This window comes from Eretmochelys imbricata, chromosome 5 (assembly GCF_965152235.1).
Source record: "Eretmochelys imbricata isolate rEreImb1 chromosome 5, rEreImb1.hap1, whole genome shotgun sequence".
In the NCBI taxonomy this organism is placed as follows: Eukaryota; Metazoa; Chordata; order Testudines; family Cheloniidae; genus Eretmochelys; species Eretmochelys imbricata.
Window position 1 is genome coordinate 133,244,445 of NC_135576.1, and position 144,179 is coordinate 133,388,623.

Here is a 144,179-nt window from a genome sequence, read left to right on the forward strand (position 1 = left end):
TCCAGAGGAGCTGCTGGGACCACCACTAGACGATATGTCTGCACTGTAAAGAAAAACCCGCAGCACCAAGTCTGAGAGCCTGGGCAATGGACTCGGGCTGTGGGGCTAAAAATAGCAGGGTGGACGTTTGGGCTCAGGCTGGAGGCCGGGCTCGCAGCCCCCCACCCCCCATACTGAGTTTCAGAGTCTGGGGTCCTGCCCTATGGGGAATGTCTACATTGCTGTTTTTACCCCCACCCCTCCAGCCCTGCGAGCCCAAGTCAACTGACCTGGGCTCTGAGACTCACTGCTGTGGGCCTGTTATTGCAATGTGGGCATCCCCAGAGTCACAGTCTCGTTCTGGTTCTAGACGACTACCTTGAGGAGATGCTGGGACTGTCGGCTGCCGAGTACCCTGCAGAGACTGAGGATCCACGAGCAACGGAGCCCTACAAACAGGCAGGGGTAGGAAGTAGCCCAGAGAAACCAGACATTCGTCCCGTTGTGCTGCTGGAACCAGAGTCAGCGTGTTGCAGTAGGCTCCCCGCTGTTTCTTCATGGGACACTTATCACTGTTAGGGTCCTGGGCTGGGACTCAGTGGAGAGGGTGGCTGCCAGCCTCACCTTAGGCTGGATGTGTGTGTTTGCTGACAGCTCCAGCCAGAAAGCTGGGCTATAGACTGCTCCTGCTCTGCCCAATCTGGGGGCTTGAGCCTGACTGTGTTTGCTGTCTGCCCCAGTCAGGAAGCTGGGCTAAAAGCTGCCAATTGCCCTGCCCTGCCCCAAGGGCCCTAGACTCTTTCCTGACACTTAGCCATTCGACAGGGGATTTGCATGGTATCAGCAACTAAGTGGCGCAACGAGGTGGAGTGGCCTCCCTCCGAGGCTGACAGGGAGGAACCACTCTAAGGCCATGTCTACACTACCCACCGGATCGGCGGGTAGTGATCAATCTATCGGGGATCAATTTATCATATCTAGTGTAGACACGATAAATCGATTCCCCGATTGCTTTGCCGTCGACTCCGGAACTCCACCGTGGCGAGAGGCAGAAGCGGAGTCGACGGGGGAGCGGCGGCCGTCGATCCCGCGCCGGGAGGACGCGAAGTAAGTGATTCTAAGTCGATCTAAGAGACATCGACTTCAGCTACGCATTCTCGTAGCTGAAGTTGCGTATCTTAGATCGATTCCCCTCCCGCAGCCCCCCAGTTTAGACCAAGCCTAAGCTACTACAGGCAGACTGCCAAAAAATAGCAAATATGGGATGAGAGGAGAAACGGGCCCTGCAATTTAACAGCTATAGCACCGCAGTCTTTTGGGCTGCCGCTGTAGAAGGGGGTAGTATTTTTTAAAGGAAAGGATGCCTATGGTGATGTCAATAGGTTTGGAACCAGGCCTTATCAGAATAACCCTGCATGAGGAATATGATTGTGGTCCTACAGAATTTGGTGGGCCATTTCGTTCATTCCTCTTCCATCTCCAAACTGCTCAGCACGCACAGAGATTTAAGACTGGCTACTCTGTCTTGCTGAATCAAAATGTCATAAACAGTGTTCATTTCATTTACAACTTGCCTAGACACCTGCTGGAATATAAACAGACTCTTGCTGTCTCTTGGCCTGAAAATCTTAGAATCAACCTATTTACTTAGTCCCAGTGGAAGCTCAAAGAGACTGTGATTACAGCTTGGCTCATTCACACCATCATCAGTTTGACACACTCAATTGTTCGTTCACTGATCTAAGCACTGAAGGCATCGGAGCCATTAGCCAGAGGCGTCAGTGACCATTTCAGATGAATTCAGCCACAAGGAGTCAGAGCATGTGGGGGGATGCTTGCTCGAAGTAGGATCAGTTTACCATCAGTGATGTGCAAACCCCCTTTAATGCAATAACTCCCACCAAGAAAACAACTAAAGGAAACGTGCACAACTTAATCAAAACTGGAGGAAGCAAAATGTAACTGAGGAAGGAGACGCCAAGAAAGGAAACCTGTATGTTTATGGTAAGTGTATGAAGTTGCTGGGACCTTCAGGTTGTTCTAAGTCACAACCCGCAGAAGAACACTTCAGCAGTGGCATAGGGAGTATGCCAGTAGGAGCATTGGGAGGTATTGTGAACACGGCCCCCTTAAGGGAGGGAGGCATGCAGCTGCTGTGCCATGCTTTGAAAGGGTGTCAAGTTCAATCCCCCAGCCTGCATTCAGAGTCAGATCTGCTGGTCACTGGACAGGGGACTGGGCCATAGGCACCAACTCTGTGGGTGCTCCAGCCCTGGGCCCAGCAGAACACTTAAGAATGTGCTTAACTTTAAGCATGTGAGTAATCCCTTTATTTCAATGAGATTACTCGTGTGCTTAATTGTAATTTCAACCAATAAACTCTGTCATTTGTTGTTCATGTACAAATTATTGTCCTGACAAATAGCTCTGCTCAGGTGCATTAAGATTGAAAGTAAAATTGCCTTGGAAAGTTGTTCATAGTCTTAATTGACCTCCTTGATATAGCACTCAGAATAAACAGTTATTGTTTTGTGAATTAATCCTTGCAAAAGACAGAGTTTATAAGGATCTACATGGGGAACAGATATTTGATAATGGCTCTTCAATCTAAGAGACAAACAATCCAATGGCTGGAAGCTGAAGCTAGACAAATTCAGACTGGGAAGAAGGGGTAAATTTCTAACTAAGAGTAATTTAATCATTGGAACAATTTACCAAGGCTCATGGTGGATTCTCAATCATTGGCAATTTTAAAATCGAGATTGGATGATTTTCTAAAAGATCTGCTCTGGGAATTTATTGGAAGTTCTACAGCCTGTATTGTACAGGTCAGACTAGACGATCACAAAGATCACGTGTGGTCTTGGAATCCATGAAAGGAAGAGAATCTTAGCACCACTCCATGCATCCGATGAAGTGAGCTGTAGCTCACGAAAGCTTATGCTCAAATAAATGGGTTAGTCTCTCAGGTGCCACAAGTCCTCCTTTTCTTTTAGCACCAGTGAGAACCTGGCAGATTTTGCCAAAAACTCAACTCTGACTTGCAGAATTCCTGCTATTCAGTTCCCGGTTTTCCCTCAGTAGAGAAGAATGTTTGTGCAAAACAGTAGGGTGGTTTAGCAAGGTGAAGAAATGATCTTTAAGCATTAGGTTGTGATCATGTGTGAACTAAGACTCCCAGCGCTGAAATGCTAGTCTGTCAATTCAGTGCGTTGTGCAGCCCTTCTTAACCACAGCCATTTTAAACTGATGGGATCTGACATTAGCATTTGAGTTCATGGAATAATTTTTAAGTGCCTAAGTGATTTAGGAGCCTAAGTCTCATTGAAAGCTAATGGGATTTAGGCCCAAAGCCTTAAAAGGTATTGAAGTACCTCGCTCCCATTCAATGGGAGTTAGACACCAAATGCCTTTGAAGATCTGGGCCTTAAGCACTATTGAAACTGTTTCTCACCAGGTGTTACAACTGCAGTCAAATTATAGACTACACCAAGGGTTCTCAAGCGGGGGGCCGTGACTCCTCAGGGGGTCGCAAGGTGGTTACATGGGGGTCATGAGCCAGCCCTGAGACCCCATTACATTAAATTAAGCCTGCCTGGTTTTACTTTATAAGGGGGGGGCCACACTCAGAGGCTTGCTGTGTGACGGGGTCACTTATGCAAAAAGTTTGAAAACCGCTGGACTACACTTATTAAACTGACTTTTTCATTGTGACCAAAAACCCAATTTTCATAAAAAAAAAAAAAAAAACAAAACGGTGATGAAGAAAATTCTCTAGCTTTGGAGAGAAGTATGTAATTGTCCAGACTTTCCTCAGGAATAAGCAGACTGCCTATCGGTACTGCTTTCAGGGAAACTAGCTCTGCGAAACGTGGAAGCAGGTGCTTCAAAAAACAAATATAGGATTTTTGTTACAGGCTCCCTACTTCATGGTCCTTCATCAATGAGACAATGCTGCAAAATTCAGATCTGAATCCTAAGCTGACAGTCCCCAAGATTCAGGTGACTCGGTGTTTTGGTTTGGGGTCAAGAACCAGCAGTGATATTCTGAGCTGGATTAGGAGTCAACCATCCCAAAAGTTTGGGGCCGGACAGATCTCCGGGGCTGTGGTTCAGACCCATTTCTAGTGGTAACGGCATTAGTTTTTTAGTGGGTAGTTCACATAAGGACCAAGCCCCCCAAAACCATGCATGAGGAAAGCATGAACCCTTTAGTAGTGAATTGACTGTGAAAATTAATGATGATTACTGAATTAGTGGGTGGGTGAGGGGGGCAGGGACACTTTCGCACCTTTACTGTTTAACGGCTGTAAAAACATTGTTTAAATTTCTCTAATTACATATTTCTGCACGTTTTCTGTATAACTGTTCGGAAGAACACAAACCACTACTGATTTAGGGCTTTATCTTCCAAGGTGCTGTACCACTCAGACCCATATCCTGCAGGACTGATCTGCAAAGGATGCTAACCTGTAGCCACAGGGAATTCTAACTGTGATGGTGGGATTGGTTATATTCTATTAGGCCATAGTCCTGCCAACACTTATGCACAGACTTAACTTTAAGTGCGTGAATAGTTATGGAACTTCTCAAATCTTAAAGTTAAGCCCAGGAGCAATGATTAAACAACACTAGAAAGTTATGTTGACTCATCTATGTCATTCGGGGTGTGAAAATCCACACCCCTGAGAGATGTCGTTAAGCAGACCTAAGTCCCGGTGTAGACAGCATAGAGGTCAATGGAAGAACTCTACTGGTGGCCAAGCTACTGCCTGTCGGAGAGATGGAGTTACTGTAGGGACAGAAGAACCCCTTCCGTTGCCGTAGGGTCTGCACTACAGTGCTGCACCTGTGCTGCTGTAGCATTTCTAGTTTTGACATCGTCTAAGTCTTTGCAGGATTTGTGCCTTAGACTGTACAGTAGAGACAAATACCACGGCTCTCTAGGAGTTTGTACAGCACCTAGCACAATGGGGACCTGATCCTGACTGGGGCTTCTAGGTGCTACTGCAATGTAAATAAGAAATGTTACTACTGCTGTAATGGTTTGGGGGTAGAGGAGGCAGAGTTATTTGTAGCCAGCTGGGTAAAAAATGCCATTGTTCATGGTTAAATTGCCTTAAATTGGGAAATGCAGAAAATTCTATCTACCCTGAAAATATGAAGGAGTTTGTGCCCAAATCATATTGTTTTTCACACTCCAAGTAAGAGAGTTCCAGTCTGAAGGCCCGCCATTTGCATAGCAATAAACAACCTCAGAAATCGGTAAGCTAATCTTAAGCTAATCTTTTCCATAACGATTCTTGCAATTGCAAGGAGGAACTACTAACTGCAAGAGCAATTGGGATTTGTTGGAACCAGTGAACCAAACGTTTTTGTTTTGTTTAGCAGATGAATATTTTTTATGAAAAAAAAAAGTTTTCCGTTTATCTCAAATCATATTTTCCCCATGGTTTTATTTGCAAATCTCATTATGGCGAGTGCTAAAATACAGCATGTGCAACTTTAAAAGTGTGTGTGTGTGTTTGTGCTTAGGTGTATAAATCAAAACCCCAAATCTTTATGCTTTTAAAAGCCCCTTCAAAATTTGTTTGTGGCTCCATTATATGTGGGGAAAATGTAGACCTAGAAACAATACAGGGCCTGATTCTGATCTCACATCAGTTTTAATCTCCATTGAAATTAATGGAGTTACACTGGTATAAACTGATGTAAGTGAGATCAGAATCATGGGCATAAAAGTCTTTGTTGTTTTATGTTGTTTTCCAGAATCATCACCTTTGCACACCAAAATATCCTACAGTCACACTTTTAAGTACTACTGTTTGTTTCAGGATGGTAGAGGGGGAAAATAAACTGTCTTTTTCTGAATGATCCAAGTTCTGGAGAAAAGAGTTGGGGGACTTTAAACACCAATTTGCATGCTGCCAATTTGTGTAACTTGGACCCCTTCCAAGAAGGGAGCAGGATGCATTTTTGTTTATATTTTTTTTATAACTGGAAGAAAACTGCCAAAACACAAAATACATACATATACATTAGAGCCAGTTATTTTTTTTCTTAGTTCTTCAGCAGGAATGTTGCTAGCAAAAGTTTCATGCTAGATTCTCATAGAATTTCACTTTCAAACCCTGGCATCTGGATTTCTATCCTCATTGGCAACACTATTTCTAAAACAGAGACTCATATCATGGAAGAAACTCAGTGCACAATTGGGGCACTGGCAAATGGGTGGCTGCCTTTGGAAATGCTGTTCAGCATAGCAGGCGCTGTTGTCTTTATCTAGGCTAAGGTGACTTGTCAGTAGTGCATGCTTCAAAAGCAAAACTGCAGAGCACCATGGGTAATGTGAAGTGAATTCTCACAAAAGCAGTGAGAGACTTACCCTTGGTATCAATGGCTACCAGCACAAAATCACCACAGTTGCTTGCCAAGGCTGAACAATGGCCAAACACATATTTCTGTCTTCTTAGAGCCTGTGATGATGTTGCAGCTGTTATCCTATCAAGAGACAGAGCTATCTCTTTCTATTAAGCTGTCGTCTAGCAATCATTCTGCCCGTCCTGTATCTCTGCTTTTATCTACAAGAAGCAGCGTCAGTAAGGGAAATAAATGAATATTGTAAAAGAAACTACACTTTCTCAAAGCCTGCTTGTTGCCCACACAAAGAGAAGCGAAGTAGGTGAAAACCAGACACAGTTCCATTAATTAAATTGAAGCAACAACTCTTTTGCCAACTTTTTAAAATATTGCTCTGAGCAGTAATTGTACCACTTGTATAGTTTCCATATACTGATGAGACAGGAGAGGTCTTATGAGAATTTCTGCAGGGTTCACAATAAAACGATATAGAGTAAGTGTAACCCTTCTGCCAGGTAGAGCCAGCAGCAACCAGGGCTGGGTTCAATATCTAGGGGTTCCTTTCCATTAATACAACACAGAACCTGCTTGAGCCCCCACGCACTAACCTGGGAAATTTACACACCACCCCCAGGCACCTCTGAGAGTTAATTCTTCCTCACTCGCAAGCACAGAGTCTGAGTGCACAAAATAAACTTTGAATGAAAGGAGAGAAGTAACTTGGCATTAATTTGGGAAAACACCGAAACAGGGTTCATAAACGTAAATCATGAGTAAAAGACCCACCCCCACATAGGTTGGGCAGTGTCCTTTTCCTCTCAGGTTTTTAAGTCCAGCAACCCAAAAGTCCCTTTCACATACCCGACCCTTCTCTGCACCCCACTCACAGTTGCTGTCCTTGGTCAGTGCAGACCAGAGTTCAGAGGTGCATCTGCAGAGTTCACCTCCCCACTCCCCAAGTTGGGTAAAGAGATACCTGACTCACACCACTGCTCAGGCACTCACTCGCCATCCCACTCTGCCAGCCGCTCACACCAGCCACTGCTCACCGCTCTTGCCACACCTCTCCACCAGTCACCCTGCGGGCTGCTCATCACACCTCTCTATCGCCACCCTGCTGGCCACCTGCTCATCGTGCCTCTCCACAAGCCACCCTGCTGGCCACTAATTCACCAGCTGACTGTCCGTCGCCTTCTGCTGTGACCCATGCACATCTGTCTCTTAGTACTTTTCAGCTTTTTGCACGCTGGGCAGAAACACTAGCTCATGTTAAGTGATGGCGGCGCTCAGTGACTGTTAGCTCTTCACAGGCTGGGCAGAACACAGTTCTACCACAACTGATTTCAACTCTGATTGGGCATTTAGCATGATAAAGAGACTCCTAATAAAGCCTATTTAGCTCTATTCTTTGAACAATGGGGAGAAACAAGTTAAACCACTGTAGAAAGAACCCTTGCAGGTGAGTAGCCTTTTACCTGGGGATATTTGTGCCTCCTCCCCCCCCCCCCCCCGCCTCTTCCACAAGATGCTGACATTCGAGCCCCTGACTTAACGAGGCTCTTTCAACTGACCCTGCTTACATAAGAAAAGGATAAGGCATTAGACAGGGACGTAGGAGTTCAATTCCTAGCTCTGACAATGCACTTCCTGTGTGACTCTGTAACTCGCTTGAGCTCTCTATGCCTCAGTTTCCCATGAATAAAATAGGGATGATAATAATATTTATCTATCTCATAATGGTGGTGTGAGATTGCATCCATTAATGTTGGTGAGCATCTCAAATACTGTGATGAAAAAAATCCAGGAAAAGCCCATACAAAAAAATAATAGCATATTTTGTGTATTCTGGCAAATGTATGCCATCTGCCAGACTTTTCAGTTGGTTTCATTACACTGGATGGAAGAAAGGAAAGCAGGGCATTGTGAATCAGGTATGTGAACCCTTTAATTTATCTTTGACCGATGTATTTCTGTAATTATGAGAAAATGTAATTTTCTCTAATCATTACTATAGCATGGTCAGTGGCTACATAATTTAAAGTTTATTTATAATGCCCAGAGTTTTACATTCTTCTTATTGCTCAGAACTGATCCTAAAATGGAACTACAATAATGTTGTTGTTATCAGTAATATTATAGCATATAAAGGCTCCAACAGAGATGGAGGCCCTGTATAAACAGAGTGAGAGACAGTTCCTGGGCTGAAGAGATTACAATTGAAAGAGACGAGACAGTCAATGTTTTGGAGGGGAAACTGAGGAGCAGAGAGGTGAAGTGACTTACTCAAGGTCACACAGCTGGTCAGTGGCAGAATGGGGATTAGAATCTAAGTCTTCTGATTCTCAGTGCAATTTCCTCCCCACTAGACTGATGAAAGTCTCCAATGCCAATGAGAATAATAATGAAAGAAGAATAGGAACAGAAATTGACTCCAAGTTGAAATGGATGCCAAAACATTTTCTAATGCAAATCATTATTGCTATGTAGATATGGACTTGGGACCACCTTTTTAAATGTAAGTGGAACAAATGGCTGCATAAAAATCAGTGCATACCTCTGAAATCCACAAAGCAACATCTTTACGGACATAACTGGTCATTTCACCTCTGCCTGTTTGCATGTGCATTTAAATGATTTGCATGGTCATTTATGCATGCACATAAAAGCGTTTGTGGATGCAGTGAAAACGCATGGATTTTTTACAAGTTTACCCATTGCACTATGTTTGATCATTTACCTTTCTCCTTCTTTAAGGCCAGTTTGAGTTAGTATTTGTTCGTATCTATGTCAGAGAGCTGCTGGCCCCTTTAAGAGGAGCATGGGCCCAGGGTACCATGAGATAATCTAAAGGGAACAAGCCTGTCTAGGCAATTAATTGAATAATGAGCACTTGAGCCTGATAAAAGCCTTCAGGGCTTAGGTGCAGGGATGTGATCAGAGAAAAAGGCTCTCTTAAAAGAGAGGAAAGGACTTGTGGCACCTTAGAGACTAACAAATTTATTTGAGCGTAAGCAGGGGGATTTTGTATTGCAAATTTGGACTTGGTGGAATTTTTAAGGGGCCCTGAGAGAAGGGAAAGTGAGTCAGGGAGTGGCTGCAGTGCCACGCTAGCTCAGCAGGGGGTGCTACAAGGCAGACGTCCCACAACTATCCACTCATTTTTAAAGTATGTATTTTGATTGTGTTTTATCCCTTACCCTACATATATTGTTTATCCTCTTCAGCCTTATCCTGCCTGAGTAGTACCTGACTTTACAAATAGTCCCACTGAGTTCAAGGGGTAACCTGTGAATGAAAAGGTTACAGCCTGAAAATGGACCACTAAGATGAATTTTGCAGGATCTAGTCTAACTTCTTATTCAACATGAGTACAGGTGGCAGAATCTGGCCTTTAGATTGTGAGCTCTTCAGGGCAAGGAGAGTGAGTGTGAGTGTGTGTGAGTGTGAGTGTGTGTGTGTAGCACCTCATGTTGTGGGTGTTAGCACAATACAAATGAATAACAATCATGCCTTCTTTCCTTCTTTTAAAACACATTGTTTTTAACTTAGTAGCTCATAATTATTCAGCCTTCTTAGCTGATAAGTCATAGCACCAGGATCCAGGAGTGCTGGAGGGGCTATTTCACATGCACATTATTGATTTGATAGAGCACATACCAGTGCCCCTGGAGCTGTAACAGTCCATCACGTCACTGCTGATGCTGTGCATTCACACTCAGTCCGAGTATTCAATCGTCTCATGCAAAATTTTAGTTCAGGAGCCAAAAACCGCTTCTGGGTTTTACTAGCTCTAAATTGTCAATTAGATCTTTTCTGTTCTTAACAACTATAAATGAATACCAAACAAATCTGGGTTTTACGGATTATTATTTTTGTTGTTGTTGGTAATTTAAAAATATACAGCTAGGCAAATGTTTTCAGCCTGGGGGCCCTGATTCAGGAACACACATACCCACCATGCTTAACTTCAAGTATTTGTTTAAATCTTATTGGAGATTATCCTAAATAGGGATGCTTTCCTTACTTGGGGCCGAAGAGATGAGAACTGGTTCAACTACCCTAGTCCTGTACCTTTTTTCATAATATGTTTTGCCCTTGGGTATTAGTTGAGCAAATTGAAGTGCTTTTTCCTTTGACGTTTTTTCCTGTGTTTGTATCTAGGGTCTCAGGATAGGAACTATGCTGACAATCCCAGATTCCTGGATTTGGGTTCAAATCCCTATCTTTTTTAATATCGTCCCATTGGGGTGATCTGCTGATGGTGGGATGTTCAAGCAAAGGGAACTGGAATGGAGCCTGCCCTGAATGAGGTTGCAGAATGATCTGCCAGAGTCTGAATGCTGTTTCTCTCATGAGCTGAGCAGCAGGAACAAAGAGCTAGTCAGATGGTTTTGAGAACTGAGTGGTTCACATGGGGCATGGACCTAAACTGGAGCCCTGGATGTGAATGAATGCCCTGGACTTTGCACCAGTGTAAGTAATGTACCAGGGATGAGAGAAATCTGGAATTTCTTTGAGAAATATTAAAATGAGTGTGGGCAAGCTAGAGACGCCAGAATCCAAAATAGTAAAATGGAGGAACGTATGGAGTCTTTCCAACGGAAATTACAATTAGTGACTAAAAGCTGCCTAAGACAATAGAAACTGACTGAATCAAGCCATAGGAGCTTTGGCCCTCCTCCTTCATGGAGGAGGAAGCTGGGAACTTAGCAGAATTGGCTGCAAGTCTCACCTCTGCCTGACCTTTCCTGCTGTTTCACAGCCCCTAATAACAGAGGGAGAGTCAGAGCCAAACTCTGCGAACAAACTCAGCCTGCTCTTCTGCAAGGAGAAGACAGTGTGTGTATAACAAACTTACAGTTCACTGGGCAGGAGAACTTTAGCAGATTAATTGGAGCAGGACTCCTGCAGGTGAACCTATTATATATGTTACAGTAGCAGCTAAAAACCTCCACTGAGATCCATGCCCCATCATACGAGGCACTATATAAACACAGAGGAAGAGATAATCCCAGCCCCAAAGAGTTTACAATCTAAACAGACAAGTCAGACAAAGGCTGGGTTGTTTAGTTTCCAAAGCGTGTCAAGAATTTGCCCTGTTAAGTACAGTGCCTCCCGAAAACGATTAATTTTCCCTACCCACTGTATGGCTTGAACTTATTTTTTGCTTGATAGCTAATGCATGACTCTGACCCAATAATATTTTTTCCTCTCAAAATGTAACTTGTTTAGAAATTGACACCTTTGGTGATTTCAAACTGCATTTAGTCTCAGTCATGGGATCAAAGTTGCTACACTTAACAAAGCTAACATTCATATGTAACACTACCTACCATTTTTTTTTCTGTTTTCTATAAGTGTATTTGATACATTTCAGGTGTGATCCTAACTGGAGGAAAGCTAAAAGCATTCATAGCAAAATCAACTTGAAATGTTAAAGCTTTAAGAAGTGTACTTTATTTATTTAAGACATGTATTAAGAAGTCCTCTTCTCATCACTGAAGAAGACAGAAGACAACTCTGTGATGTGGCAAGGCACCTCCTCCTCCACGGCATCTCCTCTGGTGGTGGGGGCCTGGAGTAAATCAACCCCACTCTGGATGGTGCTTATTCTCTCACTTGGGGTTTGTTTCCCAATATTTTCCAGGTAGGCCTCAGGGAAGGCCCAAGGAGTGCTCCTCCACCAAACGAAAAAAGAAACCAGTTCTCAACACAAAACAAAGGGGAATACCTCTTCCTAACACCCACACTGAGGGGTTGTGGCTTTGTTATTGGCCCCAAGGTGCAAGTCCTTCTGACAGACAGATGACAGACAGATTAGGTAGGTAGGTAGGTAGGTAGGTTCCCCTGTTGGGCAGAGATCAGCCCTCCACCCTGGAGTAGCCTTTCTCCCTGCTGCCTCCAGCCCTGCAGCAGCTTGTCTCCTCTCCTCCTGGCTCACCAGAGGAGGGGTTTTTAAAGTCTCAGGCAGCCCTTAATTGGACTCGGGAGTCTCTAGTTCACCTGAGGTAATCTCTTGTCATCTTCTAGGGAAAAGGGCTATTATCATTCTAGAACTAATCCACCTGCCTTCCACGACTCTCTTATACCTGCCCAGCCTGATTCTATCACAGAGACTATCACTAACTCACATTGAGAAAACGGAATTTTATTCATATTTGACACAGTATTTGGTGGCTAGCAGAGCGATAATTTACACTGTAAGACACTGCTTGCATTTTAGCACTAGAATGGAAGGTCTAAGTGAATTGAAATTAAATATTCTGGGCATAACTCATAACATTTTAGAGAATCTAATCCCACAATTAAATAATTGGATTAAAGAATCTAGTACACACCCTCTGGCCAAAATCCAAGGAGTAGTAGGGAAATCTCACAATAACTGTAAAGGGTTAAAAGATAAAACAAGGAAAGTTGCTGTAGCTGACGGCTTTTGTGCCAACCTTGCTACCTAGCGATTTTGAATGAACAAACTCCATGCCACTGGATTGGAATGAGTCAATGAGAAGGTTAGTGAACTAGTGGAAGAGAAACAAAGAAATTCCCACACAGGAAGATGGATATCATCATTCAGTCTTTGAAGAGAGATAATCTGGACTTCATAAGACCATGACACTGATTCCTATTTGCAGCAAGTGATTTCACAGCTAGGAGGCAACAGTGCCCGAGGTTTGTCTGATCTTGACTAAATTGACATTGTGAGACATACTTGCGATTGAATGGATGGCTTCATTGTCTTTCTCCAGATGTTTTGAATAATTTTATAATGCCCTCAGAAAACAATACACACAGTATAAAGATCCCTGAGAAGCCAGAACTGTGGCTGCTGTTATTGACCATAACCCCAGTGAGGATCCCAGAGAACACCTCAACAATTTACAATGTGTCTATGTCTCTGGGCGGCTGTATGCTGACACAGAAAATCTGAATATTAAAACACCCACCTGGAGGGACAAACAGTGCCCCCTAAGCAAATGCTAAAGTACAAATGAGAGCTGAGCAAAACCATTTTGCAAGTTTGCCAAATAATCAATAAGAATCAGGTAACTCGAGGCTTTCCCCTGAGGATAAACCTTAAGGAAGGACAAATTATGTCATCTAAAAGAGCCCTTTTTTATCCCACAAGATTGTCCCTTGAATCTGGTTTAACATTACACTACCCTGAGGAAAGCCATCTTCTTGCCTTTGCAGGTAGAACAGTTTATCTCCCAGTGGATAATCCCCATTCTGAACCTATCAATCTCCTGGTATAGATAGATCTAGGAATGGCTGTTCATCAGTTGTGCTTGGCTTTCACCTTGATCCTTGTCACCCTGGCAGATCTGAAACCATCTCAGGAGTTTGCTATTCCAGGTTCTCCTGCACGAGAGATGCTGTAAGACCTCTGATTTTCTCATCACTGAGTCCAGAATTATTCTTCTAGTGCTGGTCCCTATGTATATGCCACTGTGGGTCTGCATGTGTTCAGAGCCGGAAAACTTTGCAGTAGTGTCTGTTGGTCCGTGCATGCACGCTGGCTCTTCCTGTGTCTCCAGCTGCGGAGATAAAGGGTGAGGCAGATTGACTGATTGAACAAATGTGAGACAGACAGGTGTGTATTTATAGCAGAAAAGCTTAAAATGGGGACTGTACTTAGAAATTTGCAAGAGGAGAGCGACAAGGCCAGCAGGGATGTAGAACAGTATAGGAAAGAGTTAACACACACATGAAAATTTTGTTAGAAGAAGTGAGAGTAGCAACTCGCTTCCTTGTAGATGAGAATAAGGCAGCCAATAAGCAGCAGGCCATGAGAAGTGTGAGGCAGAGATTAGTAAACTGCGTGCCCAATTTAGTACCCATAAGGGGGTGGTAGTGACTGTAAGATTGAGAGATGATTGTGATTTGGAGCCCCTGGGAAATAAGAGAGACCCCCTGGTGCTGACTCCAAAAACCCATTCAACCCCGATTGGCCACACATGCATAATGTTGCCCCTGTTTCCACAAGGGACGTTAAACACATAGTTGCAGGAGCCAGTGCAGGCTATCACATTTGTGAATAATGGTCCTCACCCTGCCAGTCGCCCTCCCAATTCTAATCCCCCTACCTCCCACAACCCTGGGCAGCGCCGACCCAAAGAGACCTGGAGGAACATGATTTGGAAGGAACCGGTGAAGTTAGGGGAGGTTATGGGAAAATACGATAGTCAGCTCCTCAGCATCCTGATTAATGCTCTCTCAGGTCTTGCGGAGGACAGAGTTAATGCAGGGAGCCCCCCCTCAGCCCACTGCCCCGGTACAGTGTGAGTCCCCCATGCCCACTCCCTGTCAAAACCAGATCCCTGCCCCCTCTTCTGCGTGGAGGCTCGGGGAGTCTGACGATCAGTAGGGGTGCCTGGTTCCCCGCGGGCCTCCCCCGCTGATCTCAAGACTTCAGTGCGACGTATGGGGGAGACCCACTGTGAGGGCTACAGTGGGGAACCCAGGGATATTTGCCCAATTGCTAGTGGCCTGGGGAAAAACTTGAGGCAAAAGAATAGATACTTTGGACTTAAGTACCCTGGTTCTGGATTCAGATAGATTACATAGGCCCTTTACCCACCACCAGTAGAGGGAATAAATACTGCCTGGTAATAGTAGATCCCTTCTCCAAATGGGTGGAAGCCATCCCTACTAAAACCAACACTGCCTCGGTCACTGCTAAGTAGCTCTTTAACATAGTTTTCTCAAGAATGGGAATTCCCAGAGTAACTGATTCAGATTTGGGATCCATTTTGTGGGAGATGTTATGAAAGAGCTACGTAAGACTTTAGGCATTAAGCACCGTTTCTACATAGCTGGACACCCTGAGTCCTCTGGACGAGTTGAACAAACCAATCACACATTAAAGAAAGCTTTGAAAAAACAAGTAAAGAGCTCAGGGGGGGATGGGGATAAAAAGCTACCAATCATCTTAATGGCTCTAAGAGGCTCCACGGCGATCCATGGGTACACTCCCTTTGAAGTTATGACTGGAAGGCAAATGCGCATGCCTGAAAGTTGGCGGTTGGGAGTGGAGCTGCCTAGTGCCTGGGAAGGGAAGGTGGGAACAGATGAACGGGTACAACCTGAGCAGAGATGATCGCTGCTTTACACAAGCGAGAGGCAGCACAGCCCGGCATCGTACAGGAAAACATTGACAAAAAACTAGGCTGGGGAAAACCTCCTTTGATCTGGGAATTAAACCAACCAGTGATGGGACAGAAGGCTTTCAGCGAAGGAGCATTCTCTGACACACCCCTGGGATGGCCCCTGCTTTACTGTGAATCGGGCCAGCCCCAGCGTTTATCAGGTAGAAATCCTGAGTGGACAAAATGGGAAACTCTGGCAGAAATGGTTTCATTCCTCACAGCTCAAAGAGTGGAAGGGTAAACCACCTGACCCTCAAGGGATAGTATAACTGTCTTCTCCATCCTGCCAGCCACCCTTCTTGGCTAGCAAGAAGAAACGGCGTGGGGCCATTGGAAAAATATGCGGCGGGTGGGCTTGCCAGTGCCCAGCCCGATGTTGAGGCAGGAAAAGGCCAGAGAAGTCCTCAACTTATTATGGCCACCCTCACGTAGGTCACTGCTTCATGTTCACCCTGCAATACTGGTCCCAGATTCTCCCAGTATATACAGGGGGGAGTGTGGGAGTTTTTTCTCTCTTCTCTGCCCTCTCACAGGTCCCGAACATGAGCCATGACATCCCACCATTGCACCAGCCCCTGCTGTTCATAAGTGTCTGGAGTCTGATGCAGCCCAGGCTCTATGCTGGACCTGGGATCCCTCTGAGCCTCTGGAGGTGCTGGCCAGCTGCACCCCAGGAAGTAAAATCACTACTGTGCCACATGCATGGATTCTATGGGAATGGGAGCAACCCCTTGGCCCTGCAGCGTCGCGACCAGTTCTCCACTGTTGGCAACTCCTCGGGTTGCCCCTGGGAAAGCATTGCCAATTGCATGCAGAGTGCCACTGGGGAGTCACTCAAGTTTTGTTATGAAACTAAGACCACCCCAGACTCTATCCCATTCTTCTATAAGCCGTGTGGTCTCGAAAGGGACATACACCATTAAACGCAACCAGTGACAGCTTCCTGCGTGGCGGAAGGTGCAGGATAGTCCTCGTTTCCTCCGCTGTTTGGGGAGCAACCGTGCCCCTACGTGTCATCACTGTCGTTGGAACCCAGACACCTCCGTTACCCAAAGAAGAACTGCAGCTGTCTCTTATCGCGCCAGCAGGCAAGAATATCACACAATTCCTCATAAACTGGGAACTGCTGAACTGGACTTTAGCTGGACATGACCTGATTCAGCAAAGTCCCCCAGCTCCATTAAAGGGCACACATTGTGACAAGCTCATGCCAACAATTTGGTTTAAATTCTATTCACACATTACCATTTTGGAGGGATTCCATGAGCCCAGATAACACAGAATGGAATTGGGCCAACAACAAAAAATAGTTTTAAATTTTGACTCTCTGCTCACAAACCTCGCTCCCCTCCGAAATTTAAGAGCCCCAATTTCAGGACCCCATTGGTTGAAATTGGATCAACAAGAACATTTGGTTCTTCAACCTCAGACTTTACTGAAGGAGGTTCAAATCCACTTAAAAGGCATGAGTATCTCTCTCACATAGCATCTATATGTACTCCCTTGATTGGAACTAGCCATAAGGGTTGGGATGAATGAGTAAGAATGTGACAAGGGGCCAACCATGTAAATAGAGTAAAAAGGGAATTAAGTGATTGGATTGCACCTGTAGGAACAGGAATCTCTTTAGTTGATGCCACAAACATAGAAGTTCTGGCTTATAAATTATCATATGCCACCGAAAATATAGGAAAGATGGGAACCCCATTAATAGCATCATTGAAACAGTTAAGTGAGGAACTGCAGTTAATAAGTAAGGTATTTCCTGGGTGGGAAAGACTCACAGAAAAAGATGAAGAGGTAATGATGTCTGGTGTACAGTCCTTCCAGAATAATGTCTCATTGACCTCAGCATGTGCGCAAGCTCAGGCTGTCACCCAGAACGTAAACATGGGAATCATTTGGCAAGCCATAGCAGGACAAATTCCCATGGAGGCAATCAACTTGATTCGGCCCCATGTAACAGAGGAAGAATTAGTCCTCTATCCCTGGTGGAGACTTTAACGCTTCGTACGATCACCATCAGCAAAGTTTGCAGTTATTCCTGATAACTGTGGCAGGCAAAGAAATTAGAGTAATCCACGCAGTAGTCCCACTGGGATTACAGATTAATGATAACTCAGTAATATACTCCAGAGATCCTAACACTTGGACCTGGCAGAAAGATAATGTGTGGAACACAGTAAATGTAAAGGGGTATAGGAGAAAAGAAGGTTTGGGCTATATCTGTGAAGACCAAGCATTGGAGGAACATGAATGCTCAGTAGTTATCAGACCAATCCTAGTAATAAATCCTTTATTGGTATCCAGAACAGTGAAACTCCCTAATTGCATTGTGGGCTCCCTCGAAGGAACACCGTCCATAGCCAGGAATGATCAGTTTCTATTGTCTAGCCTGAACAAAACAACTTTGGTATGCTCCCTTGAGCCATCAGTTTACTCATAAACAAATCTAGTGTTCTCCCTTGAACCATTGTTCTTTACCTACAAAACCCTCTACCCACACTCAAGTAAGTGTTCTGATGCCTGGATGCAAAATCTGCATCAGTTCCTTTGGGACTCCATCTTCTCCTGACTGATCGTGCTGTGGGCTCTGCCTGACTCCAGCACTCCGGACCTGCAGCTACCACCGGTACCTGGGAACCCCGACCGGTTCAAACTTCACAGAGTGGCGAGAACCCAGCTCTCTCTCTCTCTAGGTATAGCCTTCTGACCCTGTCTTGTGTGATCAGTTATAGTTTTCTAAACTTGACTTTTATAATCAAATTCAAGTTAGATTCAATATTATCACTGTTTTATTTGTTTGGCTCCCCTATGGTTATTACATGGCAATAAATAACTGTCATGGTTAAGCTGGTTGCTTTTCTCTCTCTCTCTCCCCCACCTCCTCCTGCCCCCTGTGGGTGCTTTTTGGCTTCCTCATTCACTCTGCAGCAACGTTCCTCGTACTTAAGCTAAAGATCCCTGCAGCACCCAAAAATCCTGTGGGATTTGCTCATCTAGTGGGTTACGACCAGAACAATGGTAACGTGAAAGTGGGGAAAGGGACGCGCTGAACCTGGGGCATATGAGGGTGGCAGCTTGGAAGTGCTGCTCGACCCGGCCTGCTCAGGCGGGCTCTATTCCGGTGCGGTGCCCATGGCATAGGAGGGTGACAGCATGGAGGTGCTGTTTGACCCAGCTTGCTGAGTCCAGGGACATAGAAGAGGTCAGCTTGGGAGTGCTGATTAACCCGGTCCTCTCAGATGCGCCCTGTTAATGAGTGTGTGTTTGTCTGATTCTGGGGCTGGAAGAACCCAGCCCCGGGGAACCCAGGTCCTGCAGGATGGCTCCATTGGGAGGGAACGTGCAGAAGCAGAGCTCTGTATGAGAACACAAGTGACGCAAGCAGCACATTGATAGAATTACAGAAACACCCACCCCCGCAGAAGAGTAATCCTAATGAATAGGCATGCCCCAAAGTAACGGGCAAATCTGGTAATAGGGGCAAAGCCACAAATCAAGGGCTCTGTCGGAATCAGACCACGATCCAGCAACAACCTTGCCTCTGGGGCCATTCAAGCATAAAATCTGGACTCTGATGGCACCGACCACCATCGAGAGCATCACTTGCAATGGTACCAACTCGGTCTTGTTTGACTGTGGCACAGACTGTCACTGCTCTGGCCCTGTTGGTTCAAGCAGACAGGATACCTCGCACTCTGGGAAGAGCCAAGATTTACACTCCTCCTGAGGACCATTTTACCCTCCTGGGGCAGATGTTTCCTTCTCCGTCAGGTCCTTCCCTCACAAGGACTCCACTGTGAAATGTGACTTATGGGAAAAAGCCTGTCTCCCATTTCATCCTCCAGCTAGGACTTCCCTCCAGTGGAACTGTTGGGGCCCCCCATGGATCCAGAGTTGGCTTTTTCTTCATCAGGGGAATCTGAACCACCCAATGAACTGATGTTTCCTCCTCAGAGCATCCCTTCCTGGACAAGGGATCTCAATCAGTTTGGGGCCAACTTCCATCTCAACACCTACCTCAGAGTGGTTGGTATCCCATGCCATGGGAATCTCCACAACCTCCCTTTGGCACATTTTACTGGCCATACTCCAGACTGTGGGTCCTGTACCATCCTATGTGATGTGCTAGAGAATCAGTCCTTTCCCCCATGCCCCTCTCCCCCAAAAAGGACAACTGGAACTTCCTTCTGACCCTATTGAAGAGGAGGAGTATGCACTGGATCCAGCGGTTCCACTGGTACCAACAAGATTGTTACCTTCTTATCTGGATGAAACAATGGCTCCTGTCTTTCCTAACCCCCTCCTCTCCAATGACCATGAGTAGTTCCAGGAACTGTTAAGTAGAATTGCAGGGGAATTTCAGAATCGTCAACATAAGCTTTGGGACATCCTTCAGTCTTCCACTTCCAGCTGAATAGCACTTCCTGTTACAAATATCATCCTGGAGCCAGTATATAACATCCACCTTCACAGGTTATTCCATCTTTGGGCACCTGCAGAGTAACAGATTCTGGAAAGGCCTAATCAGAACCTTTCAGCCAAGAAAAAAACCTACTCCTCAATGGGACTTGAACTTTGTTCTTTCCATGCTCACTAAGCCTTCCTTCGAACCATTAGGTGCATATTCTGTGTCCCTCCTATCCATGAAGGTTGTATTCCTGGTAGCCATCACCTCAGCGAGGAGAGTGCGTGAACTTGGAGCACTGATGGTGAATCCTCCTTGTACCATATTCCATAGAGACAAGGTTTCATTGTGTCTATGCCCTAAATTCACCCGAACCTGTCAATTCACTTACCAGTGTTCTTTCTGAAACCACACGCATCCTCAGAAGAAAGAAGGCTTGATGTATGATGCATTTTAGCCTTTTACCTGGAAAGAAAAAAAAAACAGTAAGAAAATCTGCCAGACTGTATCGCCATGGTGGAAAGTCAAGCTATATCATTCAGGGTCAAGCTGTATCTTCTCAAGGAATCTTGAATTGGACCACAGGCTGTATTTTGTTCTGCTATCAGCCATCTAATCTCCCTACTCCCTCACGGGGAGAGGGGTCATTCCACGAGAGCACAAGCGACCTCTATGGCACTGCTTCAAGAACTACCTCTACTTGATATTTGCAAAGCAGCTGTGTGGAGTTCCATCCACATGTTTGTGAGGCATTATGTTAATACAGATCTCCTCCACTGATGAATCCTTTGGAATGGCAGTCCTTCATTCAGCTGTACCCCTCACACCCTCTTCCTACTTCCTTCCTTGCTCATCAGTCACCTACTGGGGAAAATCCACTCAAAGAAGAAGAGGAAGTTACTTACTTTCGTAACTGGAGGTTCTTTGAAATGTGTGGTCCCTATCTGTTTTCCACTACCCACCCTCTTTCTCCTCTGCTTCGAATCATCTTTTGATTGGTGGTAGAGAAGGAAATGGAGACGTGGTTCCACCCCACCCTTTATCTCTTCAGTTGGAGGCACAAGGGTGCATGCATGGACCAACGGACATTACTTTCAAAGTTCTCCCAGCTCCAGTGCAGGGAGCCCATGCATTTCCACCATAAAATACAGATAGGGACCACACATCTTGAAGAACCTCCAGTTACAAAGAAAAGTAACTTCTCTTCTCAGCCAAAGAATTTGTCTACTTCTGGATCCCAGAGAAGTTGTTAAAAAGAAAATACTAAGCTGGGATCCAGACTACCTTAAGTGGAATGCAAACTATGTTAAGTTTAAGAGACATCCAGTATCCTGGTCCAGCTCGAGAAAATTCTGTGTTACCAAGGACAAGTAAACTGTCATTGCCAGAAGAGATTCCTTGCCACCTTAAAGTGGTGATAGCTTTTACTTTATTTTCCACTACATCCTGTATTGCTCCTTCTTTTACTACAAATAAGAGACAACAGAATATTCGAGCATTACAACAAGATCTTGACACTGCCAGTATCCAAGCTGAAAAACAACAAGCAAACCTGACAAAAGTTGTACAACTGTAGAAGACAATGTTGTTGTGTTGAACACTCAATCTGAAATGACTAAAAGTGCTAGGCGTGAATTTTCAGAATTAATAACGTGAACAAAACTAGAAGATAAATAAAAGCAGCTAACAAAGAACATTAGACAGGAACTACAGAGAAAAAATACATACCAGTGTCAGTGACCTCATAAGAAGATAAATTCCTTTGTACTCTGTACCCCAAGAACTAGTGAAAGACATGTTAACCAAAGCTGCTTCTACACCTGCAGAAGACATACAGATACATCTTGCCTACTATCTCAGAAGTGCCATGGCCATCCACATAAACTCTGAATGATCAGAAATTGCCTTTTCACTGAATATACAGTATATGGAATTGAACAACATATACAAGCTGCACGCCATCTTAGATGTTGGGAGTTGGAAAGACCTCTTTGTTACCTGCCAAGAACAAGCCCTGGGACATTATTTGATTCCAAGATTAGACACGTATCACCAGGTGAAAAATATGCTGCTGCCATAGCATCTGCTCGGTGGTGCGGCGGGCAAAGGCCAATGCTGAATTTACCTGGCTTTAGGTACTGAACTACGCCCAAGCAGCTCCTGCATGTGTGTGGTTGGTGGCATAGTGGTGTGGAGTGTTGTTGGATCCATGTGGGCAGCCGAGCCTGCCCAGAAAGAAAGCGGGAGGTGGAGACAGAAGAAACATGGGATTATTTTTTAAAAATTTGAACCCGCCTGGCTTCTGCTATGCATCCCACATTGCATAGTGAAAATATCTCAGACTGCACACTGCTCAGCAGCAAAGCAAAGGACCATGGGATACCCGCTGAGAATACCACATGCTTAGTACGCAACAAGTCACTGCCATGAGTACACAATTATGTGAATAAAAAGAAGGCACAGCTAAACCATGTGCATGCTATTACTGCAGGTTATGTATTGTGAGTTAAATGATGTGCATCAAATCAACCCGGTTTAACCCTCCATGTTCCTCGTGCCTTTGCTCCCCTCCATAGACAAGAGCTGAGAGACACATGCTAGGAAATAAATTAGCATAGGAGTTTTATTATGAAGGTTACCAGATTTTAGGACACAATCAAGTGTTTTTTGCCATCTAGGAAATCAAAGAATCAGTCGACCAAATGGAATATGGTGGTTCTGTTAACAATCAGTATAACAATTGATTTCAATTGATTTCAACAATTTCCATCCCACCACCAACCTCAGCCTGGTCCAGTCCACACAAGAGATCCACCTCCTGGACACTACAGTGCTAATAAACAATGGTCACATAAACACCACCCTATACCGGAAACCTACTGACCGCTATTCCTACCTGCATGCCTCCAGCTTTCACCCTGACCACACCACACGATCCATCGTCTACAGCCAAGCTCTGCGATGCAACCGCATTTGCTCCAACCCCTCAGACAGAGACAAACACCTACAAGATCTCTGTCAAGCTTTCTTACAACTACAATACCCACCTGCAGAAGTAAAGAAACAGATTGATAGAGCCAGAAGAGTTCCCAGAAGTTACCTACTACAGGACAGGCCTAACAAAGAAAATAACAGAACGCCACTAGCCGTCACCTTCAGCCCCCAACTAAAACCCCTCCAACGAATTATTAAGGATCTACAACCTATCCTAAAGGATGACCCAACACTCTCACAAATCTTGGGAGACAGGCCAGTCCTTGCCTACAGACAGCCCCGCAACCTGAAGCAAATACTCACCAACAACCGCATACCACACAACAGAACCACTAACCCAGGAACTTATCCTTGCAACAAAGCCCGTTGCCAATTGTGCCCACATATCTATTCAGGGGACACCATCACAGGGCCTAATAACATCAGCCACACTATCAGAGGCTCGTTCACCTGCACATCCACCAATGTGATATATGCCATCATGTGCCAGCAATGCCCCTCTGCCATGTACATCGGTCAAACTGGACAGTCTCTACGTAAAAGAATAAATGGACACAAATCAGATGTCAAGAATTATAACATTCATAAACCAGTCGGAGAACACTTCAATCTCTCTGGTCACGCAATCACAGACATGAAGGTCGCTATCTTAAAACAAAAAAACTTCAAATCCATACTCCAGCGAGAAACTGCTGAATTGGAATTAATTTGCAAATTGGATACTATTAATTTAGGCTTAAATAGAGACTGGGAGTGGCTAAGTCATTATGCAAGCTAGCCTATTTCCTCTTGTTTTTTCCTACCCCCCCCCAGATGTTCTGGTTTAACTTGGTTTTAAACTTGGAGAGTGGTCAGTTTGGATGAGCTATTACCAGCAGGAGAGTGAGTTTGTGTGTGTATGGGGGTGGGTTTTTGGAGGGGGGTGAGGGAGTGAGAGAACCTGGATTTGTGCAGGAAATGGCCCAACTTGATTATTATGCACATTGTGTAAAGAGTTGTCACTTTGGATGGGCTATCACCAGCAGGAGAGTGAATTTGTGTGAGGGGGTGGAGGGTGAGAAAACCTGGATTTGTGCTGGAAATGGCCTAACCCGATGATCACTTTAGATAAGCTATTACCAGCAGGACAGTGGGGTGGGAGGAGGTATTGTTTCATATTCTCTGTGTATATATAAAGTCTGCTGCAGTTTCCACGGTATGCATCCGATGAAGTGAGCTGTAGCTCACGAAAGCTCATGCTCAAATAAATTGGTTAGTCTCTAAGATGCCACAAGTACTCCTTTTCTTTTTGCGAATAGACTAACACGGCTGTTACTCTGAAACCTATAACAATTACAAATTCCTGTCTTGTAACAAGGCATGGAGCTTTGAATTAAATATACTAAAAGCAAGAATGTCTAACTAGGTTTGTTACAAACTCTATATTTGTCTGTAGGTATTAGTTTAGGACTAATAATTAAGCTACTACTATAAGGGATTGTTGGTATTGAAATGCATATTCACATATTATGAACTATAGGAATGTTATACAGAGTTTAAGAGTAACAACTGTGAATTTAACATTAGGATATATTAGTTAGAACTTATCTGGGATAATGCTTAGAATAGTCACAGGATTCTAAAAATTAGGAGTTAGGATATTGATTTCATAATGAACCCCAAAAGTAGTTTGAAATTAGAATCAAACTGGGAAATAAGACTTTCCTACGCTTGAAGGCAGGATAAATTGTCCTCAAATTAAAGCTAATTGAAGGAAGTATGAAGAATAAACTTTAAACTCCATGTAAGCTGGTGTGCTGATGCTTTGGTCAGGCAGGGCATTGCGCAGACTTCACTCAATTTGACAGGGAGATCAGGCAGCTCCTCTTGCCTGAGGCCTGGTCTTAGGAAATTAGGTTGGTATAACTACATTGCTCAGGAGTGTGAAAAACCCACTCCCCTGAGTGACACAGTTAATCTGACCTAACCCCCGGTGTAGACCACCTCTTGGGGAGGTGGAGTACCTACGCCTATGGGAGAAGCTTTCCCGTCGGCATAGGTAATGTCTTTCACGGACACGGACACAGCCCAGCTGCAGTGTATTAAGTGTAGACCAGGCCTGAGTCTCTATGGCAGTCCCATTCTGGGCTATGTAGGATGTTACTGTGATGCTGTATGGAATTTGGGAAACACTTTAGGATATTATGAAAACCAATATTATAAAATTGCAATGAGTTATGCCAAATGTGCCTTGTAAAGAATTTGCTAAAATGTTATAGTTTGCCAGGTATGATAATCTCATTTATGTGCTTGTATCACCTTTGTATTGTAAGTTATATGTATGGTATGTCTGTAGTTCCAAGCATCTGGATGACATCCCCAGACAGATTGGCATTCGTACTGCCTAGCCTGCTTGACGACCCATCAGGGGCCATCAGCTATACAACTGACCCATTGAGAGAAGGTAAGGGATATACCTTATGACTCAGGAAGGCGTGCAGGGGCATGCCTATGGACTGAACTCTAAGGCTTCCATGACATGTGCTGGGTGGCTTGTGTTTGAACCAAAGGAAATCAAGCTGCCTGGCAAAAGACTATAAAAGGCGGCTGCATCGTCTCCATTTTGTCTTCATTCCTGCTTCTTATCTCTGGAGTAACCTTTCTACAAACAAAGCTCTGAACGAAGGACTGAATGACCCATCCAAGCTGTGGATTGTTCTAGAGAGACTTTCAAGCCAGCAAACTCACCAGTACCGCTAGGAACCTGATGGACTTTGAAGTCTTTTTATGTATGTGCCTGTTTTACCATTTAACATCTCTCTTCTTGTTTTTTCTTTTTTCTTTATAATAAACCTTTAGTTTTAGATACTAAAGGACTGTCTGGCAGCGTGATATTTTGGGTAAGATCCAAACCTATACTGACCTGGTAACGTGGCCAACCCTTTGGGGTCAGACGAACACTTTGTATATGTGAGCAGAATTTTTTAAATAACTGCTCACTGTACTGGACCAAGGTGCTGATTGGGAGTCAGAGAACTGGAATGGAATAAAGGGGGCTGTATGATTTCTTTTTTGCTTCTTGATAACCAGTGTGGAGGATCAGAAGCACAGTTTGTGACTGGTTGGGGAGTATAACTTCAGTGTTACCCACCAGTCTTGGGAGTATCTGCTCTCCCTTTTGCAGCCTGCCCTGACCTTGGCATTTCCAGTGAGGGCTGCTCCAAGCACCCCGGGTCACAGTTAGTTTCAGCCTGCCAGCTGTACAGGTTTTCCCTTACACTTGGCAGGGTCAGGTGGTTCTGGTGGTGCTCAGGGGGTCTGGAAACCCTTTCAAGTTCTTAGTCTCTGAGGAGTAGGTAGGGGAACCCAAGCCCACCCACTCCACTGGGTTCCAGTTCAGGGCCCTTAAACCAGGCAGGCAGAACCAGGCCTGAAGAACTCCTCCTGCTGTGCCCTGAGCTCCTTAATGCCCCCCTTGTTTCTGCAGGCTTCTCCAGCCTGTAGATCTGGTCGTCCCTTCTCTGTGTGCTGCCTCTTGGTGGCTTTAGCTTGCTCGCAGGAGTTTCCTTCTCCAGCCTGCTTGATCCCCTGGCAGCTGCCCCCACCCCCCTGCTTCTCAGCTCTTTTATTCTCCCAGCTGCTGTGAAGCTGCCAATCAGCACTGGGCAGAGTTCCTGCATTAACCCCTTGGTTGTCAGGCCAGCATGGGGTATATACGACTCATGAAACTCCAAGATAAATGAAACGTCAAGAAAATAATTTACAAAAGAATATGAAAAAGACAGTTATCACTGTTGTTAAATGTTTCAGAAAGCATTAATAGAAAACAGAACAAAAAGGCACAATTATGTTAGTATTATACATGTGAATTGACAATACCAAAAAGGAATTAAAGAATTCCAGGAAAAACTGAATCTGCACGGAAAGATTCACTTTTCTGAAGCTTAGCTGCTACCTACTGGATGGGTAAAAAGTGCAAGAATACCTCTCCTCCCTAACTGATGGATTTATCACCTCTATCCTGAAGTCAAGTCATTTGCAAAGTTTGTGATGTCCAATGAGAAGGTGCCAACATCAAGAAATTGATCCTTCTGGGGGATGGAACTCATCAGTGCCACTGTATGGACGAATGATGCATAGACAAAAATGATTGAGCAGTACCACTTCGTCTAAAGATCAGCAGCTCCTGATGACTAGCTTATTAATGACTGAGCTAGGTCTGTACGCCCAGTCTGATGCCCTACCCACTGGATCACGCTGCCCCCCAAACTGGTGGCTCGTAGCAGGAAGGAGAACAATCAACCAGCAGGCCGATGGACTTGCTGGCTGCCTGCTGCCTGTGCTCGTCATCGCCAGCCAGCTACATTTATTCAAACTCCTGCTCAGCAGCAGAGCTTGGGAAGAGCAGAGAGCTGGGAAGGGAAGAGTCACGCAAGCTGGAAACAGGGGCCTGGGTCTACGCTACAAGTTAGGCAGATGCAAGTTGCTTTGCATAGACCTATCGTATGCATGTGTCTATACTCAGATTTGACAATACCAAAAAGGAATTAAAGAATTCCAGGAAAAACTGAATCTGCACGGAAAGATTCACTTTTCTGAAGCTTAGCTACTGGATGGGTAAAAAGTGCAAGAACACCTCACCTCCCTAACTGATGGATTTATCACCTCTATCCTGAGGTCAAGTCATTTGCAAAGTTTGTGATGTCCAATGAGAAGGTGCCAACATCAAGAAATTGGCAGCTCCATTGACTATGCTTTGCAGAGAGCAGTTTGATTATGAGTCATAATATAAGTTTTTCAATTGCTCTCGAGTTGCATTGGCTATAGAATGGGGTAGGAACTTTGATGAGATTCTGTCACTTTGAAAGCTTGTTGGTCACCAAGACCTAAAAGTTAAGATTGTTTTACATAAAGTACTTAAGTAACTAGAGTAGCTACACATATGAGCAATCCCGTGAGAAGTCCAGAGGAACCACACACTCCAGCTGTCAGACGACCCATATTGTAGGACAGCAGTGTATTCTAGCAGCTGTATTGCTGCACAACAGATGGTCTGTACAGACTGCTAATAGTGTGACCAGCCCCCTGGGCCTTACCACATTGTTCTCCTTTAGTCAACAGGCATTAAAAGCAAAATGTTGAAAAGCGTGTGCTCCTAAATATGGACACCTGGGCCTAACTTTAAACACCCAGGTTTGAAAAGTTTGGTCTATGTGTGGAACAGTGCAATTTGGGCCAACAATTAAAATTTAAATTAATTTAAAACAATTTAAATTAATTTTAACTGCATTTTGATTAAAATCTTCCTGATAATGACAATGATAGCTGTAATATGTTATTAATAAATCATATGATAATAAACTGTTCTAACTTTTTAATAATAGCCCAAATAAAGGGAGTTTTTCCCAAGTTAGTCCTAAAGGATTTGTCTCACAATTTTACGATACTTATTAATATGACAGGCATGCTTGGAATCAACGTTCCAGATTAATCACAGCCAATAGCTGAGGTACGGTCCCTCTCAGAGTTCCTTGTAGCGCAGTCAGCAGTACATTCCACAATTGCCTAGTCGAGGCTTGGATTTGGGAAGACCCTTGATGGTGACACTATGAAATCACACAAATAGCACTAGGTTAAACTAAATTGACCACACACCCTCTGTGCTTTTGATGACCATCATGGTACTCAATATTGTCGTGGAGATGTTCAGATGTGTGCCCTCCTCTATAGAAGCTTTGCTCAAGTACAGCAGCCCAGTATGCAATCTCCTGCTTCCAGTTGTTCCTGTCACTATTTCACAGGGACAAAGGTAAGACAGAAGCCCAGACAAAGCATAAATATTACACAGATGGGCAAACAGAGTCAGAATCCTGATGCATTGAAAAAAAAAAATGGGCCAAGGAGATTCAGCTGATGATCACTGTCCAAACTCAAAAACTATTTTTTGCCTTCTCCCCTCATAAATCACTTATACTTAAAAGAAAGCCTCTGATTAAACGACCAAACTACTATTACAGAAACCAAAGATTTTCTAGATTTTTGTTTATTTCACTTGTAGAATCTCGTCTTATTGAATTCAATACACTGCCCCCTTAAAAATAACTAAACTTTATGCATACAAAAACTTACAAAGATTAATCCCTGTGACCAATCAATATTCTCTAGTGGGCATGCATAATGAGAGGCTAAGCTTCCAGAACTATCAGTCATGATAATTACAAGCTTGGAAAATGATCTTTACTTTTAAATGTTTGGGGAATCATGTAGTGTGCAGTGTGGTGTTCAGTTACAAACTCCCTTCCTTGGCAAGCCTCACCGGCAGAAGTGACAGGGACACTGATATGACTTGAAGAGAGACTTATGACCAAATTATAAAAAAAAAATAAAAAAAAAAATAGAAACTAGCCCTTTGTATATAATAACTTGAGGTGCAGCCCTGTTGCAAGGAGAGGGGCAGAAGCTGCACCACCCCAATAGTAGCAGCAGGAGCAATTGTGTCTCAGACACCCCTCAAGTCACAATTGCTCCCTTTAGTCCTCCTTGCATAAACTGGACTAGACAAACTGGACTAGACTATTTAGAAAAGCTGGACATGCACAAGTCCATGGGTCCAGATCTAACGCATCCAAGGGTGCTGAGGGAGTTGGCTGAAGTGATTGCAGAGCCATTGGCCATTATCTTTGAAAATTCGTGGCAATCGGGGAGGTCCTGGACGATTGGAAAAAGGCAAATATAGAGCCCATATTTTAAAAAGAGAACGCGGGGAACTACAGACCGGTCAGCCTCACCTCAGTCCCTGACAAAATCATGGAGCAGGTCCTCAAGGAATCCATTTTGAAGCACTTGGAGGATAGGAAGGTGAACAGTTAACATGGATTCAACAAGGGCAAGTCATGCCTGACCAACATGATTACCGTCTATGATGAAAAGAAAAGGAGTACTTGTGGCACCTTAGAGACTAACCAATTTATTTGAGCATAAGTTTTCGTGAGCTACAGTATGCATCCGATGAAGTGAGCTGTAGCTCACGAAAGCTTATGCTCAAATAAATTGGTTAGTCTCTAAAGTGCCACAAGTCCTCCTGTTCTTTTTGCGAATACAGACTAACACGGCTGTTACTCTGAAACCCGTCTATGATGAGACAATTGGTTCTGTGGTATGTGGAAAGAGGTGGATGTGATATAGCTTGACTTTAGCAAAGCTTTTGATACAGTCTCCCACAGTATTCTTGACAGCAAGTTAAAGAAGTATGGGCCGGATGAATGGACTATAAGGTAGATAGAAAGCTGGCTAGATTGTCGGGCTCAACGGGTAGTGATCAATGGCTCCATGTCTAGTTGGCAGCCGGTATCAAGCGGAGTGCCCCAAGGGTCGGTCCTGGGGCCAGTTTTGTTCAATATCTTCATTAATGATCTGGAGGATGGCATGGATTGCACCCTCAGCAAGCAGGACCAACACCAACTAAATCATCCCAGCCAAGGCTGTGTCAAGCCAGGCCTTAAAAACCTCAAAGAAAGGAGATTCCACCACCTCCCTAGGTAACCCATTCCAGTGCTTCACCACCCTCCTAGTGAAAAATTTTTTCCTAATATCCAACCTAAACCTCCCCCACTGTAACTTGAGACCATTATTCCGTGTTCTCTCATCTGCTACCACTGAGAACAGTCTAGATCCATCCTCTTTGGAACCCCCTTTCAGGTAACTGAAGGCTGCTATCAAATCCTCCCTCTTCTCTTCTGCAGACTAAATAACACCAGTTCCCTCAGCCTCTCCTGGTAAATCATGTGCCCCAGCCCCCTAATCATTTTGGTTGCTCTCCGCTGGACTCTTCCCAATTTTTTCATATCCTTCTTGTAGTGTGGGGCCCAAAACTGTACACAGTACTTCAGAGGAGGCCTCACCAATGTTGAATAGAGGGGAATGATCACGTCCCTCGATCTGCTGGCAATGCCCCTACTTATACAACCCAAAATGCCATTGGCCTTCTTGGCAACAAGGGCACACTGTTGACTCATATCCAGCTTCTTGTCCACTGTAACCCCTAGGTCCTTTTCTGCAGAACTGCTGCCGAGCCATTCAGTCCCTAGTCTGTAGCGGTGCATGGGATTCTTCCGTCCTAAGTGCAGGACTCTGCACTTGTCCTTGTTGAACCTCATCAGATTGCTTTTGGCCCAGTCCTCTAATTTGTCTAGGGGCCCACTGTATCCTATCCCTATCCTCCAGTGCATCTATCTCTCCTCCCAGTTTAGTGTCATCTGCAAACTTGCTGAGGGTGCAATCCACGCCATCCTCCAGATTATTAATGAAGATATTGAACAAAACCAGCCCCAGGACCGACCCTTGGGGCACTCCGCTTGATACTGGCTGCCAACTAGACATGGAGCCATTGATCACTACCCGCTGAGCCCGACAATCTAGCCAGCTTTCTATCCACCTTATAGTCCACTCATCCGGCCCATACTTCTTTAAGTTGCTGGCAAGAATACTGTGGGATACCGTGTCAAAAGCCTTGCAAAAGTCAAGAAATAACATGTCCACTGCTCTCCCCTCATCCACAGTGCCAGTTTTCTCATCATAGAAGGCAATTAGATTAGTCAGGCACGACTTGCCCTTGGTGAAACCATGCTGACTGTTCCTGATCACTTTCCTCTCCTCTAAGTGCTTCAGAATCGATTCCTTGAGGACCTGCTCCATGATTTTTCCAGGGACTGAGGTGAGGCTGACTGGCCTATAGTTCCCAGGATCCTCCTTCTTCCCTTTTTTAAAGATGGGCACTACATTAGCCTTTTTCCAGTCGTCCGGGACCTCCCCCGATCGCCATGAGTTTTCAAAGATAACGGCCAATGGCGCTGCAATCACATCCGCCAACTCCTTTAGCACCCTCGGATGAGGTGCATCTGGCCCCATGGACTTGTGCTCATCCAGCTTTTCTAAATAGACCCAAACCACTTCTTTCTCCAGAGGGCTGGTCACCTGCTCCCCATGCTGCAAGTTGCAGTGGGGGAGGTTTAGATTGGATATTAGGAAAAACTTTTTCACTAAGAGGGTGGTGAAACACTGGAATGCGTTACCTAGGGAGGTGGTAGAATCTCCTTCCTTAGAGGTTTTTAAGGTCAGGCTTGACAAAGCCCTGGCTGGGATGATTTAACTGGGAACTGGTCCTGCTTCGAGCAGGGGGTTGGACTAGATGACCTTCAGGGGTCCCTTCCAACCCTGATATTCTATGATTCTATGATTCTATGCTGTGCTGCCCAGTGCAGCTGCAACTCCAAGTGTGATTTGGCCTTCCTGATTTCATTCCTGCATAGCTGAGCAATATTTTTATACTCCTCCCTGGAAGGAAGTCTGGGTCTGATTCTGATCTCCTACTAGTGTTATTAATTATTGCAAATTTATTGACTACAGTAGAATTACTCTTGATTTGCACTTGCATGAGGTAGATCAGAATCAGGTCTGACAGTCTGTTGTATTTTGGGGTTGGAGACTTGACTGTGAATTTCCTCACTTTTGGGTGTGACCATGCAAATGCTTACACCCAAGTAACTTTACTCACGTAAGTAGCACCATTGCGTTCAGTGGGATTCTTCAAAGCTGATAGATTTTTCATAATCAGGAGGAAATTTTATTTTTAAATGGCAGTTTTAATGTACATTAAAGACCAGGCCTGTCAACCTTGAAAGGAAAGAATACTTTTATTGTTGAAAGATGAATAAAGCGGTGAATATTTAAAATTAGGCTAAGTATTGACAAATATAAACCATTTACACAGAAGTTATTTCTCTTTCAAACTGGAAATATGTTATGAATTCACCTGTTCTGGAGCTGTGTTTGCAGCGGGTTTCACTGATTTTGCTGTAACACATTCCAGAAAGGTCCATTGCAATATTGTACTAATGGATGTAACACCAACAAAGAAATCAGAGCTTATAAGCAAGCCTGGCATAGGTAACATAATATTGACTCAGTGGAGAATGTCACCCCAATGGGAGGGGGGCAACCCCTGGGCCAAAACACATAGTACTAATTTGGTACAACTGATACCCATTTAATATCAATTGTCAATTGAAAATTGCTGTTGTCCAAACATATTTAGGATCTTGCAACTAGCTCAATGTGAGTGTATCCATGTGCCCAAGGAAAGCCTCCATGGGCACAGATGCCCACGCATATAGATCTAATTGCAAGATCGGGACCTTACTACTATTCAGTACTCCCTGAGGCCCAAGAGATTTTTCATCTTTTCAGTTAACAGCTCAGTATGATTTTTGTTTCAGCTTGTTTTCCTTCAGCTCTGTAATTAATAATTTCACTTTGTAATAGTAAAGAAATGAAAACAAAAACCTCTGTTTGGGTGATTTGATTTTAAGCTAATGAATGTCAGATCAGCTACGGAAGAGTCTTAGATAATGGAGGAAAGACATGGGCGAACTGATGGGGACAAATATTTAGAAACGAAAGATCAGGTCTTTTGAACAGATAATAATCACGGGGGGCATTTAGGTTTGCAATCCAGACCTTAACTGAAAGTAGTGAAATCTTAGGTTCAACTTTACTGCCAGTGAAGCAAACAGGAATTTTGCCATTGACTTTGAATGGAAGCAGGATTGTTGCCCTTACAGAGTCAACAAAAAAAAAAATTGTTACCAATGTACATTGTGAGCCTTGTTATGCTCACAGAGCAATAATTGTTCCCAATGTGGTAGAATGAAAAGAGAAGAAAACGAACAGATTCCAAAGCAGAAAATATTTCTCTGCTGTCGAAGGACCAAACACGGTGGAAGCACCACAATTCTACTACCTGTAGGAACCGGGCTGCAGAAAGAGCATGCAGGTGGTGGTGGGGTGGGCGGGGGAGATGCCACATCTCCAACAGCCAACATCCGCAGTGACCTGCTTTATGGAAATGAAGAGGTTATGTATGGGCCGTACGATTGTCAAGCGTGCGACTACTGGGTTTCTGTCCTGCTCAGATCCACTGGTTCCAAACCCTACAAAGGAGAAGCAGATGGTAAAGTTGCCCCAGGGCCTTGCCCTCTACACTAGGGGAGGATTATGCTCTTTTTCATCCGCTGTTGATTCCTCACTTAAAGCCCAAGTAACAGGCTTTGATAATTTCATCCTAAGAAATTAAATGTCTTTGGATTCGAAAGAGACAAGGTGGGTGAGGAATTGGACCAACTTCTGTTGGGGAGAGACAAAAGTGGGGTTTACACAAAGCTCTTCTTCAGGTCTGGGAAATTAGCTCTGGACTTGATTCTCATTTACACTGATGCCATTTTATACTACTCTGCCAAGGTAAAAGGGCCTTAAAGTGAGCATCCGTTTTCTTGAAGCCATCTTTAAAGCCCCGTATGCTGGCAGAGAGGTGCAAAACAGCCTCAGCGAAAATGAGGATCAGATCCTATATTTGGGAGGAGAAGTTTGCAATGTATAAATTGCAACCATGCACAAATGATAAAAGGGATTGTTTATGTTTAACTGGTTCTATTTGATTTCAGTGGTGAAGGGTAGTGCAATTGATGGAAATTGAACTATTCGCTACAAAATATCTACATTTGTGCTCACCTATTAACTACAAAACATCTATATTTACATGCTGAAATCAGCATTTAAGGAGGTTTGATTGCTTTTAATTCAAACACTGCTAAATGAAACGCTAAAGTACAATTAAAGGTTTTAGCTGCAAAACAAAAAATTAGATACAGTAGCATGCAGGAGTAGTAAAAGAGGGTAAATGATGTTTTAATTTGTAAATAAACAACCAGTACAAAAACAAGTGATATTAGATGTGCTTGAACACAGAGGGGAGGGGACAGCTCAGTGGTTTGAGCATTGGCCTGCTAAACCCACGGTTGTGAGTTCAATCACTCTCTTTTTGAATGACCCTGAATACAAAGCAACCAAGTTATTCTCTGCTGTCAAGATTGCTGGATTCCTATTAGCAACAGTCAGCAGTTTCTTTGGCTGTCTGGTAAAAGCGTGTGTCAGAGCCCAAGGTGCAGTGGATGCAGACAGCAATGCCCCTCACACATTCATTCTCACTATGACAGGTTTCAGAGTAACAGCCGTGTTAGTCTGTATTCGCAAAAAGAAAAGGAGTACTTGTGGCACCTTAGAGACTAACCAGTTTATTTGAGCATGAGCTTTCGTGAGCTACAGCTCACTTCATCACTATGAGGCTCCTCCTAAATCTCCCCTGGACTACAGAGAAATCCTCCAATTTCTGATCCTCAGTGCTGCTTGGGAACCTTGCAAAATTATCAGAGACATTCATCAGTTTAAGCACAAAATCTAATCCTCCAATTTACCATGCTAATGATGATAATGATCCAAATATTTTACTTACTCATTACAAAGTTCTACTCACCCTGCATAAAGAGAGTAAAGAGAACTTTGCAAGGCATCCTGGGATAAGAAGGAGGAGGGATTTTGTTATTATTTATAGTATAATAGTGTTGTAGTTGGAGCATTCATATAAGTTGACATCTAAATGATGTTAACATTGATATTTAATGGGGATTTTAGGTGTGTCTGTGTGTGTGAGTGAGACAAGGTGGGTGAGGTAATATATTTTATTGGAACAACTTCTGTTGGTGAGAGAGACAAGCTTTCAGGCTACTCAGAGCTCTTCATCAGGTCTGGGACAGGTACTTTGGGCTTGTCTTCACCTACAGCACTACAGTGGGGTATCTGCACCGGGGCAGCTACGCCACTGTATCGCTGTATGTGAAGATGATACTAGTTAATCCACCTCCCCAAGAGGCAGTAGCTGTGTTGATGGGAGGAGCTCTCCCATCAACATAGCGCTGTTTACATGGGGAGTGGGGGGATTAGGCTGGTATAAGTAGGTCACTTAGGTGTGTGGATTTGTCACACCTCTGAGCAACATAGGTCTGCAAAGTAAACCTGGCCTTAGGGCTTGTCTACACTACACAGCTTTTAGGGACACGGCTGCGTCGCTACAGCCGTGCTACTAAAAGTCGGGCAGCGTAGCCAATGTCTGACAAAAATCTTCCACCCCCCACCAACGAGCAGCATTTGTGTTGTCGGCAGGAGACTTGTCGCAGCTAAACTTGCGCCTTTGGGGGGTGGGGGGAGGAGGCTGACACCGTTGAAAGACAAGTTTTGTCATTCAATTGCCAGTGTAGACATAGCCTTAGTGTGTCACAGCTAAATAGGAGATCCAACAGACAGGATATGCACCAAGGGACCATTAAAAGTGAAGTGGCCCATTAACAACCCTCTAGTCATAGGACAAAAAAAGGGTGGGGGTTAACGGGTTACAGAGAGAGAGACAGACAGACATCATTAAGCTCCATAGAAGTATAGTGAGACAGGATTTTTTTTATAGGGGCATCATAAAACGAGTATAACACTTTTGCTAAAATATGTGGGAGAGGTGCCATCCATGTGTAATGCTCATCACAACCCCCGTGTGCTCAGGCTCCTGTGTATTATACTGAAAAACACTCTACAGGGGTAGCAGCCGGGCAGAGGACCCTGGATCCCAGCTCCTCCTCCAGTCTCAACTGCTCTTCACTCATGCCCAATCCCAGACAGCCCCGGGACTGCCCCTTCCCTCCTCAATCCTAGCTCCTTCCAACAGCCCCTTCCCCCCAGCAACCCGAACCCAGCCCCCGAGCAGCCCCTTCCCCCCAGCAACCCTAACCCAGCCCCCAGCAGCCCCTTCCCCCAATCCCAGCCCCCAGCAGCCCCTTCCCCCCAGCAACCCTAACCCAGCCCCCCAGCAGCCCCTTCCCCCCAGCAACCCGAACTCAGCCCCCCAGCAGCCCCTTCCCCCCAGCAACCCTAACCCAGCCCCCAGCAGCCCCTTCCCCCAATCCCAGCCCCCAGCAGCCCCTTCCCCCCAGCAACCCTAACCCAGCCCCCCAGCAGCCCCTTCCCCTCAGCAACCCGAACCCAGCCCCCCAGCAGCCCCTTCCCCCCAGCAACCCGAACTCAGCCCCCCAGCAGCCCCCTTCCCCCCAGCAACCCGAACCCAGCCCCCCAGCAGCCCCCTTCCCCCCAATCCCAGCCCCCAGCAGCCCCTTCCCCCCAGCAACCCTAACCCAGCCCTCCGCAGCCCGTTCTTCCCAATCCCAGCCCCTCTTTCCCCCCAGCAACCCGAACCCAGCCCCCCGCAGCCCCCTTCCCCCCAGCAACCCCAACCTAGCACTCAGCAGCCCCTTCCCCCAATCCCAGCCCCCTAGCAGCCCTTCCCCCCAGTAACCCTAACCCAGCCCTCCGCAGCCCGTTCTTCCCAATCCCAGCCCCTCTTTCCCCCCAGCAACCCGAACCCAGCCCCCCGCAGCCCCCTTCCTCCCAGCAACCCCAACCTAGCACTCAGCAGCCCCTTCCCCCAATCCCAGCCCCCTAGCAGCCCTTCCCCCGAGTAACCCTAACCCAGCCCCCAGCAGCCCCTTCCCCCAATCCCAGCCCCCTAGTAGCCCCTTCCCCCCAGCAACCCGAACTCAGCCCCCCAGCAGCCCCCTTCCCCCCAGCAACCCGAACCCAGCCCCCCAGCAGCCCCTTCCCCCCAGCAACCCGAACCCAGCCCCCCAGCAGCCTCCTTCCCCCCAATCCCAGCCCCCAGCAGCCCCTTCCCCCCAGCAACCCTAACCCAGCCCTCCGCAGCCCGTTCTTCCCAATCCCAGCCCCTCTTTCCCCCCAGCAACCCGAACCCAGCCCCCCGCAGCCCCCTTCCCCCAGCAACCCCAACCTAGCACTCAGCAGCCCCTTCCCCCAATCCCAGCCCCCTAGCAGCCCTTCCCCCCAGTAACCCTAACCCAGCCCCCAGCAGCCCCTTCCCCCAATCCCAGCCCCCTAGTAGCCCCTTCCCCCCAGCAACCCGAACTCAGCCCCCCAGCAGCCCCCTTCCCCCCAGCAACCCGAACCCAGCCCCCCAGCAGCCCCCTTCCCCCCAGCAACCCGAACCCAGCCCCCCAGCAGCCCCTTCTCCCCAATCCCAGTCCCCTAACAGCCCCTTCCCCCCCAGCAGCCCCTTCCCCCAATCCCAGCCCCCAGCAGCCCCTGCCCCCCAGCAACCCGAACCCAGCCCTCCGCAGCCCCTTCTCCCCAATCCCAGCCCCCAGCAGCCCCTTCTCCCCAATCCCAGCCCCCCGCATCCCCTTCCCCCCCAGCAGCCCCTTCTCCCCAATCCTAGCCCCCCGCATCCCCTTCCCCCAGCAACCCGAACCCAGCCCCCCAGCAGCCGTAACCCAGCCCCCCGCAGCCCCTGCCCCCAATCCCAGTCCCCCAGAAGCCCCTTCCCCCCAGCAACCCTAACCCAGCCCCAGCAGCCCCTGCCCCCAATCCCAGCCCCCCAGAAGCCCTTTCCCCCCCGCAGCCGTAACCCAGCCCCCCGCAGCCCCTGCCCCCAATCCCAGCCCCCAAGTGGACCCTGCCCGCCCCAGCCCAATTTAGCCCCTCCCCCTCCTTCAATCCCCTTCCTGCCCAGCAGCTTCTCCCGCCCCAGCCGAAGCCCTCCCGGCACATGCGCACCGGCCGCCCCCTCCCGCGCCTGCGCGCCGAGCGTCCCTGCCCCGCTCCCCTCCCCCTCCTCCTCGCTTGTGCAGGGGGCTGCGGAGGCGAGTCATGATGGCGGCGGCCAGGCTGTGAGCCGCGAGAGACTCTCCCCCGCCCGCCCGCCCGCCCGCACGCGCGCCCCCGCCCCTCCCCCGACGCCCCCTCCCTTCCCCTCCCCTCCCCTGCCCGCGCGCCCAGCGGCGGGAGCGGCCCCCGGGGCCCCGGCGGCGGCGGGAGCGGGTCCGGGAGGCGCAGGCCGCGAGCGCGGGGCGGCCGAGCCCCGGGGCGGCGCCCTCGCCATGCAGATCACCCTGAAAACCCTGCAGCAGCAGACCTTCAAGATCGACATCGACCCCGAGGAGACGGTGCGCGGGGGGGCGGGCCGGGCCGGGGAGGCTGGGGGGGGTTGGGGTGATAGAGGTGGGGAGCCCGGGGCGGGGGGGGGAAGTAGGCCCCTCCGGGGGAGAGGTTGGGGGAGTGGCGCGGGGGGGGGCTTGGGGGGTGATAGAGGTGGGGAGGCTGTGGGGGGTTGGGCGAGTGGCCCGGGGGGAGGTTGGGGGGGGTGATAGAGGTGGGGAGGCTGTGGGGCGAGTGGCCCGGGGGGAGGTTGGGGGGGGTGATAGAGGTGGGGAGGCTGTGGGGCGAGTGGCCCGGGGGGAGGTTGGGGGGGTGATAGAGGTGGGGAGGCTGTGGGGCGAGTGGCCCGGGGGGAGGCTGGGGGGGTGATAGAGGTGGGGAGGCTGTGGGGGGTTGGGCGAATGGCGCGGGGGGAGGCTGTGGGGGGGTGATAGAGGTGGGGAGGCTGGGGGGGTGATAGAGGTGGGGAGGCTGGGGGGTTGGGCGAATGGCGCGGGGGGAGGCTGTGGGGGGTGATAGAGGTGGGGAGGCTGTGGGGGGTTGGGCGAGTGGCGCGTGGGGAGGCTGTGGGGGGGTGATAGAGGTGGGGAGGCTGTGGGGGGTTGGGCGAGTGGCGCGTGGGGAGGCTGTGGGGGGGTGATAGAGGTGGGGAGGCTGTGGGGGGTTGGGCGAGTGGCGCGTGGGGAGGCTGTGGGGGGGTGATAGAGGTGGGGAGGCTGTGGGGGGAGTGGCGCGGGGGGAGGCTGTGGGGGTGATAGAGGTGGGGAGGCTGTGGGGGGTTGGGCGAGTGGCGCGGGGGGGGGTTGGGGGGGTGATAGCGGTGGGGAGGTCGGGGTGGGTGGTTAGCAGCTGTTCCAGTTTGTGAATAGTGGAGACCCGTTTTGCAGGGCATGTGTCTCCTTAGGTGGGGGGAGGGGGGGGTGAGGGAGGACTGGTGCGTCTCTGCTGGGTGAGGCCTGTGTGTGTCTGGTGGGGTTGGTGTATGTGGGGAGACTCATGGCCTGGCCTGGGGTGCAGGTTGCTGTGACTGCACTTCTCCTCGGGGAGGGGGGGAGCATTGGAGGGGGGTGGCTGTGCTGGGTGTGAATTGAGAGACCCCAGAGGCTTTTGTGTGTGTGTTTGGGGGGCGGGATTCTAGTAGTTCCTTTAGAGTTTCGGTTGCAGTGACTGCTCTGTAGTGGGGGTGCATGCGTGGGGTGACTTCGCTGGCAGTCCCTGTGAGTGGTTTCAGAGTAGCCGCCCTGTTACTCTGTATCCACAAAAAGAAAAGGAGGACTTGTGGCACCTTAGAGACTAACTCTGCAAGGTGGTGGGGGACGGGTGTTACTGCAAAATATTGATATTGGGGTGGTGGTGGGGGGGTTGTATGTGTAACTAAAATGAGGGTTAGGTACTTATACCCTGTCCAGCTTTGGAAGTTCACTACGGTGCCCTTTAAACTCAGAGAGGAATGTGGGTGCAAACTCTTACAGCTTGTTCCCCCATGTTACACCCATACGTGCTGCCATCTTTTAACACCCCACTGGGATTTCAGTGGATCTTCCCCAGGCCTTGCCCATTAGGGCTCGGCAGTGAAACTATCCAAAGACCTCTGTGCCTCATCATTTCCCTAGGTTTGATTGTTTAAACACCTCTGCTCTCCTCTTCTCCCCCCACCCCCAAAAAGAAAAGATAATTGAGTGTTGTGAAGGGTAGCTGCAGCTTGCTCACAGTGGTGCTTGGGTCTAGACAAGTTGGCTGAGAGAGATTGTGAATGTTTAATTGAAATGTACACAGCGGAGTCCTTCACAGGCTTAAAACACTAGCCTTTATAATTAATCCCTACCCAGGGAGTCGCTTTCTCTCTTTTTATTCCCCTTCTCATCATATTGAGTGAATTGGAGCAGCTCTGAGGTCCTAGGAAACCTCAGCAAAAGGAGAGGATTAAGGGGGGGGTTTGCCAGCCACACAAGCCATGCATGTGAGACTGCAAAAAGTATTGGCTAGGTCAGGGGTGGGGAACCTTTTTTCTATCAAGGGAACTGACCCACATAAAAAAATCAGTCACAGGCCACACACAGCCCTGCAGGGGCGTGCAGAGGCTCGGGGCTTCCCCTAGGCTCCGGGTTGGGGCCAGATATGAGGGTTTCAGGATGCGGTACAGGGCTCTAGGCTCTGACAAGGAGTTTGGGTGCGGGAGGGGGTGAGGGCTTTGGCTGGTGGGTGCAGGCTCTGGGGTGGGGCTGGGGATGAGGGCTTTGGGGTGTAGGAGAGGGCTCTGAGCTGGGGCCAAGGAGTTTGGAGTGCAGGAGCAAGCTCATTGCTGGGGTAGGGGATTGGGGTGTGGGAGGAGGTTTGGGGTGCGGGCTCAGGGAGGGAGTTTGTGTGTGGGAGGGGGCGCAGGGCTGGGGCAGCCAGTTGGGTGGGGGTGCAGGGTCTGGGAGGAGTTAGGGTGTGAGGGAGGGGGTTCTGACTTAGGGCACGGAGTTTGGGGGGTGGGGGGACTCAGAGCTTCTGGCCCACTCCACGGAAAGCTGCCAGCTAAAATGAAGCAGCGGGCTGGATCTGGCCCATGGGCCGTAGGTTCCCCACCCTTGGGCTAGGTGTTGGAGGATGGGGAAGTAGAATGGTTTCTCCAATTAATAAACATTTGATCACTGTGTAGGTGTACCTGAGCAAAGAACTTGCTCCAGTAAATTAGGGGCTTTGCATACACACAATGTTTCAGTAGAATTATGGCTAAAAATATGAAAAGATTTTTTGGGTATCTTATGTCAAATTATATATCATGAAACCATGATCTTGATAACTCTGAAGCAATAGGGTTGAAGTATTAAACTAGCAAATTCAGGAGAAACTAGTTGGAAAAAGTATGCCAAACATTAGAACAGCTGATGATACAGTTGTAATGCCAGCTTTATAAAAAACATGCTCATGAGTCCTGTGTTAAAAACCAAAATCAGTTTAAATCACCAAATCCTTTAAAATAGCCTTGTTAATTTAGGTTTCAAAGCTGTTTTATTGGTTGGATGTTCCCTTTCAGTCTAATTTTGAAAATGGCCCTTTATAGTGAAGTGTACTAGTGCCCAAACCAAATGTTAGACTTGTGTTGAATCAAAACGTGTTAACTCCTGGGAGTTTTTGAAACATTACATTTAGTCAATTCACTGTTTCTATGTGCTCAATGCCAAAGGTAGGTTTGATTACCTGGAGCACTGCCCTGTACTGTGACATGGCCAAAATTATCTAGTTAAGATAGGCTCAGGAAATTTATGTTTTAAACCTCCTACTATTCTAGCAATTTCTGACCACTTCTTTAACTTTCTTTATATAAGTCAAGCTTAAAAGAACAAAGAAATAACTGATCTTGAGTGCAAAGTAAGAAACACTACAGATTGTCATTAGAAGTAAACAACCATCAGAAGTCAGGAAAATATTTAACTATACTTTCCACTAAGAACATGAAAGAACACACTTAATTTTCATTTTATATTAAAATAATCACAAATTTAGTAACAATTTCAGCATTTTGCATAAACTTCTGACTATATCTCCCTTAATCAAAGAACAGGCTCACATAACCAAGTTACTGAATGTTGTTGCTATGGTCCTAAGTTAGATGTTGGTGTTGCTTTTATTTATTTATTTATTTTAAGTACTAGCATGGTCTGAACTTCCCCTTTTTAATTACTAGACTTGAAGCAGGACCTGTCTTGTGTCCATGGAAGTACCCTTCTAAATTTATCAGGTAGAAACTGTAGAACATGTCATCTGGTATAATACTTGGTTTAAGAAAGTCTTGGCTAAAGGCCTCATGGTTGGAGAAGTTCTGTGGGGTTTGCATTGGGGGGGAAAATACTTGCCACACTTTGTTCTGGCCTCTGAATTTTGGGCAGTCAACTTTTGGAACAAGTGTGTAGAGATCATATTTACACCCCTCATTCTCAATGGAAAATTGTTTTGCCAGTTGGAGCAGTTGCAGTGTTTTAAGTTTTGCTGGCTGAATACTTGTAATGCATTCTGTTTGGTTCAGGATGAATAAAAGCACCTGTTTATATAATATCAGGGGATAGCTGTGTTAGTCTGTATCCACAAAAACAAGGAGTCCTGGCATAATAGTTGGTACTCCTGTTTACTGACAATGTTTGATTGAAATGGTGAATGCAGTAGAGGACCACAGGCTGAAATAATTCCCACTACCTGAGACTTTTGCAATAGTGTCTAGCAAAGGAGTTCTTTCCTGTGGCTGAAAGACAGTTATGACAATCCAGAGTTGTAGACTTTGAAAGGTGTTATGTTGTTGGGAATGCCTAGACCAAGGTGCAGTTGATGTGGCCCAGGAAAAGCATGCTGCTAAATATACAGCAGTGCTGGGTAAAATGTTTTTAAGCTTCCCTAATATGTTGAATACTGATCTCAATAATTCAACCTGGTTAAGTTATGTTTAACTTAAATTTTACGAGGCTATTGAAGTAAATCTCTCTTTCCAAGCTGAGAGAAATGCCAAAAATGTCACTCTTCTTCCAAAAGTGTCTAGTTAACATTGCCTGAATTCTCCTGTGCTAGCACTCTTTAGGGAATGCCTGTTTGAGAAATGTCTTTTTTTTAAAAAGTTGTGGAAGCTATTTTAAAAACAACTTTTGGACAAATTTTGTGTTCATGTTAATTTTAACAGTAAAATTATAAATATAACTAGTATGTACACATCAAAAAGCCCTGTTCATAGCAGATATCTGTGGTGGTGATGAAAGTGTCAGGCTCTCAAATTTTAGCATTATGGAATCTGCTTGGAGGGTGGGGTCTAAGAAAAGGAATCCTGGACATGAAGCAGGTTCCATTGAAGCTGCAATGGGAGGAGGAAGGGGGAAAAGCTACAGTGGGGATGGTGGTGTTGCATGTGGGGCTTCATTGAGTCACCGTTCTTAGTGCTCCATCAAAAATGATACTCTGGTCTTGGAGGGTGATAGGAAGAAGTGACTACTCTAGCAGGGAAGGTAAGGGAGACTTTGAGGGGTGGGGAGTAAGGCAGCAGGCTTACAATAAAGGATGTGGGTAAAAACCTGTCAGTCAGAGGAGCACAGAGCCTAGGTCAAATCTGAAATGCTTTTTCTGGTGATGTAATCACAAACATATATGTGGGGGAAATCCCAAAACTTAACTCTGGTTCTTTTCTGTGGTCCTACTTGTAGTGGTAATGTCAAATTTGTGAATCAGATAATGTTACTAAACCAAATAGTCTTTTGGGTGGTTGAAACTTTACAAATGGATTTACATGCAAGTCTGAGACTGAAAGACATATTGGTCCCATCAGTTTCTAATCTCTTCAGTACTTCAGAAGTTTTGCTAAAGACTGTTTAAAAGCCGTTAATGAAGTGGGAAGGCCACAGCGCTTAAAAGCACAATCCTGCCCTAACTGAAGTCAGTGGTAGTTTTGCCATTGAAATCAACAGGAGTGGCATCTAGCCCTAAACACTTGATTTTTGTGGCAGATAGGACTTTGCATTTGGTCAATATTCAAGAATAAAGTGAGTAATAAATACCCCAAAATGATCTGCTTTACTTGTCTAAATTTTAGACTTGCACTTAGTTTTAACAGATCACCTTGTGAGCAGATGTACAACTACGAGCACTGCAGTGACACAGATCACCACTGTAGTGTAGACCAGGGGTAGGCAACCTATGGCATGCCTGCCAAAGGTGGCACACGAGCTGATTTTCAGTGGCACTCACACTGCCTGGGTCCTGGCCATCGGTCCCGGGGACTCCGCTGCTGGCCTGGGGTACTGGCTGCCGGCCCCCTGCCAGCTGGGTTTTCGTCTGCCAGTCCCCCTCAGCCCCGAGTCCCGGCCACCTGTCTGGGGGCTATGCTGCTAGCCTGGGGTCCTGGCTGCTGGCCCAGGGCTCTGCAGCTGCCCCCAGCTGTGGCCCACTGGCCCCAGCCTGGGGCAGTGAGGGGTGCAGGTAGGGGCAAGAGGGGGCACAGCTCAGCACCCCCACCTTAAAAATTGTTCCAGCGCCACCGTACTGGGATATTTTTAAGTCCTGATTTGCTGCTTATATCACTCTCACGCCACGTGGAACAGCGCACTGCGTTTGACGTTGAGATTAGAATGTACATGCAAGAACTGGAATCAGAATATTCTGACAGATTTCAACAGTTCTAGCGATTTGGCCCAATGCTTTCTTTTCTAATTAAACCTGAAAAGTTTGATGAAAGCAACTTGGATTTGTCTGTATTTTAGTGGATGGGTGTTGAAGATTTCAAAATGCAGCTCATTCAATAAAAAAAAGCTCAGATTTGTGGTTTCAGAGTAACAGCCGTGTTAGTCTGTATTCGCAAAAAGAAAAGGAGTCCTTGTGGCACCTTAGAGACTAACCAATTTATTTGAGCATGAGCTTTCGTGAGCTACAGCTCACTTCATCAGATGCATACCGTGGAATTTGTGGGCATTGAAGTTTGGAGATCTGCAGAGTGCACTTGAAGCTACGAAGAGAGATCATGGGGCCTCAATTCTGACCTGCTGGACATCCCTGCCAGTGAAATTTAACTGTTTGAAGAAAACTGCGTTTGCAATGCTTTCAGCATTTGGATCCACATACCTGTGTGAACAGGTATTTTTCACACATGGAATCTGTCCTCTGTCCCTCTCAGAGCCAGTTAACAAATGATCAAGCTGCACACAGGCTTCTCAGTGAAGTATCCAAATACATGCCAGACATTGGAAAACTCAGCAAGGAAAAGCAAAGGCAAGGATTACACCAAATTTATAAGATCTGCATTTTAATTTAATTTTAAATGAAGCTTCTTAAACATTTAAAAACCTAATTTACTTTACATATGATAGTTTAGTTATATATTATAGACTTATAGAAAGAGACCTTCTAAAAATGTTAAAATGTATTACTGGCATGCGAAACCTTAAATTAGAGGGAATAAATGAAGACTTGGCACACTACTTCTGAAAGGTTGCCGACCTCTGGTGTAGACACTTAGCGACAGAAGGTGTTAGCTAGGTTGATCTAAATTTTAGGTTTAGGCCAAACCTAAGGTTTGGAAGTATCCCTATTCTTCCATTCATCTACTGTAACTTGTCATTAGCTCTTTCCTAAACATTGTCATCAGCTGCCAATGCCATAGTATGCTTTATGCTTGCTAGCGTGGAAGGGCATGCTTCTTGACTCAACAACCAAGTTGTGGTGTTATGATATAAAAGTAAATACTGCAGTTCTGCTACTTTTATTTCCTATGGTGTGGAGGAAAAATCAAGTATTTTCTTTCCAGTCCAATAAATCTTCAAAGGGAAAAGTTGGCAATTTTAAACCAAAAGGGAATATAATGTGGCATGCTGAAACTGAAGCTGTGCTTCTGAATAGAGCCTCTTACAGAATCTTAGAATCATAAACTTTAAGGTCAGAAGGGACCATTATGATTGTCTAGTCTGACCTCTTGCACAGTGCAGGCCACAGAATCTCACCCACCCGCTGCTGTAACAAACCCCTAAGCTATGTCTGAGCTACTGAAGTCCTCAAATCGTGGTTTAAAGACTTTGAGGTGCAGCGAATCCTCCAGCAAGTGACTCGTGCCCCACGTTGCAGAGGAAGGCGAAAAACCGCCAGGGCCTCTGCCAATCTGCCCTGGAGGAAAATTCCTTCCCGACCCCATATATGGCCATCAGCTAAACCCTAAGCTTGTGGGCAAAACTCACCAGCCAGACACCCAGGAAAGAATTCTCTGTAGTAACTCAGATCCCACCCCATCTAACATCCCATCACAGGCCATTGGGCATATCTACCGCTAATTAATTAATTAATTAATCAATTAATTGCCAAAATTAGGCTATCCCATCATATCATCCTTTCCATAAACTTATCAAGCTTCGTCTTAAAGCCAGATAGGTCTTTTGCCCCCACTGCTTCCCTTGGAAGGCTGTTCCAGAACTTCACTCCTCTGATGGTTAGAAACCTTCATCTAATTTCAAGTCTAAATTTTCTGATGGCCAGTTTATATCTATTTGTTCTTGTGTCCACATTGGTACTGAGCTTAGATAATTCTTCTCCTCCGTGATATTTATCCCTCTGATATATTTATAGAGAGCAATCATATCTCCTCTGTCTTCTTTTGGTTAGGCTAAACAAGCCAAGCTCTTTGAGTCTCCTTTCATAAGACAGGTTTTCCATTCCAAGGATCATCCTAGTAGCCCTTCTCTGTACCTGTTCCAGTTTGAATTCATCCTTCTTAAACATGGGAGACCAGAGCCGCACATAATATTCCAGATGAGGTCTCACCAGTGCCTTGTATAACGGTACTAACACCTCCTTATCTCTACTGGAAATACCTTGCCTGATGCATCCCAAGGCTGCATTAGCTTTTTTCACGGCCATATCACATTGGCGACTCGTAATCATCCTGTGATCAACCAATACTCAAGGTCCTTCTCCTCCTCTGTTACTTCCAAGTGATGTGTCCCCAGTTTATAACAAAAATTCTTGTTGCTAATCCCTAAATGCATGACCTTGCACTTTTCACTATTACATTTAATCCTATTACTGTTACTCCAGTTTACAAGGTCATCCAGATCTTCCTGTATGATATCCCGGTCCTTCTCTGTATTGGCAATACCTCTCAGCTTCGTGTCATCCACAGACTTTATTAGCACACTCCCACTTTTTGTGCCAAGGTCAGTAATAAAAAGATTGGTCCCAAAATCGATCCCTGAGGAACTCCACTAGTAACCTCCTTCCAGCCTGGCAGTTCACCTTTCAGTATGACCTGTTGTTGTCTCCCCTTCAACCAGTTCCTTATCCACCTTTCAGTTTTCATATTGATCCCCATCTTTTTCCAATTTAGCTAATAATTCCCAATGTGGAACCTTATCAGATGCCTTACTGAAATCAAGGTAAATTAGATCCACTAGGTTTCCTTTGTCTAAAAAATCTGTTACCTTCTCAAAGAAAGAGATCAGGTTGGTTTGACACAATCTACCTTTTGTAAAACCATGTTGTACTTTGTCCCAGTTACCACTATGTCCTTAACTACTTTCTCCTTCAAAATTTTTTCCAAGACCTTGCATGCTACAGATGTCAAACAAACTGGGCTGTAGTTACCCAGATCACATTTTTCCCCCTTTCTTAAAAATAGGAACTGTGTTAGCGATTCTCCAGTCATACGGTACAACCCCTAAGGTTACAGATTCATTGACATTTTTTGCTAATGGGCTTGCAATTTCATGTGCCAGTTTCTTTAATCTTCTTGGATGAAGATTATCCGGGCCCCCCGATTTAGTCCCATTAAGCTGTTCAAGTTTGGCATCTACCTCGGATGTGGTAATGTCTACCTCCATATCCTAATTCCCATTTGTCGTCCTATCATTATCCCTAAGCTCCTCATTAAAGACTGAGGCAAAGTATTTAGATATTGGGCCATGCGTAGATTTTCCTTAACCTCCACGCCATCCTCCAGTGTTTAGGGGTCCCACTTCTTTTTTCTTTTCTTCTTATTTATATGGCTATAAAACCTTTTACTATCGCTTTTAATTCCCTTTGCAAGGTCCAACTCTACATGGCTTTTGGCCTTTCTCACTTTATCCCTACCTGTCCTGACCTCAATAAGGTAGCTTTCCTTGCTGATCCCTCCCATCTTCTACGCCTTGTAGGCTGTCTGCTTTTTCTTAATCACCTCTCTAAGGTGCTTGCTCATCCAGCTTGGTTTACAACTCCTACCGAAGAATTTTTTCCCCTTTCTTGGGATGCAGGCTTCTGATAGTTTCTGCAACTTTGACTTGAAGTAATTCCAGGCTTCCTCTGCCTTTAGATCCACAAGTTCTTCAGTCCAGTCAAATCCACTTCCCTAACTAATTTCTTTAATTTTTTAAAGATAGCCCCTTTGAAATCAAAAACCCTAGTCACAGATCTATTTTTGTTTATCCTTCCATTTAGTTTGAACTGAATTAGCTCATGATCGCTTGAACCAAGGTTGTCCCCCTACAACCATTTCTTCTATGAGGTCCTCACTACTCACCAAAACCAAATCTAAAATGGTATCCTCTCTTGTTGGTTCAGCAACTACTTGATGAAGGAATCCATCAGTTATCGCATCCAGGAAAATCTGAGCCCTATTATTATTACTAACACTTGTCCTCCAGTCTATGTCTGGGAAGTTAGTCTCCCATGATCACACAATTCCCATTAGTATTTACTTCATTAAAAGCATTAAAGAGGTCTCTATCCATATCCAGATCGGATCCTGGCGGTCTATAGCACACCCCAAGCACTATCCCAGAGGAGGCTCTAGTAGCTCTCTTCCCCAAAGTGATTTTTACCCAGATAGACTCTCTTATCCATTCCATCACTTCTTATTTCTTTACATTCTACCTCATCATTGATATACAGTGCTACTCCACCACCTTTGCCTTTATTTCTGTCTTTCCTAAACAGCACATACCCTTCATGTAGTCCAGTCATGACTACTATTCCACCATGTTTCTGTTATCCCCGTAATATCTGATTTCACTTCCTGTACCAGTAGCTCTAGTTCCTCCATTTTGTTACCTAGGCTCCTCGAATTAGTGTACAAACATCTTAATTTTTGCTGTTTGGCCTCGCTCACATTCTTTACCCGATTAGGAGCAGACATTCTACCGCCAGTATCACCTATTAGACTGGTATGTACACTACCCTTCCTCCTTATGTCCATTCTCCTACCCACGGCTGCATCCTTTCTTACTTGGTTTTCTTCCCTCTCAATGTCAAACTCCGGCGTGGAGATTACCTGGATATCTCCCAACCATCTCCCCCAGATTCCTAGTTTAAAGCTCTCTTGATCAGTTGTGCCATCCTAGAAGTCTATTTCCTTCCTTACTCAGGTGAAGTCCATCCCGAGAGAACAGTCCTCTGTCCATGAATGCTTCCCAGTGGCCACACATTCCAAAGCCCTCCTTATAGCACAAGTGCCTTTCCATCTGTTGAGCATCATAATCTTGTCACACCTTTGTTGCCCTTCTCTAGGAACAGGCAGAATCCCACTAAAGATCACCTGAACCTCGATTTCCTTATGCGACCAATCTGATGTAATGCCAATTTTTAAAAAAGACTTCAGAGGCTATCTTGGCAATTACAGGGTAAGAAGCCTAACTTCATTACCTGGTAAATTGGTTGAAACCATAGTAGAGAACAAAATTGTCAGGCACCTAGATAAACACAGTGCTCTGAGGAAGAGTTAACATGGTATTTGCAAAGAGAAATCATGCCTCACCAATCTGTTAGAATTCTTTGAGGGTATCAACAAGCTTGTGGACAAGGGTTATCTAGTGCATATAGTGTACCTGGACTTTCAGAAAGCCTTTGACAGGGTCCCACACTAAAGACTCTTAAGCAAAGTAAGCAGTCATGGGATAAGAGGGAAGGTCCACTCATGGATCAGTAACAGATTAAAAACATAGTAATCAAAGGGTAGGAATAAATGGTCAGTTTAAACAATGGAGAGAGTTAAATAGCGGAGTCCTCCAAAGAGCTGGACAAGGACCTGTGCTATTCAACAATAATCTTGAGAAGTGGGTAAACAGGTGGCAAACTTTGCAGGTGACACAAAATTACTCAAGATAGATCCAAAGCTGTCTGCAGAGAGTTACAAAGGGATTTTACTAAACTGGATGACAAAATGACAGATAAAATTCAATGTTGATATATGCAAAGTTGTGCATATTGGAAAACATAATCCCAACTATATATACAAAATGATATCTAAATTGGTGGTTACCACTCAAGAAAGAGATCTTGGAGTCATTGTGGATAGTTCTCTGAAAATATCTGCTCAATATATAACAGCAGTCAAAAAAGATAAGGTTAGAAACCATTAGAAAAGGGATACATAAGACAGAAAATATCACCATGCCACTGTATAAATCCATGGTACGCTTACACCTTGAGTACTGTTTGCAGTTCTGGTCATCTCTCCTCTCAAAAAAGATATTAGAATTGGAAAAGGTACAGAGAAGGGCAATTAAAGTATTTAAGAGTATGGAACAGCTTCCATAGGAGAGATTAAAAAGACTGGGACTCTTCAGTTTAGAAAAAAGAGGACTAAGGAGGGAGATGATAGAGGTCTATTCAATCACAAACAGTGTGGAGAAAGTGAATAAGAAAGTTATTGATCCCTTCGTATAACACAAGAACCAGGGTTCACCAATGACATTAATATGCAGCAGATTTAAAGTACGGAAGTACTACTTCACACATCTGTGGAACTCGTGAAGGCCAAAATTGTAACTGGGTTAAAAAAGAATTAGAAGGGTTCATGGAGGATAGGTCTATCAATGGCTATTAGCCAAGATAGTGAGGGATGGAAGCCCCTGTCCTGGGTGTCCCATGACCTGTGACTCCCGGAAGCTGGAGACAGGGCATGGATCACTCCATAATTTCCCTGTTTTATTTGATTCCCTCTGAAGCATCTGGCACTGGCCACTGTCAGTGGAAGTCGGGATACTGGGCTAGATGGACCATTGGTCTGACCCAGTGTGGCCATTCTTATGTTCTTATCTAAGTGGATCACTACAACTAAGTCTGCAACATACCTTCTAGTTTCAATTACTTAATTGCATTTTCTAATACCAGCAGGAGCCACTAGGCCCTGAGTTACCTAAGTTCTGAATCTTTAGGTAATATAAATTCATATGGGTTGGCAGACTAGTCATTAGTTTTAAGCCATATGTTGTTTTTGACTTTACTGCTTTGGGATTTAACCTCAGTGCTTTTTTTGCCTCTGTCTTCACGAACGATTTTTATCAGCCCTGATATGGCAGTTTGTTTCCCCTCTAAAGGCTAGTTACATTTCTCCTTTAACTGCTACTGCACAAATAGTTGGGGGAAGCTGTGAAGTATAAGGGCCTGTACTTTGCTTCTTGATACTCAGTGGATGACTCTGTAAAAATAGTAACTTCAAAATTCTATGCTGTCAGAATAAACATTTAGTAGTATGTATGCGCAAAAAGAACAGGCACTGAATTTAGCTGTATGGAGTGGAAATCTATCAACTTCATGAAAAAACTCGTACCCTACTGTATTTTCTACTGAATGCATCCGATGAAGTGAGCTGTCGCTCACGAAAGCTTATGCTCAAATAAATTGGTTAGTCTCTAAGGTGCCACAAGTCCTCCTGTTTTTTGCGAATACAGACTAACACGGCTGCTACTCTGAAAGGAGTACTTGTGGCACCTTTTTTGTTTCATAATTTGTCATGCGTTTCTCCAAATTAAGATTTGTGGGCAAGGTTAGACGTCCTTTTGAGAAGTCAAACTGGTATTTTTCTGTAAAGCACATTTTGGTCGTCTTTGGAAATTCTGTTTGCATCCAATCTTGTAGCCACAGTTTGAGGTTTTTAGGCTAGAGAAGGGTAAAATCCAGTTCTCTTTGGTTTTCTAATCCTCTTCAGTATTCTGTAGCATTTCTTAATATAAGTATATTGTATTCTATAAGCCTTCTTTAAGGGAATGCTAAGACTGCATGAAATGTCAGGTGTGCTCACAACTAATTTTGTTCAGATACATTACAAGGTGGCCACATAGGATTGATTATTATATCTGAAGTACTGGGGACTCTCAGCTATTTTATAACCATACATGTTTACACCCTCTCTAATAATTTTTGTATACCTACCCTAATTTATTAAACTATCCATGTGGATTTTTTTTAAAAAATTGTATTTTATATTATACTCCTTTCAGTGATCACATCTTTCCTTGGATAGAGTTCAGAGCATGGGCAATTAACTATCAAGCTAACTTTACTAAAGACTTTTGGGGGCTGTGTGTTAACAGATAACACAGAAATGTTCAATGAATATTTCTGTTCGTTAGTTGGGGAAAAGTCCAGGTGATGATGCTTTCTATTCTAGTAGTAATTCATGAGGATGTTAAAGAGCTGCTACTAAAGTTAGATATTTATAAATCAGCAGGTCGAGATAAATTTTATCCAGGAGTTTAGAAGAGCTGGCTGAGGAGCTTGCTGGCCCATTACTGTTGATTTTTGTTAAGGTGGAACTCTTAGGAATGTAGACCAGTGCTTTGAAAAGTATACCAGACCTACCTGTGAGAGGTCTAAACTGTCTGTCAGATACGCTCACGGTGTAGCAGTGAGAAATCCAGTTGCATTTCTCTGTTTTTTTCTGTCCTGTTGTGCCACTCCCCCAAAAACTTTCAGGTATTGGGAAGGCAAATAGAATCTTGACAGGAATTTTTGTCTCGTGTATCAGCTTTTGACTAGCAGGTGTCTGAAATATCAAATCTACCCCTGGTTCTTTCTGCTGAAATAGAAATCTTACACCCGCTGTAGTCTTGACTACTGGGCAAATAGACCTCTGTTCTACCCAATTTCCTGGGTTCTGGTGGTTTTTGAGCCTTTTCTCTCTCAAATAACTCCAGTGCTTGCCTGTACTGCTCAAAGCTTTCTCCAGTCAGCAGCAAAGTGAAGTTGATGTGGCTCTTGTGTGGCTTCATTCCTGCCCATAGGGTTTTTGAAAATGAGGATTGAAATTTAACAGTGTTAATCTCCCCTTGATACTGCTTGAGAAATCTATGGACAGCAATATCACTGCGGCTGCCTCTCTGCAAACTGTGAGGGGAGAAATGCATTAGTTTAAATTTGGTACACCTGCAAAAGCATAGCTTCACAAACAGAAGTCTAGAAGCTTTTTAAAGAAAACGATTTGGGTTAGCCCCCCTCCCCCCCAATATGCTTATCAGGGACAGAATCCTATTTGCTACTGGCAAATGGACTTTAAAGTCCTGGTATTGTCTCAGTATTAGTGGTATGAGAGCATGGCAGAAACATCAAAACTAACCAATAAAACTAGTGAACCACGTTGGGTTAATCAAACTTTTGTTCTGTCTCACTAAATTGCCCTGTTTGTAATGCAAGTTGCTATTCTACTCCTGGTCCAGAGGAATAATATAAATTGAGGATAAATAAAACTGTGTCCCATGTAAAAGGCCGTACTGTAAAGTAGGCTCATGTCAACCAAGACGGTTTTTGATATTTCTACTAAAAGTTGGAGCTAGGTATCCCCTTATCAGTGAAGTTGTCTTAGGCTATCTTCATGAGAAATGCTGCAGCTGCTCCTCTGTAGTGCTTGTTACAGTGATGAGAGGGGTTCTCCCATTTTTTGTAGTTAACTCACCTCCCCAAGAGGCGGTAGTTAGGTTATCTGACTAATTCTTCCATTGACCTAATGCTGTCTACACTAGGGGTAAGGTTGGCTTAACTGTGTCTCTCAGGAGCATAGATTTTTTCACACCCTTGAGTGATGTAGCTGGATTGACTTAACTGTTTAGCGTAGACCTGACCTTACACTAATACACTGATTATTTTAGTGGTCACTGAGATGTTGGTCCTTTGTCTCTTAGTAGTATTGGAGGAGGGTGTAGGGGAATAAAACCTGTTATATTGGTCAGTTTACGACTTCAGGCTATCAGTCAGTTTGTTTCTTGATCTAGCAGTGATAGCATGGGCTGACTTTGAACACACACTATATAGCAATCATCACAATGCAAATACCCCTTTCAAAAGCTAGACTGCAATGCTTGAGAACCAAAAAGTGGATGCTAGTCCACTAGTTTGTGTTCAAAGTGAAATACAAAAAAAAGTATAAGATGCTTTGGTTTAAATGTTTTGTAAGCAACCTGTAGAACTTATAAGATGGGTAAGAACTTTGTATATGCTTTGATGAATCCACTAATACTGTACTTAACAATCCATTTGAACTGGAAGCTGCTGCTTCAGTCATCGTCACAATGTGCCTCAGGTAGTACATGACCAGGATTCACCACCAAATTTGGTTCGCTGGTTGATCGTTAGCTGGACCAGGCCGGGTACTGATAGGGAGTGTGTCGTAAACGCCGATCCATCCATCGCTTCCCCTGCTGCAGTAACTGTGGATCAAATGGTGGTAGAAAAAACAAATGAAGTGAATACTCCCCGCGTATGGAATTAAATAAAACCAGACATCCCTTTTAAATAATTTAACATTTGTAATAGCGAGAGTGATGATTACTTCAAAACAGTCTACCAGCCCCACTTAAGAGCTAGAGTCAGACAGGCCATTAATGTAATTTTTGTCCACACTGGGTATCTTGCATTTATTTAGTTGCAAAGTAAAAACTCAGTGTAATCAAAATCTTAGTTTGAAAATAGATGGTTTCCTGGGACTCTCACTGAACTTTGTAGCAGCACTGTAAAATGCAATTTTAAAATCAGTAGTTGGCTTATCATTTGTTACCAGATATGCCTGTTACTTTGGGGTATGCTCATTTATTAGGGTTGCTCTTCTGCGGGGGGAGGGGTTCTGTAATTCTATTAATGTAGTGCTTATGTCACTTGTGTGTCCATATGGAGCTCTACTCCTTCCTTCTGCAAGTCCCCTCCCAATGGAGCTACCCTGCAGGACCTACGTTCCCCAGGACTGGGTCCCTCCAGGGCTAGAACTAGATGAACATGCGCGCGCACACACACTAACAGAGCAAGTCTAAGCGGACCGGGTCAAACCTGGAGTTGCAGCTAGCAAGAGATGTTAAGAGTAACAAGAAGGGTTTCTTCAGGTATGTTGGCATCAAGAAGAAAGTCAAGGAAACTGTGAGCCCCTTACTGAATGAGGGAGGCAACCTAGTGACAGAGGATGTGGAAAAAGCTAATGTACTCAATGCTTTTTTTGGCTTTGTCTTCACGAACAAGGTCAGCTTCCAGACTGCTGCACTGGGCAGCACAGCATAGGAAGGAGGTGACCTGCCCTCTGTGGAGAAAGAAGTGGTTCGGGACTATTTAGAAAAGCTGGACGAGCACAAGTCCATGGGGCCGATGCGCTGCGTCTGAAAGCGCTAAAGGAGTTGGCGGATGTGATTGCAGAGCCATTGGCCATTATCTTTGAAAACTCATGGCGATTGTGAGAGGTCCCAGATGACTGCGAAAAGGCTAATGTAGTGCCCATCTTTAAAAAAGGGAAGGAGGAGGATCCTGGGAACTACAGGCCAGTCAGCCTCACCTCAGTCCCTGGAAAAATCATGGAGCAGGTCCTCAAGGAATCAATTTTGAAGCACTTAGAGGAGAGGAAAGTGATCAGGAACAGTCAGCATGCATTCACCAAGGGCAAGTCATGCCTGACGAATCTAATTACCTTCTATGATGAGATAACTGGCTCTGTGGATGAGGGGAAAGCAGTGGACGTGGTGTTCCTTGACTTTAGCAAAGCTTTTGACACGGTCTCCCACGGTATTCTTGCCAGCAAGTTAAAGAAGTATAGACTGGATGCATGGACTATAAGGTGGATAGAAAGCTGGCTAGAGTGTCGGGCTCAACGGGTAGTGATCAATGGCTCCATGTCTAGTTGGCAGCCGGTATCAAGTGGAGTGCCCCAAGGGTCGGTCTTGGGACCGGTTTTGTTCAATATCTCCATAAATGATCTGGAGGATGGTGTGGATTGCACCCTTCGCAAGTTTGCAGATGACACTAAACTGGGAGGAGAGGTAGATAGCTGGAGGATAGGGATAGGATACAGAGGGACCTAGACAAATTGGAGGATTGGGCCAAAAGCAATCTGAGGTTCAACAGGGACAAGTGCAGAGTCTTGCACTTAGGACTGAAGAATCCCATGCACTGCTACAGACTAGGGACCGAATGGCTTGGCAGCAGTTCTGCAGAAAAGGACCAGGGGTTACAGTGGACGAGAGGCTGGATATGAGTCAACAGTGTGCCCTTGTTGCCAAGAAGGTCAATGGCATTTTGGGCTGTATAAGTAGGGGCATTGCCAGCAGATTGAGGGACGTGATCATTCCCTTCTATTCGACATTGGTGAGTCCTCATCTGGAATACTGTGTCCAGTTTTGGGTCCTGCACTACAAGAAGGATGTGGAAAAATTGGGAAGAGTCCAGCGGAGAGCAACAAAAATGATTAGGGGTCTGGAACACATGACTTCTGAGGAGAGGCTGAGGGAACTGGGATTGTTTAGTCTGCGGAAGAGAAGAGTGAGGGGGATTTGATAGCTGCTTTCAACTACCTGAAAGGGAGTTCCAAAGAGGATGGCTCTAGACTGTTCTCAGTGGTAGCAGAAGACAGAACAAGGAGTAATGGTCTCAAGCTGCAGTGGGGGAGGTTTAGGTTGGATATTAAGAAAAACTTTTTCACTAGGAGAGTGGTGAAACACCAGAATGCGTTACTTAGGGAGGTGGTGGAATCTTCTTCCTCAGAAGTTTTTAAGGTCAGGCTTGACAAATCCCTGTCTGGGATGATTTAGTTGGGGATTGGATGACTGGAAAAAGGCTAATGTAGTGCCAATCTTTAAAAAAGGGAAGAAGGAGGATCCTGGGAACTACAGGCCAGTCAGCCTCACCTCAGTCCCTGGAAAAATCATGGAGCAGGTCCTCAAAGAATCAATCTTGAAGTACTTGCATGAGAGGAAAGTGATCAGGAACAGCCAGCATGGATTCACCAAGGGAAGGTCATGCCTGACTAATCTAATCGCCTTTTATCATGAGATTACTGGTTCTGTGGATGAAGGGAAAGCAGTGGATGTATTGTTTCTTGACTTTAGCAAAGCTTTTGACACGGTCTCCCACAGTATTCTTGTCAGCAAGTTAAAGAAGTATGGGCTGGATGAATGCACTATAGGGTGGGTAGAAAGCTGGCTAGATTGTCGGGCTCAACGGGTAGTGATCAATGGCTCCATGTCTAGTTGGCAGCCGGTGTCAAGTGGAGTGCCCCAGGGGTCGGTCCTGGGGCCGGTTTTGTTCAATATCTTCATAAATGATCTGGAGGATGGTGTGGATTGCACTCTCAGCAAATTTGCGGACGATACTAAACTGGGAGGAGTGGTAGATACGCTGGAGGGGAGGGATAGGATACAGAAGGACCTAGACAAATTGGAGGATTGGGCCAAAAGAAATCTGATGAGGTTCAATAAGGATAAGTGCAGGGTCCTGCACTTAGGACGGAAGAATCCAATGCACCGCTACAGACTAGGGACCGAATGGCTAGGCAGCAGTTCTGCGGAAAAGGACCTAGGGGTGACAGTGGACGAGAAGCTGGATATGAGTCAGCAGTGTGCCCTTGTTGCCAAGAAGGCCAATGGCATTTTGGGATGTATACGTAGGGGCATAGCGAGCAGATCGAGGGACGTGATCGTCCCCCTCTATTCGACATTGGTGAGGCCTCATCTGGAGTACTGTGTCCAGTTTTGGGCCCCACACTACAAGAAGGATGTGGATAAATTGGAGAGAGTCCAGCGAAGGGCAACAAAAATGATTAGGGGTCTAGAACACATGACTTATGAGGAGAGGCTGAGGGAGCTGGGATTGTTTAGCCTGCAGAAGAGAAGAATGAGGGGGGATTTGATAGCTGCTTTCAACTACCTGAAAGGGGGTTCCAAAGAGGATGGCTCTAGACTGTTCTCAATGGTAGCAGATGACAGAACGAGGAGTAATGGCCTCAAGTTGCAGTGGGGGAGGTTTAGATTGGATATTAGGAAAAACTTTTTCACTAAGAGGGTGGTGAAACACTGGAATGCGTTGCCTAGGGAGGTGGTGGAATCTCCTTCCTTGGAAGTTTTTAAGGTCAGGCTTGACAAAGCCCTGGCTGGGATGATTTAACTGGGAATTGGTCCTGCTTCGAGCAGGGGGTTGGACTAGATGACCTTCAGGGGTCCCTTCCAACCCTGATGTTCTATGATTCTATGATTCTATGATTGGTCCTGCTTTGAGCAGGGGGTTGGACTAGATGACCTCCTGAGGTCCCTTCGAACCCTGATATTCTATGATTCGAATCAACACTCTCAGCGGATCCCCTTATATGTCGCTGTACTCACTGGGATGGGTTAAGCAGCACTTTCAAGCTCTCACCCTTATGTGCCCCTGGTCTCAATAGACTGGGCTGAGCAGCACTTTCAGCTGCCCTCCCCTTATCATAGAATCATATTTGGGGTTGGGAAGGAATTTTTTTCGCCTTCCTCTGTAGCATGGGGCATGGGTCACTTGCTGTAGGATTCTCTGCTCCTTGAAGTCTTTAAATCACGATTTGAGGACTTCAGTAGCTCAGACATAGGTGAGAGGTTTTTCGCAGGAGTGGGTGGGTGAGATTCTGTGGCCTGCGTTGTGCAGGTCAGACTAGATGATCATAATGGTCCCTTCTGACCTTAGTATCTATGATGCAGTGTGTCCCTGTTGTTCTGGTCCCAGAGTTCAGTGCGGTTCTCTGTTCTTCATTCTTTATGCTAATCCCTGTCCCATCTTTCATGCAGATGAGGCTAGGGGAGTTGTCTCTGTTCTTCATTCTGTATGCTAATAGAGATGCCTTAATCTTGTCACCCTTGTCAGGAGGGGTCTGGGTGTGTCTCCCAAGGCCCTTCACTGCTCTCTGCAAGTTTTTTTTCTCTGATGGGTTTTGGTTTAAGCAGAGGCTGTGGAGCTAATGTGGAGAATCCTTTGCTTACTCTATAATGAAGTCACTAGACCATTAGAGCTGAGGAAAAGCCAGCGATGCACTAAATATAAGATTTGTTGCAAACTATTACAGTGGTAAGCGGGTGAGGCGCTTCTTTCAAAAGCGTCAAAATCCAGTTTCTCAGGATGTTTAAATTTGCTGATTGGAAGAATTCCCATACTATTACTTCATCCCCAGTTGAGGACTTGAAGGATTCAAGGGCTATTACATGCTATAGGTTCTGTCTTAATCAGTGGTATGTGTGAGGGGAACACCCTCAGTCTGCATGACTCTTCTGTCTAATTGTAAGAGCTATCAGATGTGGAAGAGGCCAATGGCTACCTTGGCACAGTCCCTTTTAAACTTCCTTAGTTGAATGAAATCAGTTAGCTATGATATATAACTTGTGTAAGGCCTGCCCTACACTTCAAAGTTAAGTTGACACAGCTACTGCATTCATGGATGTGAAAGTCGTCCCGCCCCCAAAGCTGTAGCTATAGTGAGCTAACCCCCAGTGTAGATGTGGCCAGGTTGGAGAAACACTTCCTAGTCCTCAGAGTTGATAGCTGTATTTGACTGCTAGGTTGGGTGGAGTCAAGCTTTGCTCTTTGAAAAGGGGTTATATAGAATGCTTACTCAGGAGGTTGGATGTCTGCCTGGTTGGCGTGTGCTTTGAGAACAGTGGTCGTAAGGTTATGGATGTTTCTGTAGTTGTCCTTCTGCCTCTTTAACATTGCTTGCTTTTTCAAATGTACAAGTTTTCACTTTGTCCCCTAATCTGGTGGTACTGCTGAGCAACTGGTCTGTTTGTCTCATCTCTACTCAAAGATTTAATTTTGTAGCTCTTAGTGAAACTTAAGTTGCTTAATATTTTTGTGATCAAATGGCGTAATATAAAATTGAGTCATAAATAATTAAACATTATTATAGAATCAGTGGCAACCATAACACAGGTCTAGCATTACTCATAAACCCTCTGCAGGTGAGGAGATGCTTGGCTGGATAGTCCAAAAGACCAGAGGAGTTTACAGTTGCAGAAACTAATTATAGCTTGAATGTCTTAAAGAATTTACTTCTGTTTCTAGTAGCAGAAGTCTGTTGGTATCTGTACTGAATGCATTTTGTGACAGATTACACCAGTACTGACTTGGTGACAGCAGAAAAACTTCTCATTCTGATTATTTTTCTGAGAAACAACCACTTTAAACTTAAGTAAATGTTTCAGAGAAACAGCCGATGAAGTGAGCTGTAGCTCACGAAAGCTTATGCTCAAATAAATTGGTTAGTCTCTAAGGTGCCACAAGTACTCCTTTTTAAGTAAATGTGTTTCTTTAGGGTGTGATTGAGATTCTTTAGGTTTATCAAAAATAAGTGTATATTTTTAGAAATTGCTGTTTTGGAAGCAACTTGAGTATTTCATAAAACGGTAATAAATTCAGCTGGTCAATAGAAATTCTCTTAATTTATGGCTTAATTTGACCTTCAGTTACAGCCATGCATCCCCATTGACGTCAGTGGAGTTGCACAAGCATGATTGAGGATAATCTGGCCCACAATGTCAGAAATGTTCCAAAGAGGATGGATCTAGACTGTTCTCAGTGGTAGCAGACTATCAACAGAATATCAAACCCTGATATTCTATGAAATTAATATGTGCCTTGTTTTTAAACTGATGGACAACTATAGGCTTGTCTACACAGGGGTGTTCTGGAAGATTAATCTGAATTTGAAGGTGTGAATTTAAAGTGGATTAGTTAAATTGCATTAAATAGTTCAGAATTAGTGGCCTTAATTTGTCTTCGGAAGTAAATTCAGCTAAACCAAATTAAGGCCAATTTTATTCTGAATGAGGGTGTTCACATGTATTTAATGCAGTTTAACTAATCCACTTCAAATTCACGCTTCTAGTTAACTTTGATGAACTTCTTCCTAGATTTCCCTGTGTAGACAAGTCCTAAGTTTGAGACCGTTTGGAAGAGCAGATCAAGACTGGTATTGTACTGTAATGACACATCTCTTATAGCTTTTTTTCAATTTACCATCAATTTGCTTCTTATAAACCAGTTGTGGAACACTTCAATTTTATATCTTCTGGCTCAGTCTAGTCAAAAGTATATCAGTGATCTGGTGTAGAAGAGTGTGGTTTGGCCCTGCATCCTATGTGGTTTTGTTAGGTAGGTAGTTTTTTAGGTATCTCCAATATTTTTTTAAACTCCACCTTTTTGAACTCTAGTAGATTATTTTCAATTCAGTATTCTTCAAGTCATTAGCTGAAATCTATTGCTCTTGTTGGTGACCACAGTTAGCACATTGATCTAGGCTTTGCCTATGCTTGAACTTCCATTGTTAAAACTTTTGTTGCTCAGGGGTGTGGAAAACCCCCACCCTCACTGAATGACAAAAGTTTTAATGACGGAAAACCGGTGGGTGTGGATAGTGCTTCATCAGCAGGAGCCACTCTCCCTTCAACAAAGCAACCGTCCCTCAGTGGGGTTGGTTTTATTTTGTCACCCGGAGAGCTGTCTCCCAGTGGCAGAGCAACTGCACTGTGCACCTTACAACAGCCGCACCATTTTAGACTTAGCCTTAGTCTTAAGGCCTGGCTACACTTGCAAGTTAGAGTGTATTAAAGCAGTCCCGGGCGCCCTAACGCATGACCCATCCACACTGGCAAGGTGCCTGGACTCTGCAGCTGGAGCGCTCCTGGTAATCTGCCTCCATCAGAAGCATAACACTTGCTGCACCTCGGCTGAAATGCCCCAGCGTCTGGGTGAACGAGGTGTTGCATTACTGCGCTTTGATCAGCCTCTGGAAACATCCCATAATCCCCTTAAATCAAGTGGCCACTCTTGTCGTTGTTTTGTAATCTGCTGTAGGAATGCAGATATGCCCTTTCAAAGCTCCATTTCTGACAGCCGGCTGCTTATCTGCTCTGGGACAAAGCAAACCATTACTGTGGAATGCTGCTGCTGTGAGTGTGAGAGAGGGAGGGGGGTCTGCTGCTGTCTGAACTGACAAGACAGATGTGGACACACTGCAGCGCTTTCCCTGCTGCGCTCTCTGAGGGCTGGGTTAACTCTCAGCACTCTACATCTGCAAGTGTAGCCATGCCCTTAGTCTCCCAGAGGAAGGGAATAAAATCTACAACACCCTTACGAAAGGGTGTTAAACGTGTAAGGGCTAGTGTATGCTGGCAACACTAAAGCACGGCCACGGCAGCACTTTAATGTGCCTTGTCTGGTCGTGGCGCAGTGCTGGGAGAGAGCTCTCCCCGTGCTCTAAAAAACCCACCTCAGGAAGGGGTGTAGCTCTCAGCGCTGGGAGCGTGGCTCACAGTGCTGAGGCACTGTTTACACTGGCGCTTTACAGTGCCGCAGCTTGCTGCGCTCAGGGGGTGTTCTTTCACCCCCCCAAGTGAGAAAATTGCAGCGCTGTTAATTGTCAGTGTAGACAAGCCCTAAAGATGAAATAGCATGGTCAAATGAGTGCAACTGAATGTGGTGGCTGAGTTTGAGAGTGACAATGATCAGCCAAGTCCTGATTAGTTCAGCTGCTAATGACAGCTTTTAGTCTTAGCCAGTGAAGTCCCTAAAACTTTATCATACTTGCTTACAGATCACATTTACGGGTTTGTTTGTTGTGGTAACAAATGACACAGACTTAGGGTATGACTAAACTGCCCATGTTACAGCGTTGCAACGTGGCCATTGTAGTCATGCTTTATGGCCGGGGGAGAGATCTCCCGGAAATAAAAGAATAACCACCCCGAACTAGGGGGGCGATAACGCGCTGTCTATACGAAAACTTTTGTCACTTGGGGGTGTTTTTTTCACACCCCTGAATGACTAAAGTTTTAGTGCCAAAAGTGGCAGTATAGACATAGCTTAGACACAGCCGAAGTTAACGTTTCAGAAAGCAAGGTGAATGACCTTCAGCCTCAAGAAGTAGTATAGGAAGAATTCACATCTGAACAGTCATAGTTTTGTAGACTCCATATAAAGTCTTTTTGGAGTAAACACTGGATAAGACTGGCGTTTTATTATTTAAAGTAAATATAATGCATCTTGCCAGCAAGTCAGTAGTATTGTGGGAAAAATTCAGAGGGGAATAGAGTGCCCTTTATAAACAAAGAAAATCCTGTCCATGGTAAAGCCATGTAGAGGTTGTGGAGTTGTAACTGATCCAAACTCAAGAGCCTGGCTAGTTTTCCAATAGAAATACAACTGATTAGCTAGGAGGCTAATATGAGAGAGCTGCTGATAGGTCCCAGGGCAGCATATCTAATGGGAATATCAGCACAGTCTTCTTCCCAGCTGCTGGAAAAGGAAGAAGATGTGACTCCTCATTTGAGTTTCCTTTGGACAGTGGGTTCTCATTTCTAAGCACTGTGGGGAGAGGCTGATGGGAGAAAGTTAAAATACTGTCAGTGTGTAAAATGTATAATGTAGCGGAAAAAAGACGGAAGAAGCAAAGTCGTTAGGTGCGGGGTAGGGAACTGGAGAGGGAGAAGGATGAATTACAGAACAGTGATGCCAGGAAAGATATAGGAAATGTGTAAGAGCAAATATTTGACCAATTTCACCAGTGTTAAGTGACATAACTTGACAGCTTTTTGTAATACCCAAGTTAACAAATCTATCAGATATTGAATAGCAAGCATTTGAGTATATTTCTGCTATTGGGCTCACCTTAGTAAGCTGCATTTTAACATTGAACAATATTGATCATGTAGCAGCTACACAGGGCACAAGTAGTATTGACTTACTTGTATCCTAATATCACAATTTATCTTTTGCTTTGGTTAGTAAGTATAGTCTTCTGGGTTAAGTGTCTCATGCACTTTTCAACCTCAGTGTCTGTTTTACTGACCATGCATCAGCTTGTGTTGTATACTTTTGAAAAACAGGTATGGAAATCCTCTAGAAGATAGGTTAGTTTGTGGATGCATGCATGTGACTTTCAGATTGTCTGTTTGAAAGCTGTCACGGTTCTTGTGAACTGTCAAGGGATAAATACAACAAATGTAAAATGCTTCTGGTACACTTCATTTGAGTGTTTATATTTAACATTCTAAGTGCATTAGTATAAAAGCATTTCTTTAATTATGTATTCTGAACAGTCTTTAGTGATCCTTTTGCACATGACTACCAGAATATAGTCCCTTTGGATAGCAGTCATCTAACTTCAGCAGCAAAACTGGACAACTTGGCCCCCACAGTGGTCTAGCACAGCAGTTCCCAAACTGTGGGTCAGGACCCCAAAGTTTGTTGCAACCCCATTTTCATGGGATTGCCAGAGCTGGAGTTAGACTTGCTGGGGCCCAGGGCCCAAGCCTGAACCCTACCATGCTGGGCCAAAGCCCAAGCCCCACTGCCCAGGGCGGTGGTGTTTAGGTTACAGGTCCCCCAACTGGGGCTTAAGCCCTTGGGCTTTGCCTTTGGCCCCCCATCCTGGGCTTGGGTGGGCTCAGACTTTGGTCCTTCCTCCTGGGGTCATGTAGTAATTTTTGTTGTCAGAAGGGGATTGCGATGCTGTGAAGTTTGAGAACCTCTGCTCTAGCAGATCACTTGTGACTACAGTGGTTAAAGACTGTGCAACTGAATTTATAGATAGAGATCATGATTCTGTTGAAAAAAACTTTAAAAAAAAAAAAAATCTCTTATCTACTCTGCTTGCCCCATATATTCTGAGCAAGTGCTTTAAGGAAGGGCCACTAGGCTTGATACCTCATTTCTTTAATGAGCACTTTGTGTCAAATCTCATCTTCACTTTTCACTGAATTCTAGATCCTTTTTTCATATTTGTCAGGGGAGTAATTGTAATGTGACACTGGATTGTAACTCATTTGATTTCGTAGAAAATTCCTTGAACAATATTTCTCCAATCGGGGGCTGGAAGGAAAGCTCTTTGGGAGTTTGACTTTTGTGACATAATGTTCCAAATGTGGGATTGAAATACACTTTATCTATTTTGTATCTGCTGTTCTGTTGAAACAAACACAGTGTTAGCGGGATTTGAAGTGTGAATCTATTTTCCTCTAATAAGAATTATGTGTTTTAGGTGAAGGCGCTGAAAGAGAAGATTGAATTAGAAAAAGGGAAGGATGCATTTCCAGTAGCTGGCCAAAAACTAATTTATGCAGGTAACATCTTCTAAAGTAAAGATTACGTCTGAAACTGACAAACTTTCTGCTTTTCATTGATCTCTTAATCAATATCACCCTATTCCAAGAATTAGGATTTTGTTTAGCCCTTAGAAGTACTAAAAACCAAAACAAGCTGTCTCATCAGTAGAGGGAGTTCTTGGTATTTTGGGATCAGCTCTCAGTAGTAGTTTTCCGGGTGCATCACAAACAATCCCGTAGAAACAATAAGTATATGCCAATGAGAAAGTGGTCATGGCAGATAGACATTAGGGCTTAAAATCATATTCTTAATACTTGATGCCAGAATCGCTTGGTGAAATCCAATGGCTGTGTAACAACCATCTTCTGACCTCTTGCATAATGGTCCCTTTTGGCTTTAAAATGTCTGAATCCACTCTCCTCGTAGTTTCATTTCTGAGTTCAGAGGACACTTATCTCAAGGACCAAAATATTCCCACAGATTCCTTCTTCCCCCCAAAAAGCCTTATTGATATCCTTAACATATGGGAAGCAGCTGTCTTGACCTCTCCCCAACACATCAAGGTGGGATTTCTGGAACTCAGAACAACTGTTCTCCTTCAGAAGCAAAAAAAGTCCTTAAATTGGAGTTAAGGCTGAGTGCACATGTCAATAACTTAAGAGAAAAAACACAAGTTTAGCATAAATAAAAAAGGAAATAGAAAATTAAGATTAAACTTGGAAACCCCACATTTGAAACAAGTGGAGAGACAGTTAAGGCAGCTATTCTGGATTCTCTTCACATCTCTAGTCCTGGAGGGTTTAAGTCAGGCAGACCAATAACAAACAGGCAGGAAAGTCCCCAGGATAGTGAAATGGACTTGTCTTGCCTGATTCATTCTTACTGACTTCAGTCCATAAAGATGGATTTCTAAATATATTAACTAGAAAACTTTCTTCATAAAATGTCTTATGCATGTTTTAAAATTGCATGAAATTCTGAAGCTTCTGTTTGTTATGGGGCTGAAAAATCCTGCTAAAGCAGGGCGCAAGATTTAACACAAGTTAAACTTAACACAAGTAGCTGCACTTTTGAAATTCTTGAATTCTTATGCCTCTTTGGAAGCACTGTGCAAATTGTCTAATCCAAATAAAATTGTATAGGGACGATGGGGAATAAGATACAGATTTAAAGTCTAAACTAAGGAGTCAAGACTCATGTTTCCATAATCCTAGCTTGCACCATTATTGCTCAAAGATTTTTTTATTTTTAAATTTAGAAGTAAGGTATTGGTGACATTGATTATGTCAAGCATGGCATAAAATCCTTTCTCAGGAAGGTGAATGGGGAAGGCCTATTTTGGCATTTTTTTTTTAAAAGCACTGTGCTAGGCTTTGGTTCAACCTGGTGGAATTGTTGTGGTTTGCTTTAAACAGTAAACTGTTCAAAGGTGAGGATAACTTTGTTGTTTTGTATTTATACTACAGTAGTCCCTGGAGACTTTAACACAGTATTTTTGGGGGTGTGGTGCAGAGTCCGGTGCATACACACAGTGGTAGTTCCTTTCCCACACAGCTTACAAGATACATAAAGCCTGGTCTACACTGCGGGGGGATCGATCTAAGTTACACAACTTCAGCTACGTGAATAACATAACTGAAGTCGACGTACTTAGATCTACTCACTGCAGTGTCTTCACTGCGGTGAGTCAACAGCTGATGCTCCCCCATTGACTCTGCCTGTGCCTCTCACTCTGGTGGAGTACTGGAGTCGACGGGAGAGCTCTCGGCGGTTGATTTATCGTATCTAGACTAGACCCAATAAATCGACTCCCACCGCTGGATCGATCGCTGCCCATCGATCCTGTGGGTAATGTAGACAAGCCTTAAGGGATCCTCAGTGGGCAAATAGACCAATGCAAATGTTGGCCATTCAGACACTGCATCCACATTTCACCTTTGGTGTTCAAATGACCAAACCATTTAGGACTCAAGTCTACCTTCAACTCCCAGGTGGAGCCCTCTGAGTGTGAGACACTTCTGTTCATATCCTCAGTTGCCCAGACTTCCTACACCACAGGGCCAAGGAAATATCCTATTAACTACAGCTGAGGCAGCATATTGTTTTAAACCCCACTAATGTGGGAATGGGATCAGTTGTAAAAGTGCATATGTATGTTAGTCCCAACCCTTTCTCAAGACTTGTTGCCTTTGCAGGAAACCTGACTGTTAGAACTGAGACGATTGCTCAGTTTTATAGTAGGATAGTATTCTCTAACCTTCTCTCACCTAATTTCTCAGACTAGAGTTCTATAGTGATGGTATAACTGAGACTACTTTTACAGGATATTTATGTTTTGGATAATGAAGTTTTAAACCAAACTGGTATAGGTGAACTTAAGTATACTTGACCATCTTCTGCTTAATAACAAAAGATGCGAATCAACAGTGGTGGTGCACGTTAGAAAGGCACGACTGTTTTTTGTCTTGTCTCTACCTTCATCTTTTTGCAAGACAGGATGGAAAAAAGGTTAAGCCTGTTTCACATAAAGCCAGTATTTGAGTCTCCTAAGTTTAAATTGGCAAAATTGCAGAGTCACAAGCTTGCCTCATGCAGAAACATTTATGCTGATCAGTTGCTGGCTTTGAAAGTCTAACCAAGTCACAATCATGCAGTAGGGATATAAAGCATGGAGGATATTGAAATTTTTTCCTTTCTCTTAAGCACAATAGGCAAATTTAAATTATTTGATTGAAATTAATGATTGATACACAGAAGTCTTTCTTCTGCTGTTTGAAAAGATGAATTTTGAGAAAGAGTGAACAAAACCTTTTCCTTGAGATGATGATCCTGTTTTCAATATTATGGAGCATATTGACTCTGCTGGTGTTGTGCTGAAAATGTTCTGTCGGAATAGTCAGAACTGGCTTCAAATAACTTGTGCTATAGAAGGACACAGCAGGAAAATTTTATTTGGGAGCTCTGCAGACAGAGCTTAGGGGTAAAACATTCTTCTTTGGCTTATGCATATTCAAGTGTCTGCATAAAGCTATTTTTTAGGTACTTGATACTGTTTGCACTAGTGGAATATTAAGATGAGCTAACAAGCTGTTAAATGACTGCTCAATAACTTTCATATTGAACTTGCTAGGTAAAATCCTTAATGATGATACTGCTCTTAAAGAATACAAAATCGATGAGAAGAACTTTGTGGTGGTTATGGTAACAAAAGTAAGTTGCAATTTTCTCATCAAAATCACATTCATTTTCTAAAGAGTTCTTACTGTGGTTCTCAGTATTACAGAACCACTAAAGTCTATTTAAGTTATCTGAGAGTTATGTTATTCATGAAGAGTGTGTGAGCGCGCGTGAGAGAGATTCAGAGTTGAAACTTCAACTTCAGAGTTGAAACCTTTATCCACTCCACTGTGCGTAAATCCAAATACTAGAATGCAAAAATTTCCAACAAAATTTTGATGGCTCCTGGCTGATAAGTGGAGTCTGAATTTTACCATTCACCCTTTCTTACAATCTCCCCTTGTTTCATTCTGCCTACTTGGATTACATTCTTGTCCTGTTCATGAGTTCATTCACCAAAGAAGGAAGACCAGTATTAAATCCTCAGGTTCAGAACTTCCAAAGTTTCTAGTGGCTGCCTTTCAGAACTCATGACCTGTGGTCCTTTGTGTCAACTTCAACAGTTTAAACCAGGAAAAAACATGATTTGTGACATGAGCTGTGAATTTTGACAGCTGTGGCAAATTAGTGGGGACCATATATGAGGACTTAATGAATGTAAATAAGTTTTACATGTTTCAAGTGGTGAGTGGTAGGGAAGAGAGAATTGTAGAAACCATCATGTTTGTAATAGAAAACCTGTCACATATTGCTAACTAATTTATATTGAAGACACTGCATGACTTCTATGGACGTCAGTGGTAACTACATAGCTAAAATGCTCTGCAGTATTTTGAAAATGGTGCTCTAGTACCTAGGCATACTGGTAGTGGGTTAAGCTTAATATTAAGGATTCACGTCTAATCTTAACTCTTGGTACCTTACCTTCCAACAAATTAACAGTTAAATGTCAAATTTTCATTTTATCACCTTTTTTCAAATTTGTGTGGTCAGACCTTGCACTCTCTACACTTGTCAAGAATTTGCTGATGATTATCTTAAAGAATTTCCACTACAAACATCTTTGCGTATAGAATATTTATGAAATGTACATCTTATAAAAATGAGTAGGCATTCTTTTAATATATTTGGATTTGAATGTACTTGGTTATGAAGCAAAACGTGAAGCGTCTAACATAGTACTGGATGTTGTAATTATGTATTCAATAAATCAGTTCTGATTGCAAAATTCTGGCCTTTAAAAATGTGACACTTTAGACACTTAAGATGTTGTAAATTTAGGTTTTTCAATTATTCACCTTCATATTTTTAAGTGTCTTTTATAAAATCCACTAAATGGAGAGTTTGAGTTGGCAAGTTACTATCTGAACCATAACTGGTCCTTGCGGAGCATACTTAGGGCAGGGATGTGCCATCTTAATTCTCTTTCATTGTTTTTGTAGCCCAAAGCAGCAGCTGCTCCAACACCATCACCAGCCACAACGCAGCAATCAAATGCTACCACTACTACTGTTAGTTCTACTACAACGGCTGCTGCAGCCCCTGCACCAGCCTCTCTACCAGTCCCTGCTCCAGCCCCTGCCCCTGCCCCTGCCCCTCCAACACCAGCTGCAGTGGCTTGTGAACCTGCACCTGTAAGTGCCACTAAAGAAGAGAAACCAGCAGAGAAGCCCATTGAGGCAACAGCTGCTATCAGCCCAACATCAATTGACAGGTATGAATGGGCCGCTTGAACACTGTTGAAACCATTCTATGTGAAATAGGCCATTATTCTTTCCTTTAGCTTTGATTTAAATTAAATCTGCCAGTAAAGTGGGACGCGGAAGGAAAAGATGACTAATTATTTTTCTCTATTACAATAGTGTGTATATGGCTGTCTGTGCGAAGCTTTGCAGAGTGCACTACCTTTTTTCAGGGAAAGGACGGTCTTACGATTGAATCCCAGCCCTGTGGGTTTGAGAAATCCAGGTTCTATTTCTGGCTTTGTCACAGACATCTCTGATCTTGTGTGTGTCACAGAATTACTGTGACTCTGTTTTCCCATCTAAGCTCAGCATACTTTCCTGTTTCCTGGGGTATTGTGATCCATAGTGAATTAATGTCTGTAAAGCCATTCTGGACTTAAATGAATTGCCCTCCAGAAGCTCAAAACCGTATTTTGAAACATCTTAGTCAGATGCACTAGACATGTTGTTAAGTTCTTACTCTGACCAGAATCTCACATAGTTTCTGGAAAGAATAATTTTATAAGGAATCTATCGTTCTCACCTTTGCTAAACAGATTCCAAAAGATTGACTTATTCTACCAAAGGGTTAATAAATGAGCTGCATCTTACCACTATTGGAAAATATTCATAATAAAAGCAATCCTTGACCCAGCTGCGAAGGTCTATGGGAGTTGGGTGGGTTGTGACAAATTGCATTTGACATTTGCATTCTGGGAAGTTCAGAGGTTGAGAACCTCTTGTCTAGCTCTTGTTTGCCCTTCCCTATTCATTTTGAAGATGGTAGTTAACAAATACCTCAAACACACAAACGGGTCTGAAGAGAGAGAGTTCTTGGTTATTGAATGACTTCATATATGGACTGATACAAGTGAGTAAAATGCACTTAGTTAAGTACACTTCTGGATTGTAAATATTAAAATTCACTCAAGTGATGTTGTGGACTGGTGGGGGAGCAGGTGATTCAAAGATGGCATAGAAACTGTTGGGGAGAAAAGAGGAAGGCCACAAATAAAACTTCAGGTTGAATATAAAATAAGTCTTGGTGTAAATGCCCACTCTGAATTAGAGATAGGAAGAGTGTAGTAATGGAAATAGAATCTTCTTTTTAAAATCTTGCTAGATTGTGGAAGGGGGCTTTACCATCAACCCAAATAACTCAAACTGTTTCTTAAATAACTGTCCTCTGGAGTATGGATGTGGATTTCCCTGGCATTGGCTTGTAAAAACAGACCTCCCCTCACTTCGTAGCATTTCTAGCTCTGGTAAATCTTCTCCATGTCAAATGATAGTGTGGTAGTCTTTCCAGAACATTTTTCTTGATATGTAGAAAAATTCACATCCATTTAAACAGTGTTTTCTGAATGGTTGCCTTTTTGGAAGTGGATTCAGACAAACTGCGGGAACAAAGGTCTTCATCTGTCACAGGAATTTTAAAGGGAACGGGTAAACTTTGATCAGTTGTCCTTCAAGGGGCAATACTGAGAGATTTTTAAAAGTGCTCTGCCTTGGCCCAACTCGGCTCCCACTGAATTCAATGTCAATTTTACTGTTGACTTCTGTGGGAGCAGTTAGGCAAACACTGAGCACTTACGAAAATCCCATTTTACCCTTACTTTTCTCCCAGCCCTAAAGGCATTGCTTAGGTAAGCAGGTGTCAGCTCTTGAATGGATAAACGGTATTCCAAATGTAGATATTCTTGATGGGAGTCAGCAAGAGTAAGGGTTAAAAACAGTAGCATTTACGTAGAGTACAGAAGTATGTAAATTCTGGCTTCATACCGGGTCTTAAACACCCTTAACTCCTTCAGGAAATAACATAGAGTTACAGATGCTGCTTCTACTTACCAATTATGTGTTCCAAACTCGTATATTTGAGATCTTGTTTTATCTTGCAGTACATCAGGTGATACTTCTCGATCCAACCTTTTTGAGGATGCTACAAGTGCACTTGGTAAGTGTTTATCTGAACTTTAGCTTGCACTTAAACCTTGTTTCATTGCAGCCAAAATAAATGGTGGGTTAACAGATAAGTTGTTTGCCTTCTCTCCTCTACTATACCTTTTATTCTCAAGATTATAATCAAAACACTGTTCCCAAAGAACAGAAGTAAATGTGGTAAAATCAGCCTCATGTAAGCATTCTTCTCCTTTAGTACAGAGGTTATTTTAACTTATATACAAAGATGTGTTGTATAAAGATGGGAAAACAAACTTGTAACAGCCTTTCTGGTTTTTCCAGATTTCTTTTACTCTTTCCCAGTGATTCAACTTGAATTGGTTCGGCTGGAATGCTGAGTTTGGTGTGTGTTTTCTTTTATGTTGTGGCCAGTAAACACAACCAATGTGTGTACATGCCCTCCTCTGACTTGCACCCTCAGCCATTATGTTCACGTAATTGAAACAACCATTTCAACTTTGACAGTACTATATAGCATGTGTACCTAGTGAATTTAGGGTCACTAGTTTGAATGCAGTTCTGGTCACAAAGGGTCTCTGGCAGTAATTATCTCTAGAGACAGTGCAGTGACCTGTGAAGTGAGTTGCTGGTCTTCATTTATAGCACATGCAGCGCTTGTTATCCATAACTCATAAGACTCTTCACAAAGGTGAGTGGGCATAAACTCACATTTTTTTTAAATGTGGAAACTGACTTAGAAAAGAAATGACTTGCCCAAGAATCACACATCACATTAGCAGAGTTGGATCTAGAACCCAGGTATCCTGACTCAGTCTTGTCTTTAACTTTTGGCCTCTGTGCTGTAGTACATCCCAGAGAGGATTTTATGGAAGGACATTTTAGTTCCACAGTCTGTCCAGTAAAGAGATTACTTTCTATGGAGAGGTCTTTCTCTCTCCACTTGACTAAACCTGCTGCTCCCCTGTCATGTGCTACAAGGATGGATGGCACATCTGTCAGTCTTTCTCACTGTGTAAGTTAGCTGACTGTGTACTCCTTTTTCACTGAAGCAGTCCAAGTTTCACTGCAGGTTAGAATATCCACAACTGAATATGAATGAGGATGGATTGTTAAAACAAAAAAGTGGATCCTAGAGTACCAGTCACAAACCTGCTTTAACGCTACTTTGGAGTGACTGGAGAAATCAAATTTGAGTGCATGGATTGCTGTTGACTATAGATGCATAAATTGCCAGTATTCAGATTTACTCCTTCATCTTAACCTGTGCGGACTCCCACAGTATTCTTGCCAGCAAGTTAAAGAAGTATGGGCTGGATGAATGGACTATAAGGTGGATAGAAAGCTGGCTAGATTGTCGGGCTCAATGGGTAGTGATCAATGGCTCCATGTCTAGTTGGCAGGCGGTATCAAGTGGAGTGCCCCAAGGGTCGGTCCTGGGGCCAGTTTTGTTCAATATCTCCATAAATGATCTGGAGGATGGTGTGGATTGCACCCTCATCAAGTTTGTGGATGACACTAAACTGGGAGGAGAGGCAGATACGCTGGAGGGTAGGGATAGGATACAGAGGGACCTAGACAAATTGGAGGATTGGGCCAAAAGAAATCTGAGGTTCAACAAGGACAAGTGCCGAGTCCTGCACTTAGGACGGAAGAATCCCATGCACCTCTACAGACTAGGGACCGAATGGCTCGGCAGCAGTTCTGCAGAAAAGGACCTAGGGGTTACAGTGGAAGAGAAGCTGGATATGAGTCAACAGTGTGCCCTTGTTGCCAAGAAGGCCAATGGCATTTTGGGCTGTATAAGTAGGGGCATTGCCAGCAGATGGAGGGACGTGATCGTTCCCCTCTATTCGACATTGGTGAGGCCTCATCTGGAATACTGTGTCCAGTTTTGGGCCTCACACTACAAGAAGGATGTGGGAAAATTGGAAAGAGTCCATTGGAGGGCAACAAAAATGATTAGGGGACTGGAACACATGACTTCTGAGGAGAGGCTGAGGGAACTGGGATTGTTTAGTCTACGGAAGAGAAGAATGAGGGGGGATTTGATAGCTGCATTCAACTACCTGAAAGGGGGTTCCAAAGAGGATGGCTCTAGACTGTTCTCAGTGGTAGCAGAAGACAGAACAAGGAGTAATGGTCTCAAGTTGCAGTGGGGGAGGTTTAGGTTGGATATTAAGAAAAACTTTTTCACTAGGAGAGTGGTGAAACACTGGAATGCATTACCTAGGGAGGTGGTGGAATCTCCTTCCTTAGAAGTTTTTAAGGTCAGGCTTGACAAAGCTCTGGCTGGGATGATTTAATTGGGGATAGGTCCTGCTTTGAGCAGGGGGTTGGGCTAGATCATAGAATCATAGACTATCAGGGTTGGAAGAGACCTCAGGAGGTCATCTAGTCCACCCCCCTGCTCAAAGCAGGACCAATCCCCAAAATTGCCCCAAATCCCTAAATGGCCCCTTCAAGGATTGAACTCACAACCCTGGGTTTAGCAGGCCAATGTTCAAACCACTGAGCTATCCCTCCCCCCCTCCTGAGGTCCCTTCCAACCCTGATATTCTATGATTCTATGACTGCAGTAGCTAGAATAAATTGACAGTTATCTCTTTCAGATTTCCTTTAGTTTTCCCCATTCATGTATTGGTCTAGTTCACACCTGGATAACATGGGTGGTCACAAAATGCACTTGAAAAAAGTGACCAGTTTAATGTGGTTAGGGACCAGAAGTGATGGTGTTCTTCACTTGCGCTGTGGCGTGTTTTTGCCAGTCTTAGTTTGTGATTTGTAGTATGAGTAAATGATTGATGTGTCAGTAGAAAGAATTGCTGATCTTGTAGATTAAGATCACCTCACCTAAGATAATTGTACTTGCACTGGTTTTCTGACACTGTTTCTCAAAACACAAATCAGTTACTTTACAAGTTTGTATTTTAAGAAGTTTCTTTCTGGAAACTTGGAAGGCCAAGGAGAGACAATGGTTAATCCCTTATTGCAGATGCACACACAACCACAATAACTTGAGCATGCACTTCTTTAAACCTGGGCCAAAGTTATTGACCCTGTATTGACCATTTTAGTCAAGTGGTAGTCACTCAGAATTAAACTGATTTTTGTTTAATATTGAATTGACATTACTAATGCCCTGGGGAGTCCAACTCTGTACGTGGTTTACCAGGTTATTTTGGATAAACCAGTGGTTCTTATGTATGTTATCTCCACTTACCCCCTAAATTCATTGTAGATAATAGAGTATGTCTACACAACAGTGTAAGCCTAAGGTTGGTGGGATTCCAGTCAGCTGATGCATGTCAGGGAATCGTGGAATTGAACATCTACTTTGCATTTTAACAGGTTGAGTTTTCTGACCCATGCTCAAACCTGGGGCTCTGGCATCCACACTGCTGTGCACAAATCTGAGTCAGAGAAACCCTATCCCAAAGTCCCTAGTGTGCCCCACCTCCAATTGTCGACACTCTAGCCCTAGGAACACAATGCACTGCAGGTAAACTACTGCCCACCTTGTTTCCTAACTCTGGCAGTGCTGTTGATGTCACTCCAGTGCCCATGAGGGGCCTGTGAGTACATAATCTGCATAATTAGCTCCTTTGGTGACTGTTGCAGTAGAATGCCTTCAGTTTGAGAAGGTTGATGCTGAACTACCATCTAATCTAAGAATTGGGCTCTCCAGCTCTAGACTGAGGATAATTAGGACATCAGTCTCCAGGGCTGTCAAACAATTAGCATGAAACTTTGCAATTCTTAATTTTTAAAATGGGATGTTCAATGAAGGTGTTCTTGGTTGGCTTTTATTTTTGTCTGTTTTTAAGTTAGATATTTAATATAGGGTTTAGAGGAAAAACACACGCAGCCCAGCCTGCCGGCTCCCGGCTACCTGGATGTTGGGGGTCATCCCTCCCCCAGCTATGCTGAGCTGGGAGCTCTGCTGCTCTCGTCCCTGCATGGCAGCTGCTTGGTCCCACTCTGCTCGCTGTCCTGCTCCCAGGCCGCCCCTGCCTTCCTTGGGGCTGCATGTGCAGCGGCACCCAGGTTGTGTGGTTGGTGAGGGAGGTGAGTGGGAGCCAGCCCTAAAACATGAGATTCTTTTCCATTGTTACTTAGTACTCTTAGAGTACTATTAACAAATTTAGAATATGGATAAATAACAAGAAAACAAAACTGTTAGTTGCTGTAATTGCAATTGTGAATTGTTTTAGCAACCTTGCTTAAGTGACCAGACTGTGTCACTGGTACCTAGAACAGTGATGCACAGTCTCATTGAGTCAGTTAGTACTGATCAGCTCTGCCATACTTAACCCCTCACCACACCATGAAGGTTGTCAGGTTACATTTCAAGGTAGAATCAGCCCTTTACTTGACTTGTGTAACATGCTCTTCTTAAAGAAAGGAAGCAAAGCATTTAGAGTAAAATGACTGATTTTTGCATTTAATAGTAATGTCTCTGAATGTACTTTCGAGGCTCTTACACTGAATTTTTTCCCTTTAAAAAATTCTTAAGTATGCTACATATGATGAGGCAGGGCACGTGTGCACCTTTTCCCCTTTACCTTAGTGTTGGGACCTCTGGAGGCAACAGCCTAGTGTAGAAAGCCCTGCCTTGGAGGGCTGTACACCAAGCTGCTGCCTATGTTTTCTGTGATACCCCAGGAGCTCAATCAGTTTTTAATGAAGAGAAGATTAATGGATAACTTGATCAGTCTGTATGTACCTACATGGGAAACAGACATTTGATAAAGGGCACTAATCTTATCTCTGCTCTCTAATCTCTCAGACACAGAAAACAAGATCCAATGGCTGGAAGTTTGAAGCTAGGCAAACTCAGACTAGAAATGAAGTGTAGTATTTTAATAGGATAATTAACCATGGAACAATTTACCAAGACTTTTGGTGGTTTTTCCATCTCTGCGATTTTTAAATCAAGATTAGATATTTTTCTAAAAGATATTCTAGTTCATCCAAGAATAAATTTAGAGAAGTCCTGTAGCCCATATCATACAGGAGGACAGATAAGATCAGAATGCCTTGTGGACTTAGAATCTATTAAGTTAGGAGGGTGTCAGTTGATAGGGCCATAAATATCTAACACTCAAAATTTTGTTGGACCCAATTCACTATCCACTGACTGTTTGGGGAGGGGGGGCGGGGGGGACAAAACAAGTTGCATCACTAAACAGCACTTCAAGCCTTCTGTTACTTTTCAGAACTTCCCTTCTCTGCCATCCTGGGTTGATCCATCCAATGCTTTACTGTGCTGTCCAGGCAGCCTTCACTGTCTCTCCTTACCATGTTACCAACTGTCAGTTGGTCTATACTTACCATTGGTGACCATTCCAGCTGTTGTGTTAAGCCATTATTTGGTTTTTCAAAGCAATCTGGCACAGATTTTGGTTTATTGGGATTAATTTCCGGCGTTAAACTGCAGGAAGCTTTTTAAATTAGGCCAGGAACTGAATATTAGATAGCTGTGAAGAAGCCCTTGACCTTAGTGAAGAGTGAGGAAGAGGAATTATTAGTACAAGGAGTGTCACCAACACACTGAATCTTCCATAGAAGCCTGTATCGTGCTCTGTCCCCAGGAACTCTGCCATCCTGTTGACTGCTTAATACAAAACTTGAACATACTGAAAAATGAAATCAGCAGAATTTGGCAAGTTTAGTGTGACTTCCTCTTGAGTGAATGTCTCAGTTTTGGTATTTCTCAGTCTGCTTGCACCCTTTTACTGCATTTAAAACTGTTATTTTTGCCCCTCTAGTGACAGGTCAGTCTTATGAGAATATGGTGACTGAGATCATGTCAATGGGCTATGAGCGAGAGCAAGTAATTGCAGCACTGAGAGCCAGCTTCAACAATCCTGACAGAGCAGTGGAATACCTTCTAATGGTGAGCTGTTTTTTCATCTTTTCACTTTCTCCCCATCTTTTGAGAAGAATTTAATCTTTGAATGATTTGATAACCTAAAAGAGATAAGATGAGTAAAAGTCCACAAAGGAACAGCAGCTTTAAGTAGAGGGGCTGGCAGGTTGAGAAATGGATTTTCAAGAGCCTACTGCCTTAAGGGCGATACCTGCGTCTAAATTTTGTGATTGCCATATTTTGTACTCATTTATTTGGCTGCGTATGCTAGGTGTGTCTAAAAATTGTGATGCTGATGTGTGGTTAATTAGCTATGACCTGTCTCAATTGGATACTGCCTGTATCAATTAACTAAAAATGGTTCTCTTATTGTGACCAATTGAGGATAATAGTCACTGTTTTTTTGTATTGGCAGTTATAGTATCACAAAACAGACTAAGCCTTTAAAGCTGTTGGTTCATCCTTGGTATGAATCATGCTATAGAACCTAGGGAGCATATCCTGTATGTATTATAATAACTTAGGGTCTGGACTTCAGTGTTTTTCTTTAAATAGTAGTTAAACTTGGAGAGGAGTTGATTGATCAATCTGCTGAAGAAGATACAACCTATCTGTGGTAAGACTGGCTTTAAAAATGCAGTGCACTTCTGTTTGCTTGATTGGAAATGGAAAATGGCTACAAGTCCAAGTGAATCTTGTTATGTTACTTCATGTTAAAATCTTCTTCATTCCATTTTTGTATTGGGTTACATTCAGTTCTGTTTCTCAGCCTGATAGGTTACAAGCAGCTCTGGAAACTAAGAAAAATATGAAAATGGGTATGGAAGCTCAGTGGGACAGATGGTTATTTAATGCATATTTCCAGTGTCTCTAGCTTTGGCTACATTTGAGTTCATTTGAAACTGTCACATCCCAGAAATCAGTTTCCCTTTGCTATTCCCCATTCATGCTTAATGAACTTAATTTCTGGCTTATTCTGAAGCTGAGATATACAGATTGTGTGTGAACAGGACTTCCTATAGACTGAGGAAGGAAAAAAACTCGAACTTTCTAGGAAGCTTTCAAATTGGTAACAGTTTTTCGTAGGCATTGTTCATATGTAAATCCTTCACGTTACTACTTACAGTTTTAAGCCAGTGCTGCACTTGTTACTTATGACTCATTTTCAACATAAATTGTGTATAACCGCTTATGAAACTGACTTCAAGCTTTCAACTGTGAGGACTAAACATTGCACTACACAACAGATGTAAAGAGATCTCAGTCCTCCCCATTAATGTACTAGGTTTCACAGTGTTGGTCTATAATAGAGAAATTTCTTTACATAGCTGTTTAGTAAGCCAGCAGTAAGAGATTTTTTTTTTAATGATGTAAACTTCCGCATAGTTCCTGTATGTCTGGGATTGGGACTTGATGAGAGAGAGCTGGCTAATCATAGAAATGTAGGGCTGGAAGGGATCTTGAGGCATCGTCCTCTCCAGTGTTTCTCGACCTTTTTGATACCAGGGACCAGCTTGCTGCCTTCCTAAACTGTGTCAGGGAAATTTCAGGGACCGGCAAGGAGGTTGCCATGTTTGAGTCATTGAGAAACACTAGTTCAATCCCCCTCACCCTGTGCCACCACTGAGGTGGAACCAACTAACTGTACCTAGACAGGTGTCTGACTAGACTGTTCTTCAAAACCTCAAGTGATGGGGATTGCACAGCCTTCCTTGGTAACCTATTCCAATGCTTAATTAGCCTTATAGTTAGAAATTTTTCCCAGTTTCCAACCTAAATCTGTCTAGAGGCAGAATTAAGCCGATTACTTGTTTGTCCTGCCTTTAGTGGATATGGAGAACAATTGATCGCTATTGACTTATCAGGTCCCTCCTAAGTTGTCTTTTCTCAAGACTAAACATGCCCAGTTTTGTAATGTTTCCTTGTAGATCAGGTTTTCTAAACCTTTTACAATTTTTGTTGCTCTCCTCTGGGTTCACTCCAATTTATCCACATTGTTCTTAAACTGTGGCACCCAAAACAGGACAGCTACTTCCTGTGTTTCACATACAATGCTCCTGTTAATACTCCCCAAAATATTAGCCTTTTTTACAGCTACATCATATTGACTTATTAAATTTGTGATCGACTGTAACCCCAAATCCGTTTCTGCAGTACTACCACCTACCCATTTATTCCTTGTTTTGTATTTGTGCATTTGATTTTTTTTCCTTCCTAAGTGTAGTACTTTGCACTTGTCTTTATTGAATTTCATCTTGTTGATTTCAGACCAATTCTTCAATTTGTCAAGGTAATTTTGAATTTTAGTCCTGTCCTCCAAAGTGCTTGCAACTCCTCCCAGCTTGGTGTCATCCACCAACTTTATTAGCACACTTTCCACTCCTTTGTCTGAGTCATTAATGAAAATGTTGAATAATACCAGACTCAGGACAGAACCCTGTTGGGACCCCACTAGATCCCAGTTTGATGCCAAACCATTGCTAATTATTCTTTTGATTAGTTTTTCAACCAGTTGTGAACCCATCATTAGGTAATTTAAATCTAAATCACATTTCCCTAGATTGCTTATGAGAATATTTGTCAAAAGCCTTACTAAAATCAAAATGTCAAGTCTCTTCCCCCCCTGCCCAATCCAGGAGACCAGTAAGCCTGTCAAAGAAGGAAATTAGGGTTGGTTTGGCATGATTTGTTCTTGATAAATTCATGTTGGCTATTACTACTTATCCTCTAGATGCTTACATATCGTTTAATAATTTTGTTCCAGTATTTTTCTAGGTATTAAAGTTAGGCTGACGGACCTATAATTCCCAAGGTCCTATGTTCTCTTTTTAAAGATAGAGGTACTGTATTTTCTCTTCCCTCTTGTACCACATCCGTCTTCCATGAGTTCTCAAAGATAATTGCCAATGATTCCAAGATTGCTTCGGCTAGTTCCTTAAATACACTAGCATGAATTTCATTAGGCCCTGCTGCCTTGAATACATCTAACTTACTTGAATGTTCTTTAACATGTTCTTTCCCTATTCTGGCTTGTGTTCCTTCTTCCTTGTTGTAAATATTAACTGTGGTAACAGTTAACCGTTCTGGTCACAATTAACCCTTTTAGTGAAGACTGAAGCAAAATAGGCATTAAACACCTCGGCCTTCTTGGTGTCATCCATTGTTAGCTCTCCTTCCCTGCTAAGCAGTGGACCTACACTTTACATTAGAAGCAAGAGAGAGGATTTATAGAACCTCTTCTTATAGCCTCTCTATCCCTTGTTAGTTGCGACTCATTTTGTGCCTTTTGCCTTTCTGATTTTGTCCCAACATGCTTGTGCTGCTATTTTGTATTCACCTGTAACAATTTGTCCATGTTTCCATTTTTTGTAGGATTCCTCTTTTGATTTTTCAAGTTACTAAAGAACTCCTAATGCAGTCATATTGTCCTCTTACTGTTCTTCCTACTTTGCTTTGGATCAGAATAGTTGAGCCTTTAATGTTGTCTCTTTGAGAAACTACCAGCTCTCCTGAACTCCCAAACCCTTAGATTTTCTTCCCATGGGACCCTATCTACCAGTTCTGAGTTTGTCTGCTTTTTTAAAAGTCTATTGTCCTTATTCAACTGTTCACTCCTTTCTTTCCTTAGCCAAGAAATGGTGGATTTCATGATTCACTTTCAGCCAAATTACCTTGCACTGTCAGATTCACAACCAATTTCTCTTTAGTCAAAATCAAGTTTAAAATGGGTGCCCCATAGTTATCTCTCCACCTTTTGAAACAAGATGTTATCCTCAAGAAATGTTCCAAGAATTGCTCAGCCCAAATAAGAATATTGAGGGGAGCAATTCAGGAAACTAGATCTGTACCTCTGACAGAGCCCCTTGTAATACAGACTTGCTATTTAAGGGTCCTACATCCTGGTCTACTTCTGAACTATCGAGTGCTGTAGGCAAGAGTGCTCTTCACCATCCGCCACTGGCAACAAGTGCAATCTTCCCATTTGGATGTGGCCCTTATGACAATTATGTATTGATTTCCTCTATTAAAGTCATACAATGAAGCGCTCATCGTGCAAAAAACATATTAGAACACTGCGCGACTCTGCATTAACTACCAGTAAACTTCCTGGTGCAGTTCAAAATGTTGAGTTTTAACAGAGCACTAAATTGGTGAGACCCCTCTCCCTTTTTTTTTTCAGTTTATTCAATGCTATATTGAATGATTTGGAGCTGTTTGTAGGATTTTTAGCAATAGTGTCTGCAAATTTGTAGTGTATTAATGCTTTCTATTTGTAATGAAAGTATTGAGTCTTATTTCTAGGGCAAAGCAAGTGTAGTGAAGCCATTACCGTTGATCTCTACCCATGAAAATGCTGTAAATTGTAACATGATCCCTGGATTTAGGGTATCCCTGGAGACAGAGAGACTCAAGCCGCAGCGGATCCCCCTCAGGCAGCAAGCACTGGTGCATCTCAATCTTCAGCGGCGGCAGCAGCAGCAGCTGCAACTACAACTACAACTTCTAGCTCTTCGGGAGGTAAGACGGTCTTGGGCATAAGGGTAGCTGTTACGCAGCCTATCTGTACTAGATGTTTAAGCAGTGGGGTTAAGTTCATGAGATTTTTCAAAGTGAGAGACAAAAGAGCAGTAGAACTTGCTTGGAAGAAACACTTGTTGTGGGTGGCAAGTTTCAGAGTGCTAGCCATGTTAGTCTGTGTCGGCAAAAACAACGACCTCGCACTTGGTAAGGCAGCTCCCATCCTTTCATGTATTTATACCTGCTCCTGTATTTTCCACTCCATGCATCTGAGGAGGTGGGTTCTAGCCCACGAAAGCTTATGCCCAAATAAATTTGTTAGTCTCTATCGTGCCACAAGGACTCCTCGTTGTTTTTGCTGTGGGTGGGAAGATCTGTAATGTTGGGGCCATAGTTGGTCAAATTCCCAAATACCACTGTTGGTTTTATGCCCACTCTGTGATCCAATGTGTGTGGTTTTAAGTTTCTGAGATCACAGATATGGACAGCTTCATATTTCCCCAACCTCATCTCTGGCTTCGTGTTGTGTAGGATTAGAGTTGTAGCAATACATCACTTCAGAACTTCCCCACTTGTAACCACAGAGAATTAGGTTTAATTTATAAAGGTGTCCATTTTTATATTGCCTACAGTAATAGGCAACCCTCCTTGTGCCCACCGAAATTTTTAAACTTACTGGTAAGCTCTTTGGGGCAGGGACTGACTTTTTGTTCTGTGTTTATATAGTGCCTAGCACAACGGGGACCTGGTCCATGACTAGGGCTCCTAGGCACTACTGTAATATAAATAATAATCAGGGTTCTCAAAATGTGGCAAATACTGTTAAGTAGGTGGTCCATGAGAGCCTCCCCTCTCTTGCAACCACAACAATGGTACATGAAAAAGCAATGTTGACAAAATAAAATTAAATATTTCCCGTTTTTTTAATGTAGTAAATGTCCTCTCAGTGCAACTCACTTTTCAATCTTCATCACTGTTTCACTGTGTTTTCCTTTTTATTGTCCCCTTTCCACCTGTTCTGCATATGTTACTTGATCCTTGGTTGCTTTGCTTCCAGTGATGTGCCTTTCTAGCTAGTGACTCCAGTTTGTCCTGCTGTGTATCCAACCCTAATAGAAGCAGATAGACTGGCTCCACTATTTCTGGCTTCTCCATGCCTCCACTGTTTTCAAAGAGGCCTATAGGAGTAGCTGGAACCAAAGCTAGCACTACATGTCCACCCAGCTCTTAATCCGCTGCCATGAAATGCTCTGTGGGCCATCTCAGTTTGGGCTCTGCTGTACGTAGATCAGTCTTTTGGGTAAGCCTTTGAGGGTGCTTGGGAAGAGGACCTATTCATCAGCATCATACCCCCCTCAAATATAGTACCTCACAGCAGCAGAGAGCTTTTCATTTTTCTGCAGGGGACCCACCAGTTCAGCTACTAAGTTCAGAGGACTCAAACTTGCCTTAACGTAAGCATTTAACAAGTACCTATCCTGTTTATTAAATGCAGTGTGGTTGCTAAGTTACACTACAAAGTATAAAGCTTCAAACATTACTTTTCAAAGGAGCCCCTATAGTTTCTTCTGCATAGTTTTAAAAGTTTGAGGTGGTGTTTGGAGACACTTAAGGGAGTGCACGTGCATCATTGGGAAGGTGGCAAAAGGAGTAACGCTTGGAATTGGCATTCCCAAAATGAAATCTAGTGTGAGGAGGTGGAGAGGGTCAGTGAGCATGTCAGTTCATTGCTATTGTTAGTCCTTCATATTCTAAAAATAAACCAAATTGTCTGCTACATTTTTGTCATTGTAATGACAAGTTTTCTTTAAGTTCTGCCTTTTTTTTGTGTGTACCAGAATAAAACTACACCCGTGCTGCATATTATAATGCTGCTGCTCTGCATTTTTATCTTTCAGATGTGTATATTTGGGAGGGAGTTGTATGGTGGTCTCCTAGCTATATGGTTCACAGACACCAATTTTTGATCTCCCCTCGGTTAGCAGAAACCTTTGTTTTTCCAGTATGTTGAATCATCCTTCTCTTTATCTAAAAAGCAAAATAAAATACTGTATGCTTGTTGGAATTAATTCCTCTATAAATTATATAGAATGGAAAACCACCCTTGGAATCTTATGTTCTGCTCTTTAAAAGGTTAGATCTGTGTCTTTATTTGAGGTGATATATTCTCATTACTGTTCATGGGTGGTTGGCAAGTAACTCCCTGAAACAGTTCAATCTGTGAAGGGGGGGGGGGGGGAAGCCTCTTAAAAGCTGATTTTTAGCAGTAAATGCTGGTCCCAAAGAGGCTGAACATTTGTCCACTTTTACTTGATCTCGGCAATTCAGCTGCAGTGGTCTTCAGATTAGATCTCTAGTCACCATCTCATTGGGGTTGGAGACACCTCTTGTAAAGCCACAAGGTCCTTTGAACTCGTATATTTTGCTTTATCCCTTTGTATTACATTTTACTTTTTAAACTGAACAGTGTGAAATGTTAGTCCCCAACACAGCCCCACCTTAGGCCTTAAGAGACCAAAGTCTGCTTTTATTTTTTTAGTCATTTTCTAAATTCTTGAGCCATGTTGGTTGACATTCTCTTAAACTGAAGTTCTCTGTATTAAAGCCACAGAACAGGAGCAGTGTGGTTATTGGTGAGGCAAGCTTTGCTGCCATTTCACTAGTGCACCTCCTCCCTAAGAGAGGAGCCACTTTCATGGGTGAGACAGGTCCTGCTGCCAAGCCCATTCCTTCGTCTGAGCCTGTCCGTAAGAAGGCCATTATGAATACTGTACACTTCAAAGACTTGAGTCACCTTGAAAGGAATTTTACATTACCCTCCAACTCTGAAACTTCAGCTAATTCAGTTTTTTCCTTCCAATATATATTGTTGGTCTCATTTACAGAAGCCTATTTAGTAACTTGCTTGCTTTTTACTTAAATGTATAACTCTTTATATTGCAGGACATCCACTTGAATTTTTACGAAATCAACCTCAGTTCCAGCAGATGAGACAAATTATTCAGCAGAATCCTAATTTGCTGCCAGCATTGCTACAGCAAATAGGACGGGAAAACCCCCAGCTACTGCAGGTGACTTAAGCACCATGGGATAACGTGTCTAGATCAGGCAAGGGCGCTTTAATACATCAATACTAGCAATGTGCCCTCTTATTTTTAGGGTGTGAAACAATTTCATGACTGGAAAGTACTGGAATGGACGCTTTCTTTCTGCACCTCACCCAATTTTGGCCACAAACTGAAGTACTAGATACTGTCTAAGAGTTCATAGAATCCTAGAAGATTAGGGTTGGAAGAGACCTCAGGAGGTCATGTAGTCCAACCCCCTGCTCAAAGCAGGACCAGCACCAACTAAATAATCCCAGCCAGGGCTTTGTCAAGCCAGGCCGTAAAAACTTCTAAGGATGGAGATTCCACCATCTCCCTAGGTAACCCATTCCAGTGCTTCACCACCCTCCTAGTGAAATAGTGTTTCCTAATATCCAGCCTAGACCTCCCCCACCTCAACTTGAGACCATTACTCCTTGTTCTGTCATCTACCACCACTGGGAACAGCCGAGCTCCATCCTCTTTGGAACCCCCCCTTCAGGTAGTTGAAGGCTGCTATCAAATCCCCCCTCACTCTTCTCTTCTGCAGACTAAACAAGCCCTTAGCCTCTCCTTATAAGTCATGTGCCCCAGCCCCCTGATCATTTTCGTTGCTCTCCGCTGGACTTTCTCCAGTTTGTCCCCATCCTTTCAAAACTGGATGCAATACTCCAGATGTGGCCTCACCAGTGCCGAATAGAGGGGAATAATCACTTCCCTTGATCTGCTGGCAATGCTCTGACTAATGCAGCTCAATATGCTGAGTCACTGTCCTTAAATCCTTAAGATACGCTTGTAAATTCTCCTAGTTTTCATTTTCTTTAGAAGTACCATCTCTCAAATTATAAGTATGGTGAGTGGGTTGGGAAGGAAGAAGTCAGAAGCTTTTTTCCGAAAAGGGGAGCTATTGAGACTCAACTGAATTAGGATCAAATGTTAGCAATAGAAGGTAGGTATTCCTTTAGTAATACCTGTGACAAGCTAAGCTTCCTCAGTAGCTGTCTTTTTGGCCAGTGAGAATAATGGAGAAACTGCCTTAGTTCCTGCACAGAATGCATGACAGCTTATTTCCTTTACATGGGGTGCAGAGTGTGTAAGGGAGTAAAGAGAGAGCTGCAACTTGACTATGGTAACCATAACAGCTTCTCTTCTCAGTCAGAACCTGCCAAGCATTATTCTCAAAATTAACCAGGCTTCCGTAATATTTCTCTAGACCACTTTTAAAGTTGCCTGTTTGCAGGACTGAACATGCTTTATTTCAGTGTATTGCTTCCTTTTGTTCTCCCATGCACCACAGCAAATCAGCCAACATCAGGAGCATTTTATTCAGATGTTAAATGAGCCAGTTCAAGAGTCTGGTGGCCAAGGAGGAGGTGGCGGTGGTGGGAGTGGAGGAGTAGCAGAAGCTGGAAGTGGTCAGATGAACTACATTCAAGTAACACCTCAGGAGAAAGAAGCTATAGAGAGGGTAAGCTGCCTTTTTTGGGTTTAAAATACTTGACATGCTCTTGCTATCTTTTTTTCTCCCAAGATTAGACATTGTGCAGGTTAAAACATGCACTAAAGCTGTATGTGAAGTTGATACCTTACTGCTATGAATCATCTTAATTTTCCAGTGTCCGATTTGCAGTCTGTTATAGTCTTGGCCTGCTGGAAATCATGTCTTTGCTGATAGGCCATTGCTTCCCAACCTCTTCTGGAACTTGCCTTTTTAGAAGAGAAGCTTGTAAAAGGCCATGCAATTGCAATCACAGCACTGCGATTTGAAGTGGCCAAAGGTCCACTGTGTACATGCATAACTGAGTGAGTATAGAGCCCTATTCAGGAAGAGGGTAAAACAAAAGTTCTTCTTCGAGTGATTGCTCATATCTATTCCAATTAGGTGTGCGCATGCCACGTGCACAGTCATCTGGAAGTTTTTTCCCCTAGCAGTACCCGTCAGGTCGGCTGTGGAGCGACGCCTCCATAGCGCTCTATACAGACCCTGCCGACCCGGCGCCGCCTCTGTTCCTTCTTACTGCCAGTGACGGTCGTTGGAACTGTGCCGTCTTGCTCAGCAAGCTCTCTCCGTTTCCCTAGTTCTATTTACTTAATGTTTGTTTTCCTTAGTTTGTTCAGTTATTAGTGTAGTGTTAATAGTCCACTGTCGGGAGTGGGGGTTCTCCTTCAACCCGACTGCACTCTCCTTGGGGACTCAGGGCATGCCTAAGTCCCAGGATTCAAACCCTGCAAGTCCTGCAACAAGCTTATGCCAACGGGCAACCCCCATGACGCTTGCTCGACGTGTCTGGGGAAAACACATCAGGTGGATACGCACAGGATTGCAAAGGGTTTCACCTGAGAACGAAGAAGGAGCGGGACTTCAGACTGACGCAGCTCCTCATGGAGGCAGCACTTAGACCGCAACCAGCATCGGCGCGGCAGGACCCGACACTGAGTGCATCGGTGCGAAGCATCCCGGCAGCAGCGGAGATGACTCTGCGGAAGGGCTCTGGAAGAGACCTGCAGCATCGCTGCTCTCCGGTGCGGAAACCATCGGGGACGACTTGGCACTGGTCCCATTCTCTGGGTCAGAAGCTGCACCGGAAACAAGGGAGGAGTGGTTCCCTGACTTCGGGACTGAACCCCTTGGAACCGGCCAGTGGGGCGTTTCCCAGGGAGGAGCCCCCAGTGCCGAAAACTTCGGAGCCAGCACTGTAGGCTTCAGCCCCGCAAGGGGCGTCGTTGAGTCCGGTGCAATTGTACTCCCTATGTCAGGTGGTGGAGGAGGTACAACTGCCTTTCACCCCAGACACATTTGAGTCCATGAGAGACCTCATAGACATGATGGCACCGCAGTCCCCGGCCCTTCGCACCAAGCCCCCAATGCCACAGCGTGTGATACCATCCCGCAGAAAGCCTGCAATGCTCCGCCCCTCGGCGCCACCAGGGACAAGACACCACTCTGAGTCCTAACACTGCTCAGAGTCCTAATCCCCGAGGCAAGGGCCGGGGGGAGGGGGGTGGGGGAGATGTCTGATCCATTCTAGACCTGTGAGGACTCAACGAATTCACGGTGAAGTTAAAGTTCAGTATGGTCTCCCTGAGCATGATTACCCCTTCCCTGGATCCGGGAGACTGATACGCCACCCTCAACATGAAAGACGTGTACTTTCACATAACCATTTGCTTCACGCACAGGCGATTTCTAAAGTTTGTGACAAACTTTGACACAAACACTATCAGTTCAAGGTCCTTCCATTCGGTCTCTCTACAGCCCCCTGAGTTTTCTCCAAGTGCATGTCCATCGTAGCAGCCTTCCTTCACAAGAGACAGGTGCTGGTATACCCCTACCTCAACGGTTGGCTGCTCAGGGGGCGCACCAGAGAGCAGGTGGAATCTCAGGTCCGGTTCATCAGATCCACTCTCGAGAGACTGGGCCTCCTCCTTAATGTGAACAAGTCAACCTTGTCTCTGACCCAGAGAATAGAGTTCATCGGGGCAGTGGTGGACTCAGTGCAGGCAAGAGCATTTCTGCAGGAGACATAATTCCAAGCCATGTAAAACATCATTCCAGGCCTCGGGCAATTCCCGACCACTACTGTTAGGGGTTGACTACATCTCCTTGGCCACATGGTCATGGTCGTGGTCCGGCATGCCAGGCTGAGGCTCAGACTTCCGCAAGCGTGGCTTGCGTTGGCCTATCGCCCGGGACACGAGAACCTGGAATTAGTAGTGATGGTACCAGAGCACATACTTGAGTCCTTCCAGTGGTGGCTTGACCCTCAGACGGTGTGCGAAGGAGTCCCCTTCCACAGCCCTCCTTGTCCCTGGTAACGGATGCATTGACTCTGGGTTGGGGTGTGCATTTGGGAGATCTACAAATGCAGGGCCTATGGTCTCGGGACGAGCTCTCCCTTCATATCAACATCAAGGAGCTCAGGGTGGTACACCTAGCATGCCGAACTTTTTGGGCCTGGCTGCAAGGCCAGTGCATGGCAATGAGGACAGACCAACATCGCTACCGTGTTTTACATCAACAAACAGGGTGGAACCTGTTCCTCCCCCGTGTTGAGAAGCCCTCAGGCTCTGGGAGTTCTGCATAGCCCACTCCATTCACCTGGAAGTGTCCTATCTCCCAGGGGCTCAGAACTACCTGGCAGACCATCTCAGCAGATGGTTCCGTAATCACGAGTGCTCTGGATGTCATATACTCCATCTTCCAAAGGTGGGGGTTTCCCCAAGTCAACCTGTTTTTCACGCACAGCACCAGGAAGTGCCCGAAGTTCTGCTTCTTCCAGAATCACAGCCTGGGCTTGGTCACGGACGTGTTTCTGCTATCCTGGTGAGGCTGCCTGTTGTACGCCTTTTTCCCCATTCCCTCTGGTGCACAAGGTTCTTCTCAAGGTCTGCAGGGACAGAGCAGAGGTAATCCTGGTGGCCCCGACATGGCCTTGACAACACTGGTACATCGCGCTCTTGGAACTGTCAGTGGACACCCCGATTGTGTTGCCACTCCACCCCGACCTGATCATTCAGGACCACAGTCGCCTGCTCCACCCAGACCTCAAGTCCCTCCATCTCACGGCTTGGAAGCTTCAAGGTTAAACCCCATGGAACTTCTGTGCTTGGAACCAGTAACAGGAGGTTCTACTTTGCAGCAGGAAACCATCTACCAAGGCCACTTATCTAGCCAAGTGGAAAAGGTTCACCTGCTGGTGTGCCCAGCATCACACACCACCAATCCAGGTGCCTATACCACTCATCCTAGAGTACCTCTTACACCTAAAACAAAAAGGCCTGGCAGCGTTGTCCATTAAGGTACACCTCGCTATTTTAGCTTTCCACCCAAGAGTATCTGAACACTCCATATTTGCCAACCCCATGGTGGGATGTTTTCTCAAGGGGGCCTGGAACACCTCCTTCCCCAGATTAGACAGCCAGTTCTTGCGTGGGACCTGAACTTGGTCCTCTCCAATCTAATGGGGCCCCTGTTTGAACTGGTGGCGACTTGCTCCTTCCTCTATCTGTCGTACAAGGTAGCTTTTCTGGTCGCCATTACCTCAGTATGAAGGGTGTCTGAGTTGAAGGCCCTCACCTCTGACCCACCTTACACGGTCTTCCACTAAACCATTCAGAAAGTCGAACCAGCTTTCATAGCAGTGGCATCAGCATGTACGAGTTAGCCAAAATCCTAGCTCCAGCAGTTACAGCACACTCTACAAGGGCACAGGCCTCATCAGTGGCTTTCCTGGCCCAAGTCCCAATCCAAGAAATCTGCCGGGCAGCGACTTGGTCCTCGGTGCATATGTTCACCTCTCATTACGCCATCGTCCAGCATGCTAGAGATGAAGCAGCATTCGGCAGAGCAGTGTTCCAGTCAGCAATTCCATGACTCCTACCCCACCACCTAGGTCAGGCTTGGGAGTAACCTAATTAGAATTGATATGAGCAATCACTTGAAGAAAGAATGGTTACTCACTTTCTTGTAACTGTTGTTCTACGAGATGTGTTGCTCATCTCCATTCCAAACCCACCTGCCTTCCTCTCTGTCAGAGTAGCCGTCAAGAAGGAACTGAGGAGGCGCCAGGTTGGCAGGTTATATGTGGAGCGCTATGGAGGCGCTGCTCCAGGGGGCTCCACAGCCAACCCGACGGGTGCTGCTAGGGGAAAAAACTTTGACAGCTGTGTTTGCGGCGCGCACCCACCTAATTGGAATGGAGATGAGCAACACATCTCAAAGAACAACAGTTACAAGAAGGTGAGTAGCCGTTCTTTTTTGCGAAAGCTTCAGGTACCAATGCCAGAAGTGTAATAGCGGTTTTAGTAATGTGCAGGGGGAGTGCTTTTGTACCTTTAAAATTGATTCCTAAAGTATTCAGACTGGCTCTGAACTTTCATAGGAAGTAGATGAAAGTCACTGTTTGAGTCTTTGCTCGGTAGGTTGCTAAAAATACTAGTAAACATCTATATAAACTTGCAGATCTGCAAGCCCTGGAAACCTAATGCAGTGAATGCATTAAATTCCATTTGCTGCTCAATAAAGGTGACACACATACACATGCAGTAATTTGGAACCAAATGAAACTTGAACAGTTGGGACGACAATTTGTAGACTAGACTGAGGCTGCATTATTTTGCTAACTAGAAGCGTAGCTGTGGAGTTTTGAAGTAGTTACACTTGAATGCTCCAATCCAGTAAAATGCATGATGATTTTTACCTCTGCATACCAACACTAAGGAAGTAGTTAAGTATCTAAATCTGGATTTGTATGTGTAATGCTTCCATGCAGTTCTTTTAAAACACAGGTTTTTTTCTATAAATAGTTGTAAAGGAATAATTCCTAGGGCTGTCAAACGATTAAAAAAATTAATAGAATACCATTTATTTAAATATTTTTGGATGTTTTCTACATTTTCAGGTGTATTGATTTCAATTACAACACCGAATACAAAGTGTACAGGTGTTCACTTTATATTTATTTTTTATTACAAATATTTACACTGTAAAAACAAAAGAAATAGTATTTTTCAGTTCACCTACTACAAATACTGTAGTGCAATCTCTTTATCGTGAAAGTTGAACTTACAAATGTAGAATTATGTACAATAAAAACCCACATTCAAATATAAAACAACGTAAAACTTTAGAGCCTACAAGTCCTTGTTCAGCCAATCACTCAAACAAACAAGTTTGTTTACATTTGCAGAAGATAATGCTGCCCACTTCTTGTTTACAGGTTTACAATGTCACGTGATAGTGAGAACAGGCGTTTGCATGGCACTGTTGTAGCAAATGTCGCAAAATATTTACATGCCAGGTGCGCTAAAGATTCATATGTCTCTTGATGCTTCAACCACTATTCCAGAGGAATATCTGCTCGATAACGATCCAAAGCAGTGCAGACCGGCGCATTCCATTTTCATCATCTGAGTCAGATGCCACTAGCAGAAAGCTAATTTTCTTTTTTGACGGTTTGGCTTCTGTTGTTTCTACATCAGTGTTGCTTTTTTTAAGACTTCTGAAAGCATGCTCCACGCCTCATCCCTATCAGATCTGGGAAGACACTTCAGATTCTTAAATTTTGAGTTGAGCGCTGTAGCTCTTTTTAGAAATTTCATATTGCTATCTTCTTTGCATTTTGTCAAATTTGCAGTGAAAGTGTTCTTAAAACAATGTGTTGAGTCGTCATTTGAGACTGCAATAACATGAAATATATGTCAGAATGTGGGTAAAACCGAGCAGGAGACCTACAATTCTCACCTAAGGAGTTCAGTCACAAATGTAATTAACATTATTTTTTTAATGAGCGTCATCAGCATGGCAGCATGTCCTCTGGAATGGTGACAGAAGCACAAAGGAGCATACGAATATTTAGCATATCTGGCACGTAAATACCTTGCAATGCCAGCTACAAAAGTGCCATGCAAACGCCTGTTCTCACTTTCAGGTGACGTAATTAAGAAGTGGGCAGCGTTATCTTCTGCAAATGTAAACAAACTTTCTCTGAGCGATTGGCTGAACAAGAAGTATGATTGAGTGGACTTGTAGACTCTAAAGTTTTCCATTGTTTTGTTTAAGTGCATTGTTTCATTGTTTTGTTTAACAAAAATACCCTACATTTGTAAGTTGCCCTTAAATGATAGAGATTGCACTACTGTACTTGTCTGAGGTGAATTGAAAAATACTATCTTTTGTTTATCATTTTTACAGAGCAAATATTTTTAATAAAAAATAATATAAAGTGAGCATTGTACACTTGGTATTCTGTGTTGTAATTGAAATTGATATATTTAAAAATGAAGAAAAACATCCTAAAATATTTAATAAATTTCAATTGGTATTCTGTTTAACATTGTGATTAATCGCAATTAATTTTTTTAATCAATCATGTGAGTTAACTGCGATTGACAGCCCTAATAATTCCCCCCAAAATTGTGGAAACGTTTGTATATTTCATTGAAATTTTGAATTCTTCCAATGGAGCTCCCTGATTCTGCAGCAGCTTTTGGAATAACCATAAGAAAGGTGGGGTAGGTCAGGCAGGGTTGGTGAAGGAAAATTGATATGCACGAAAATAGCTTATTTTCCTCATGCAGCCTGCACAATAAGACTCCTGTCTCTATCTAGGGTCGCCTCAACCTGCTGTTTTCTCTTCTAAATTCATTTTTATGCAGTAAAGGATTAACTCTAAAACAGCTTCAAAACCTCATAGAGTGTAACATCTTTTCCTAGCAGATGCTCAGCACACTGCAGAGCTCCAATGCCTTATATGGTGTCACCCCTGCACGCTCCCTAGAGGTGCACCATGATAAGTCTCTAGAGTTAATTAGGGATTGATATCCTCTCCTAGTTAAGAGCACCCAGTGTCTCAGACTAAGCGTTGGTTTTGTATTAATTTAGAATATGTGCAGGTTGCTCTGAGGCTTTTAAGAAAATCTTGTGACAGAAAATACAAATTCCTTAACCTGACTGACATGTAGTTAGCTAAAATGAAGACACAAGCAGAAGTGTAAAGTGGATAAATCCAGCACTCACTTTTATCCACCCAAACCTAATCAAATGGTCAGAGGTTAATGGTCTTCACAGCAGCAATTGCACTTGCCTGCTCGCTCAGTTAAAATCAAACACTCTTTTTGCTATAGTCAGGTTCCCCAGTGTCATTGCACGCTAGACCCTGTTTGCTACAATCTATACTTGTTACTAAAGGCACCGAACTATCATACTATTCATATTTAAAATGTGCTTTGTGTTGAATGAATTTTAGCTACAGCAGTGCAACATTCAGATGCTATTTCCTGGTGCCTGTTTTATAACTTATTACAGCAGTGAAAGCAGAGATGTGTCTTAATATACTCAGTCAGACTGACATAGCCACATTTTAAATGAGAACTTAATTTGATCTTACCACAAGAAACCAAATAAAAAATCTCTAGTAAATAAGGGATAGGAAGAGAAGCCTAACTGTGGTCACAATGTTTATTTGAACAAATGGCTTAAATGGTGAAATCCTAATGTAGTAAACATTCCAGGAGCTTTAATATACTTAAATGTAGTGGTTTCTAAATACATGTCTCTTCTTTAGTTAAAGGCATTAGGATTTCCTGAAGGACTTGTGATACAAGCATATTTTGCTTGCGAGAAGAATGAAAACTTGGCTGCCAATTTTCTTCTACAACAGAACTTCGATGAAGATTGAAAGGGAGAGACTTTTTTTATCTCACGCTTCACACCAGTGCATTACACTAACTTTGTTCACTGGATTGTTTGGGGGTATTTGGGCTCATATCCACAGTACTTGGTGTATGGCATGGGGGGAGGGAGAAGAAAACATAGGAAACGAAGTAAGAATAAATAAAGCATGTCTGCTTTAAAGTGGCAGATGCAGCAAATCACACAGTGTAAAATACTATACAACCAAAAATCAGCTTCTGCAGGTATTTAGTTCCTTCTGTACACTGTAGGTTACCTTTTTTTCTAGGGTTTCACTTTTACTGTACTAGTTCCAGAAACTTAGTGTAATGCCCTGCTTCATGTTTCTTTTTACTTAACATTGGTATTGGAAAATAGCTTTTGCTACCTAGAATCTACAATCTGTATTTCATGGCAACACTGGATAATGGCTTTGTGAAATCTAAAACAATTGAGCAACTGTAAACCTACATGCCAAAATATAGGTGGTTATTTTGCTGCTTCAGATGTATTAAATTTAGTGCAAGAAGCCCATGATTTCATGTTAAATGCTGGATTTAAAAGAAGAATGCCTTCAAATGAAAACTCATTACTGTTATGTTAAAATTTGTTGATCATTGAATTAAACTCCCTTCTAACATGATCTGGGAAGTTGTATACTACAGGCAAACTTATTTTCCTGTTTACGTCTTTTCTTTTTGGGGAAAAAGGATAGCTATCTAATTACTGTTTACTTCAATGTTATGTTGCAGTAAAGGTTTTAAAAACAACTGTTGCATGTTTGGTTTTGATGTATCCCTTTTTGTGAATTGAGCACTTTCTTCGGTCAGCAAAAAAAAATTTAAACTTCACTTCTCTCCATCATAGGGAAATATTATTTATTAAGTCAGATTCCACCGTACTTCCTGTTTTATTAAAGTTGTTTCACCAATGCAGCTGGAAGTATTTCAAAACCAGGTATCTAATGTTTGTAATACCTTTGCTTTATTTTTTTCATCTTCTGTGAGAATGTAGGACCACTTTAAGGCTATTGGCATTGTATTGCTCTTGAAAGGATTGTAATGTTCCAGGAACTTCGTTTCAGGAAGGACATTGTGTCTATAAATTGCTGTGTGGGGGAATTCAGAACCTGAGAATTAGGCGAACAATCAAGTTGTTGCATCCCAAAAGATTATGCACATCTACTTTTCCTTCTATTAAAAGTAAGCTCTAATTGTAGAGTTCTGAGTCTTTTTCTTGGTGCCCAGTTGTCAGTTATTTTGAGTGCTGAGTGGCTAATTCAGTGAACCTCCCTGTTAAATACATTTTGGCTTGGCAGAGTCAACTTTAACTCTGGTGCAGTGCTGAGGAGGAAAATTAATTTTACTTTCTTCAAAAATCTCTTGTACAACATTTCCTGAACATGGGCTGAAGAGAAGTCATAACTTTTTAGCTATAAAGCAATAACTCTCTAAACTATGTGTTTAACTTTTGATCTCTTCATCCTTATTCATCTGTCTTTAATGGCACAATTCTGACCGGATGAGGGATTTTATACATGGAATATGTAGTCAGTATGCTGACTGATCTTATTGTTCACTGTCTACAATGAGTCATATACCTTGAAAAAGGGGATGAGGTGGGGGAGAGTAAAACAAATACATAGCTCCCAGGCTGGGATTTCTTCTTTGCATTGACTAGCTACACTGTACAAAAACTTTCAGTGCCTAGAATAATGAGCTTCACTGTGCCCTGTGGCTTAACTAAACAGAGTTCTCTGCTCCTCTGTAGCCTTCAATTGTGTTTTAGTTTTCTGATGTTTCTCTTATTCATTAAACTTTCATTGCAACTCCTTAGCGTCTTTCATGGTTACATAATACCCATGAGTGCTAACACTGCAACAATATGGCATGGTATCATAGCCAGCTGTAGAGACCAGTAAATAGTTCCACACTGATCTTTTAACCTTTGCAGTTTTACAAAATTTAACTTCAGGACTTCAAAAAACAAAAGAACTTCAATACACTTCAGATAATTTAAGCATGAGCATCAGTCCCGTAAGCATGGTTTCACAAAAAGTTGGTCAAGATTAGCCCCTTTTACCTGTAGAAAATTGTTATATTCAACATAAGCGTCACTACTAGATACAGTGACTGTAGACTGGTAATACTATGCACCTGAACTAGTGCTGGGAAAATGAGTAAAACTTTTATCCTGGATGCAGGCTGAGACAAATCCCAGCCACTCCTTAGCGGCAGCTGGAAAGGCACATCTCGTAGAAGTCAAGTTTTTAAGTAGGTAGGAATATGACCTAAACAAGTCACCCTCTCATTATCTCCAGTCTTCCTTCAAGTAAAGGTCCCAGGGCCAGGAACTGTTTATGTGGAGATCGGCTGTTCTGCTTTCGCACGTTGCTAGGTGTGCTGGGCTTCTCGGATGAAAAAGGTTCACTTAAAGTCTCAGCTCTGCTATTTATGTCCCTAGTCCTCTATGCTTCCCCTTTCAAAGAGCAGGGGTGGTTATTCTTGTCCCAGTCACAAATCCTCTCCTGGACCTAACTGTAGCTGAAGAGTTTAGAGCAGGGGTGGCCAAACTGCGGTTTGGGTGGTGCCCTCCCCATTCTCTGTCCACCAGGCCCGGGGGAGGGGCAACAGCAGCGGCTAGGGGCTTCTGACAGATGACTGGTGCCTGCTGAGAGTAAGGGGGCACAATGTAAAGGTTTGTGGTCCTGCCCTCCCCCCAATAGCTTGAGTGTCACACCCTCAGCGGCCCCTCTCTGCAGCTCCCCGAAGTTAGCTCTGTGTGGAGAGGCAGGGGCGAACAGCTGGGAGCTGCAGGGTGGGGCCACTGCTTTAGCTCCTTGGGGAGAGGCAGCAGCAAAAGCAGCTGCTCTTCCTGCAGCTCCCAGCTGTTTGCCACAGCATCCATCCAGGGCGCAGCTCCCAGCTTGCCAGCTCCAGCAGCCGCCATGCAGGGAGGGAGCCCGGCAAGCACCATGTGACCGAGGTGGGCTGGCAAAAACCAGGGCGGGGGATGTGACCCCACGTGTCCCCCTCACACATCGCCTCTGGTTTCTACCCAGCAGGGCCAGGAGGTGCCTGGCAGGGCTGAAGCCCCGAGCCCTGGTGTGTGCACCATGCTTCTCGAACTGCTGAAGGTTATTGACTCAGTAAGTTTGGCTACCCCCAGTTGAGCGTGACCTCCTGGTCCATGAGGTACTCCCCCGCCCCCTTTTGGGAGGTTAGGTAGGCAAATGTGTGGCCAGTGTCACTTCTGAAGCTTAGTCGGAGGGTGTGACTAAGAGTTTTGAAATGAAATTGTCCATTTGGAAAATGAAAAGTTGGATTGTTATGAAATAAAATAACGGACAATGCCTTTGAATTTACTGAACTATCCAAACTGTTTTTTTTTCATTAGCCCTAGTCATAATCCTTGAGGGGACATTGTACAAAATGGTTACTGAACTAAGCTGTTACAACCGTGGTCAGGCTCTGTTGCTCATGCTTGAAGACCGTAAATAGCAGACAAACAAGAGGACTTGCCAAGGGAGAGAGTGGTTACTAAATGTGGTTTGCAGAGATGCTGGAATGCTGAGTGCAAACAAAATGGATCCTATTCCACTTCGCCCTATTGATGCCCATTTTGCAAGATGTATGGAAGTGGCCAGTGAAAGAAAAGTTTAAATGGGTAGTGAGGTGCCACCTTTGTAATCGCTGTTAGTCTAGTGCTGTTAGCTAGTTTCTAATTTGTCTAATTAGTGTGTTACATGCATGAGTCTTTTCTTAGTACTAGCTCAGTCAGGAATCGGGATGTTCACTGTGACAAGAACCTTGAGCTTGTACTATAGATAAAATATCAGGGTTGCTCTGAATAGCTTCCCCCTCCTGAAATAAGAAATGAACATTGGTTGGGCAAGAGATTAAAACATGAATAATAAGCAATTTAATGCTGCTTTTAACTCAAAATGCACTTTAGAAAAGAACTGGTATCCGGGAAGTCTATTGTCCACAAATTTTGTTAGGATCAATCTTCTCCATGCAGATCACTCAATCTTGAGTGGTTTTAGTTGTCAATAAATAGGACCATCTAAAGTCATGTTACTGCTGTTCACCCCCCCCCCCCAGCCCCCCGCCATCTGCAGAATAACAATCAAACATTATTGGTACTAGGAAATCCAGCAGCAACTGTTGGTGTTCAGGGCCTGGTGTTTCCTGCACCTCTGCCCATGCAGCAATGCTTAGAAGTAGATCATAAAAAGCTTTAAGCCTCTAACTTAAAGGTAATAATGTGTGAGCAAATCCTCAGTGCCCTCGTGGGGGAGCATCTTTGGAATTCCTCTTGGCTGAGATGACAAGGACTCAGACATGATACGTGAGGGATAGTCCTGTACCAAGTAAGTCTTTCAGTGGTTTGTTGTGGCCTCCTCGGTGATGGATTCATTGCTGTTTGTTCATTCATTTGGGTTTTAAAGACCGCAGCCTTGGCTAAGAAAACAGGTGAATTAATTTGTAGTTCATACATGAGAGAATTTTTAGAGCTAGTCATCACTTCTCGAGTTCTGATTTTTTTTCAATGAAAAACTTTGCATGGAAATCCCCTGAAAACTTTTTGTTTGTTTGGTCGTCTCTCTCTCCCCGCTCCTCACCTCTCTCTCCCCCCCCTCCGCACCTCCCTGCTGTCGTGTTTCTATGTATTGCAGTATGCAGTACCGCCTGCTGCCAGGGTGGCTGGTAGCCCCTAGAGTTGCTGCTACGCTGGGCTGTCATTAGAGGGCTTCGGCTCATGCAGCCGATTAACTGCAGGCAGCAGAGGGATGAAGCCCTGAGAACAGTGTTCTGGGGAGCTATTTCAGAGCATGTGCTCACTGCTCCTGCTTTTCTAGACCCAGTAGGAATGTTGCAAAAGTTGAATTATTCTAATTGTCTTGAATTTTCTACTGTTATCATTTGAAAACGAAGGATAAGGGGGGTGGGGTGTGTGTTTGGTAAGAAGAGTACTCAGGCTGGAGGGTTGAGGAGTGGAGAGGAAGTTGGATGGGAGCGATACTCAGAGTCTGTTGGATGGCAGAGGTTTCTGAGCTGAGGGGGTTGGTTCTGAGCGGTAAAGATTAAGTAGAAAGAGGGGTCTGGGGCATTAATGATGTGAAGGGAAGGGTCTCTGAGGAGTTAGAGGTTTGGGGAGCTCAGGGGGCCTGAGAAGTTGCCAAGTCAGCCAGGGCACAGGTCAGTTTGGCAAGCTTGAGTGCAGGGGCAAATGGAGTCCACTAACGAATGGGAGTGTGGGTGAAATGGTGGTATCTGCGTGAGGAGGGAGACAGGAGGAGAGGTGGCAGGGAGAGAACAATAAAGGGGTCACAGAAGGATAAAAGCCATATGTTGTTATACACAGACACTCTTCTGAGGTCGTCTCAATATAATTTCACCTGGGCTGCTTGTCTGCCAGTGTGACCCTGCTTGGAGAAAAGGAAGCTGACAGGTAAAACTCTTTCACCATGTGAATGTAGTGGTCAGAATTTTTTTTACTTGCCACACTTCCATCCACACACATCTTTTTAGCTGCTTTTTCGGCTTCTTTACAATTCCCCCCCCCCCCTTTCCTATTTGAGCTGATTGGAGAGGGAGAACCTGGCTAAACAGCACATTTCGTGGTCATACTATTGCTTGTTTTATTTGTACCTACAGCTAATTTAAAGTCATTCAATTCCCCCCTTGACAATTCAGAGGGTCATGGGTACTATCAAGGGGCTGGTAATGTGGAGTTCATTTTGACAATTCATTCTGTCAGGATTATGGGATACTGGCACCTGTTGGCACTTGTCTTGAATTCTAAATAATTGTGACCTACAGAACAGTGCCAAGGAAATTGCTGGAAGTACTTAATCTCAGAAGAGCAGCGGGGTTGAGATAGGAAGTTATCAAAATGCATGAAATGCAGTGCTAAATAAACTAATTTTTGCAATCCCTGTATGATATGACTCAGTGCCAAGTGAGGGCATAGAAATCTGCAGTATGCAAGTTTTTTCCCCCCATGCCACATGTTTCCAGTGGCCCAGGTAATGTGACAGTTCTCACACATTGGAGGAAATGTGAACCTAAATATGAAGGGATTGCAATATACAGAGAGAAGACTGGCTATTCTGTGCACCTGTTTAACTTAAACGTGCCTCGTTCCATAGCATATAGGGCCTAGATTGCTGTTCAGAATCAAATTAGCTGATTGGCATTCCCAAAATACTTTTCCTTTGCAGTGGGCCGATGCCGTGACTTTGTTACTGCATTGCGTCCTATAGCCTAGGAGAGTGCAAGTTACTCTGTTTACAAACTGCGAGAGCTGAGGAGGATGATGTGACTCCCTCCATGGAAGAATAAAGCAATCTCTTGGGTGTATGACACGCTGGCCCTGACGTTGGGCGGGGTTGGGTGAACATTCCAGGGTGCAGTCAGCAAGGCAGCTTGCTTCTGAGCTGTTGCCTGCAAGCTTGCTTAGAGGTTCAAGTCAGGTCCGTGCAAAAGTCTCTCCTGCTGCCATCAAAAATCTCTCAAGAGCCACCTCCCTACACCACTTATGGGAGGGGAGGGCTGGTTGGGAGGGAGCTAAGGATGCAAACAAGGGGGATGGGAGATTTACTAGATGAGTGGATGTGACCCCATATTTTCTAACCTTGTTTGGGAAAAGCAGTTTCACGATCGAAGGGGGACACACAAAACAAGGCTGAGTTTGGGTGCTTCTGCATGATGCACAGCTCTAGCCTCAGAGAAGGCTGCTTGCCTGCCTTGCAGAGTGTCGAATGAGCATTGATGCTGTCTAGGAGAAAACAGGATCTTTGGAAAGAAGGAGTGCAGGATGAGCAACATCTTGTGAGCAGGATCAAATACAGTAAGACTAGGTGCATCATCAAGTTGGGAGGGGGGGCGGTAGGGGTGGGATTACTTCCATCCTCTGTGTATTTCAATTTAAAATGAAGGAAATTAAAGATGCATGTTAATTTGTGTCGGGATGATTTTTTTTTTTTTTAAAGTTGCAGCTTGAAGTTGCTCAGGGTTTGGAATGTTTCACGTGTCCTAGGGTGAATAGATTAGTAGGAAGAGTGCAGGTGAGGCGGTCAGAGGTGGATGATAAATTGCAGAATCATACAACATATTTATTTATCACATGGCGATTACCTCAACATATGTGGGGTGTGGGTGTTAATGCATTTTAAAAGTATCTGAGTTGGACTCGCTTCCTTGTCTATTAAAAGTTACATATGTTTGCAGTTGGCTGTATTGAGCCAATAGTCTGAATGCAATTTTAGTATGTAATTGTGTAGGCTGTAATGTTATTCCAAATATGAGTGTGTAACTCTAAGTACAAATAAAACCCCACATGGAATTTCCTGGGGGACAGCCTGGAACTGGGAATGCAGCATTTCACATCTGGGTGAAAGAGAGAATATTTTATTTCCAGCTTGAGCAAAGGAAATATGAATGTTATTTAACAGATCTGAACAGGCTAAAGATTACTACAATTCTAATTAACTTCCATTCACATGAGAAGTGGTGATAAGTGATGTTCGCATGACTTGATTATTGGAATATATTTGTCACTATGATGTTAAAGGCAGAGCTGGTAGCATCACGTGTATCGTTGTTTGCCTGACACTTCCCTTTATGAGATTCTTGTTTTCAGTTGCTTATAACTTTGCAAATTTAAACCATTGGCCTTTGGCTGAATTTTTGAGGCAATTTTCCGCTAAAACAGTTTGGCCATTTCCGAATGAGATTAGGGGAAAACCATTTTTCCAAGTTAGTTTTTTAAATAACCATTTTGTTGAGAGGCTCTAGCACATCCACGGTTTTGAACGAGGGTTTGACAAATATGGTGGCTGGGATATGACTTTTGCTGTTCCCCTGAAAAACTGCCCAAGTTTGGCCTCTGAAAATCTCTACACATGCCCTAGAGAGTTGGGGAGCTACATTCGCTGAAGGTTCCATCTGCTCTGACCACGCTCCTCCCCTCACGGTTCCTAGTGCTGACAAGACGGCACATGCCCCATCCCCGACAAGGCATGCTCCATCCAGGGGCTGAATGGGATTTTCCCGACGGGTACTGCTCCCCACAGCCAGCCACTGCTGTGGAGCTCAGCACAGGAACTGAGAGCAGGAAGACTCTCTCTCTCCGATGTTCTCAGTGCTCCTCCTGGTTCTTAGCACAGAAGAGGAGGAGAAAACAACCTGATTGAAATGCAGAGGAGAAAAGAGCTGGACAGGCAAAGGGGTTGATTGGGCAAGGAGTTTTGGGGGAGAAGACTAGAGCTGGAAGCCATGGGGATGTTGAGTTAGGAGTTGGGGAGGAGGGTCGGGGGGGACCTGAGATTGCACGTGCAGTCCAGGGAGCAAGGAGAGACTGGGACTTGACCAAGGAATCTGGGATGGAGACTGGGATTGCGATGGCGAGCTGGAGGTTGGGAGATGGTAGTATGGAGCTAGGGAGAAGAGACCGGGCAGGCTGGAGTGGGTAGGGCAGAGGGGGTCAGGTTTTGGGGGAGGCAACCGGGACGGAAAGCTCTGTGGTCACAAGTGTACACTCCACTTCAGAACCTGGACTGAACCAAGGCTGCCTTCGTCACACCGTTCCTCAGCTGTCAGCAAATGTCTGTGACCCCCACTTGCAAAGTGAGTGTCATTCTCCTCCAGGGGCTGGCCCCCACAGAGGAGACAACCTACTGCTGCCATCAGTTTACTCCCTTCCCTCAAATGGCAGAGTCTGTCTGGGAAAGCTAAAGGCTGTGGGGTGGGATAGCTCAGTGGTTTGTGCATTGGCCTGCTAAACCCAGGCTTGTCAGTTCAATCCTTGAGGGGGCCGTTTAGTTGATCTGGGGCTAAAAATGGGGATCGGTCCTGCTTTGAGCAGGGGGTTGGACTAGATGATCTCCTAAGGTCCCTTCCAACCCTGATATTCTGTGATTCTGTGAAAGCTTGCTGATGAGCCGCATAGGGGCCAATGTGACTCCACATGATGGAATCTTGGTTTCAGTTTGCAGTGGAAAAACATGATTCTGTAATTAAACAGTGCACTATAATGTCTATGCCCGGGGGGGGGCTGAATTAATGTTGCACAGACATTAAAACTGGTGTTTCCTAACTGTTGAGTGCTTGACTTTGCAACCTTATGGCTCTATTGACATAGTGTTTTGTGTGTAATTTATGTAGAGGGTCATCCTAACTTTTCATATATCTTGATTTTGCCAGGGAACAAGACTGACTAGTATGCACTAAAGCCCTGTGCTAAGAATTGCCTTGCTCTTCAGAAGGCCTGCAGAATATAATGAAACTGTATTCAACTCCCATTCAATATAGAAAGACCCCTCCCTCCAGCTGATGTGTGTTCAAATTGGATTGAGTCCTGATTGTAGGATAATGTACCATTGTGAGGAAAGGTAGCAGAATCAGGCCCCAAATGGTTTGGCAATTCTTCCACAGCACAGCAAGCTGTTCTACTGTAAGGGTCTGGAAGAACTTGGATAACCTACTGAAGTGTGAATGTGATACTACACACGATCCATGGTCTACAGCCAAGCCTCCGATACAACCAGCATTTGCTCCAACCCCTCAGACAGAGACAAACACCTACACGATCTCTGTCAAGCGTTCTTACAACTACAATAACCACCTGCGGAAGTGAAGAAACAGATTGACAGAGCCAGAAGAGTACCCCGAAGTCACCTACTATAGGACAGGCCCAACAAAGAAAATAACAGAACGCCACCAGCCATCACCTTCAGCCCCCAACTAAAACCTCTCCAACGCATCATCAAAGATTTACAACCTATCCTGATAAATGGTCCCTCACTCTCACAGATCTTGGGAGACAGGCCAGTCCTTGCCTACAGACAGCCCCGCAACCTGAAGCAAATACTCACCAACAACCACATACCACACAACAGAACCACTAACCCAGGAACCTATCCTTGCAATAAAGCCCGATGCCAACTGTGTCCACATATTTATTCAGGGGACACCATCACAGGGCCTAATCACATCAGCCACACTATCAGAGGCTCGTTCACCTGCACATCTACCAATGTGATATATGCCATCATGTGCCAGCAATGCCCCTCTGCCATGTACATTGGTCAAACTGGACAGTCTCTACGTAAAAGAATAAATGGACACAAATCTGACATTCAGGAATCATAACATTCAAAAACTGGTAGGAGAACACTTCAGCCTCTCTGGCCTCTCAGTAAAAGATTTAAGGGTGGCAATTTTGCAACAGAAAAGCTTCAAAAACAAACTCCAACGAGAAACTGCTGAGTTTGAATTAATATGCAAACTAGATCCCATTAACTTGGGTTTGAATAGAGACTGGGAGTGGCTGGGTCATTACACATATTGAATCTATTTCCCTAAGTTAGGTATCCTCTCACCTTCTTGTCAACTGTCTAAATGGGCCATCTTGATTATCACTACAGAAGTTTTTTTCTCCTGCTGATAATAGGTCATCTTAACTAATTAGCCTCTCACAGTTTGTATGGCAACTTCCACCTTCCCTGTGTGTGTATATGTATATATAATTTATAAATATAATATATATATCTTACTATATGTTCCATTCTATGCATCCGATGAAGTGAGCTGTAGCTCACGAAAGCTCATGCTCAAATAAATTTGTTAGTCTCTCTAAGGTGCCACAAGTCCTCCTTTTCTTTTTGCGGATACAGACTAACACGGCTGCTACTCTGAAACCTATTCAGAACTGTTGGGGAACTGGAGTGCTAGGGACCATTGGTTCTAAAATGATCTCCATTTTTCTTAACCTAAGACCAAAACAGTTTCCACACTCCCTCCATGCATTTTTCACAGCCTCGCCTTCCCTGATCTCCCCTTAACGTAAGCAGCATATTTGATAGAAAGCATATACATTTTTCCTTTTGAAAAATGTTTTGGACAGAAAGGTCCTCTTTTCCTAATATATATTTTTGTGTGAAAAAATTCTGTTTTCTTAATGAAATAATTTTTTGGTTTTTCTTTGTTCTTCCTTCTCCCTGTGCATTTTTCACTGACAAAATGGAAAAAAGGGGGAAAGGAGGAAACGGGGAAAAAAAGAAAAGGGAGCTGGGGAAAGAAAAGAAGGGCGGGATTGTGAAAATAAAATCAGGTAAGTGAAAAATTGTTCATTTTCTAAACCCGTGAAATGAAATGGCCTAAACTGTTTACTATTTTTGACTGGCTAAGCTATGTAATGGTTTTTTTCCTCCCTGTTGGGCCTGGATCAATATATTTAGATAATTTTTCCCCTTAAGATATGACACAAATTCCAGTAGAGTAGCTCTGGGTTTGTCTGGTGCAGGAAACCAGTTGAGCACCTCTATGAAGTCTTATAAAGATGGAAGGAGTCACAGAACAGGGTTGCTCTAGACTATAACTAGGGCAGGTTGAACATTTTCTGTCAAAACTTTTTGACAGCAATTTGGGTTTTTGACTAAAATTGTTCATGAAATGTGTCTGCTTTCCAGGAAAAGTTGCCTGAAATCATTTCAATTCAGATACTCTGTTGTGGTGTCTTATGCTCTCCTCTCTTCTCGCGGCCAGGGTCCCCGCAGCGAAATTTTATTTCCCAGAATACTCTATAGCCATGAGTCTCCCATGATGCACTCCCTCCGCTCAGGACCAGAGGTGGCCATGGTGCATCATGGGACATGTAGTGCAACCAGGGAGCTCGGCCTATTGAGCAGTCTGGGATCATGAGGCACCTATAAGTCCTATGAAGCACTGCCGCAACATTTCTGAATCAAAATATTTCCATGTTGGTTTGTTTCTTTGCTGAAAAGTCAAAATGTTCAGGGGGAATAAGGAATTCTGACCAGCTCTACTTGTAACAGTGACCCTGCTGAGGCTGTTAAGTCAAGAGACTAAAGCAATCTTTCCCGCATCCCTCCTTCAACACATAGAACCTGATCACCACCTGCCCCCGTGCACATCCTTTCCCTAGTTCCTTATGGCTTGACTTTGAGATGCTGATCTCCCACAGCTCTCGCTCCCTTCACTCAGAAATGCAGGTGCTCCACACCTTTGAAAAGCAGGCCACGAGCCCATAACTCGTGAGAAAGTGTATGGATATGATGAATACTTCAGGGTTGTTAGCAGGCAGAAAGCCAAAGTCTGTCTTCAACCAGATGAGAAGTGTGATTGTTGTTTGGTAAAGTTCTATATAACATTTAACGAGTGTGTCCTGCCCCTTTAAGCATATGCTGAATTGCATTCTTTTCAACACCATTAAAGCACTTAGCAATTAATCTTTGTTAAATGGAAAATGACAGTATGGAAAGGAATTTCATTTGGAAGCTTCTAAGAGAGTTATTAAAGAAACAAAACATTAACTGACAATCTCCTATTAATTAAGAACAGCCTGGGAAAAAAATCCAAATGTTGGAACCAAACACAAAGGCAAAAGAAACTATAAACAGCAATTAAACAGTGAAACATGCCTCTCCAATGTGTCTCAGTTCAAAGGACCTCACTCATTTTAGCCCCAAAATTACCGACAACCCACACAAATGTGGGGTCCATGCTCAATTGCATTAACAGGTAGCTACCGATGCGCTAGCTCCTTGCCTAGCTCTTTTCATCAGTCGATCTCAAAGGTCCAGAGCAGGGGTAGGCAACCGATGGCAAGTCTGCCAAAGGCGGCTCGTGAGCTGATTGTCAGGGGCACTCACACTGTCCGGGTCCTGGCCACCGCTCTGGGGGCTCTGCATTTTAATTGAATTTTAAATAAGCTTATTAAACCTTTTAAAAACCTTATTTACTTTACATACAACAATAGTTTAGGTGATATATTATAGACTTACAGAAAGAGACCTTCTAAAAACATTAAAATGTATGACTGGAACGCAAAACCTTAAATTAGAGTGAATAAATGTGGACTCGGCACACCACTTCTGAAAGGTTGCCGACCCCTGGTCCAGATGCTCAAAGGTACTTACCATTGAAATCAATGGTAGTTCTTGAGGAGCTGGGCCCAAGCACTTTACAAAGAAGGTTGGTGTATTATCTCTATTTAACAGATGATGGGGACACAGGCAGAGGGCAAGAAGTGACTTGCCCAAGGTCACTCAGCAAGCCAGTTGCAGGAGCGGAAATTGAACGTAGGTCTTTGCAGGCCCAATACTGCTTTCCCACATACGTAATTGCTGTAGTTACTCCATGGATGTAATATGCTCATGACTGAGAGGGGAGGGTCCATGAACGAGGTGCCCATGAGACAATTTCTCGGTTAAGTTGTACCCTAAGAAAAAGTCTGAGATCCCCTGGCATCTGACAAAGTGGGGATTCACCCACTAAAGCTTATGCTCCAATACGTACGTTAGTCTATAAGGTGCCACAGGACTCTGCCGCTTTTGTAGATCCAGACTAACCCAGCTACCCCTCTGATATCTGAGGTCCCCTGTTGTAAAAGAATAAATTGTTGATTTCTATCAGTTTACTTATTAGCTCATTTCAAAATACTTTTCCATGCTATAGTAATGGACCCAAATACTATAGCTTACTCTAATATTAGGACAATGTTCCTGACCATTATTTTAGGGTGCTAGCAAGAAATTCCCCCCTCCCCTCCTGTGGGAATACTTGATATACTAATCATTCATTCATAAGGGCTAGATTGTGCCCTGGTGTGTCACAGTTACAATTCCTTCCCAGTACTCCTCCTGCAGCAGCTGAGCTAGGCACCAGCTCAAACTCCGGCTGCAGCTTTATGGCTTAGTCTCATCCTAAAAGAATAAGGGGGAGATTTTCAAAGGCACAAATCACAGTTAAGGGGCCCAACTCCCATTGGCTTTCAATCGACATAGCTGCGGTCCTTCACGCATCCCTGTCTAGGGATATCAATATCCAGAGTTGTTCTTATTTTATTTATTTTTTATGATTTGTATTGCCATAGTACCTAGGAGCCCTAGTCATGGACCAGCAACCGATTGTGCTAGACGCTGTACAAACCCAGGACAAAAAGCCAGTCCCTGCCCTGAGAGCTCACAACCTAAGTAATTATAACAATAGTTATGGAAAGGGCATAGTTAGAGAGTTGTTAGAGCTCAGGCAGATTATCCCACAACTGGCTACTGTGTGGTTCTTATGCCTTCCTCTGAAGCATCTGGTGGTGGCAAATGCCACAGACCGGGTACTGGACTAGGTGGACCTGGTAGCCTCTTTCTTACTGAATTGATAAGATGCAAGTATTAGCTGAAATAAAATGCCAAGGTGTGGAAATAGCTGGGTGCTATGATTTAAAAACAAACATAAATCACCAACCCTCTGACAGAACTGAATCAATTTCCACCACTTACTGTTTGTTAGTATTTCAACCATTAACTGATCCCCACAAGCTGACCTGCTCAGAGCTATCTTTCTGCCAGGTAGGCATTAATGAGACATGCTGTATTTGGCAATGTACCTTACTTGAGAGAGCTACTTTTCCAGAGCTCCCAGCTTGCTATCCAAATCATTTTAAAAGCTTTACATTTTACAATTATTTTTTTAAGTGTTTGCTAAAGTGATCCAGTGCCTTTCAAGATAAAACATGGAAAGACCTGGGTAACGTAATTACATTTTTCGTTTTTCCAGATCTCACATTAACTTTTCCAGAGCTTTTCTTAGCACGCTATAAAATCTTTGTGTTACATCTGTTCCAATATTCTTCACAATGGAATGCTGGATGCTGCAAGAGTTCCAGACGCTCTTGATTTTTTCCAGATTCTCCTCAGAACATGAGAAAAATAAACACGGAAAGGCAAAAAGACTTTGGAGATTCCACTGCTCGGGGTCCACTTAGCTTCCTGCTTAGTGCAAACACTTCATACAGTGGAGCCAGCTTCTCATTTATATTATGATCCCTTTCCACCACTGTGGGCATGTAAAGAGTCCTGATACTGTACATGTTTAAGGCACCTTTGTTTTCTGAGTGATGTAAAGGGGCCTTAGTGTAAATGAGACTCAGAGTGGATTGCTTATGTATGTATGGAGCCACTCATTTTCCTTTCACGACAGGCCAATGAAGGTCATTGAAATGGCCCAGCCCAACCCTCAACCGGTGTAAATAGACATAACTCCACTGATTTCCGTAGAACTATGTCATTTCATACCAGTGGAGACTCTAGCTCTGAAACCTTAACTTGAATTTTGTGGCATCAATTTAGCACGGAGAAATACAAACAGAACATTAAAGCATCTACTTAGGTAAATACAAGGCATTATAGGCTTGATTTTAAAACTTAGGCATGCCCATTATGTGGCTAATTTACATGTGGAATTAGTGATTGCACATGCAAATGGGGGTAATTATGCATGCAAATAGGCCAGTTAAATATGTAAGTGGGCATTTGTCTCTGCAGTTAGTGGCTTTGTGTATGTGATTATGATAACCGCGTATTCAAATTAGGGCCTTGATCCTACCAACACTTATGCATGTGCTTAACTTTGTGCATGTGAGTAGGTCTACTGACTTCAAAGGGGTTACTCACCTATGGAACATTAAGCAGGAGCGTGTTTTCTGGATTGGAGTCGTAACCTGTAATTGCAGGTGCCTACTTTTGAAAAGCAGGCCTTAATTCACTAGAAATGACGTGCATATTCCAAGTGTAAAATTGCGTCATCTGCTAATAAACATCCTTTCTTTTCAGGTTATTATAGACTTTCGTATGGGGCATTTCCTGGGGATTAATGAATGGTTGGAGTTAATAGTTTTTGGCTGCATCTTCAGGACAGTATGTCCTTCCAGCCAGTCATAAGTCATAGATATTTGAACTGGAACAGACATATTTAGTTCATCCAGGCTATCTTTCTGCTAGTGCAGGATGGTTGCCTAGCACTCTGTATAGTCTCCATTTAAAAATCCAAAGTAATTTAATTACTTCAAGTGCTTGCCCATTCCAAAGTAGGTGTGTGCTCATCCCGGACACTGCTACCGGAAAGTTTTCCCCTCCGTGGTATCCGTTGGGTCGAGTCAGCTCTGCTGCCCCCTGGAGTTGCATGCTCATAAAGGGTTCTGCCGACCTGCAGCCCCCTTCTTATCGCCTGTGATGGTCGCTAGAACATCAGCTTGTCCTTGTGTTTTCTGCACATACTCCTCTCGATGGACTTTGGTTCTTTAATTGTACATCATTATCTTCATTTGTAGTAGTGAAGTTTTAGTTAGATTAGCGAACCCCACTCCGCGGGCTAGTCTCTCCTGGCACTGGGACATGCCTCAGTCTCTGGGCTTAAAGCCTTGTGCTTCATTTCACAAGCCTATGCCTGTCAGTGACCTCCGCTCCATCTCCTTTAAGTGCCTGGGGGAAGCTCACATGCAGGAGCGCTGCAAAATCTGTGAGAGTTCAGGCCCTGGACCAAAAAAACAAGGACACCGGGCTTAGGTTGCTTCTCATGGAGGCAGCTCTTCGCCCTCCCTCGGAGCCAAGTCGCTCTGACTTGGCACCGAGTACTTCAGCCTAGATAAGAAGTGACCCGGCTTCTCTTTGGGAGACTCAGTGCCGTTCCATATCTCCGGCGATGAAAAGGGATGCTTCTTCTGCATCGCGGGACTCCTGGCATCGTCTGTCATCCCTGTTGCCAAAGAAGATCACTCCAGCAAGGGACTCTCGGCGCCGCTCTCCATTGCCGGTGCCGAGAAAGAAGCAGAAGACGATGGATGGGGGCAATCCCCAACTCCAAGGCTCTGTGCAGTAGAGACGCTAGCAGAGCGGGGCCACTCTCAGACCCCTGCAACTTGTCTAGCGCCATTGACTCTGGCCCTGGCCACTGTTGAGTCTGGCACAAATGGACTCTCCACCACACTACAGCCGTCCGAGCTCTGCTACCCTGGCAATACCATCTATATCAAAGGCACTTGAGGCCATGTGAGATTTACTATCTCTCCCGGTACCACCATCCCCCGCTGTATGGGAGGTGTCAGCGGTGGCAAGAGCTCCCATGGCACCGAGGCCCCAGGAGCTGTCTAACGGGAAACCATCCGTGAAGGCCCAGCCCCGGTCTCCTCTCTCCCAGCACTGTTTGACAGCACCCTTCGGCACCACACCACCCTGGCTGCCTGGAAGGGAAGCCTTGGGGATGGACTCGGAAGAGAGTCGTACGTCTCCTGCAGGAGCCGGCACCGACGCTCCAGCTGACATCACCCGATGGCAGGCCGAGGTGATGCATCCCACCATCGGTTTGGCCACCAGCACAGTGGCCATTGTGGAACCCCTGGGGTTTTTCTCCAGCTCAGGGGTCACAGTCCAGGAGGTCTTAGTCCATTGTATAGGAGTCTAGAACGCCTCCACCGCTCCTCTCCGAGCAGGACCCAGCACCCTGAGATCAGCCCAGTGCTGAGGGCCAAGAGTGGTGCCCCCTGCCTGTGCAACATCCTCTTCCTCCTCTCCAGATGCGGTGGTGTTGGGAATGGACACAGTACCCTCCCAGGACGATTATGGGGCACATCAGGAGAACTTCAAAAGAGTATCTCAAATCCTGGGGATCCAGATAAAGGAGTCCTCCCATGTCCTGATGGATATTCTGATGCATTGGGCCCTTCAAGAGTGGCTTTGCCCTTAAATGAGGCTATTATGGACCCCATCGAGGTCTTATGGCAGACCTCAGCATCCCTTCAGCCGACAGCAAAAAGGATGGAGAAAAAGTACTTTGTTTTAGTTAAAGGGTTTGAATTCCTGTACACTCATCCACCGCTGCACTCATTGGTAGTATCAGCTGCCAAAGAGTGGGAGCAACAGGGTCAGCATGGTCCAACCCCCAAAGCCAAGGATGCCAAAAAACTAGACTCTTTTTTTTGGCAGAAATGTCTATTCAACTGGCAGCCTCTCGCTCAGGAGCGCAGATCAGCAAGCACTCCTGAGCTGCTATGATTTTAATTCCTGGGACACTGGTAAAATGTAAAGAATTATTACCACAGAAGTCTAGATGTGGATTTGCAGCCCCCATAAAGGAGGGAAAATCTGTGGTCAGGGCATCCCTGCTGGCAGCCTTGGAAGCGGTGGACTCTGCAGCACAATCCATGGCCTCAATGGTGGCAATGTGGAGAAGCTCCTGGCTTCAATCCTCGTGCCTACCCCATGAGGTGCAGCAGACATTGCAGGACCTCCCTGTCGAGGTTACAGTGCTCTTGTCAGAGCAGACTCCAAACTGTACAGCCTGAAGGACTCGAGAGCTGCCCTGAAGTCCCTAGGTCTGCATGCACCGACTCCCTCTAGGAAACACTTCAAGCCCCAACCAGCTACTCGTTTCTTCCTGGCACCTGCCTGGCAAGACTATAGTAAAAGGAGGAGCAGGGGCTACAGGAGAAGTCCTCCATCCCAGTCCTCATCTGTGTCCATGCCTGCCCCCCAGACACTTGGCAGGGTCTGAGCAGGCCTTTTGATGGCACACTTGGGAACAAATTACCTCAGATCTCTGGTCCTGTGCACAATAGCACTGGGATACACCCTTCAGTTCAGGTCCTCTCCTTCCCATTCCTCAACAGGAGTTAAGGGGTCAGGGGTTCTACTCCCATTATTTCCTAATCCCAAAAGCCAATGGCAGTCTCAGACTGATTCTGGACCTGCGAAACCACAACAGATTCATGAAGAAGCTGAAATTCTGCATGGTCTCTTTGGCTTCCATCATCCTCTCCCTGGATCCAGGAGACTGGTACACTGCCCTCGATTTGAAGGATGCTTACTTTCACATTTCAATCTTTCAGGGACGCAGAAGGTTCATCAGATTCATCGTGAGACATGTGCACTACCAATTTGCAGTGCTCAAGTCTGGCCCATCAGCGGCCCCTGGGGAGTTTGCAAAATGCATGTCAGTTGTCGCAGCTTTCCTGAGGAAACAAGGGGTTCAGGTTTACCCTTACCTCAATGACTGTCTGATCAGCAGTCGGACCAAGGCCCAAGTGGAGTCTGATATAAATTTAATAGTCAACTTTCCAGGACATAGGTCTGCTAATAAATGCGCAGAAGTCTGCCCTCTCCTCAGTTTAAAGGATAGAATTCATCGGGGCAATCCTTGACTCAGTCCAGACCAGAGCCTTCTCCGGGAAGCTCGGTTCCAAGCAATAGGGATGCTTATAGAGAGCCTCAGAAATCACCCCATCACCACAGCGAGAAACTGCCTAAAGCTCCGCGGCCCCCTGGCATCATGCATCTACAGGTGTGGCTGGAGTTTGTATATGCACTGGGCCAACATCACTTAGATACGGTAATCACACTTCCCCTGTCAGTCATCTCCTCCCTTCTTTGGTGGTTGGACCCACTGCTGGTGTGTGTAGGGGTCCCATTTTTCAAGACCCCAACCATCAGTGTCTCTCATCACAGACGCTTCCGCAATGGACTGGGGAGCTCACCTAGGGTCCCTCCAAACTCAGGGCCTTTGGTCTCCGGAAGACCTCTTGCTACACATCAACATCAAGGAGGTCAGGGCGGTTCACCTGGCTGTTCCAACCCCACATGGCAGGCAAGTGCATGTCATTTCTCACAGACAATACAACAGCGATGTTCTATAACAGGCAGGGTGGAGCGCGCTAGAGGTACCTATGACGAGATAACTGGCTCTGTGGATGAGGGGAAAGCGGTGGACGTGTTGTTCCTTGACTTTAGCAAAGCTTTTGACACGGTCTCCCACAGTATTCTTGCCAGCAAGTTAAAGAAGTATGGGCTGGATGAATGAACTATAAGGTGGATAGAAAGTTGGCTAGATTGTCAGGCTCAATGGGTAGTGATCAATGGCTCCATGTCTAGTTGGCAGGCGGTATCAAGTAGAGTGCCCCAAGGGTCGGTCCTGGGGCTCGTTTTGTTCAATATCTTCATAAATGATCTGGAGGATGGTGTGGATTGCACCCTCAGCAAGTTTGCAGATGACGCTAAACTGGGAGGAGAGGTAGATACACTGGAGGGTAGGGATAGGATACAGAGGGCCCTAGACAAATTAGAGGATTGGGCCAAAAGAAATCTGATGAGGTTCAACAAGGACAAGTGCCGAGTCCTGCACTTAGGACGGAAGAATCCCATGCACCGCTACAGACTAGGGACCGAATGGCTCGGCAGCAGTTCTGCGGAAAAGGACCTAGGGGTTACAGTGGACGAGAAGCTGGATATAAGTCAACAGTGTGCCATTGTTGCCAAGAAGGCCAATGGCATTTTGGGATGTATAAGTAGGGGCACTGCCAGCAGATCGAGGGACGTGATCGTTCCCCTCTATTCGACATTGGTGAGGTCTCATCTGGAGTACTGTGTCCAGTTTTGGGCCGCACACTACAAGAAGGATGTGGAAAAATTGGAAAACGTCCAGCGGAGGGCAACAAAAATGATTAGGGGACTGGAACACATGACTTCTGAGGAGAGGCTGAGGGAACTGGGATTGTTTAGTCTGCGGAAGAGAAGAATGAGGGGGGATTTGATAGCTGCTTTCAACTACCTGAAAGGGGGTTCCAAAGAGGATGGATCTAGACTGTTCTCAGTGATAGCAGATGACAGAACAAGGAGTAATGGTCTCAAGTTGCAGTGGGGGAGGTTTAGGTTGGATATTAGGAAAAACCTTTTCACTAGGAGGGTGGTGAAACACTGGAATGCGTTACCTAGGGAGGTGGTGGAATCTCGTTCCTTAGATATTTTTAAGGTCAGGCTTGACAAATCCCTGGCTGGGATGATTTAGTTGGGGATTGGTCCTGCTTTGAGCAGGGGGTTGGACTAGATGACCTCCTGAGATCCCTTCAGCCCTGATATTCTATGATTCTACCTGGAGTGCCAGGAAGTACTTCTCTTGTGGGACTTCTACATCGCCTACTCAATCCATCTCAAAGCCTCCTATCTCTGGGGTCACAGAACAAGAGAGCGGATCATCTCAGCAGATCCTTCTCCACCCACCACGAGTGGTCCATCCATCCAGATATCACGAAAGGCATTTTCCAGAAACGGGGGACTCCCCAGATAGATCCATTCACAATGAAGCACGACGGGAAGTGTCTCCTGTTCTGCTCCTTCTTGGGTCATAGCCTGAGGTTACTCACAGACACCTTTCTTCTACCTTGGTCGGGCCATCTTTTCCACACCAACATCTCGAAGAACAGTTGTGAAAGGTTAGTTACTGTTTTTTACCTTTTCAGCTCTTAGATTCTACAGCAATAGGCTCTGTAGAAAGCCACAAAATAGATGAGGCTTCTGTGACTTCCCGTGGGAGACTCAGACACAAATTAATACGTTTAATTGTAGGGATGTTTTTTTTCTTCAGTCTATAATTTCCCATTGTTCGTATTCGTCCTATTATAGTTAATACACCCCCCACCCACCCACACACATTTACCACCCTAATAAATCCCTCTTTATTCATGGTGCTGACAATATGTTCATGGATTTACATCAGCCTCATTTGTTGCTTAGCCAGATTAAACATCTGAGCTCCTGGCTTGATCCAACTCCCGTTAAAGTCAACGGGACTCTTTCCATTGACTTTAGTGGAAGTTGGATCAGCCCCTTTTGCATCTTAGGCTATGCCTACACTTACAGTGGCATGTAGTGTACATACACTGCACCCCTCTCCCCCCAGCACAGGTATAAATAGCAGTGTAGGTGGTGAGGTACTACATAGGTGAGTAAAGACATGAATGAACCCTTAGGGGTGTCTCTACTCTCCTCAGCAGTGCCTCCCCTGTTAACAGTGTAGTGTCCTGCTGCCTTCCTCCTGCTGGAGCCTTTCACTGCCTGCCCCCGGCCAGAGCTTCTCACTGCTATGTGTAGCTACACTCGGCAGTGTGGATGCAGCCTGCTTTTCATCGCAGTGCATAGCTACTTGTACCCTACATGCCACCACCAGTGTAGACAAGTCCTTAGAAATTAATGCTATTGGAATTTTCAAAAGAATCTAGGCTCCTATCTGCATCTTTAGGTACCTAAATCCCAGTACAAATCTGGCCCTGACTGAGTAAATCCAGGAATTATTTTGGGGAAGTTCTGTGGCTTGTGTTATTCACATTGGTCCCTTCTGGTCTTAAAAATCTTTGAAATCCCAAGGCAGTGTCCTAGCCCCTGTGTCTTTCTTGTTCTTCTCTAAACTGGATGTTTTTTCTGGTTGTGCACTTTCCAGAATTGAATGCAATATTCCAGGAGGACCACTGCTTGACTGCTCCATGATATGATACCTTTATGTATACAACTAGGGCTGGCTGTAGCTATCTGGGATGAGTTGGCAAATCATTTTTTCCCCACCTCCTAGCCAGTTCCTTTTCGATATTGTCACACACCTATGCTCAGGGCTGGTTTAGGGATTTAGGAAGGGGTTAGAGACAGTTATTCCACATAAAGCCCAAATTTAACTGGCTTATTTTGTTCTTACTTCCTTTTTCTGCCACGCTGGCTGCAGCCTCAGATGGTGGGGCTGAGGGAAGCTTTTCCCTCCAGTAAGTTCTTTGGATGTGACGGTGGAAGAGTCTGTTTGTTCGGTGAATGGTGCAATGGCTGGTAGATCCTGTGGCACTGTCTGCTGAGTTTGAGCCTTGTTCCTGTGGTGGGTTGGGGGTTGAGCCCCTTAGGACAAAGGCACTTGTGGGGAAGCTGACTTGAGAACTCTACTGGAGATGGGGGAAGGATCTGGGGGGAAGGGACAGGCAAGAGGAGTACATGTTCAAAAGGAAAAAGAGTTTCACTGTCCCCCTGCAGCTGCCAGAGGGAGCCCCTGTGGTGGAGGGCATGGAGCTAGGCCCCCCTCGCACTGGGAAATGCTTTGCAGGGCCTGTTCCCCAGTTCAAGCTTAGCATGGGGCCTCAAGGAGGGGCAGGACCACTGTGGTGCTTTGCAACAGTTGGGCTGTATCAATAAGGTAGGGGTAAAAGGCAGGTTAGCAGCTGGCCCTGTGGTAGTACTGGGCTCTCCTCTGTTGCAGGAGTTTCTCGAGCTTGGACAGGGGAAGAGAGGAGCCAAGCAGCCTGCTGGGGTGATGATAACTGAAGGTAGAGTAACTCTCCGAACCACACATCATTGTCACAGTTCAAATGGATAACAGGCATTCTGTGTTAGGGGCTGTTGCGGAGAAGGGAGAGCAGAGGGAGGACCCTTTGGATGGTTACAAGCACGTTCTTTGGGGGAAAGGGGCACACAGGTTAGCGGGCTGGAACAACTTCAGAAAGACCTATGAGAGTTGGGATTGGGAGCTGGGGACTCAGGAGGCCCCCAGTTGTGAGTAATGAACCAGTTAACAAAGAAAAAGTGGCTAGAGAGAAGGATAAATCAAGCAGTTTAGTAGCAGCGACAAAGCAGTTAACTAGGTGCTGTTCGCTAGTACCTGTGCGGGCATACGTCTTTGTCTAGAAGGTCCTACACATCGCAAGGTGGAACGTGCATTCCACCCTGAGCGTGTGCTGGAGGCAGAGGACCTCTCCGTTTAAGGCGGGATTTGGATCTAGCAGGAATCCAGGAAGCAAGACTAGGTTCTAGGCGTGACACTGAGGGACTGGCAGAGGGGGCCAATCTTTTTGGTCCACAGGGCCTGATGTTTATGGTGGTATGGGGGTGCAGTTTTATACTTGTGTGGCATCAGTGTGGAGGGTAGCAGAACTGCAGTCAGGAAGGGGTTTGTTGGTTGATGTCTGTTGTTTGGCTGTGAGGTATTGTTTTGTCACCATCTGTGGTGAAGCCAAGAAAAGATTTTTTTCTGGAGGTTGCTCCTTTTTATTGCAGTTGTTTTTTTATGGGGGATTTTAATTGTGTGGTTGAGGGATGACAGAACAAAGAAACCTCAATGGTTATGAGCTGATGAAACTTACAAGCAGCGTGTGATGCTGCTGGGTTAAAAGATGTTTTTGGCCATCCTGATTTAAGGAAAGAGGGGATGTTTGCAGTTTTGTTTTTTGTGGGGGAGGGGGGGAACTGGATAGTTGATTGGGCAAGGTATATATGAGAGCTACGTCAGTGATTGGCCGAGATATGGAGTGCCGCCTGCAGGTTTCTGACCGCGTGGTCGAAGTTTAGCTTGAGGAGTATGGAACAGTGACCTTTGGCCGCAGTTACTGGAAATTAAATACTTATTCACTTAATAATGCAGTAGCGATTAGAAAGTTTAAAGGCATGTTTATGGCATGAGAAACGCTTCTGGAGTTTTATGCAACCCAGATGGAATGGAGGGAACTGAAAAAGGAGTTCGGTGACTGCTTCCTGTACCTTTTCAGGACGTCTGTATACATCTGATTAAACGTGTTCCGCAGCATTGCAGAGCTGTTTGAGAGAGCTTTATAGTCAACTGCAAACTGGGGGACAGAGAGAAATAAGGGTCTTAGAGGATGTTAAGAAGCAAATGGTTCAGCACCAAAAGGGAAAGCTGGAAACTGCTACTTTTGCAAAGGACTTTAGGACAAAAGGTGGGACAGCCGCCTCTGATATATTTGCAAGATGTAAGGAAAAGAAACTACAGTGGGATTATGGGATCCTAGCACAGGCCTGGTCCACAGGGGTCTTGCTGGTATGTTGAGGATAGTGCAGGAATATTATAGTGAGTGTTTCAAGGGACAAAACATTCTTCCTTTCCAGCTGCAGTTTTTGAGTAGTAACGCAGGTTTTCCAGCACTGGCAGGATTTGCTTGTGATGAGGTCAATCGAGGAGATGGAGGTTAGTGCAACTATCTTATCACTGAAGGAGGGAACTTCCCTGGGGGCAGATGGCTTGACTGCAGCCTTTCATTAGATCTTGGTAGTTCCTGTCTCTGTGGGGCTCTCATGTTCTTTCAATGATGCCTTGACTAGCGGGGGATTTGTAAGGTATCGGGAGTTGGAGGTGAATTGCCCTTTGGAACACAGATTACAAATTTTGGCTTCCATTTTAGCCAAGAGACTGGGGAAAATAACAGGGAAATGATTGCATCTTAGTCAATCTAATGCACTTAAAGTCAGACTCATTGTGTAGTTTGCAGGAAATATTTGCAATGGGGCAAATCGGGAGGGTTATGTTGTGGCGTTGGATCAGACCAAAATTTTGATAGAGTGAACCTGCCTTACTTATGGTTGGTCCTTTCTCAGTATGGTATTTCTCCACAGTTTATTAGCTGGCTGCACCTTTTCTACGTTCATTCAGTATGCGTTCCACTAATAAAAGAGTGACGGGGAGAGGCTGTACAGATGCATTCTCGGGTAAGACAAGGTTTTTCCTGGAGTCCATTGCTGTATTGTTTTTCATAGAATCATAGAAGATTAGGGTTGGAAGAGACCTCAGGAGGTCATTTAGTCCAACCCCCTGAAGAAGGACCAACCCCTTGAAGAAGGACCATTTCCCATTGGCAAATTCAAGCCACAGCATTCCGGCATGGTGGCTCGCAGTTTACGAGAGCGCTACACCAGAGGGTGTGTAAGGAATATTTTTCAGAGCACCATTTAGCAGTACTGAATTGCTCAGAAGATTGTCTCATTGGGGCATTGCTGTACCATTGAAATCACAGCGTTTCCTTCAAGTACAGAGGTATACGGTGGTGAGTATTTCATGGTAAACTGTATGTCAGAGGTAACCTGCAAAGGAAGATAAAGGCTGTCCCCAGGAACCCTGCTCTGAATCAGGGGAGACTATGAAACACTTTTTATTACTCTTATTACTCTTATGTGGTGAGACTTATGGACAATTGGCTTTTGAACTTTTGCAGACACCAGAGGACTCATCATCTGCCTCCCTAAGGAAGGACAAAGATTTGCCATTTATTTTTATTATTTCTTGAGACTTTGGCAGTTGTGAACGCAGTGGTTTTATACTACCTATGGCAGAGCCCCTGCTTGGCCTGGTTCCAGCACAGAACAAGAAACCCGAAACTCTATTTGCTATTTGATGCTATTTGTGCAGTTATTGGTTGCTGGCAATGGTGGAGAAAAAACGAATGAATTTGGCAGAATGGGGTGCAACACGGGGGCCTAAGATACTGTACTGGCCTTCTAGTTTTCAGGATAGAGTCTCAGGTGGGAGGGTTTGAATGGCTTCCTTCTGTCATTCTCATTGTGACTGTAATTTCTGGGTTTTGTTTTGAAGCTTTGATTTCAGTAAACACAGAGAAAATCACTGAAAATGTGGTATTCGAGGTTTTTTTTGTTGGAGGGGGGCTTTTTAATTTTTTTATTTCCCTAGGCCTGCTGTGAATTTTCTAGTAGCTCAGACCCTGCTACAAAGATCTTAATTATGCTGAACAGTTGTAAGTGGTGGAAACTATCAGGCGCTGAGAGACAGCACCTGTTACTTGGGTATTGGAGTCTGAATCTCAAATGTACAGCGAATGACACAGCACTTCTTCACATGCTGGCTGTTTGAAAATCCTGACATGATTAGAAAATGTTTGTAAATGCCTTGCAAACACAAATATTCTTATGCCAGGATATCCCTTATGTTGCAAATGTCCTCGAATCAACTACTAAAGCTAGTCCCTCTGTTAATCCAGCAGCACAGCAGGAGATTCCAAGGAAGGGGATTCATTCAGATACATCATCAGCTGTTCCTTAAGTGTGTTCCTTAGTGGTTCCACTTCTGTGAAAGGGAGTTCCTCCTTTTTTAGGATCACCATTTAAACATTCCACAGCTCTGAAGTGCTCCACTCTGGGTCCTGGGGATGGCTGGCAGGGTCATGTGGGTAATTTTAGGGTGCAGCTGAAGAATCAGCCCATAATTATGAAGAATCGCAGGGGTTCTCACCGTTGTGTTACAGTTTTGCTGTCTAGACACTGCAGATGCCACCAGGTTTTAAACCAGCGTTGGAAACACAGACTTTGTATGCTTATGGTAAAAATGTAGATTACTATTAGTTATTTTCTGTTTCTTCTCAGAGACTAGTATTCACTTTTTCCTTCTAGAATAGAATAAAAATAGTTAAATGTCACTCATCCCCTACTATTAACACACACTCACACTCACATATATATATATATATATATATATATATATATATATATATATATATATATATATATACCATGCATAGAATAAGACAAACTACAGAGGGAAGATTATGCATAATATAAGCTAACACTGTATATAGAATTCCTTACTAGTAATATTTCCAGCAGTCAAGGATACATTGGGAAACAGACACATAGTCCCAAGTAATTCAGCACTTAGTCTGGAAGCTGTTTGGGGGCAGGAGCTGTCTCTTTGTTTTGTGTTTTTTACAATGCCTAGTCCCTGCGTGGGATTGCTAGGTGCTACAATAATAAATAATATTATTTAAGGGAACAGGTTGGTGGAGAAGTTCAAGTCCTAGATCCCAATTCAGTTATACTGGTATAATTCTGGAGAAACTTCTATGACTTCTAATCTTCAGCTGAGATCAGAACCTAGCCTTCAGTTTAAGGATGCTTTATACCACATGGCACCAAACTCTTCTCTCACTCTCCCATTGACTTCAATGGAGTTACATCAGCGTATCTGAAAGGAGAACGTGGACCAGTGTCTCAGATCTGATCCCAATATAGCATTCAACTGTTGAATCATTCATAGATGGGTCAATTCAAGGTCAGAAGAGACTGTTCTGTTCATGGATGAGTCTCTGATCTAAAGCTCCAACCTTGTGGGTGCTTCTCCTTCTGTTATTGTCTTTGTTCTGCTTCTCTCTGGTGTAGATAACTTTTAGGTGGGATTTTTCAAAAGCACTCGTTACTGGCCCAGCTCCACGCACATTGAAGTCTCAATAGGCGCTTTACCGTTGTCTTCAGTGGGAGCAGAGTTAGGCCAACACTGAGTGCTTTGCCAGATCCTGCCCTTAAAATACAGCTAAACCCCTGGCCATTTCAAAATCTTGAGTATAATCACAAATCTGAAGAAATTATCCATTGATTCGTAGTAGTTGCTGCCGTGGACAGGAACTGCTAGGATCCCAGCCCTTTTGACAATCGGGCTCCTTATTCAGGGGCTCACTCGTCTTTGAAAACATTGGCTTACAGTAATTGGTGCCTTAGAAATACCTATGATAAACTATAACAACATGTTAAACCTCTCACGTATCAGAAAGTGGGTTAAAATATGTGGGGCCCCTTCTCAATATGCACAATTGACCCAGAAATAGGTGAAACAGTAACCTGAAGCAGTGTCTCCAACCTTCATTGAAACAAGTTCTGTTGTTCAGAAAAATATATAAAGGAAGCCCTTTGGAGCAGGGACCATATGTTGTTCTATTTGTACAGCACCTAGCGCAATGGGGTCCATGACTGGGGCTTCTATGTGTTACCTCCGTATAAATACTACTACTACGGCATACGGTCGCTCTCCAGTTCCGGGACGCAGTTTGGTGTCATTGGAGTTCAAGGATTACACTGAAAGTTAGTTATTCAGTGTACACACCACCCCTTTACTCGCACTGTGACAGCCGTGTTGGAATTCTGCCCAGGCTGCGTGTTCAAACTCCCATTCACTTACCTGAGACTGGAGTGTAATGTGCAGACATCAGAAGGGATAGCTTTCCATGCCATACCATGGCTTACCATGTAAGATGACTGTTACGATGGAAATATTCTTACTCTAGGAGGTGGCTAGTTTCTTCTCGGTCGCACCCACTGTAAGTAGGGACACACTCGTGTGACTGAAAGTTGGGATCTACTCTCGTGCATAAAACCACAGGTCAGCAACATTTTCTATAGTCAGGGAAGAGATGAGGAATTAGGCGACCTGAGTGCTTTCTGTTCCCAAACCTGTTACTAACTTGCTGTGTGAAACTAGTTATGAAGTAAAAGGAAAAGGAGGACTTGTGGCACCTTAGAGATTAACAACTTTCTTTTTGCAGATACAGACTAACACGGCTGCTACTCTGAAACCTGTTTATGTAGTGACCGTTATGAAATGGTGGTAATATATGACTATCTCCATCAAGTCTCTGGCACCTAGCAGCTCTCGGACCATAGCCGTAGGAACTTGGTACAGAGAGGAATTGTCAGACTAGGGCAGAGCAGGGGTCTGTCTTGTCCCGTATCCTGCCTCCAACAGAGGGCAGTACCAGTTGCTTCAGAGGAAGATACAAGAACCCCTGTAGTAGGCAGTGATTGGATAACCTGCTCCCAGGGAAAATGTCTGATTCCTTGATGCACAAGGGTTTATAGCCCTTCCAAAACTCATAATATTTTTGAATCCTTACTATTATAACTCCAGATGTTCTCATCATCCAGCTATATAAAGTCTGACTTTTTTAAAACCCTGTTAAGCTCTTGGCCTTAATGATGCAGTATGTAAGGGCTCCATTATGGCCCCTGTATTGTTATCTGATACATTAGCTTGAGATTTGCTTCTGTCACTTTGCTCTCTCACACTCAAAATATCATGCAATTGCTTTGGTACAACACCTGCACCTATTACTTTGCAATGTTCAAAGCACCATTTTGCACACTCAAGCAACAAATCAGCTTTGGAAACAATAACGAGACATTTCTACTGTGTTCTGCAAATGTTTGCTAATGCTAGAAACTGGGGGCATTATCTGAAGAGCGTCTGGCAGGTTAGTCTCAGGGATGGTAGCTTGAATCTTGCTTCTGTGACGATCCAAAAGCTGGAAGGCAACTAAATGTTGCGTCTTTCATATGCTGTCTGTAAACCTAACACCAGCTTATCCCAGTTCCCAAAATAAAACGCATTACTGTTGATCTGAATGTTCTTATGTCTGTCTATTTAGAGACATTAGAATCAGGTCAGCTAGATGCAGTCACTGCGCCCAGAGTTAGCACATTGCTACTATTATTATTTCTCTGATAGCAGCATCTAGGGGCTCAGCCAAGATTAGGGCACTGTGCTAGGTGTTGTACAACACACAGTGAGAGAGAGTCTCAGCATCTAAGAGCTTACAGTGTAAACACACAAGGCAGACAAAGGGTGGGAGAAAGGAAGTATGGTTCCCATTATGCAGATGGGGAATTGAGGCTCAGAGAGATTAAGTGACTTGCCCAAGGTCACACATAAAGCCTGTGGCAAAGTCAGGTAATGAACTCTCATCTCCTGAATGCTCAACCAAATGACCATTCTTACCCCCTTTTAAATGTCATGCTGATTTTATTTAGCATATCTTTTCAGGCACGTTTCAGAATGGGCTTTGGTTAAGGAACCCCAGCAAACAAGCTTCTCTTTTGTTTTGATTGCAACTACCCTCCACCAGCTGTGAGAGAAGGCAAGTATTTTAGTTGAGCAGTGTGCTTCTTCTGGCTGGGACACCCATCTTTCCTTAATCGGTGGTAGCAAACCAAATGAGTAAGAAAGGAACGCAATGCTAGTCTGCTTTGCTTTCCACGTTGGGCTAAAAAGCCACCTTGTGCACGTTGCCATTATTAATGGCCATCACAAATGCTGCTGAGCAGGAAATGTTCGGTCACAAGCCCTGTGGCTGTTAATAACCCAGACAATGTGCAGAGCAGTCACATTGCTCAACACCTAATAAGCTCAAAGCCCATAAAAAGTCATCCTTTAAAACAAAATTTATTGTTTGTATTACAGTGCAGCTAGAGAACCGCATCACGATCAGGGCCCAAGGACTGCTCATACCCATAGTCATAGACTGTGCCTGCCCCAAAGAGCTTGCAATCCAAGTAGAGATGACAGACATGGTTGAAGAGACAACAGAGATTATGTCTTGCATCAGGTCAAACAGAAGAACAGTGGCAGAGCTGGAGATAAGATGCCTGATTATTCAGCTCACAGCTGAACTGAGGCCTATAATCCCTTGCTCGTCAATTCAAGTCAGCTAATTTGCTTGACATATTAGCTTTGCAATTCCTCTAATGCCCAAGTACCCCAACATGGTTTCCAATAGACAGTCATGAAGGGAGAGAACTCCTTAAGCCTCTGTGCCAAAAGCTACAGAACAAGATACATGGTGCATCCAAGTCATTGTGCTGTTTCCATGGAAGTTTTGTAATATGGTCTTCATGTTCCCTGATGCCCCCTCCCTACTACGGGCATTTCCGGTCTCGGAGGGAAGTTGCTGGTTCCAGACTCTCCAAAAATCTTCATTCTTCAATAGCACAAAGGCAGCCCCTGGCAGCTGTCATCTGCTGATCTGCACATGCTTGGTAACTTGCTTTGCTGGGTGACATGTTGGCTAGCTGCCAGTTTGAAGTTAAGATGGACTAGAGATTGCTGAGAAGCAGCTACAGAGAAAGGAAAGCTGCTTATTTCATGGTGTGGAGATTGCAAGCAAATGAGAAATGCTGTTACAGTGAAGAGCAAAAACGATGTCAACAGGCCAAATTCCCTGTTGGTGCAAATACATGAAACTCCATTCATGTTCGTGGAGCTGTGCACAATTACACCATCAGATAATTTGGCCCCCAAATGTCAGAACACATGCCACAGACTACATCTGGAAAACTCAATAACCATCTTCTTGTGTTTGAGTTAAAGAAGTATGGGCTGGATGAATGGACTATAATGTGGATAAAAAGCTGGCTAGATTGTCGGGCTCAATGGGTAGTGATCAATGGCTCCATGTCTAGTTGGCAGCCGGTATAAAGTGGAGTTCCCCCAAGGGTCGGTCCTGGGCCTGGTTTTGTTTAATATCTTCATAAATGATCTGGAGGATGGTGTGGATTGCACCCTCAGCAAGTTTGCAGATGACACTAAACTGGGAAGAGAGGTAGATACGCTGGAGGGTAGGGATAGGATACAGAGGGACCTAGACAAATTAGAGAATTGGGCCAAAAGAAATCTGATGAGGTTCAACAAGGACAAGTGCCGAGTCCTGCACTTAGGACGGAAGAATCCCAATGCACCGCTACAGACTAGGGACCAAATGGCTCGGCAGCAGTTCTGCGGAAAAGGACCTAGGGGTTACAGTGGACGAGAAGCTGGATGAGAGTCAACAGTGTGCCCTTGTTGCCAAGAAGGCTAACGGCATTTTGGGCTGTATAAGTAGGGGCATTGCCAGCAGATAGAGGGACGTGATCGTTCCCCTCTATTCGGCATTGGTGAGGCCTCATCTGGAGTACTGTGTCCAGTTTTGGGCTGCACACTACAAGAAGGATGTGGAAAAATTGGAAAGCATCCAGCGGAGGGCAACAAAAATGATCAGGGGGCTGGAGCTCATGACTTCTGAGCAGGGGCTGAGGGAACTGGGATTGTTTAGTCTGCGGAAGAGAAGAATGAGGGGGGATTTGATAGCTGCTTTCAATTACCTGAAGGGCGGTTCCAAAAAGGATGGAGCTCGGCTGTTCTCAGTGGTGGCAGATGACAGAACAAGGAGTAATGGTCTCAAGTTGCAGTGGGGGAGGTCTAGGCTGGATATTAGGAAACACTATTTCACTAGGAGGGTGGTGAAGCACTGGAATTGGTTACCTAGGGAGGCGGTGGAATCTCCATCTTTAGAGGTTTTTAAGGCCCAGCTTGACAAAGCCCTGGCTGGGATGATTTAGTTGGGGATGGGTCCTGCTTTGAGCAGGGGGTTGGACTAGATGACCTCCTGAGGTCCCTTCCAACCCTGGTATTCTATGATTTAATTTGAGGGGCACAGGGACATCAGCTCTACTTAAACATTTTTTTTCTTTCCATCATTTTGTTGCTGAGAGTTCACCCCAGATAAATTCTTCTGGGGTTGGTAAGGTTTTTACATGCTTGCTTTGTAGTACAAAGCTGCCAAAGGGTAACTTAAAACACATCCTACCTTTCCATATAGGGTTGGTTGCCTCCGACTGGATTGTAGCAGTTTTATGTGCCTTGTGTACGCCAAGTGTAACAATTTCCAACACCCAAGACCCTCACGAGAACACAAACTGGCCTGGGACCTGGGCATTCAGCTTTCCCTGCTCGTGTCCTACAAGGAAATGCAGCATAAGCAGTGCCAGGTAGGTATAAAAGCTGCAGTATCTGTATACAGTCTCTGCTAGGCCATAGATTTAGCATTCAGGGGTGGGGGGAGATTATGTGCATTGAACTTGAATGCTTTTTTTTATAGCTTCTTAGATTTTTAAGGCCAGCGGAACCATTAGATCCTCTAGTCTGACTTTCTATCTATCACAAAAATTTCCCTGATACTGAGCCCAGTAACTTGTGTTCGACTAAAGCATCTGTTCCAGAAAGTCTTGATTGGAAGACAGAAAGAGATGGAGAATCCATAACTTCCCTTAGGAGTTTGTTTCAATGTTTAATCACCCTCCACATTAAAAATATGTGCCTTGTTTCTAATCTGAATGGGTCTGATGTTTGCTGTCAGCCATGCGTGCTTATGCTTTGCTGCTATATTGAAAAGCCCTTTAGTACCCTGTATTTTATCCTCCTTAAAGAACTTTTAAGGGGAGTAAGTGTGATTGAGTTGTTACACTAGGGGGTTAGGAGGCACCAAATTTACAATTGCTTCAAGGAAATACACCCTCTCCCTCCCACACTGCATAATTAACATGTGGAACTCACTGCCACAAGATATCCCTGAAGCCAAGAATTTAGTAAGATTCATATATGCACTGGCCATTCATATAGATAAGACATCCACAGTTACATTACATTCGATTATAAAAAATACCCCCAAGCCACATGGAAATATGGCAGGAATGTAAACTTTCATGCTTTGTAGTACAAGCCAGACTGATTAATGGGGGTTAGGCAGAAGCTGCCTCTATAAATAGGTTGTTTCATAACTCCCCATGTGAGATGCAAACCACTGTGGGAGACAAGAAAATGGTCTAGGTCGGTCATTGGGCTGATCTATGATTTTTCAGTCTTTTTCCCCAGTGTAGTCTTTGCCGGTGTCTCCCGTCTGTAAAACTGGTCACAGTAATACGTGCCCACGTGATAGGGGTGTTGGGACATTAATTAATGTTTATAACATGTTTTGCAAGTTGTTTATGAAAGGTGCTATGTAAAATAACCTATCATCAAACCAATAAGAATGTGAAGCTCTTTATACTTCTGTCCTAAGTGACCATTGTGGCACTTGAGGCTACACCTTGGAGCTTCATTCAGACACACTTGGCCTGATTCTCTTCTCCCTTATACCAGTTTTTACACCAGTATAACTCCACTGAATTAAATGGAATTATTCCTCTTTTGCACTAGTGTGAATGGAGAATCAAGTCCTTTCACTGCAACATCACCATGAACTGGTGTGACAGAGCCGCAGTTTGACAACTAGAGCATCCCTCCAGGCTCGTTTCAAAACCGGAAGGGGAGGCTAGGTTTTGTTAATTGAAGTGACTGCCGCTGCTGTCACTTCAGCATTGTTCTGCGCCGTGATGCACCCCGCAATGGCCTCCCCGCTCCACGCTGAGCACTTGGGATGTGTTTGCTTGGGAAGTCCCATCACAGTGCATTAAATAAATCAAAGCAGCTTTCCAGAGTTGGGAGGAAGCATATGGAGGACTCTCCAGGCCCTAGTGAAAGAATGTCTTGCTGTTACAGTTTGTCCTTAGCAGGAGAAGCAGGGTGGTGGTTTTAGGATTAAGCCATTAGCTTGTGATACAGGAGATCTGCGTGTGATTGCCAGCCTGGCCAAAGGTTTTTTTGTTGGACCTTGGGCAAGTCACAGACAGTGTATACATCTGATGAAGTGAGCTGTAGCTCACGAAAGCTTATGCTCTAATAAATTTTAGTGTCTAAGGTGCCACAAGTCCTCTTCTTGTTTTTGGATTTTCTAAAGCGCTTGCCACTGAAATCACGGGAGCCATTGGCTTCTGTTGGATCAGAGTTAGGCCTTTTAAACGGCTCCCTTAATCTCCCTGGGCCTCAAGTCCCCAGCTGTAACATGGGGCTGACCATACTTTGTTTCTCCTTCTAGTTCTGTGTCTGCTCTATTGAAGTCCCAATTCAGAAAGGCATCCCTACTCAGGACACCACTTAAGGATGTGCTGAGCCTTAGCTGTGTGTGTAAGTCCCGTTGAAATCCATTGACCTTAAGCATGCACCTAAGTAAAGTCTGTGTAGGGCTTCTGTTTTGGGAGTGTATTAATTTGGGGGTCTTGTTTTTGAGTTTTATGTAGAAGTCCAAAATGTGGGGTTCTTTCGGTGCTTTCGCTTTGTACACATGGTCATAAATAACGTATGTTACATACATACTCATTGCAGTGGTGTATACAGTAACGTGTAATCTCTTTGTGATGTGCCCTTTAACGTATTACTGGCACAACCAACGTTAGTTAAAGTGAGAACCTTTTGTGTGCACCACCAGGGGTTACACAGACCAACTGACGCACAGCACATTAGAATTCACCCCCCCGCATCACTGCGCTGTGTAGACAAGCCCATAAACACACGTAACCATTTCAGGTGTTTTTCCAGTATTGGTTGAATAAACACCATTTTTTTAATTGGAGGTGCTTTATCGGTAAACTACAAGCTCTAGGCGTGTACTTGAGTGCTGGCCTGAATGTGGATGATATAGGTATGTATGTAAGTGCTTTTCTGAATTTGACCCTTAGTGTCCAGGGCAGGAACTGTCTCTTGATGTTTGTATGTACAGCACCTAGCACAATGGGACCCTGAGCTTGGTTGAGGCTTCTAATGGCTATGATAATATAAATAGTAAATAAGAAGAAGACTAAATTTTGGGAACAATGGCTACAGAAAAGCACTCTGGCAAATACAACACTGTGGCATGGTTCCTGCAGAGAAGTTGAAATATTTAACCAGAGCTATGAAGTTAAATGGGAATTCTTCTGTCAGAAAATGTCAGATATCTCTTCCCCGCCCCCCCCCACCCTTTAGTTTTGTTTTCAGGCCAGCTAGGCTAAAAAGTTAATGCAAGGCCTGGATGAGAAAGTAAGGCTGGAGAAACTCCTCCCACAAAGTCCTGTGGGTTGGGGCTCTGGGGAAGGAATTATCCATGAGGATTTTCTCACAGAGTTCATTCCTCCAGAAGGTGTGGTGTGTTCCCTGACCTCACGAACAGGCCATGGGCCCTGCCCTCACAAACCCCACGTGTTTCCAGAGATTCCTGGGAAGCCAAGGCTAGAGGGAGGCCCCATGCCTTTTGCCCTTAGGCTGCCCCGGATTTAGGGGAACACAATCTCCTCCTGGCAGCAGCAGCTCCCGGGAGGAGCTGGGAGAAGTGAGCTCAGTGGAAAAAATAATAAAGGCCCAGGCCTGAGCTCCCTGAAGACAGAGGAGAACAAGATGCATCCTCCTTCCTCCCATTGGCCCTTCAAGCCCCCTCTACCCACGTGGTCCCTGGATCCGCCATGGAGCTTGGAGAGGGTTTTCCAACATGGGTGGACCCTGGGAGTGGGAGGGGGGATGTATGAGCCCACCCTGAGGACCTCAGGATTTTGACCCAATGTATTAAAACAAACAAACAAAAAAGAACACAGTAGTAAAGCAGACAAGTAATGCTGTGGTTTTCAACCTGCAGCCCAATCAGCCCAGAGCCGCAGCCCACGTGACATCCTCAGGGCCATACAGGTAGCATTGGATGCGGCCCACAATGGTAAATAGGTTAAGAACCCCTGAACTAACAGTTCCTCTCCTCAAGCGGCCCTATTCAAACATGGGTCAGAGGCAAAGTGGGGTGTGATTACTGGAAAGATTGAAGCAATTAATATTTCAATTCCATTTATTTACATATATTTCAAATTCTGTGCACAGTGATTTATACACGCTACTACTTAATCAGTATGTGAATTATAATGGAATAGAGACAAAGAGAGCAAGTTTGCACTGCTCCGTGTTTACCATTTGTTATCTCTCTGTGTTTATTTATATCCATCCATACACACACGTGTCTGCGTGCATATTATCCTCCACCTCGTGCTGGTTAAATAATGGTCTGTCAGCCCCTACCTTATTATGATAATACTTGGAGACCAAGCTCCTATGAATGTATGCAGTGGTTCATGATGGAGCAGTTTTTCACATTCACACATGCTAATTACCAAGCTCAGCTAAGTGTTACAAGACACCTGATCTTGGTTTTTGCCGTATATTAAATACCATATTGCGATCTGTTATGACTCAGCTGCCCACTCTAAATGGACCCAGGGGGGAGGGATTTGGAGCCAAATCAAATATGGATCCTGTCTCATTAAAAATGAGGCATTCTGGTTTATAAGTGATCCCTGAAGTCAGTTTGGCTCCACTTTAGATCCAAATGCTGAATCAAAATCTTGCAAAGCACATGGAAAACAAATACAAAAGGGTAATGGCTGAAGCAAAGTCATTTATAAATGCAAAGGCATATTCATAGAGCATGTTTTACTTGATTTCTCTAGCTCTAGGAAGTCAGCATAGTCTAGAGAATAAGGTACTGGACTGAGATCAGGTGAGCAGGCTTCTGTTCCCAGCTCTGCTACAGACTTGCAACATGACCTCAGGCACATCACTTCACCTCTGTTTCTCCTCCCACCCTTTGTCTGTCTTGTCTATTTAATTTGTATGCTGTTTGAGGCAGGGGCTTTGTATCTGTGCCTAGCAGAGTGGAACCCCAATCTATGTTGAGGCTTGTAGGTGCTACTGTAATTATAATTGTGCCACACGAGTCTCCCTGGATATAACAACAATGCACCAATTCTGTACACCAAATGGTATGTGACTACAATAGTCTCCAGACAGTGAATTTACACACTGGTAACATTTATCTTTCTGTGACCATGCAGGTTGACCTGCATCAAGGTTGATTCCCCACTCTGGCACTTCGAGTGCAGAAGGTGGGGGCCCACAAGGATTCTAAAAATTAATACTGGCCACTCCAGACTGGTATTAAACTCCCAAGGTTACAGTTTCTCTTTGACCTTGGATGGGTAGATGCTGCCACCACCCAAGTGAAAAAACCCTTTTGGAACCCAGGAAGGCGCACTTGGGAATTCCACCCTGTGAGATACCCTCAAGCCCTTTCACCCCCCCTCTGGGGAAGAGCGGAGAAAGAAAAACAAAGGAAATCAGCTGTTGCCACCAGCTAATTCAACAACATCTGCACAAACCTCTTAGGACACAAAAATCCAATCCTGTTCTTAAAGGTAAATTTTATTAAAAACAAAAAGAAAGAAAATACATCTGGAACATAGTCTATTGCTAGATTTAAAAAGAGTTAATACAATAAAGCATCAAGAATGGTTTTCTTGAGGTCCAGCTTAATGGTTACAAGTGAAACAAAAGCATTTGGGGGTTAGCACAGAGGAGTCCACAAGCCTTACAGAAATAAGAGATAAACCTAATCGCGTCTCCTAGACATTTCCTAATCTACTTACATATCTGGGGTTTCAAATGAGTAGTTTCTAGGTATGATTTGATGATTTTTCATACCTGGCGCAAGCTCTTACAGCATAGTTCCAGCCCTGTCCCTGCTCTGCAGCAGAACAACCCAGACAGACAAAAGGGGAGTCTTGTTTCAATTTTAAAAAGTTCTAGCCTTCCCATTGGCTCTTTTGGTCAGATGCCCACTCCCTTCCTTTTACCTATGGACTTTTTAACCCTTTACAGGTAGAGCAAGAAGAGAACAGCTACTAACAGGGACTTTATGGCTGGCTGGCTGGCTAGGTATCCATAAAAGATAGCTACTTCCCACCCTTCATTTATCACAATCTGTATGCCCATTTTGAGTATACTTTTGTTTGCCTACTTTCTTACAACACAAATAGCAGGACAGGGGCGGGAACCACCAATGCACTGTGCTTTCAATCCTGAGCTCAGACCACAACCAAGCAAGATGTTTAATACTGAAGCAAGAAATGGGCTCCCTTTTGGAGCTGAATGACTTTATGACAGCACAGTTGAAAATATTGAGAGGCACATGTCTCTACTTGCCATGGCCCAGATTTGGGACACAGTGTGTGACACAGACCCCAAGTGAGGGACACCTGAATCATAGAATCTCAGGGTTGGAAGGGACCTCAGGAGGTCATCTAGTCCAACCCCCTGCTCAAAGCAGGACCGATCCCAACTAAATCATCCCAGTCAGGGCTTTGTCAAGCCAGGCCTTAAAAACCTCTAAAGATGGAGATTCCACCACCTCCCTAAGTAACGCATTCCAGTGCTTCACCACCCTCCTAGTGAAATAGTGTTTCCTAATATCCAACCTAGACTTGAGACCATTGCTGCTTCTTCTGTCATCCGCTACCACTGAGAACAGTCTAGATCCATCCTCTTTGGAACCCCCTTTCAGGTAGTTGAAAGCAGCTATCAAATCCCCCCTCATTCTTCTTTTCCACAGACTAAACAATCCCAGTTCCCTCAGCCTCTCCTCATAAGTCACATGTTACAGTCCCCTAATCATTTTTGTTGCCCTCCCCTGGATGCTTTCCAATTTTCCCACATCCTTCTTGTAGCGTGGGGCCCAACACTGGACACAGTACTCCAGATGAGGCCTCACCAATGTCGTTGAATAGAGGGGAATGATCACGTCCCTCGATCTGCTGGCAATGCCCCTACTTATACAGCCCAAAATGCCTTTAGCATTCTTGGCAACAAGGGCATGCTGTTGACTCATATCCAGCTTCTCGTCCACTGTAACCCCTAGGTCCTTTTCTGCAGAACTGCTGCCGAGCCATTCGGTTCCTAGTCTGTAGCAGTGCATGGGATTCTTCCGTTCTAAGTGCAGGACTCTGCACTTGTCCTTGTTGAACCTCATCAGATTGCTTTTGGCTCAATCCTCTAATTTGTCTAGGTCGCTTTATATCCTATCCCTACCCTCCAGTGTATCTACCATTCCTCCCAGTTTAGTGTCATCTGCAAACTTGCTGAGGGTGCAATCCACACCATCCTCCAGATCATTAATGAAGATATTGAACAAAACCGGCCCCAGGACTGACCCTTGGGGCACTCTGCTTGATACCGGCTGCCAACTAGACATGGAGCCATTGATCACTACCCATTGAGCCTGACGATCTAGCCAGCTTTCTATCCACCTTATAGTCCTTTCATTCAATCCGTACTTCTTTAACTTGCTGGCAAGAATACTGTGGGAGACAGTGTCAAAAGCTTTGCTAAAGTCAAGGAATAACATGTCCCCTGCTTTCCCCTCATCCACAGAGCCAGTTATCTTGTCATAGAAGGCAATTAGATTAGTCAGGCATGACTTGCCCTTGGTGAATGCATGCTGACTGTTCCTGATCACTTTCCTCTCCTCTAAGTGCTTCAGAACTGATTCCTTGAGGACCTGCTCCATGATTTTTCCGGGGACTGAGGTGAGGCTGACTGGCCTGAAGTTCCCAGGATCCTCCTCCTTCCCTTTTTTAAAGATGGGCACTACATTAGCCTTTTTCCAGTTGTCCAGGACTTCCCCGGATTGCCATGAGTTTTCAAAGATAATGGCCAATGGCTCTGCAATCACATCCGCCAACTCCTTTAGCACTCTCAGATGCAACGCATCCGGCCCCATGGACTTTTGCTTGTCCAGCTTTTCTAAATAGTCCCGAATCACTTCTTTCTCCACAGAGGGCTGGTCACCTCCTCCCCATGCTGTGCTGCCCAGTGCAGTAGTCTGGGAGCTGACCTTGTTCGTGAAGACAGAGGCAAAAAAAGCATTGAGTACACTAGCTTTTTCCACATCCTCTGTCACTAGCTTGCCTCCCTCATTCAGTAAAGGGCCCACACTTTCCTTGACTTTCTTCTTGACGCTAACATACCTGAAGAAACCCTTCTTGTTACTCTTAACATCTCTTGCTAGCTGCAACTCCAAGTGTGATTTGGCCTTCCTGATTTCATTCCTGCACCCCCGAGCAATATTTTTATACTCCTCCCTAGTCATTTGTCCAATCTTCCACTTCTTGTAAGCTTCTTTTTTGTGTTTAAGATCAGCAAGGATTTCACTGTTGAATGTGTCTCATGCAGGGACAGTCACAGACGCAGAGGCTCTGTGCTATACCCCAGCTTTTAAACAGTACCTTGGAGGTACCCCTTCAATGCACCAGACCCACCAAAGGATCCCATTCGTCCCCAAGGATAGCCTTCACAATCTCAATGCCTCCTAAGCTCCAGCATTCCTGCTGCTCACCATGAGCTCTTCCTGATAAGTCCCACTGAGACTGACTCGTATTCGAAGGCTTTCACCCTCTCCAGAATTTAGTGCACCTCAGCAAGTAATTGCAGTGACACCAGCCAGCTTCTTCAAATGAGAGCAGGATTTCTGAGTCAACTGGAATACAGCTCCGGGAAGACCTTAAGTTAACATAGAGAAGCAAAGTTAAGACATAGTCCCTACTGGCTAATGCCTGGTCTCCCATAAGCCAAGCCACTGTGGGAACCAGCTTGATTTTCTGGCTCTGTCTCTTTGTCAGTCTCAGGTGAGAACTTCCTGTTCTTTGTGAGCTCAGCTCTTAACACACAGACACCTGCTAGCCACCATTTGGCCCTGCAGAGTCCTGCTGAGTTCACACTGGAGCTTCCTACTGTTCAGTGTTAGCCATTCGTGTTCCCATTGGCTTTCTGGATCGGCCATTGAGATGGGTTGGTTCTAGCTAACCCTGAACAACCCATTGATACAGAACATCCCCATTTTTGTCTCACAGGAAGGTTAAAATGCTGTGGGATTCCCTCCCCTCCCCCCCCCCCCCAGTGTAAACAACCTTTCTTCTAGCCTCTACTGACAGCAAAAACAAAGAATCATTATTCAGTAAAAACAGGGACACCAAGTTTGTGTGCAGCAGCGGCACTTTGGCCCAGAAGCCCCCAGGTATTGAGATGCCTGGCTCCCTTTGATGTCAATGGGAGTGATGTGCTTATTCGCCTCTCAGGGTCTGGGCTTTTGGGACTCAGGTGAGTGACCATCTGAACTGCAGTGCCCATTTCAGACCCACTCAGCTGAGCCATGCAAATGTCCTCTCTGCTTCTTAAGCAGAACACAGCTGTGACCCATCCAGCCCTGGACACCCCCCGGTCATAACTGGTTTTTAATGGACTGCATTTGTTTCAGCATTGGAGGCCATATGGTACGAACAATGCCCCATTAAACATACATTTACTGGCTTTCATCAGCCTGTGTCACAGCTTCAGCAGTTGTTTAATATCAGTTTCTGCATGTGACCAAAGGTTTATGATGTGCATTAAAATACGTTACACGCAGCACAAGACACAAATTTCATCATAAATTTGGGGGAAATAAAAGCTAATGCTACCTTTAGTCAGGGCAGTAACATTGCACTTTGTTCTCTGTTTGGCTGCAGTCTAGAGAGACTAAATTCTCTTTCAACTTTAAGAGGCGTGTGCTGCACATATGCAAGAGGAAAATGTATTTTATTTAAAAAAGTGGGTGGAAGCCAGACTTCACAGTCCTGGGCTATTCTGTGTATGAATGTGGGAGTGAGAAAAGAGAAGGGAGTAAGGAGGACTAAGAACACCTGCTCCCCTTCCTCTTTGGGCAGGGGAGGAAGGCTAGGTGGATCTTCAGTCCAGGTGTGCTCTAGTAATTAGGTGCTGCATGCTTGCTTGCTGTCAACCCAGAGCATATGCATAGGGAATGGGCAGACCTTAGGCTCCACCCCATACTTGCTGGGCCACACAGGTGTTGTGAGCAGCAATCGCCTGCCCATGAGGAGGAAGCAGGGAGGGAGCTGTACCTTAGAGGGGGTGCCCCCCAGCTAACGTTATGTTTACTGACATAGACAGGAACTTTTTGAAGTGTGTCTTTGAGGTCAGGCTGGGGTTGCTGTGACAGCTCATATGATGGGACAAGGTCAATGGTGGGAAGCCACATGGAATCCCTCCAGCCAGGGTCTCTGGTTGGTTGGATCTAGCCCATGTGACCAGCCAGGTTCACTCAGCAATTCTACTTTTCACTTCATTCCTCAGAGTCGGAGCTGATCCCGCTGTGAGTGTGGCTGGGGGAGGGAATCATTTTCTCCTTCCTTAGGTCTCTGCCTAATTCTGGCAGACAGTGGCCAAGTACTTTACATTACGGCCGACTCTGAGTCCTCCAGGGAAGAGGAATTGTTATATTCTTAGTTTATAAGAAGTTCATACCATTTTCCAAGGAGGCCTTCATTTTGTTTAGTTCAAAGTTCTGCTTGAACCCTAGTCCCAGTTCTGGTTCTGGAGACCCTGGGATCATGTGCAAGCACCTGTAACGAGACGTGGCCCCAGGCGGCATGACTCTTCCCTTGGCAAGCACAATGGAGTTCGAGCAGGGGACAAACAGCTCCACTGAACTGAATCCTTTTTAAAATCTGCAAGGCCTGTATACTAGCAGGCATCTACAGGACTAAAGTAGCGGAATTACCCACATTGTGGAAGGAAAAGCAGAGTAATTTAATGACAGGGGAATGCCAGCTCGCCCTCATCTCATAACTATTGCAACAGGGCTCAGAAATAGCTGGTATGTGCCCATATGCTGTCCCAGCTCCATTCTGAAGCTACCATCTTATTACTGGCTTTCATTTAAAAAGAAAAAGTATATCACTAGCTGGTACTGGTGTGAAGGAAACCTCCACAATCTGAATGAGGGTAACTGATGCCGAGATGAGAACAGTAGCTCAGAACAATAGATGGAACAATAGCTCAGAGCGTGCAAACTGCTCCATTCGTCTGACAGGTTTCAGAGTCGCAGCCGTGTTAGTCTGTATTCGCAAAAAGAAAAGGAGGACTTGTGGCACCTTAGAGACTAACCCATTTATTTGAGCATGAGCTTTCCGATGAAGTGAGCTGTAGCTCATGAAAGCTCATGCTCAAATAAATGGGTTAGTCTCTAAGGTGCCACAAGTCCTCCATTCATCTGAGTGAGGGGCCAATGCAGATGCCCAGTGATGTATACATTAATTATTTCCTCCTCCCTGTAAGAAAAGAGAGGGCAGCTCTCAGATCTGCACAGGTCGCTGTGAGCAATGCGAGAAAGTTTGGTGCCACAGGGTGGCAACATGTGGGAGCTACCACTACTTATATTTTTCCCCCAGTCAAGAAGGAGCCAAACCCCAGGAGCGCAAAAGTCCCAGGGCATGTTCAAAGGCCAGTGAGGGGCCCAGTGCAACATGTGCATATTTTAAATATCTGCACAATCTACTGTGAGCAGCAGCAGCTCATTTTGGCAACTCAAGTGTGACGAGCTACGGGAAAAGTAGCACTACTTTCCCCCCCTCCCCGCTCCCCCCCACACCTGTATTGCAGTGTACTTCAGGTAGGTGACTCTTGATAGGCGTGTGAGAGCCCATTCTCCTTTCAATCTTAACATGTCACATGCAATGACTTTGGCATCAGTGTTGTCAATGGCTGACCATTGCTGTGCATCCCTGTTCCGCCAAAATTGCTTGCTCCTGAGAGCCAATGGCATTGTCCTCTACGACTCCCTAGCACAGCTCTGATGGTACCTTGGGGACAAATGTGTTACCCATCCCAGGTCTATTAGTGAGTCTTCTATTGTTTATTTAATACTTTTTTAAGAACCATCCTTAGTTTGTACCTTACTAGGTGCTCAGATATAATTTAATAGCTTTTTAAAACCATCACGGACCATTATGATCATCTAATCTGATCTCCTACATTACAATAAGATGAGGGGTACAGTATAAAAACCTGGATAAATAGTGTTCTTATTTTCCTGCCAGGAAAGGAAGGAAAATCAAAACTGGGATTTAGCTTTACTGCATTGACACTAAGGCCCCGATCCTCAAAGGTGTTTAGGCTCCTATATTCTACTGAAATCAGTGGAAGTTAGACCCAGATCTTCAAATGTATTTAGGCTCCTAAGTGAATGTCTAGATAGCCTGAGGATTATGTTCTTGGACTGACCAGAACAATAACCTAATCATGGAAGTCTTTTCCAGCTTTAATTTCTGTGATTTCAATGAATATGAGAATCTGGTATTTCCCCCTCCTCAGATTTACTGACTAAACGCTGCTTTATTTGGCATAAAACATAATGTTTGCCCTCATGTTTTATTAAGAATAATCTCTCTGAGAAGAGTTCTATATACCATATGGATCAATATTAACAATATTTTTTTAAAGACTTCACCAAGCTTTGATTTTTCAGTGGGGAAGAAACCAACCACCTCTGTCTGTCAAGTCACACAGAGATCATAAATGTGTTACTATGTACCTGAATATAATTCCCTCTGTGACATTAGTCATGAAATAATAGCAAAAATCACACAGTTAGCTCAGCTTTATCAACAGAATCCTTACTCCTCTAGGGGGCACTGCAGTACAGGGTTTAAAGGAATGGAAATAAATTACTCTATTTAAGGCCCTGTCGGTGCCCGTCTTTTTCTATAGGAACATACAATGAGGCTGGAAAAACAGACATTTGGCAATACGGCACCAAGGTAGGTCCTTTTCTCCTCCTACAGATGTTAACTCCAAGCAGGTTGAGAGAGGTAATAGCTGAGAGGTGAGGAAAGGGAAACCGTTTCATTGCAGATGCCAGGGGTGGGCGCTAATCGGGGCACCCCAGCATGCTTTGGCACATGCCTGCTGGGGCAACAGGCTGTCAATACACAGCTATCTTTTCTGAGATACACCGACTGAAAAAGTAGGAAATTAATTCTGCTTCCACCTCAACCAACTTCCGTTTAAGTATGAAATGATTTTTTGCTGCTGGATGAAAATTGTTTTTCTATTAGTGTTCGTATAAACAAATCACGGCTCTCCCAGATGCCACATACAAAACCACGGTGGGCTGCCCCTTTCAACAATGACTAGTGGTTTTGAGTAGCCCAATTTTTGGGTGCTAGTGTTGACACACCTGAAAGGGGGGCCCAATTTTCAGAAAGGACTGTTGTGTCCCTTTGAAAATCAGGTCCTTTTAAAGTGTCTCAAGTTGAACATCAAATACTGAGGCCTCTCAAATCATTAGTCACTTTTGAAAATCTTGGTCTATGATAAGTTGAAATTTGGTTTCTAATATGCAAAGATGTTCATTAATATTTTGTTACTATTTTCTCAGCAGTAGAAATGCTTCAATAAATGGATAATTTAATATCAGTCTGTCAATTTGATTTAAAAAAAAACACACACACACAAGGGAAAAAGTTTGTTAAGCTTTCTAGCTACACTGGAAATGAAACATACTACCACCAGCATGTTGGCAAGCTAATACATTGATCCAACATGAAAATAAACATGATGTTGGCATATCCAGATCCTCAAAGATATTTAAATGGCAACCTCCCATTGAAATCAATAGCGGGTAGACACCTAAATACATTTTAGGATATGGCCCACAGTAGTGTAGCCAGGTTTTGTAACTATGGAGAAGTGGGGTTGGTGAGGAGTCACTTTTTGTGGCCATTTTTTCACTGAAAAATAGGCTTAAAAATGCATCACGTTTAGATCTAGAGGCCACGGGAGGGCACCACCTCTGCCCCCCCATTGGCTTTGCCACTGCTGGACCATAAAGTGTCCATTGAAGAAATAGATTCAGCAGGAGACAACAGTTAGAGCTAATCATGTTCAAGAAGCAAAGAATTAGAAATTACATCACGGTCAGAGCGATTTCGATTATCACCAGTGAGATCTGCCTGCCAAGAGGTTTAAACAGAGACAGATAAACGGGTTCCAAAAACATATGAAACTACCTCACCCAAACTTTTTGCCCATTCCTAGAACTGATCTCAAATTACATGTTTTCAAAGGCTCTGAAATGCTTGTTTTTTATTTATATTTGGATAGTGCTTAGAGGCAAAACCGAGATCCAGGCCTCCATTGTGCACTGTACAAAGTCTTTTCCCTGAAGAGCTTACACTCTAAGTAGTCAGGGGCCTAATTTTTCAAATGTACTGAGCTTCCAGTAGTTCCCCTTTACTTTTATGGGAGTTGATGGTGCTCGGCATCTCTGGAAACCAGGCCACTGATTTCGTGGGTTCAAGATGGATCTAAGAGCCTAACTTTAGGCAACCAGTGTGAGCTCCTAACTCTCTCTCCATTCCATTTATATTGCCTCTTATGTTAAAGGGAGCCTAAAAGCCCTGCATCCAGCCAGGCAAGGATTCCCTGGGCACAGACATGGCAGAAGACAGCCACCCTCCCAAGGAACCCCTTATAGGTTCCAGCATTGGGACATTCTGGAGGGGTCTGGCAGCACTGCATTCATAGGGCAGCCTAGGGAGGCTGCTGTAGTTTAGACAAGCCCCTGGAGCTATCTAAGTTTTATGCTGAGGGCCTCTCCAGCCCCCACAACAGCCCAGGGTTGTGAAGGTGTATGGATGGCTTATACCAGGTTAGCCCCTCCTTCCCCTGGGCTGCAAGTACTGTGTTCTGCCTCTTAGAGATGCAGCAGAGTGTCTCACGCCTTGCTGGTTTGTGTCTAGACTGGACTTGGGGTATTAGTGCAAACCATTATTTGGAAGTGAATTTCAGTTCACATGTATCATAGAATCATAGAATACCAGGGTTGGAAGGGACCTCAGGAGGTCATCTAGTCCAACCCCCTCCTCAAAGCAGGACCAATCCCCAACTAAATCATCCCAGCCAGGCTGTCAAGCCTGACCTTAAAAACCTCTAAGGAAGGAGATTCCACCACCTCCCTAGGCAACGCATTCCAGTGCTTCACCACCCTCCTCGTGAAAAAGTTTTTCCCAATATCCAACCTAGACCTCCCCCACTGCAACTTGAGACCATTACTCCTCGTTTTCTCATCTGCCACCACTGAGAACAGTCTAGAGCAGTGGTTCCCAAACTCGTTCTGTCGCTTGTGCAGGAAAAGCCCCTGGCAGGCCGGGCCAGTTTGTTTACCTGCCGCGTCCCTCGCGGGCCGAGGGACGTACTGGCCACTGCTTCCAGCAGCTCCTTGTAGTGTGGGGCCCAACACTGGACACAGTGCTCCATGTAGCTGTGGTCCTTTTGTGTACGTTGTTACATGAATATTTGAGTTTTCATGTTCTACTAGCACAAATATTTGTAAAAAATGGTTTTTTTCACTAGCATGCTGTGAAACATTAGCCACTGAAATTTCAAATTGTGCAACTAACAAAAACCTTTGTAAATGTCAATTTGCAATTTTTCAGATATGCAATTCAGCAGCTGCACTGTTCTTGGTTAGTTACATAAGCTATCCAACCAGGAAACAGAAGCAGGACTATGTGATGAACGTAACTAACCAATGCATCGTATATGTCAAATTTGGATTCTTTGCAATTCATAAATGAGCTCCAGACCACGACTATTTCAGTGAAGAAATTCACAAATAATTTGAATTCATCAATACATATGAGAATTTGGCAGACATTTCTGGACATTTCATCAACAGAAAAAGAGGTAAATTTGTTAAATGATTAGTTTCAAATTATTCTCCTGGCTCCAGTCTTGGCCTGAAGTTATTTTACCACAGCTATTTATCCTGTATGCATTGCTACTTACAATTCACTTTGGTGGATCTCATCATGTAAGTGAAACCAATTTGTTCAAATTGCCTAAAAACCAACATCCAGTCAAACATCCAAAATCTACGAACTGCTGACATCTCACTTGCCTTTCTAGTAAACAGTCACATCATGGAGGCTCACTTAACTGCACTGGCTACTTGCTTTCTACCTCCCATGTGGGCAATTTCACTTTCTCCTCAGAAAAGCTAAATGAACTGCTTAGATTGAATATTTAATGATGAAAGGAGAAACCCTACTCCAGAGAACACATGTCCTTGTCATGGTTTTCTTAGCACTGAGCAGTAACTGAGAAGGCTGGGTAATGCCTATAGTGTTACTGCTGACGGTAAGGGCGGGTCGAGACTAGGAACTCACACTGGTATAGCCACTTGTCTCAGGGGTGTAAAAAACCCACACTCCTGCGAGACGTTGCTACACCAGGGCAGACAGTGCTAGGTCGACGGAAGAATTCTTCTGTCAACCTAGCTCCTGCCACTCAGGGCGGTGTCTTGCCTACGGCCCTGGGCGAACCCCTTCCAGCAGGGTGGGTGGTGTCTATACGGAGGGCATGCCGACCTATACAGCGTTGCAGCGGCACAGCCAGTGAAGGCGCCCTAGGCCGTTGGGAGAGAGCTCGCCCGTCCGCATAACGAAACCACCTCCCTGAGCGGCGGTGCTCTCCTGCCGATATAGGGCTGTGCACACGGGCGCGTCTGTCGGTGTAACTTACGTCACTCGGGTGGGGGGTTTATTCACACCCCTGAGCGACATAAATTATGCTGCCATAAGCTGTAGTGTAGACGTAGCCTGAATCACGATAGCAGTCTGGGTGCAGCGCAACGACTGCAGCCTTCTAAGTGTAGACACACTTTAGATTTAAAGGGTCTGATTTTCACTTACACTTAGGCTCCTTTGCACTAGCCTCTGAGTGTAATGGGGTCTTTAAGTATCACGTACATTGCCAGAGTGATGTACACAGGCCTTAGTATAAATGAGAATCAGGCCCTATTATCAATCACTTCAAACAATTCTCAAAAACTTGAAAGACAATTTGAAAAAAAAAAGAAAGGAAAAACAGAGCGACAATGTCTGCTTGTGACAGCTGGAAAGTAACTGATCAAGATAGTAAACAAAACGGAGACAGAGCATTCCAGACTTCTCGTTCAGTTGAAAAACGAGCAGAATGAGAACGATCAAGACCTTGAAATATCAAAACATGCTTTTGTACAACATGTGTAACTCCAAGATATCTGTGTAAATGGCAAGGTCTAGCCTCCATACTTCCTAGTCGATAGAGATTCTCTTCCTCCCCCCCCCTCCCCGTCCCCTTCAGTTATCAGTATGCTTCCTTGTT

At 44.5% G+C, this 144,179-nt stretch overlaps 1 protein-coding gene across 2 annotated transcripts; it reads left to right on the forward strand.

Moving 5' to 3' along the window:
• The first annotated feature begins 38,603 nt into the window (after positions 1–38,603).
• Positions 38,604–95,934, forward strand: RAD23B (RAD23 nucleotide excision repair protein B). 2 transcript variants are annotated; one of them, XM_077817950.1, is made up of 10 exons: positions 38,604–38,759; positions 65,246–65,327; positions 68,441–68,520; positions 69,870–70,141; positions 72,050–72,105; positions 77,840–77,967; positions 82,326–82,458; positions 85,402–85,529; positions 86,842–87,012; positions 94,610–95,934. In XM_077817950.1, exons 1-10 carry the CDS (start codon positions 38,694–38,696, stop codon positions 94,721–94,723), a joined length of 1,230 nt encoding a protein of 409 aa, XP_077674076.1. In that variant the 5' UTR covers positions 38,604–38,693; the 3' UTR covers positions 94,724–95,934. The 2 variants fall into 2 exon arrangements, with proteins under 2 accessions (XP_077674076.1, XP_077674074.1); XM_077817948.1 differs by having other exon boundaries at positions 85,402–85,528; positions 86,823–87,012.
• The last annotated feature ends 48,245 nt before the right edge of the window (positions 95,935–144,179 follow it).

Bases quoted from the DNA above. Each gene is read 5' to 3' on its own strand.
- RAD23B (XM_077817948.1), top strand. From the start codon at position 38,694: ATGCAGATCACCCTGAAAACCCTGCAGCAGCAGACCTTCAAGATCGAC. The intron at 77,968-82,325 runs GTGAGCTGTTTT...CCCTGGATTTAG, and splicing joins CAGTGGAATACCTTCTAATG to GGTATCCCTGGAGACAGAGA. The intron at 82,459-85,401 runs GTAAGACGGTCT...TTTATATTGCAG, and splicing joins AACTTCTAGCTCTTCGGGAG to GACATCCACTTGAATTTTTA.